At 44.2% G+C, this 144179-nt stretch overlaps 2 long non-coding RNA genes across 2 annotated transcripts in view; both read right to left on the bottom strand.

Annotated features, from left to right (window-relative positions):
* Positions 1 to 7111, bottom strand: part of Gm36675 — a 7160-nt gene extending 49 nt beyond the window's left edge. The window contains exons 1-3 of the long non-coding RNA XR_378573.2: positions 6926 to 7111; positions 6570 to 6673; positions 1 to 964 (exon numbers count right to left, since the gene is read on the bottom strand). The exon at positions 1 to 964 is cut by the window's left edge and continues 49 nt beyond it. This is a non-coding gene — a long non-coding RNA (predicted gene, 36675). The remainder of the gene's footprint in view (positions 965 to 6569; positions 6674 to 6925) is intronic.
* A 37179-nt stretch (positions 7112 to 44290) lies between these two features.
* Gm51502 (predicted gene, 51502) lies at positions 44291 to 112199 on the bottom strand. The gene is made up of 2 exons (NR_169162.1): positions 112037 to 112199; positions 44291 to 45305 (listed from the first exon to the last, which is right to left on the bottom strand). It is a non-coding gene; the product is annotated as a predicted gene, 51502 (long non-coding RNA).
* Between the last annotated feature and the right edge of the window lie 31980 nt (positions 112200 to 144179).

The raw sequence follows: 144179 nt of genomic DNA, 5'->3' as shown, positions 1-144179 counted from the left end.
TTAATCATTGTGTGTGTGTTTGTGTGTATGTGTGTGTGTGTGTGAGAGAGAGAGTATGTGTATGTATGTGTATTTCTGTATATGCTATTATTCTACTTGACCTTAAGTCTGATAATCATTGTATAGATAGTCTATATCTACACTGAAGACGTTTTGCATTGCATCTGATAATTCTATACAACTGCACGCCCATTGCTTACAATGGTCTACTTAAATCCTATTATTAAGAGGGATTCTGATTCATTTTCAGGCTGATGAATTCAGGCTGCTTTCTGGTTTTGCTATCCCTGTTAACATTTCTGTGAACACTCATGCATTTATCTTCTAGAACATATATGCAAAGGAGTCTGTTAATTAGTAAGAGTGAGACTATTTAATCAAGTGTTCATGTTTATAAACTAGTACCAAGTCATCTCGCAAAGTGCTTTTTTCTAATTACACAAGACCCTGCATAAAGAGGAGGCGCTCTCAGCTGTAGCCTCGTGAACGCAGGGCACCATCCAGCTTCCAGCATTTGTCCAACCAGTAACAGAAAGGAGAAGCTTACTGGAATTTTGCACCTGAATTTTTCTGAATTCTGACATGGTCAAGAACTGCTTTGCATATGTTCATGTTTCCGTTTCAGGAAAATATGTCTTCGTCATTTTTGCACATTTTTCTTGCTGATATGCAGGAATCCTCCGCACTCCACATCTGACTCTCTCCAGTTAGTACTGTCCATTGTGACTCTTCCTGGGCCTGGCTTTTCAACAGTCTCTTCATGTACTTTCATGAACAGAAGTTTCTAATGCAAATGGGAAAATCCTATCCATCTCCTCCTTTGTGGTGGGTATATTTGGTGCTTTAAAAAGTTCTTTTCTTCCCTTTGGTCACGACTGTGAAAGGGCACAGTGAAACAGCTTTCTGGAGACCCAGCGGGTCACTCTGTCTGTGAGGCACCTGGAGTTGATTTGCTGAGCTGGTCCTGAAATGGTGAGGCAGGAATCAAGTTTCATTGTTTTGCATAAAGACAACAATTGGCTCACAGTTATGTATTAAATGATCCCTCGTTTCTGGCTGATCTACCGTGCCCACCCTGTCATAAGTCAAGCAATATATATCAAGGTGTCAGTTTCTGGTTCTCCATATCATGATGCATGTGTAATTATGACACTTTCTCCTGGAAATGTGTTATGTCAAGTTACAAACCCCACTATGTTATTCAGAAATATCAGATTATGCAACCCAGAGATCACAGTAAAAACCCTAATAGAAATTAAGTGATAGTAAGGATTTCGAGGCAAAAAGCATTTAGTCATAAAATAAGGTAATATGTAAGCCTTTACCCAAACAACAACTACTCTAATATACAGATATTACATGATATTATCAAATAATAAGGTGATGGCACAACTTATTAGGAACTAAAAAATAACTGAGAAATGGCAAAACCATTAGGAAAACTCCATTGAAATCAGCTATGAATATTCTTTACCTATTTACCTGACTGAGTCTCTCTATCCAAATGCCTGCTCTGGTGTTCTGTTTTCTTACAGCTTTTCATGTCCTGGTTTAAGGTTTATAAGTATTTACATAAAGGGTACTTTGTTAAATTTTGTTACTAAAATATATATTGAAGAACCTATATTTTCTATATGACTATTTTGGTTAAAGTTGTATTTTTGGTTTTGATTTTCCATGTAGGCAACTGTATGGGAAAATAACTGCAATATTGCTCCCTTCTTAACAGTGAGGTCCCCTTTCTTTTTCCCTTGTCAGTGCAATAGCTGGTGCTTACAGAAAAATATTGACAACTTATTAAACAGTAGCTCTTTCTCCCTTTGTCTGATACTTAAGACATTTTTTGATTATTCATTATCCAATGTGTACTATAACATTTTATACCTCTAATAAGTAAAATCTGTTCCTTCCCTAGTTTTCTTATAAAATTTATTAATATTAAAGTTGATTTTCCTTATTGTATTATGAGATTAAACTTCATTAATCATCTGTAAGTTTGAGGTGAATATAGTTAGTCTCCACCTCACAGACCAGAACGGCTTTCCTAGCGTAAACAGGAGTTCCTTAAGATGAAATATAGTTTTACTATGTTGCTGGATCCTCTTCACTGATGTCCTTCAGATTTTTGCTTCTGTATTTATAAGAGAGACATGGGCACTGTCTTTTTTTCCATAGTGCATCCTTCTACCTGTAGGGTCATCAGTCCCCGAAGAGGCACTGAGGATACTCAGTTTCTGTGTCTACTCTTTGAGGTAGATGTGGATTCTGCCCAGGTATCTTTTGAAGCTTAGGTTGAAATTCTTTCTCCCTTGCCTTTAGAAACTCATACTCACGGTGGATCTGGGTTTGACATTTGCCACCCGGGGATTCTGAATTCCCCTGTTTAGGTTTGCCTTTGTTTGCTGTGGTTGTTTTGTGGGGTTGTGGGGTTTTTGTTGTTGTTGTTGCTTATATCTTGATAAATTTTAGTTTCTCGGGTTTTTAGCCAGTTTATCTAATGTTCCCAATCTTTTACATGAGGTTTTCAATATGATTATTTTAATCGTTTTTTTAAATCTCCTCAGTGTCTAAACTGTGTACTATTCATTCCTAATGTTAAGCTTGTCTTTTGCGGCTTTATTGCTCTCCATTAATCCCTGCTGCTCTTTTCCTATGACCATTGAATACGGGCTTTGATCCCTGATGTTGAGTCCTTCATTACTCCTAATATTCGCCTCAAGGGCTTTAAATTTCTCTGGATTTACTGCTTTTGATATACCTCATAAGATTTTATATGAGTATTATGGTCATTATGTATTTAGTTCTAAATATCTTCACATTTTCTTTTTAAATTTTCTTTGCTTGTGCATTGTTAAAATGGTAAGATAAAAGTACTCCAAATATGAGTTCTCCAGGAGTGCTAGTTTTTTACATGAAATATTCTTTTTTTTTTCTTTTTTTATTACATATTTTCCTCAATTACATTTCCAATGCTATTCCAAAAGTTCCCCATACCCTCCCCCCCACTTCCCTACCCACCCATTCCCATTTTTTTTTTTTTTTTGGCGCTGGCGTTCCCCTGTACTGGGGTATATAAAGTTTGAGTGTCCAATGGGCCTCTCTTTCCAGTGATGGCTGACAAGGCCATCTTTTGATACATATGCAGCTAGAGTCAAGAGCTCTGGGGTACTGGTTAGTTCATAATGTTCCACCTATAAGGTTGCAGATCCTTTTAGCTCCTTGGGTACTTTCTCTAACTCCTCCATTGGGAGCCCTGGGATCCATCCACTAGCTGACTGTGAGCATCCACTTCTGTGTTTGCTAGGCCCTGGCATAGTCTCACAAGAGACAACTATATCTGGGTCCTTTCAGCAAATTCTTGCTAGTGTATGCAATTGTGTCAGCGTTTGGAAGCTGATTATGGGGTGGATCCCTGGATATGGCAGTCTCCAAATGGTCCATCCTTTCGTCACAGCTCCAAACTTTGTCTCTGTAACTCCTTCCATGGGTGTTTTGTTCCCAATTCTAAGAAGGGGCAAAGTGTCCACACTTCAGTCTTCATTCTTCTTGAGTATCATGTGTTTAGCAAATTGTATCTTATATCTTGGGTATCCTAAGTTTTGGGCTAATATTCACTTATCAGTGAGTACATATTGTGTGAGTTCCTTTGTGTGTCCAAAGCCTGCCATCTGCTCAGCAACGCCATGAGTCTCTCTAAGGATAGCACTGTAATCTAGAAATGGAGCCTTTTCAGAAAACATTCAGCCCACTTTTATTGTTAGCCTTCACTTCCTTTGACTTTCTAGGGCCTTGGTTTGTTCCTCTTTAAGGCAGAAAATTTTGATTAATAATAATTATTAAAATTATGGTTGCTGGGCTGGGGAGATGGCTCCATGGGTAAAGAACTGGCTATACTGTCATGAGATCTTGAGTTCAAATCCCTAGTACCCACATAAGAACAGGGCCATTGTGGTGGCCATACTCAGAAGGCAGAAACAGGGGAGCCCCAGGCCCAGATGCCTAGCTAAACTGGCTGGAATTGCTGAGTTTAGACTGCAGCAAGAGACCTTGTGTCAGTAACTAAAATGGAGTGTGATCATAGAAGGTAACATATGCCAACTGTGGCTTCCACACGTGCACAGATATTTGAGCATGAGCATAGATACACGTGTGCATTCACACAATACATTACACACGTGCAAAACAAAAGTTACTATAGACTTGAGAGAATTCTTCTGCTCCGATATCATCAATACTACTTAACTCCTTGTAACTACTGTTCACCTGCATCCCATAGTCTCTTAAGTCGTATTTTAAGGTTTATTCAACTCAAAAGATTTTCAAATTATCCTTGAGACTTCCTCATTGAACCACTGAATTTGAGAAACCTGTTGTCTAGATTCCAAGCATTTGAGCATCTTTCAAATATTTTCCCTGAATTTGTTTATAATATATTCTTTGAGGGCTGGAGAATAAATTTTGCCTTTTATCAACTCTTTCCAATTTATTTATGACACGGATGTTTCTTGGTGAATGTTCTTGTGTCCTTGGAGTGAGTACTAGCACTTGGGGGAGTGAAGTGTGTTGTGTGTCAATTTGGTCAGGTTGATTGATGGCTTCTCTGCGCCTCTGCTTGCACGGATTCTCTGTCTTCTCAGGCAATCGATTGCTGGCACGGAGTATGGATGCCCTGGCTGTCATTAAGGACATCTATAAAAATACCTCTATTTCCTTTTGTGTTCACTATATGCATCTTAGGATCATTGTATCTTACTTGAAAATTGCCCTGGTGATCATTCTACAGCATTCATTTTCTTTCTGGTAAGTTACCCTGTTGACCCATTATTTGTGTGACATTCACTGAGTCAGGCTTGCTTTCTCTGTATCATCAGGGTTGGTGGCAGATGCCATTCTACACTGCTCTTTAGCTCTGCCTCAATGTGAAGTTTCAGGAGTCATCGGAATGGGGAAAAATGAAAAAAGCTGATCTAATGGGCAGACTGAGAGTGGAGATGAAGAGAAGAGAAAGGAGAGAGCTACAGAAAGGGAAAGAGGAAAGATAGGAGTAGAGGAATAGGAAGAGAAGGAGAAGGAAGTAAAAGGGGAGAGGAGGAAAAGAAGAAAGGGGAAAAGGGAGGGATACTACTTATAATTGATGCTCAAAGCCACTTGGCCAGGTAAGGACAGGAAGAGGAAAGGGTGTGTGTGGTGGGGAGGGGCAGTCTAGTAACAAGTCCAAAGCCCCGTGCAGAAGGAAAAAGAGACAGAAGAGGCTGAGGAAGAACAGCTATGAGGAAAAAATCTGTGGGTGGCTTCCTGGAAAACCCAATGGGCAGCTGCTGAAAAGATCGAGAAAGGACAGCCAAGGTGAGGCAGGGGCAAGCACTTGGAGGACAGCATCTGACGACCTGCTTGCCCATGCTTGCCAGTGCCTGCCAGTGCTTGCCTGCGTCTGTCTGCCCAGGTTTGCTTGCTCCTGTGTTTTCTCAGCTTCAAAAACAGAGAGGCGATGCTGTGCCTGCTGATTGACAATGAAGGAGGTGAGGTGTCTGATGGAGAACTTGGGGCTGGCTCCAGGCTAGCCCGTTACCCCAGGCTTCCCTTTCATGCCGCATGGGTGAACTTAGGGGGATATGGATTTCTGAAAGAGAAATGCCTGCATTCCAAGAAATCTTAGGCTTGAGGACAAACCCCACAATATCACGGAACTCATTTTTAGTTACAAAGTCAATATAGGCAGTTGGTTTTTTTAAAAAAAAATTATGAAGACCCCAAACCACAGTGAACAAACATGACCTGTTCCCACTCCCTACCTTGTTTTATTTCCCAGAAGCCACCATGATCTGCAGACGATTTTTATAGCTACAAGCAAATCCTTTACTTTTCCACAAATAAAATTAAACATGTTCCTTTCAGCTTGATTTCCCTTAATAAAAGCCTATGGGATCATCCCAGATTGTCCTGGGGAGGCTGGTCTCACTCTTTCCCTAAAGGCTGCTCGTGTTCTGTTTTATGTGTATGGTATATTTTATTTTAAACAGTCCCCTATCAATCTTTTAGCTTTTGTGTTTTAATTTGTCTCTTCCTAACAACCCTTTCCAATAGTGAACATTGTTTTAAATTTCCTTTGCTAAAGAGCTCCATAAAAATAAGTTCTTTGGAATAAATATCACATTTTAAAAATATTGACAGGTGTCATTAAATATTCCCCCAAGCCATCTTTTCTGTTAGGCTCCTACCCTGGGGGTGTTCAACACCCCTCTCCTGGTCTGCATGCATACTTGCCACTTCTGACATGCCAAGTTACCTGCCCTGCCCAGATTCTAGGATTGCAACTAAGACTTAAGTCACAACCAAGAGGGAGGGACTAAAGTTGTCTACTTGGAACTCAGCACACTGGGACAGGCTGCAAGTAGTCCCAGGCTTCCAGTAGGACAAGCATGCCTTTGGTCAGGCTGTTGAACCAGCTGTACAGACCTCCTGGGAGGACCAGGGACTCTCCTGCTGCTCTCAGGCAGTGGTCCCTGGTAATCCCATGCAAGTGGAGATCTGAGACCCTAGGCCTCTCCCACTTCCTCTTAGCCACTTACCAAACATCACGCATCCTTTCCTCTTTGTTCTTCCTACTTGAGCTCACTCGTGGGGCCATCTTCTCTGTTCCTCGGTACTGTACTGTAGAAAGGGTTCCCTAGCTCTGGTAGCCCAGATGCCCATGAGACCACAGGGTATGATTCATTAATAAGAACAGGTGTCTAGCTCAAGAGTCTGGACCCACCCCTTCTCTCCATCCCTCTTCTACTTTCTGGTCATTCTCAGTAAGGGACTAGAGCCTCAACACACACACACACACACACACACACACACACACACACACACACACACACACACAAGGACTTTGCCAAGTTTCTTGCCCTCTGTCTTTCTTGGTTCTTGCAGCTGGACTTACAGAGGCATCCGTGGGGGTAGGGCGGGACTGCCCCTAAGGTTTTAAGCAGTTTTGCTCTCACAACCATCTTGAATCTGCATCTTCATCCGCATCCTCAGCCTTGCCCCATCACTCCAGTCCAGGCCTTGCTGGTATGCAAGACGTTTTTAAAAAGTATTCCCCGGGGGCTGGTGAGATGGCTCAGTGGGTAAGAGCACCCGACTGCTCTTCTGAAGGTCCAGAGTTCAAATCCCAGCAACCACATGGTGGCTCACAACCATCCGTAAACGAGATCTGACTCCCTCTTCTGGAGTGTCTGAAGACAGCTACAGTGTACTTCCATATAATAAATAAATAAATAAATAAATAAATAAATAAATAAAAAGAAGTTTCTATTTAAAAAAAAAAGTATTCCCCGTTCTTCCACAAGCTTCCCCCTCCGCTCCGCAAAGCTTGCTACCCACTAGTGTCTCTCTTATCTACCTTCTCTGTGCCACAGCCAGCCTTGAGAAGCAGCGGGAGGTAAGAAAAGTGCTTTGGTGCAAATCTATCTCACCTCAATACCATAGTAAGAACTGAATCAAACGGTTAGGAAAGGGGAGAAATCCACAAAGAGTTTTCTGTAGCCTGTTTCTGGAAACAGCAATAAGAAAACTCCCCCTACAGGCGTTTCGTGGTTACTGCAAAGTAAACAGAGGAACTCTGCTGATTCATCAAGCCCATCCAATGTTTCCTTTGACTTCTTTAAAAACAGACCAGTTTCCTCCTGGCATCCAGCACCCTTTCTCCCCAAGGGAGATGAATAATGCAGACAGGACCTCCCTCCCTCCCCCAGTCCCTCAGGCCACAATGCTTCCACAGCCTTGCTAAAAGAGCTCCCCCGGCCTTTTTCTTTCTTTCCTTTTTTATATTTTTATTTTTTGCAGAGAGCTGAAGATTATTCAGAGGTTTTTATTCCTACTTCCATAAATCCACCAGCAAAAGAACATGTTTCAATAGGGTAATAGTTAATTCCTCCTGACTCAAAGACACGGGGTGGGAAAGCACATGAAATGTGTGAAAATCAGTTGTCACCAAGCCCTGGCTGACCTTCGAGGAAAAACTCGAGATCAATAAATGTGTAAAAGAGATGAACTGCCTGGCTGGGATCCAGAATTCAACATCTTACTTGTATCTCCCACCACACATACCCCAAAGATGCCCCTGATCTTGCTTCTGCCTATTTTAATGCCTATAGCAATATTTGTTTAAATATTTGGTTCCAAATAAGAAGATAGGTTTGCCAGGGTATCACACGAAATTCAGTAAAATCATGTATTTTGGGGACCCAGCCCAGTTGCAATTAGTCAAAACCAGCATCTCTCCTCTGATCCTCCTGAACACACGTAGGTCTAAATATCAGCCTGCCCAGGAGGCATGAGTGAGACAGGCCACTAAGCTATGGTCATCCCAGGGGTAAGAAGGTGGGGGAAGGGGGAACTCTCTCACAAAAGGGCATTGTTCCCTCTTCAGGTTTCTTGCTGTGCAGTTACATATATTATGAGTCTGAAGGTTGAAAAAGCTCTTAGTTTTGTTAACGTGTTTTCAAACCACTAATTATTCCCTGCTGTTTTGAGGTGTTAAATACATAAACACATGGGCTACTCAGCTTAAGAAATTAGGGTTGCATTCCTCTCCGGATGAGCCAGGGTGAAGGATAGTTTCCATGTAACTCACTGCTACATGTGGAGTCCTGTGTAGGCTTAGTTCGACACAAGCCAGGGCCACACACTAATCATGACAGAGACCACTGGCCTGGGGCTACCAGGCTGTCACTCCAGAATCTCTCAGCACATTCAGGTCTTAGGGAGCATGCCTGATCCTTGGAAAGTACTGGGAGTCAAAGCTTGAGGTTTTCAGTTAACAAGGCCCTTAGACCAGTGCCCAGGGGCTCATTGAGTTGTCTTTACATAGGTGATCTCTGCCTGTGACAGCCCATTTGGACAATAACACCTGAGGCCTCAGAGTTCTTGTGTGGACATAAGGCATGGGGCATATTTCGGTTTTGTCCATTTAGCCCCTTGGACATCTTCATCTCCAGACCCAGCATTACTAAGTCAGAGGCAGTGTTCCCAAAGGGTACTGACATGTAGGTTGCTTAACACTAGGAGTCAATACTTTTACTGTGGGTGCACGTGTGAGGTGTGTGTGTGTGTGTGTGTGTGTGTGTGTGTGTGTGTGTGTGCACATACATGTGTATGCAGGTATGCCTGCTTTTGGAGTCAACTTTGGATGTCATTCCTCAGGAGTCCTCTACTTGCTTTTTGAGACAGAGTAACTCTCTGGGATGAAGAGTTTACCACGTAGGCTAGGCCGTCTGACCAGAGAGTGAGCCCCAGAGGTTCGCGTGTCTGTGCTTCTCCAATGCTAGGATGAGAGACTGGAGGCACGTACCACCATCCAGGTTTTACATGGACTCTGAGCTGGAACTCAAAGTTCTTATGTTTATACAGATATTTCCTAGGCTCTCAACACAAGAGCTTTGTAATTAACTTCAGGATTCACCAGAATCTAGGAAGCATCACTCGAAGTCTCTCCCTAGCCCAGGTCAATGTGCAAGGTGAGGTCAAACAAGCTGAAACAAGTACCCTGGCTGCTTCTCAGCACAGTGGGTCAGGACCATTCCTGCAGAGCAGACCTCAGAGGCTGATAGCATCATGTGGAGAAGGGGTAGCATCAGCTATTGTATCAGAGAGGAGCCTTGTAGAGCAGCAAGGGCCATGCCAGCCAAGCCAGGTATATTAAGTGCTACACTCCTGCTCACCAGCCAGAAAGGCATGGAAAACAAGCTTAGAGAGCCAAGGACCTAGTGATAGGAATCAGGACCCTGGAGCAGAGTCACCTGGCTCAAGGTTCGCGGCCACTGAGCCAGAGCCAGACAGCTGGACTGAGAGTGTAGCAGCAGTTGAGAGCCAGAAGCCCAACTCACACCACGCAGCTGTGGACAACAGAGGTGGGGCACTCTTCCAGCTTCTGTTTAGAGCCTCCTGTTTCAGGAAGACACAGCCACACCTTCCCATTGTCCCTCTGTCCCCAGCTAAACGCGAAGAGGCCCTGCCATACTCACAGGTTCACTTGGACAGAATAGGATGAATGATTCAACAGGATCTGTTCATATTCATCTACAATGCAAATGAATCAAGATACAGCCGACAAGCACATGCAGAAATACTCAGCACTGACATATTAGAGAAAAGAAAACTAAGACCACAGAGAGACTTTGTCTCATGTCCACCAGGAAGCTTAATAGTCAAACTCCTAAAAAGTGTTTTATTTTCTTTTTTAAATAGGATATAAGACCAATTATTTTGTATACTAATTTCAAACGCAAAACTAATGATAAAAACCAGGAAGCTGAATGGCCAAATTCTTAGAAAAAAATTTTAATAGGAAAAGAGACCAATTATTTTGTATACTAACTTTAAAAGTAAAACTAATAATAAAAAAGAAACAAAAATATTGAAAAGAAACTTCTTAGCCCACTTACTAAAATATTACTAGAAAAAGGAAAGATAAAGAATGGTATATTTCCTCATCACCACAGGGGTGGCCACCGTCAACATGCTGGATCCGGAGTCACCTAAGGGGTGTGTCTGTGAGGATGATTCTAAAGAGGTCAAATGGGGTGGAAAGGTCAGACTACCCTAACCCACTTGCCCATGGTCTGTGAATGAAAAGGAACAAATGGAGAAAGGGAAGGTCCCCTGCTCTCTGCCCCAAGGTCCACTGAGATATGAAGCTGGAGGGAGAGACAGCCATGCCTTCAACTCTGCACTGAGCTGTACCCACATTTATAAGTGGCAGACAGACCCTTCGTTTCTTTAAAAAACAAATGTAGGAAGTTGAGAGTTATGCAGGATGTGGGGACATCAGAGCTCTGGGTACGGCCCATTCATGCATGAGAGGAGGCTGTTGTGGAGAAACAGTGGGGTGGGTTCTTGGAAAGCACTATGATCGTAAATAAGGAATCACCCCAAAATTGTACCGTGGGACATACACCCCACCCCAAAGAATTGAAAGTTACAATTCCAAAAGGATAATTATATACTTAATGAAGAGTTCCTCCTGGCAAGAAGGATGCAAATGATATCCACTAACAGGGAAGTACATTTTCTAATGTATGTCCAAGGTGTGGAATGTAACTTAGCCATTTAAAACGCTGAAATTCCAGGACGCATCAGTGTGGATGAACTTTGAAAATAACCTGTTAAATGAAATAAGTTTGATATGACAGGACAGATATTTTATAATTTCACTCCCACAGGGAAGCCATAAGAGCAAACTCACTGAAGCAGATTGCAGGTCAGGGTCAGGGAAGGACAATGGAGTGCACTACATAAGGGACACAGGTTCAGTTTGGGGAGATTAGAATGTTCTGGAAAGAGCACTGATGGTTAATGCGTAGAAATGTGTCACTGAATTACCCAGTCGTAAAGTGGCCAGCATGGAGACCGTCATGCCAAGTATTTTCTACCATAACAATGATACAGGACAGAACTGAGCACTGTGAGGCCAAGCATCCTGCCCTCTCTCAGATACCTTTTCCTGACCTCAGCTTCTCTCTGCTGCTCTCTTCCTCCATCCCCACCCAAAGGATGAAGGCTCAAGGAGGTCATGAAGACTGGGTGTTCCTCACAAGCAAGCCAGCATCTCAGTGTTCAAGATAGGTCAGGAAGCAGTTTTTACAGGCCAGGAGGAATTCCAGTCTGAATACTACATGTGGCTTTGTAACATGTCAGACCCTGGTCACTCCCTTTTAGTGCCTTAAAGATAGGCCACTGGTGATTACCAATTCACAACAAGTTTTTTCCTTCTATGAAAACATCATGTAGGAACAACTGGAGTAGAAAATCTGATGCTTATAGAAGAGAAAAATATAACACACACACACACACACACACACACACACACACACACACACTGTGTGTTCAGTCTATCAGTTCCCCCTGGGTGGCTGACTTGTGCACAGAGTCCAGCATCTCTCTTTTCCTGAAGAATTTTGTTACACCTTCAAAATCACTCAGCTGCCAGCTGCCGGTCAGAGTGCCTCACCCACATGTCATTGAGGTTTCGAGTAGATGCCCAGCAAGATGATCTGCAGCAGTAAAGGCCCGTTTCTCCCAGTCACATCCTCCAATAGAAAGTGGATGTATCTTCCTCCAAACCCCTTTCACATGGCCTTTCATTTGAAAGTGTTCGGATCGCAGCCACCTCCCACAAGGATGAAAACAATTCCCTCAGGAATGTGGGAGACTTAGACCCATGATGTGTGTGTGCTTCTGCTCACAGGTGACCCCAAGTGGCACAGTCCAGGTCTTTGTTTACCTGTGATGTCCGTGGGCACCAACTGCTCACCTCACTGGAGGGGCAGAGGCTTCCTCCCCGTGAGAGGTGACATTTAAGGAGTGGGACATGCTTTCTAGCTTTCCTCTTCACATCCCTTCCACCCTCCCCTCTGCCAGTCACCAAGTCCCAGAGCCTCTTCATGATAGTCCCAGGTTGGGTCATCCTTTTTCTTGCTAACACACTCCACTACTGGTCAAACTCCTGGGCTGTCTCCCAGAGGCTCTGATGTCAAATGCTTGGTCCTTAGCTGGTGACAGTAAGTTGGGAGATGGTGAAAACTGTAGAAGGTGGGACCTGGCTGGGGGAATCAGGTCACTGGGAACATATTCTTGGGGACTACACTTTGTCTTCTTGTCTGCTTTCTCACCAACATGAGGTAAAGGGCTCTGTCTACCTATGCCCTTCCACCACGCTGTTCTCCCTCACTACCAGGCCAGAAACCATGGAGCCAGCTGACCACGAACTGACAATTCCGAGGCTGTGAGCTGAATACCTGGTTTCTCTTAGGCATTTATCATAGTGATGAGATCCTAGCAAAAAATCACCTCACTAGCACTTCACAGCCATATACTCAGGTCTTGCACAGACAAGCTCTATTTTACAGTCTCTTCTCTTACACGAGACTCTACGCTCAGTCTTGTGTGGGCTCCCAAACACATCCGCAATCTCTGCCTTCCACCCCTTCCATTTGCCCGCCTGGTGGACTTTCCATTCCTACATGTGTCCCTCCTGAAATGGCTCTTCTCCCGGGCAGAGAAGCCAGTTGTCATGGCTCCCACAGTCCATCTTACAGAGTGAGCACAGCCAACTCAGAACCCCTCACTCATCCTGCTTCCTCAACTAGACCATAAAAGAGAAAAAGAAGAAGAAGAAGAAGAAGAAGAAGAAGAAGAAGAAGAAGAAGAAGAAGAAGAAGAAGAAGAAGAAGAAGAAGAAGAAGAAGAAGAAGAAGGGGAAGGGGAAGGGGAAGGGGAAGGGGAAGGGGAAGGGGAAGGGGAAGGGGAAGGGGAAGGGGAAGGGGAAGGGGAAGGGGAAGGGGAAGGGGAAGGGGAAGGGGAAGGGGAAGGGGAAGGGGAAGGGGAAGGGGAAGGGGAAGGGGAAGGGGAAGGGGAAGGGGAAGGGGAAGGGGAAGGAAGGAAGAAGAAGAAGAAGAAGAAGAAGAAGAAGAAGAAGAAGAAGAAGAAGAAGAAGAAGAAGAAGAAGAAGAAGAAGAAGAAGAAGAAGAAGAAGAAGAAGAAGAAGAAAAGGAGGGGTTATCCTTCGCCAACTTCTTCTGAGCATTTGGCACAATGCTGTACATTCTTTCTGTTCCCAATAAACACAGATCCACTGAGTTTGGCACCCATTGCAGTGTGCACAATGACAGACTTGCTTCTGCTAGGTCTATGTGCCCCAGGTTGTCTAGAACTTGTAAGCAGGAGTGTTTTTAACCACTCTTTGACCTTCTCAGGGAATGCACAGTTAGAATTATCCCTGCAGGACTAACATCACCAGCACGGGCTTGTACTCTCAGCCAGCCTCAGAAGGTGGGGGCCAGTGTGAGGTGCTATACTGAGTACCCTTTCCCCTTTTCTGCGGACTGACTTACTTGACTCTCTGTGTCCAGATAAGGACAATGTTGTTTCTAGATAGGTCCTGGCATTTTTGGAAGAAAGAACCTGCATTTACAGAGTCACTGTTAAGATCCAACAGCCAAGACCAGGTGCCTGAGGACACTGATGGTAAAAGAGACAGATTAGGGAGGGTGAAGGAGGAGCCAGGAGGGAGGAATTCAACCTCCCATAGCCTTCAGCCCAGAAAGGAGATAAGCTCTGGGAAAAACCTACCCCTGACCCTGTTGTATGTTCCTAGAGTGCCTGGCCCAGAGTCCTAAAGTGCTCTGTGGCTACCAGAAGACCAAAAGGAGCAACATATCCCACCTATCCAGGAAACATCAACAGTGGAAGTTAAGACCTCAATGACTGAGAGATTCTAGACTGACCTTACAAATACCAAAACCTGTCTAAGTGCATTAACTTAGACTTCACAAGCGATTCTAGAAAGCCATGAGGAAGTTAAACGCCTTGATGGGATGTAGGTGTGTGTGTGTTCACGTGTAGGTCTATATGCCTGTGTATGCTGCATGTGTGTACATGCATACATGTATGTGTGTGTGATATCTGTCCATCACTTCTAGGTGAACACAAAAACCTATGCAGCATAGGATACTTACCTAACACAATAAAAACACAATACATCAAGTAATTTTTGCAAATTCTTCTATTAACAAATGGCACTGTCACATAGACAGATAATGAGAATGGAGCTCCATGAAGCACTCTTTCCTAGATGTCGGCCAGTCCCTCTCTTTCTAATTATAACTAATTTATCACTCCTACGTGTATATGCTTGTACTTTGTCTTGCCTAATTGCTTTAGTGAACGGTTTACCTATTTGTCAATTGTCTCATTTCAGGATTAGTGAGATATGTTTTCAGTTTGGCAGCTTTATCCCAATCCCATCATTTTTTTTTCCTGATTTAAAAAAATTCTTTCTCTTGTTTCCATCATTAATTTTCTCCTGCTGCTTTCTTTAGACAACCGGTAACAGTTTTTGACCTCATTGCCATCCAGTTACTTTGAATTATTTTTAGTCTGGTACAAGTAAAAGAAAGCATCACAGGTCTGGGGATGGAGCATAGGATGTGCCTCTTGTCCTCAGGGTGCCGTGTTCATGTTATGCATACACACGACTATAGTTCATCTTCCTTCACTTAACAGTGAGACATTTAAAAGACCATTCATTCATTCATTCATTCATTCATTCATTCATTCCAAGTCTCCACTAAGTACTTCCTTTCTTTACTTATGTTTGTTCTTCTCACTTAGAGCTAGATCTGTGGGTAGAAAATGGCACCCTCTGACTATCATAGCTCACTCGCCCAACCTTTCCACATAGTGACTTCCCTCCTTCTCTCCCAGGGTATAGAATTTGGTGCCTATATTTACTGATATGTACTTTTACTAATTATAATATTTAACTTTTATACCATTTTATGTCTATCTATATGGCCAGGAGAACACATGTTTAACGCTAGATTTGAGTTCATATCCTATGTGTTTGTATATATTTAAGTACTCAATATTTGGCTCAGATAGAGTCAAAATAAAAAACAGGTTATTTAATTTTGGTTTGTTTTTAGAAGGTATCTGGTTGTCCTCCCCTTAAATTGAGAATGTCATTTTTTGTAATAGTGCTTAATGTCTTTGCATTTTTTTAATCTATTGATTTATTTTTAAAACCTCATGTGTATGACTGTTTCTTGCATGCATGTAAATGTGCCACATTTGCGGCTGGTGGCAGGAGATGACATTGGATCCCCTGAAACTGTAGTTGCAGGAGGTAATGAAGCCCAATCTAGGTGCTGGGAATTGAGAGAAAACAAGAGCTCTGAACCCCTGAGGAGTCTCGAAGAGATTGGGATTTTTCCTCTCTTTTGGAGTAATCCTTCTCTGAGAATTGGTGCTGGTTTGTTGCTATCAGGTGGTCTAAGTATATGTACCACTTTGTTTTGTTCTGATCCCTTCTTTACGCCAACACATATGGCCTGTTTTCAAATCTGTTAGTGACTGCTTTTCTTTTAAGCTAACATGTGTTGAAGCCTGTTTCAGTTTACCAACAAATCGGTAAAATAAATACCAACCCCATCTGCAATTCTGAGGGACTGCATAGCCAAGCTTTGCTCCACTTCCTGCATCTCTGCTGACAAGGTGGGCTGAGATCCTGCAGCCACTGCCCCGCCCCCACCCCCAGCTTTGCAATGATATCATCCTGTTTGCCTATTATGTCATTTTCCTTTCGAGAACCACAGCATTTAAACTGGGTTTATAACCCCACTAGAGCTGTTAGTATTTGATTTTATATTTTTAAACCTTGGTCATTATTGCCCATCCCTTTCTGTGACTCACTCTGTGGAGAGGTTTGTTTGTTTTTAACTTTACTTATTAAATGAGATTACCTCTTGGAGTCACATTTCCAGAATTGTTTACTCTGTAAATATTTATTGAATCAATAATTAATTTATCCACCTCAAGAGTTCATACATATTTAAGCATTTTTCATACATAAACAGTATGTCTGGGATTAACATTTGGGCCCAGATGCCATTTTTCTGGAAATATTGAGTGTTCTCTCCATTGTGGGCTGGTGACTAATTGCGATGAGACACCCCAAAGCCAACCTGTTCCTTTGTGTGTAGAGACCGTTGTTGTTGCTTCCTTTGTTGGAAAACAAATCCCCCCCCAACTCAACCTCCTCTTCCCCCTCCTCTTCTCCCCTTCTCCCTTTCCTTCTCTCTCAATATTTATGAAAATCTGTCTCACAGAGAAAGTTTGTTGACTTGACCATGTCTTAGGATCATGACTGTTTCCAGCTTCTCTCATCACACACACAGCAACATATTTGACCCACCAGGGCTATCATCCCAGATGCTTGGGGAGGTTGAGGCAGGAATATCATAAATTCAAGGCCTGCCTGCATACAGAACTAGCTCAAGTTAAGCTTGGCCACTGTAGCAAGAACCTGTTAAAATAAAAAAGTTCAAAGAAGAGGGTTGGAACTATTTGCTGGTGATAGAGTGTTTGCTTCTTGTTGCCAAGGCCCTGGCTCCACACCAGTTGTAGTCAGTCTTTACCAGCACATTTTTTATCATTCATCCTTTCTCCCCCCAAATACTTAGTCTTGTGTGTACGGCTGTATATCACACTATCTTTAAACAAAAGCAAGCTCTTGGTCCTCTTTCTGCAACAGGTGACATTCTTGTGGATCCTATGAACCACCAAGGTGACATGCCACATGCTCACATTAAGATTTTAATTTTCTAAAACATATTTTATGTATATAGATGGTTTGTCTGTTTGTATGCCTAGATGCCACTTGCATGCAGTCCCTACAGAATCCAGAAGAGGGCATTAGAACCCCTGAAATTGGAGTTACAGATGGCATTAGGCCCTATGTGAGTACTGGAAATCAAACCCTTACTTCTGAAAGAGCAACAAGTGCTCTTAACCACTGAGCCCCAAAGTATGTATGTGTGTATGTATGTATGTATGTATGTATGTATGTATGTATGTACATATGCATGCATGCATGTATGAATTATATATGAAAGCATGTATGTATATTTCCCCCCTGCTTGTCTTTGAACTGTGTGTGCAGTACCCATAGGTGCCAGAAGAGGACATCAAGTTCACTGAAAGTGGAGTTATTAGCTGTCATTAGCTTCCATGTGGATGCTGGGACCCAAACCCAGGTCCTCTGGAACAGTCCAGTGATCTTCACCACTGGGCCACCTTCCCAGTTTCCGCAGCAATTTTAGTCTTTGAATCTGTATTCCACTACTCAGTCTTTCCTTGTTTATTTGATCACTGTCTAATTTCTTTGTCTTTCACTTCTTTGTACATAACTATGTGCGCCCATGTTTCTATAATTAGAGGGTAGAAGAAGGTATTGGCTATCTTCTCATATCAGCCCCTGCATTATCTTTTTTCATTGGGGTCTCTCGCTAAATCTGCAGCTCCCCATTTTGTCTAGGCTGGCTGGCTAATAGAGCTCTGTCTCCCGTGCCAATGTGCGGTACAGGCAGGTGCACTCACCTTCCCTGGGTTTTCCATGGGTGCTGGAGAGTCACACTCAAGTCTTTGCTTGCCGAGCAGGTGCTTCTCTCTGCTGAACCATTTCCCAGCTGATGCCGTTTTATTGGTCTCCCTGAGAACTCACAGCTCTAGATGCTGTCAATGTTTCTCCAGCAGAATTCCAACACAGACCTCCCACATTTGACAGCTACATAGCCACCTTGAATAAGAGACAGCAGCCTATCTAGTGGTGATGAAAATCCAGCTTCATAGAACTACTTTAATCTGCCTCTTCTACAACCTAGCCCAGAGCACTCCCCCCTCTTTTTATTTTTTATTTTATTTTATTTTTTTACATGTAAGCATTCTGGTGCTTGAGTGAGCTGGCCAGGATTGTAGCCATAGACTTACTGGTAGGACAACTTTGTGAATTCTCCAACAGCTCTGCCCCTGGAATCAGGCTTTCCAAGCCATACTAATCCTGCTGTAGCCAGGGTACTGTGCCCTTATCTCAGAGTTATTCCTATGTGGTGAAAAGCCGTGTTGAGGGCAGGCCCCCTGTCTAAACTACTTTGATGTGTTCATATTGTCATGATACATGGATTTCCAGCCAGCCAGTGTGGGCTGCTTATCCTTGGACAAGATGCTTTTAGGCTGGCTACTTCTCCCTTTGGTCTAGAGCAGGGCAGAGACAACAGCAGACAAAATTGTCACACAGTGGCTCTAAAAACACAACTAACTTTGAAAACATACAGCTAAGAACCTTTCTTCCAGTTAAACCTAGACTATCAGCCCTTTCATAAGACCTGCAGAGTATTCATGGGAGGAGACCTAGCTGTCCCAGCATGGGTGATTGGAACCCTAATCCATTCATGTCCCAGCAAGTTCTCTTGACTCTCTCTTCCCTGGCCTGTGCAGGTTATCCTGGACTACAACAGGTAAGCTCAAATTTGGCATAGGAGAAGAAATATTTTTATTTCTATAGCTTTCATTTTCCCAAGTTCAATCAAAGCTGTCCTTGTGAGCCCCGGATCCTAAAAGAACCAGAATCAAAAGAAACCTCAAGTCATGTGTGGCCATTGACCTTCAGAGATACCCAATCAGCCATGTCGAAAGGAGGGTCGCATGATCAGATGGGGGCAGGATGGGTAGGAGGGTCATCTTTATCTTTACTCCAAGTGTTCGCTTTGAGAAATGGAGCTAGCCTACTCAGTCCTAACTGAGGGGAGGAGCCAGTGACAGCTTACTCACCACGGAGGACTCAAGAGGGGGAGAAGATCAACAAAGTCAAACATTCCATTGACTAGTCCCCACAGAATGAAGGATGTCCCAATAAGCAAATCTAAGCTTTGTAGCTGAAGGAGATAGACAGGTGTCCCTACCACCCTGTGGGTGGTCATGACACTGAATCAGGGTTTTCTTGTACAAGAGTCAGAAGCAGAAAGAAAACATGTCTCCTGCCTCTCTTTCCTTGTCTGGAGAAAGTCCTCTGTGTGGGACACCTTGGGAAGTATACGTTTGCTCTCAGAGATTGTCCACAGCAGGATGAGAGGGAATTTCTAGAGAGGACCTAGATTTTTTAAACTCTTGCATCTCCTCATTTGTGTGTGTGTGTGTGTGTGTGTGTGTGTGTGTGTGTGTGTGTTTGAGTGAGTACACACATGTGAATTTTTGTATATATGTATATGTTGGGTGTTTATATGTATATTCAAGACTGTATCTGTTATAGTAATGTACATTGTGTGTGTATTGTATATATACATATGTTTGGTATGTATGGGCTGGATAGAGCTCAGCCTAGAAGTGTTAGGCTGACCATGTGGTTTTCTCTGCTCTTTGTGCCAGAGTAACCTCGTTCCCCCACTGGTGGCTGCAGACAGGCACATATTTGATTCTTTCTCCTTCCTCAATTTCCATGGCATTCACTGGTCACTGCTCCCTTCATCTTCTGAGCATTATGAAGTAAGCGCGTGGGTATTTCAGAGTCCTGAGTGTGCTCTAGATGGATGTTCCATCTCACAAAAGCCCCTTTACTCACCGTGGTGCCAGACTCCTAGCAGTCTGAAGCCTTCCAGGGAGGGAAGACCAGCATTGTGGGCCATGATGGAACTCTCTAGAGCAATAGTTCTCAACCTTCCTAAAGTTGTGACCCTTTAATACAGTCCTTCATGTTGTGGTGACCCCAACCACAAAAATCATTTTCATGGCTACGTTCTAGCTGTAATTTTGCAACTGTTATGAATCATAACATTAAGTATTTTTGAAGATGGAGGTTTGCTAAAGGGATCATGGCCTACAAGTTGAAAACCACTGCTCTAGAGTGTCACCTCACCCCCATGCACACTGTGTTGCCACAACTGCATGTTGGTTCATACAAGGGAAGAAGTCAGGTGTTTCTCCTTCCTAGATCCACCTCCCTAACTCCCCAGCCTGGAAAAGATACATTTCTGACTCTATCTTAGGGTACAGACTCCTAGATTCCAACATCCTGGAGAAATACTGCTCCAGGCCTTCAGACAAAGCCAGAATGTAGAGCAAAGCCCTAAGCAGCACTCCTCCACAGCCTTGGCGTCCATGCTCCTCTATGTTCCTTTCTTAAGTTTCTACCCTGACTTCCCTTCGTGATGAATAGTGATTTGGAAGTATAAGCTGAAATAAACCCTTTCTTCCTCAAGTTGCTTTAGGTAATGGTGTTTATCACAGCAATAGAAAACCAACCGAGACACTGGGGAATCACAAATCCTATTTGCCAGTCAAAACTGAAAAACGACTTTCTGTTCCTTCTGGTCTCTGTGTGTGTATCCCCCTGAGCCCTCAAACCCCTGCTTCAAAAGGGAAAGGGCCTGAGACTCCAGGATTTACAGGTTATGAAAATACATCTGAGAACACACTTTTAAAATATGGCCCCCATTGTGTAACTCGGGTGTAGGTGTTAGTGCAGTGTGGCTGCACTGGTCCCTCTGTTCCTGGGCTGTTTTGTTTTCTGGGTCTACACTGACAGCTTGCAGCAAGCTAGCTAGCCACTGGGCAGTGAGAAGATGCTCTGGCACAAATAAGCCTAAGAAATATGGGGAGAAAAATGGGAGGGAGAGAGAGAAAGGAATCCCCAAGAGCCAGACATCTCTGGCTACTCAAAAACACTATGGGCTCCAGTTTACCACTCCGGATGACCAGAGCTGGCAGATCCTGCCCTGAGTCTCTGCCCCTGGAAACCTGGCTGAAAAGTTTCCTGGTGTTTTTAGAGCCACAAAGCCTGCTGCAAAGTCCGAATAGTCACACAGACACACATGAGCTCTGAAGTTCTGTTATAAGCTTGGTCCTCAGGAAAAGAGGTGTGTGGAAACTGAGCAGAATTATTAATGATGAGGCTCAAAGAGAAACCTTTTCAGCTTAAGAAATATATTTGAAAGTTAAGAAGAAAAGGAAGATAATTTTTGAAAAACCCATCTCACACACACTCATTGGTACAAACATGAAAGCTGCCCTTAGGTACAGGACATCTGAAAATTATAAGTAGCGTCTAAGGTGTGATGTCATTGGCTATTTAAATGGGTTTTGTACCCATCGACTATTGAAAGGTTTACTTACTGAAATAGCATTCATTTTCTTCTTACTAAATGAGGTTCCCTGGTTCTCTGGGCAGCATCTCCTGGGATGGGAGATTCTGTGATGGATTTGCTTTGATGATAATGGTATTTCCTGGTGTTTGTTCCCTGGGATATCATTTTACAACAATGAGCAGCGCTTTGACTTCTTTGAGCAAGGATTCTCTTTGCTCTAAACTCTTACCGAGGTCTGGTGGTTGGACTTCCGTTGAAATGCCGTGTGCTCCATAAAGGACTTGGCATGGTGAAGTTCTAAGCCAGAGGGGGTTAAACTAGACACAGTTACTTGTCCCTTTCAACAAAACCAAAGCCCAGGAGGGCTGAAGATGTAATCCGCAGCCTCCAGTCCGTCGCGTGACTGACTGCAAGAGGCACAGCTTCACACTGAGTGCAGCCAGCCGGGCTCTTTGATTCTCTGAATTCAGAGAGCTAAAACCAAAACTATACTTCATCTGCTAAATATCCCTAGGTTGCCTCTTTTTACCACCCCTTCTTTTTACTTGCCTTCGTTTGTCCTTTTTTTTTTTTTTTCTTTCTCTTGTTGTCTTGGGAGCTAGCCGGTACTGCAAGGAAAATAACTGTTGTGTTTCATTGTGCAAATCTCACCGGCCTGGTAGGATAGAGACACCAGCTTATGGGCAGGAACAGCAGGCATTTGCAACAGGGAAGGGTGGCTGTAGAGATGAGGAGGGCAGCTCTGGCTCCTAAGAATGGCTTCCAAGTCTACCGGGCCTCAGTGGTGGCTAGTGTGCTAACCCTCCTCTGTTGTCCCCAACCTGAAGATGTCCATGCCAAGCCATGTCTTGGGTCCTCAGTGTCGTGCTAATGACCCACTGTAGACTATCCTGCAGTCTACAATTGGATGAAAGCTGAGGGGAAGAGGGGCGTGTTGTTGTTGTTGTTGCTGCTGCTGCTGCAAACACGTGGCTCCTGCTTTGTCCCTTTCTGCTTGGTCTTACCCAAATGAAAAGTCCATCCACATTCAGGGACTCGTCAAATAACACAGACACCCACAGTACCTGTGGATGCCTCCTTGACTCTGCAGAAAACTGCTCTGTCCACCAGGTCCACCAGACACCCCTAGAGCCCTTCATAGCTGTAACTCTTGCTGTGTCTGAAGGGCTGTGTGCCTGCTTTAGGGTACCAGCTTGCGATTCTGTGACACCTTTTGGACCCACTTGGCCCTCATCCAAGCTCACACCAGGCCCCATCTCTGCATGGTACAGGCCCACTATCAACAACAGCCTGTTTGTACCAGGAGGCTAAATTAATTAGATCACCAATTAGTGGCAAACAACAAACCCTCACTCATTCCTGGCCTTGTCTTCTGTCCCTGTGACCATGTGTGACTAAAAGTCAGAGGCTAAGTGATGCAGTGGGCATGACAGGGAACAGGAACAGTTCCTAGGGGTCTGTGCCGCAGCTCTCTTATCTCCACTTGCTCTGACTCTCTTGTGCCTTGTGGGTGCCCTTTAAGACATGGTGTCAACCTTCCAGTGCTGTCTGCTATCTCCGATGGACATGTTCTGACCTATGGGCAGTCTCATAAAGGGTGACCTTTGACACTCTTTATAGGTCATAGTTCACTTCCAGGTGAATCACCCATTTGCTACAAGGACTACTCCCTGAAGAGCACTGATGCTATGACTATCTTTACTCGGGCCTGCCTATGATGATAATGATCAAGACGACCTAGTCTAGGCCTGGGCTCCCAGGACAGGTAAATAGCACTCTGCATAAGCAAGTCAGGATGCAGTAGAAACTCACCGTGTAGACTGTGTCAGAAGCACCCATGTGCAGTCAAAGTTTCCTGCTCATCCCAGGGTCAGTAAGGAATGATAAGCCTTCCCAGGCAGGGCCAGGCTAAGCAGCTTTACTGACAAAGCCTGTAAGCTTCTCATTGCTTTGTTTGAGTATACTTGAAGCTCAGCTGTCCCCACTGAAGTTATTTGTAGGACTTTTAGGGCAGGGGGCATCCACAGCCTCAATGTGTGCCCTGACAAATGCCAGGATGCAGAGCTATGGGGAGTCCCATCACCACCACAAAAGCCATGCCCAAACTGCTGGCTAATTGGAGCTTATTTACAGCAAGCTACAGCCTCCCTTCCTCCCAAATTGCTGAAGTCAGATGATGCCGATTCCATGCAGACAGAGGTAATAAACAATTTGATGTGGTAGGTTCTTGATGTTTTTGCACGGTATCAAGAAAACATTCCCCTAAATGTTTTCTGCAAAGGCAGCAGCTCGAGGAGAACGAAGAGGCTTTAGCCAAGAACTGTGCCCAGATGGTACCCTAGGGGGCGAGCACCCCAGAAGCCGGTTGTGGTGTTTGGATTCTATAGGGAGAGAAACAAAGTTATTGCAACTTTATAAGCTTTCAGATGGAGGCCCAGAATACTAATGGCTCACTGTAAAATGAAAGCAACACTAATGATCGTGTTCATTAGCAAAACGATATTTGCTGGACCCGCATTAGCAGCTATGGAATTGCAGGTGATAATAGGAACGTGAAATTAATTTCATTGAAGGAATTGAAGAATGATTTATTTACAGCAAACACCCATTCTCTGTGAAACTCCCCTGGCTCTGTTAAACATAGCCAGAGCACATAGCTCAGAGCTAACAGTCAATCAGAGATCTGAGAGAGAGACAGACAGAGACAGAGACAGAGACAGAGACAGAGACAGAGACAGGCAGAGACAGAGACAGGCAGAGACAGAGAGAGAGAGAGAGAGAGAGAGAGAGAGAGAGAGAGAGAGAGAGAGAAATTAAAAGCATTCCGAGAGAATGCATACATGTATAATGTATACAATAAAATAGGATCATATCTGAGGAGGAGAAGAAGCATAATGGAGTCTGCAAAAGTGCTCATCAGATGAAGGTACCTTCCATGAAGATCTGATCCCCGAGATCCACATGGTGGAAGGAAAGCTGACCTTCACACCCTGTCCTCATGCCTACACACACACACACACACACACACACACATCTGAATGTAAATATATAAAACAAAACACAAAATTAAGTTGGTAAGAAAAAGAAAGAAAGCATATCTCCTATGTACATTTGAGTGGTTAAACAAAAGAAATATTATATTAAAATTTGAGAAATGATAGTTTTGGCAGCATGTCATTCCTCTGCTCACTCTGATGGTATTGTGTAATCATATATGTGCATGCACACACACACACAAGCACACACACACACTTGCACCCATGCATGCATATGCCTATATATGTGTGTGGTGGGCTTTTGCATTTAGCTATACCCTGAAACCACAGCCTAGACCAAAGTAGCTTGCCAGCACTTTGAGAAAGTTCCCTGCTGTTCTAATTAATCCTGCACCCCAAAGAAGTACCGTTCGGAATCTGGTGCACTGGGCTGCTTCTGCCTGGATTTGAGGTTTATCTAGCAGAACCGCCCTGGGTACAGCTGTGTGCCTGGCTTCTTTCCCCCAGCACAGCATTTTCGTAAGCCATCCACGTGTCGTTGTGGAGTGATTTTTCCGAATTTGGATCACCTCAGTTTGGATGCCATTTGCTCTGGTTCAGTATGTGGTTGGTTTTTGACTCCTTAGTCATCTGAAGAAAATATTCTAATGAATGGCTTCATTCAGATAAAGCCCAGTCAATTCTGTGTGGCCTGTGGTGTCAAGTGTTTGGGCTGGGAAGGAGCAGAGAACAAGAGTCCTAAGACACAGACACAGCTGGGAGGCCTGGGCTCAGACTAGTGGTGACTCTAACTTTAGGGCTCTAAAGAAGACAAAGGATGAAGTGCCTTGGGGACTCCACAGGCAATTTGCAAGCACAGCCTCAGGAGCATGTCACGCAGGACCCTCTTGTTTTTAAGTTCAGCTGCTGTGTCATGCACCCTATTTACCATTCATTTTCATTTGTAAGGTCAACCCAGCTGTGGAAGCAAAGACTCACGTGTGCTTCTGTAAGCACGCTGGGCTCATAGACCTGGGCTCTAGATGTACCACACGTCTGCACAGCAAGAGCCCGGTTCCCCTCTCCTGATTATCTCTCTACAGGTCTCTTGGGGACAAGCACTACCTCAGCTTCTTGCCTGTGTTTATTTATTAATTAGTTGGTGGAGGAGAAAACTGTCTCCCCTTTTAAGTTATTATTTAGATAGTTATCTAAATAAACAGTGCTCTTAAATTTTTCCCTTGGGAAGAATCACTACTAACTCCGCCTTATCTTTTGGCTGAAATTGTACTGTGACCAACTCTCTGACAAGGCCCCCCTAGTTCTTCATTGTTGAGGGCCTGCTGGGGACTCCCAAAGACTAGAACCCAAGTTCAATCTCATTTCTGAGGCAGGGGGTTACTAGAAAGAGAAGTCTCTTTGCAGCACAGTGAACAGGTGCAAAGAGCTTTAAAGAACTGCCCATCAAGGATCAGCTACAAATGCCAGGCTGCTCTGAAAGCTGAAAATGCAGTTTCAAATCTACCAAGCCAGTGGAAAACTTGAAGAGGAAACTGAGCCTTGGATCCCTAGAATGTGTCTTCCATCATGGAGACATTCAAGTGGTAATGTCATGCCTGCAATATAAGAACAAGACAATGTCATAGTCTATAGTCCCTGATGCCATATGTGGTACTAGCACTGGGGAAGCTGAGTCAGGAAGACGATGAGTTCAAGGCCAGCCTGGGCTACTTAGACTCAAAAGGAAACAAATAAATAAATTAAGTAAATAAACCCCACAGGTAAGAATAAGATAAAGCTCCACATAATAATATGAAAGGCCTGATGAGGCAATTTTCAAATTATAAGGGATATGTGAGGTAAAGGAGACTGGAGTCTACAATATAGTGTTGGTTGAATATCCATGTAACATTGTGGGTTGCTTCAGAAATATTCTAGGAAGTCTTCTATCTTAGCTAGATTGAAAACGGTAGCATTCATGTATTTTATGAAGACAAATTGATGTGACTTTTCAGCAATGATTACAAAATCAAGATGAGGGAGAGGTCACCTTCCTAGAAAGGGTCATTTCTGCTTGCTGCAAAAATGGAGAGGCCCTCTGCCCATGGGATTTTAGGAGAATTTTATCCTGAAAGATCTACGTTGATAAAGCACTTCAGCAAGGGTGTGTGGCAGCTACCAACCAGGGACGGGGCAGCCAACTTGGTGTGGTATCCCAGCAGACATGTTTGCATGAGTAGTGGAGGCAGACAGCATTGAGGACACCCAGAAGGGAAGTTCCGAGATGGAGGTGATGGAAATATGGACTTGGGTTTGTTGGCTATGAGCCCAGGAACACATGGATTGCCAGAAGCAAGGGGTACAGCATAGAGCAAACTAACATTCTCTCGCCGCCTCCAGGAAGAACCTACCTTGTGAACGAATACTTTGACTTTAGATTTCTGAGCATGGACATTACAAATCTTTCTTAAGTGACTAAGATTTCAGTGACTTGTTACACCATCATGAGAAATGATTATACCAAACATCCCAGATCACTGGGAAAGTTTCATTATTAGCGTCCAAAATAGGAGAGCAGTTCCAACAGAGAGCCCATCTTTGGGTATGTCAGTCACCCTGCCACCTGACTGTGCTGGCATCAGGAACGACAGGAAGGAAAAGGCCAGGGCAGCCAGAGCTCAAAGGTCAGATCCAAGCTGAGCCTTTTGTTCTGGATTTTAGCAGCAATGAAACAATGTCAGGTCACAACTGTTAGTTGACAAACAGAAGGGCATATCAAAGTTTGAACATGCTGTGTGCCACACAGTTTTCATGTTAGACCATTTTAATCTTGTGGCTGACATCAAAGGCTGATGTAACTCCCTCCATGTTAAGGGTGAGTGAACTGAGACTGGATAAAGACCAGATTGGCTGAGATACCCAGCAGGAAAATGGAGCAGATAGGCTGCCCGGATGCTACTTCGTGAGGAATTAGAAAATGGGAGCCTCTGGAGTCACCATGAAGATTTGTTTAGCTGTGCTGACATCTTCTGGGTCCATGGTCTCTGTGTCTGCTATGGTTTGGAGTTTCCTTCAACTCTCTTTGGCTATAAACTGGGAAGAATGTTAGCTAAGTCAGCAACACAGAAGACCACCATCTTTTGTGACTTGGTATGTGAGTCTGTTCCACACTGTGACAAAACACCAGAGGCGGTTGAATTAAAAAAGGAAAGGTTTGGGCTCAAGGTTTCAGGGAGCTCAAGCTAGGATGCCTGGCTCCATTGCCTTGGGCCTAGCACAAAGGAAGAAATCCCACGGCCCAAAAGAAAAGAAAGGCTCTCACCTCCCAGAGGTCAGCAAGCAGAGGAAGGGGGACCAAAACCAAGGTATTTCGTCCAGAGATACACTGCCAATGACCCAACCTTCTCCAGTCAGACCCTACCTTTCCGCTTTCTCCACCTGCTGCTAACGCCATCATAGTGAGATTCTGCATACGGATTAGGCCATGCATGAAGTGCCACCTTCAGGACCCAATAGCTTCCCAATAGTACCAACTGGGAGTTACACTATCTACACATGACTCTTCTGGGGCACACTTCCTATCACAGCCATGAGCAGGACAACTGAGACACACTCTGAGAGACACTTACAATAATATTTGAAAATACATCGTTTCTGATCACCGGAAAATGTTCTCAAGGCCATGAGTCACACAACCTTGCATTTAAAAACCTTCCAGGACTGCAGAGACGATGGCTCAACAGATAGGCCCATTTGGGCCACACACATGAGTTCAGAGTTCAGGACCCATGTGAAAACCAGGCTTCCCCACAAATGCCTGCAACCCTGGATTTGATGGGTGGTGGAGGCAAGGTGATTGCTGGGACTTCCAGTCGGGGCTATCAGTTCAGAGAGAGACCCTGCCTCAAAGGAATACATAATCAGCAGTAAAATAGGACGCTTGACACCTTCCTCTGGCCCTCACCCAGGTTCTCCAACCAGTATGCACACATATGCACACTCACACAAACATGTACACAAATTAGTCAACTCCTTTCAAATAACTTTAAAAATGATAAAGGTAGTAATGGTTACTTGGAAGAAAGATGTTTTCTGAAAATGTGTAACCACTAGTAAGTTGTCACTGCTTGTCAACAACGATCACCTATTCTGCTACTAGACAACCCTAACGAAAGTCATTGAGTCTTCCTGCCCCCACCAAACAAGATCAAAGTAGAAGGAGGACTAAGTGGGAAGAGGAGGGGGTCAGTTGGAGTGTTCAAGGGACAAGAGAGGATGATGGGGAAGTCAGTTCTATCAAAATACATCACAATCATGCATGCCATTGTCATAGTAAGATCGATTCCTAGTTGTACTTAATAAAGACTAATGAAACACTTCTAGAATTCTAAACAAATATTTTCAGGCTTACCTGTGAGTTTCTTTAAGGGTTAGTTGAATGCTTTCTGTAATTTGGTCCTTCTAGCCCAGATGTGTATCAGAGCTGGCAGGAGCAGACCTGGGGTTCCCTCTGACAACAGGCAAGGAGACTCAGTGGGACATTGGTTTCCTTTTTCACACTTCGATCAAGCTCATCAAACTTATGGTGCATTTATCATCTTTGGTTTTTACTTCATCCAATTTTAAGACAGGTTAAAGAAGCCACTGAGACATAAAGAGCTGAGGTTGGCCGTGACCTTCATTGCAGAGCCCCAGAGAGACTTTATTAGGGACTTGGCTTGGTCCCACAGTGGAATACTAACAAATCCCGCTTCAGAGAGCACACAGAATCCGCAACACGGATTTGTGGCCAACAGCCCGAGTTGTATGTAGCTCGGGTTAGGGAAATAAAGAATTTTAAAGAAAGAGAGGCAGAACTGGATGAACAAAAACGCTCCAGGCTAAGCCTTCTAAATTCCCCGAATTAAAACTCTCCAGGAGGTGAGAGCTGGGCAGGGAGCTCGAGGGGGAGGGGGAGGAGGGGGGGGAGGAACTGCAGACTCTCTGAACAAGCAGGCAAGGTTCTAGGGAAGCCATGGAAACCAGAAGTAAAGATGACTCCAAAGGTCAGAAGACAGCTCCCTGGGGTGCCTGTTCCATGACTAAAGCATGTACAGAGAGAAGCCGCACTGATAGAATTAGCTTACATCTTCTGGAACTTTCCACCAGTCACTTGCTGCTCCCCAGAGGTTCCTCGCTGGACTCATTAAGCAATGCATCTAAGATGAAAGGTGTCATTGATTGAGTTTCTGAATAAACGGATGCATTAATATTTTACTAATAACGATTAAAATTGTCTAAGACAACCTCATTATACTGCGTTCAGCCATATACCAGGCAACAAAATGATGAAGAATTATTGAGTTCCAATTGAATATGGAGGCATAAAGTTTCTGATGTGGCAATAACTGCAGACAGGGAGCCTGGACCCTCAGTCCTGAGTTCCTCAGAAGCTAAGCAATCCAATCGTCAAAGCCCTAACCAAGGCAAGCCGGTCAGCTAGAGGAGACTGAAGCACCTCTGTCAGAGGAGCGAGGACATCTCCCCAGTCCTCTGCAAAGCTGGAGCTGTCCTGGGAAGGGTAAGCTGCCTCAGTTTCCCACCCAGCTCCTGAAACGCCATCACCATCACCGTGTGCTTGAGCATCTACAAATAATAATAATAATAATAATAATAATAATAATAATAATAATAATAATAAATTCTCAGTGAAACCAGAGCCCTGCTTGCTTTCCACACACCTCAGCACTTCTCTGCCCCCTCTCCCCCAAGGCCTGCCCATGTCTTCCTGTTCTGGCTGGCCCCAGTCACTGGTAAAGTCTGTCTTTAAATCTGAGAATGCCAGCAGCTTGCCAGGCCTGGAAGCCTGCCTTTGAAATGCCTCCAGCCAGGCCAGGGGAGGAAATATCAGATTCTTCATCAGAAACCCATTTGCATTCGCTGTGAAACTCAAGTCAGAAGCCAGACTTGCAAGGCTTTAAATGCATGCCCCGCAGCACAGGAGCCAACAGCGGTTCCCACGCTTGAGGTCAGTCAAATCCTAAAGTCACCCTCCTCCCAAATGGCCCTGTTCACTAAGCCTTTCGTAAAGTAACAGGTTCCGTTCCGGGGTTTATTCTCAGTATCAAAAGGGAAGCAAGATCTTAGAGACACGAGCTGCCGCCACCCCCTGGAAAGCTGATGTCAGTCCTTAAAATTCTTTGTCCCTTGCTTCGAAAATAGAATGCTTGTACAATGTCCTCTGTCGATGAGATACATACATGACATGCTTTGAATAGTGTGGGTCCTCATGGAAAAGCAGGCCACTACATCTATAAAATTCTTGACTCTTGAGATTAACAGGGGCCTCGCTTGGGCATCTGGGAGTGGAGATGTGCCCGTGTCCTGTTATCTAAGAGGCCACCTCTCCCTGGGACCCATGGCTGCTGTCACTTTCTCTCTTCTCTTCTTGTCACTAACTTTGCTTAATGACCCTGTTCTCTGGGACTTAGTGTTTCTCCAGCAGAGAACTGGGCCCAGCTCTGCATGGCTGGAGTTGAGGGATTTGATCTCTGGCTGAGACCCCAGAGTACAGGGGCAGAACCACGTGGGCTGTGATGGGACCAAGCGTTCAGTACAGTTTTTTTCTAAATGGATGTTCAATATTTTAAGTGGCACATCAGTTACTCTTGGGCATTCTTATCCAGCTCACTCCATCAGCTTCAATAAATACCAAATTAAAAGAAAGAAAAAGAAAGAAAGCTTGTTCGTTCGCTCGTGTGTGTGTGTGTGTGTGTGTGTGTGTGTGTGTGTGTGTGCTCATGTGCATTATGGGATTGAAACTCTGAAGTGAAGAACAAAGGGAACTAGCAAAGCAAAGGAATCAAAGGCGCTGGGACTAACTTGGGGACCTTCCTGGTCTTCGTGGCAACTAGATGCACAGAGAAGATACCTCACCTGCTTTGGGAACATCCCCTCTCTTGAATTTTATCTTTGTATTTTCTGTGTCTCTTTCATAGGTGTCCCCCTTCAAGGTAGGTTCCCTAACCTTTGAATCTATTACCTTACTTTCTAAGATGACTAAGTTGAGGATATTGGGGTGGGAGACAATTTTGTCTCTAGACTAGGGACCCGATGTTATCGAAGCAGAGGAAAGAGTGAGGTGGGTCACAGAGCTCAGGGGTCCAGGCAAGTTCCAGGAGCTGACCAAGGCAAGGCAAGGATTCTCTCCAAAGCATGAAGAAGCAGAGCCCTGCAGACAATTGACAGGAAGAGAAGTTCCAGACTTTTCCTCACACCCGGAAGTTGAAAATGTGTGAGTTTCTCAGCTGCTGTGGTGATGGGAGCCAACAGTTTCCTGTGCTCCACTCTGAGTCATAGCCTTGAGGTGAGAACCAGGCAAGCAGAGTTGAGAACTCTGAGTCTCCCTCCAGGGGCTAGTTCTGAGGTGTGGTAACCAGGACAGGATATAATCTGGGCTGGAGGTAGGATTCTAAGTTCCTGAAACCAGGGCTGAGCTTGGTCATCTTTGTGTTCACCATGTCAGAAATTTGTGAAGTGTCCTTAAGAGGACATTTGTTGATGACACTGGGTCTCCAAACAACCCAGAATTGTCTCCCACATCAACATCCTCAATTTAGTCACTGTAGCAAGTAAGGCAATAGATTAAAGGGTTAGAACACTCACCTCTCAGGAACACTCACCTTTGGAGAGCTAGAAAGATATCTCACAGTGCACATAGACATCAGTCAAGAAGGCAATACCTTTGGGAAGCCAAGTGGTCCTGTGTCCCACACACTGGGCATGTGCACTCAGGGTCCCATAGTCCCACAGCTAACCACACAGTCATACACACTGGCCATGGCTCATGCACAGGCTCAGCATTTAGAGAAGAATGTTCACATCTTGTTCTTGCCGAGGGCAGCAATCTCAACTGGACATGACCTTGCCTGGAACCACCCCTGTCTTCCAATGGATTCATGAAGAGGGCTATCTTGCTGCTGCATCCGTCTGTGCCATGCCCATCCTCCACTCAACAACAAATGTCAGCTTCAGAGACAAAGCTCCTAGCCCCAAGAGACTACAACTGTGCAGGCCTGGGCTGGATTCCAGCATCAACCCAGGGGCTTCTTTGACCAGAGCCAAATATGTTCTCCAGACCTGCCTGAGCATAACTCCAGAGAAAGAATGGCCCTGACAAGAAGACTGAAGAAAGGCAAAGCAATGGCTCTCCTGACATCCAGGTCACTTGGCAGAATGCACAGTTGTGGGAAGAGCCAGAGAACTAACTCCTTCAGAGCATCCTGGGCACATATAGGAGCCAAGGCTTCAGAGACCAGGCTTCCCACATCCCCCTATATGGTTCTTTCTCTCAAACATGTTTCCTGCTTCCACTGCTTGTACACTTCCTCTTATGATTGCTTTTCTGATAGATGCAAATCTAAGAGTTACATCCAGCTCTGGTCTGAAGGACAGCCATTAGTCTAAATTTGTTGGGTCAGCTAGGGATCTGTTGAAGGACCCAGGTAGGATGGATTACTGGTTCATGCTGCAGCCCAGATGGCAAGCACTGAGCTATAAGGCAGCACTAGATCAGGGAGAAAAGATGGGAAAGAAGAGAGTTAAGAAGGAACACACTGGAAGCACCACTGGAGGGCCCAGTGGTGGTTGTGCAAAGGAACCATATGGATTTTGCTTTAATCCTGCCCTGGTCTTATCCATAGCCTAAGTCACAACTACAGGAGATCTTATTCCCATACCAGCAATGTGACAGGAAAGGATATCCACACAATACACATACCATGCATGCATACACACACACACATACATGCACACACACACCATACACACATGCCACACATGCATATACTCACTCCACACATATACATGCACCGTGCACACGTATACACATGCACACACATATACTACATACACACAAATGTACTCCACACACACAGTGCACACACATACCGTACAAACATACAACACACATACATGCAGACACACAACACATACATGCAACTTACAATACATATATTTCATGCACACATAGAGATGCATGGTGTGTGTGTGTGTGTGTGTGTGTGTGTGTGTGTGTGTGTGTGTGTGTGTAGTGCAGAATGACCTGCAGACTCCCCCATTCTGGACACAACAGTGTCAGGGCAGGAAAGCATCACCTTATTGCCAAACTGGTTAATCCCTGGGGCAAGAGCACCCGTATGTAGCCTGCAATAGTTCATTTATAGAACAGAGCTACGACTCCACCAAGGTCAGCCTTTGGTTCTGAGCATCCCACAGCACCCAGTGGAAGCTTCATGAACACCCCTGTCAAGTCCTTTTGGTTTCCATCCAGGCCTTAGACTGGCTGTATTTAAAGTGAGGATCCAGATCCCAATCATGGTAGAATGAGAAGGATGGATAATGAGCTAGTGCCTCGGTCTCTATGACAACAGCCAAATATTTGAATCTAAAACTCACACTTAGAAGATGCCTATTCCTAATCCAGGAAGATTTTCTACCTGTAAGTTTCCCTCCCTCCAAGACCCTAAACTATACTTTTAAATGCATGTTATGAAAGGGGGCAAGTTATGAACTGCAGCCAGGCATCCTCTCAGTGCATTGCCTAGTGGGGAAAGGAGCCACCATACTGATGGTTGGTCCCTATCCTGAGAACATGGATGGCCTCCAGAGAGATATAAGATACCTCAGGAATCCAAAATGGGGCAGTGCCTGACCAATACGAAGAAAGAATCCGGAGGGATTTGACAAACCTGCAGCCCTGAAGACATTGTCTTAACCAATAGCTGAACAGCTTAGTGGAGTTTTGTGCCTGGCCCTGTGAAGCGCAAGAGATCAGAAACCTTACCAGCCAGGTCCAGAAGGGAAGAGAAAGGAACACACAAGCCAGGTAATTGTCAGCCTAGGAAATGAAGAGGAACTCAGATAAATTCGCACTTGGCTGGAAGAATTAAAAGAGGGTTGACTGTGGTAAAAATCCACAGTTGAAGTGTGAGTGTAATTAATAAAAGTCTCGTGCAAACTTATCACATAGAAGACTGTACCAGAGCTTAATTTTTCCAGGAAGTTTTTTTTTTTTTCTGAAGAAGAAAAATATTTCCACTATACCAAGAGACTGAAAATGTGGTCTTTCCTATTTGTCCTCCTTTATAGCAGAAATGTCCAACTAGAGAGTCAGATTCAGGGAAGCCTCTTTCCCGAGATGCACCTTCCTTCCTTCCTTGGATACATGCCGGGAGCCTCCCTTTACCAGTAGAGAATGTCTCAATGAACTGCGAGCAGGCATCTTGATTCAGGTCTTGTCACTCCCCACCCCCAAAGCTTGACATAAATTACCAAAGTACCCTTTGAACATTGGCCCATTAGATGCATCAAAGAGAATTTGGAATGCACAGAAAAAGTGGGAAATTACCTAAGACCGGGAAGGCTAGTAGAACTCAGGCTACATCCCTGCTCCACCAGACTTTGCACACATAATCATGAAATTGTGCACTTAGTAGAGGGAGCTTGCCTCACACAGATGAGCAGAGGGACTGTTTTGTGAACATGAGCTACTGATGCATCCAGAAACCTCCTGCTGGGTCCTCCAGGTATCCAGTACATGTCTCTAAACAGCAGCAATTGAATATTTTTGCTGGGTCTTCCACTCTGTTCCAACCGTTGGTGGGAACCTCCTGCTGACTGCATAGTGCAAAGGAAGCTGCCCAAGGTGGGCTGGCCCCACACAGCTCACAGCACACAGGCACAGATTTGATGTTGATCTGTTGCTTATCCCAGAAGCTGATCTCATTGGCAGATTCGTTCTTTCTTTCTTTCTCTGGGAGAGGAGTTAGATGACAGAAGCCAAAGCAAATTGGCTTCAGTCCCACCAATTTCCTGTGGGGTTGGCTGTGCTGTTGCCTGGACAGTCCTCCAGGCTGGTGTCTCTTTGGGGTGGTGTTTGTGACCTTATGGACCCTAGGGAGCTATGCATGAACTGAGAAGCTCAGAAGCAGGACATGGTGGTCTTGGTGATATTCTCTAAAAGGCGAACAGGCTCCAGAGTCCCAGTTAAATGTACATAGAAACTACAGACTCCCATGCATGAGACTGATCTCAGTCCCTGCATCTGGCCTACGGGATGGTGGAATTGGTTTCTGTTATCTGTGGGCCAAATTCTTGAATTGCCACAGACAATAGAGCATAGAGACATGGTCTTGGAGAAGGAGCCCTGCACTCAGTGGGGAAAACTCTCCCACTTTCATACAGATCTGTGGGGGGAACTTCTACATCACCTTGAGCCAGCTCCAATCTTAATGGAGATGGAAGAAGCAGACAGGAGTCTAGATGTGACATCTCTAGTGCCCAGCATATTAGATGCCCACCCAGCTTCCGGCAGGCTGCTTGTGAGTATAGGTGAGGCTCTGATTTTGATTACCACAGCTGCCCGGTTACCCTTGCCACTCTAGCCTTTTCACATTTAATCAACGCAGATTACCAAATTACTTCTAATTTATTAATATAATTAAATTGTTAACAGGCAAGATATCATCACTACACCACTATGGGAAATCTTTCACTGTCTCATGCAGTACGTTGTATAATCTAAAAGATGATAGTGACCTGTATCCAGAAAGTCCTACACATCACTACTTTCTAATGCACACATTTCATGAATTTTTATATAGGGTACTTTGCTCCTTTCTTACTAACGTGTAGAACTTTCTAGTATAGTCTGGACGCCCATCTTTTGGAAATAATATAATTTTATATATCAGCTTTCCAAGGCAACTATAACAAAGTACCACAAACTAGATATCTTAAATGAAGAAATTGAGCTACACGTAGTGGCACAAGCCTTTTACTTCAGCACTCAGGAGGCAAAGTCAGGCAGATTTCTATGAATTTGAGACCAGTGTGGTCTAAATAGTGAATTCTAGGACAATGAGAGTCCCTGTCTCAAAAAAAAAAAAAAAAAGGCGGAAACTTATTCTCACCATTCCAAATCTTGAGAAGTTTTATGTCCATGTGCCACAGAGCCTTCATCTCCCCAGAGAACCAGATGAACAGCTCTTCTTGCCTCCTCCAGCTTCTGCCTGGCCACATTGTCCTTGGCCTGTGGTAGCATCACTCCTGCCTCTGACTTGTCTTTGTGTACATGGCCTCTCTTTGTGAGTCTGGGTCTGCTTTCAAACTCCCTTGCCTTTATCAGGACACCAGTCCTCTTAGGTTAGACCCCCAATACTGTGGCCACATGGCAACAAGCCACATCTGCAACTGGTCCTTCTGCAAATGAGTCCGTGCTTGGGAGCAGAACTCCAGATCTCCAGTCTTTGTGAAAGGAACTTAAGATAACCAATGAGATTTGCAAATCTCATCCACACAAGTGTGGTTTACTTTGAAATTTGTTTATGGAACCATCTTCCATAAACATCTTATTTTAAGTCTGTCATGCTTATGAATATGCCTGCATTGCTAGGGTTTTTCCATGATGTTTAGAAATATTTTGTGATCTAGAGGTATTGGAGCATGCTGACTTTCACTCCTATCTAAATGTATTGCTCTTTACATACTGCCAAAGGAGTTTCCTGGACTTTCCATGTTCACGTAAGGATCTGGGGGCTGGGTGTGGCCCATTATTTGAGGCTTAACAAATACACCATCCGTCATCTTGTATACATACATACATATATGCATGAATAAAAACAAGGATTTTGTTTCTATTCATGATAGAATCTTTGTCAGAGTGACTTTGGAAGTCTAGATGTGACAGTGATTCAAAAGAGAAACTTGTGGCCATGCCAAATAGAAATAAAGAGCTTCAAATTGTCTGATAAACAAACAAACAAACAAACAAACAATCAAAAATGTAAAAAAGTGGGGCTGGAGAGGTGGCTCAGCAGTTAAGGACACTAGCTGCTCTGAAAGAGGACAGGGTCCAATTCCCAGTAGCCAAAGTCCCAGGGTATCTGATGCCTTCTTCTGGCTTCTGCGGGTATCAGGCAAATGGTGCACAAACACATATCCAGTCAAAATATTCATATACATAAAAGATAATAAAGCATGCAAATATAAAAAGTTTTAACAACATAAAAATTATCAAAGCAACCATCCTGTTTATTTCCACACTTTCTAGAAATAATTCCTTTGTGTTTTATGTAAACTTTTTAAGCAAATATAAACAGAGAGGAAAAAACCTTCATGCTATGTATGTTTATAAAACCCCATCTGCTGGGGCTTGAGAGAGGGCTCACCAGTTAGATGGCTTGCTATTCTTGCAGTTCAGCTCCCAGCACCCAGTGTGGTGACTCACAATCTCCTCGAGCTCCCACTTGAGGAGGTGCCTCTCTAGCCATTGTAGGCACTGTGCTCACGTATACACACACGCAGGCACACACACACACAATTTTTAAAACGTATTTTATAAATTAACTGGAAAACACCATTGTAAACGAAGAAAATCGAACTCTGTTCATTACTAACACCGATCAAAATCCCTATGACTAATCTGGCCATGCCAGCCCTGCCTGCAGTGTCAGTCCCCAGGATTGCTTAGAGTTCAATCTTGACCGACTTGGCTCCAGTACCAGATACTGTGTCGAAAAGAAACAAAGTAATAATACATATGAATGGAAAAGAAGAAAGAAGGAAAAAGGAAGGCAGAAAGGGAAGAGAAATTTAAGCATAGTAGTTGCAAATAATAATTACAATGTTTCTGAATGTAGGATTTTTCTCAGAGACACAAAGAACAACTTATTTGCTTTTGATCAAATCTGTAAATGTTATTTAGCTCACAAACAAATTACTGAGGAAAACTGCATCTATATAATTATCTTATAGGGAATAGAAAATAAAATTTAACAAACTCTATAGCGTTTAAAAATAAAAAAAGTTGTAAGTTTTTCATAACCTGAAAATAGAATGCCTAACAGACCCCAAATCCTAGAACAAAATCAGTACATTAGCATATGATGGTAGTGTTCTGTAGCTCACCTTGGCCCCGATTCTATAAAGAACATGAGTTCTGTTTCCATTCTGTACTCTAGAGAGGCTAGATACTTTGCCCAGTTTCTCAATAAAGTAGGAACTGCCTCTTCAGAGTCAACGCACATTTCCCTAGAAGTTGTTGCTGCACAGTGAACCCTAGGCTGCTGGAGCCTGGCAGGAAGAACATGGCTGCCAGGAGGCAGATGCTCAGCATCAAGGTTCCTGATGCTTTTCTGCTCCTCTGGATGGATGTGGAGGACCTGGCACTGATTTGTTCATTGTGACTGGTTGAGTGCCACCTCTGGACTAGTTGGAGTATGACATGCTGAGACATTTCAGTTCTTTATGATGCCACTTGCCACTAAGAGCAAGATGTGTGTGTATATCATACATTTATGTATACTTAGGTATGTGTATACAAGTATATATGTCACATATATACATATATATAACATATACATATATGTTTTATATATATAACATATGTATATATTTTATATATATATATAAAACATATGGGGAGGATAATACTTGGAAATGTTATCAAGAAAATTAACAATAGCAAAAGAAACCAAAATACTGAGGACTTGAAAGTAATGCAGAGTACATTTAAACACACTTTGCAAAAGAGTCGGTGCAGTGAAATGTGAGTTTCCCTGGGCTCAATCTTATAACCCTAATCAGAACACCAGGGAGCATTTGGAGGAAAAGAAGATAAATCACTCTGGAAATTCTAGCGAGTGGTGACAGCACAGGAAACCCAGAGAACACCCGTCCAGCAACGTAACAGGTGGCAGAGTGAGCATGGGAGCTGTGAATATCTTCGCACTTCAGTGCCCCCCACCCCCAGAAGAGAGCCAAGACGTGGCCGCAGAGGCACCCAAAGGCCAAGTGTAAACCCTGCCTGGAAAATTTAAACATGATAAAGGTGGCCTTTCAGATGCACAAAGGAAAAGATCAAAGGGCAGACATTTGAAATGTCTACCTCTCTTTTCTCACCCAAATTATTTCCAGATAGATCAGACATGGGAATGTTAAAAAAAAAAAAATCAAAGCCCAGAACTATTAAATGTAAAAGACAGGCTCTTTCTTTTTAATATTATCTCTGCAGCACAAACCCTAGAGCTCAAGAGACAGGTTTGGCGACCTTAGAAACGTGTAGTATGTGGGAACTAATGGTTTATCAAAAGTAGAGGGGAAAAAACAATGTAAGTGAAAGCTATTTCCTTGAGAACAACTTTTGTACCACATATGGCCCCAAACTGTAAATCAGTAGGGAAAAGAAAATAATGAACAGGGGAGGAAAAAAATGAGCAGCGGTAACAGGGAAAAAAACAACGCATGCAGCAAATAAAGCCTCAGACTTCCAACTTAATGTACAATTAAGTAAATGCCTACTGAAACAGTCTTTAAAAAACAATCATTAACTATCAAGGCCAGGGGGCTTGAGAAAGAGGCCCTCTCAAATGGGCCCGGCAGAGAGGATTAAAAGGATTATAAAAATAGGATTACTATTCTCAAATGAAATTAGCCCATCAGTTCCACTTTCAGGAGTTTATTCTACAGTTAGAAGTCCACAAAGACACATAGATGGATGTTCTCAATGTTGAAAAGGAAAAACAAAACAAAACAAAACAAAAGAAAACAATAAAAAAACAAACACAAAGACAAACTGCTGAAGGCACTGTGGGTAATCACAGGCTATCGTGAAGAGATGGGATCCCGTGTAAGGTCGGATGCAGGGATGCTCTCATGTGCATGTGTTTTGGGTGTGTGTGTTTATAAGAAAGTAAACTTTCTGGGTATTTACACAAGGAGCACAGCTATGATTGTATGGTCATCTAAGGTGCTGAGTGGGGATACAGCTCTAGAGACAGGTTTCCTCTTAGCACGTTGCTTTGTTTTGGCTGTATGTTGACTTTTGAACTATATCCATGTTACTTTCTCTCACAATATAAATTAGTGTTGAAGTAATTCTAAAACTTGAAGACTTAGGATAAAAAGGAGATAGATTTATTAAAGCTTTAAAATGTCGTCTTGCAGATAGCATTTCTCTAATTTAAAGCACACCCTGGCTCCTAACCTCTTAGCATTTTCTATTCAGCTTTGATTCTTATTTCCAAATGTCCTTCCTTATCTATCTGTCTCATCAAGTGGACATTCTGCATGCTTCCTTCTCAGTACCCTGGGATAGATTAGGTACCATTTCCTGATTTCCCTTTAAAGCAGACCCTAGCTTGTCCCCAGAAGGCCAAGACAGGCAAGAAGGCCTCAGCCAGGACTCTCACCTGCACAGGACCCTCTCCAGGGCCCGATGCTTATCAGTGTCTCCAGATACGGGTGTGTCTGCAAAATGTCTGCTCGCGCCTCTCCATCCCTGCTTCCAGTTTATTCACAGGAACTTACAGTAGCTCCTGGCTTACCCCAAACTCAGACAAATATGTAAAGAGAGATGAGACGGGGCACCAGCACCCTTAATGAAAACAAGCAGAGACATTGCAATCAGAAAAGAAATGGCATCTCTCTCAGCATCCTGATAGTTTTGTTTTATGATTTAGGAGTGTGTGTGTGTGTGTGTGTGTGTGTGTGTGTGTGTGTGTGTGTGTGTATGCATTAAATTCTACACTTTATCCTCATCACACTAAACTCAAAGATTTTACCCATGTCTGTCCATGCCAAGCAAAGAGACATCTTCTCTCAAGATTTCGTGGCCATGGGCAATTCTTTTTATCCAAAGTCCTTCCAGACAAACACTCCTGAAGTCTGTATTTTGAATCTCTGGAAGTAATACTGCAGCTTCCACTAAGGCACTCTGCCAGACCTCTACCTGCAACAAGCTGACAAATAGCCCAGCACTCCCTTATCCAATAGCCCCAGGCATGACCAGGTTCAAGTGGAAGCTCACCAGTAGACACCAAGAGCCAAATTTCACCCGGTCTCTAGAAAGCTCAACAGTGCTGGTGTGTGAGACTATATGAGTACAGACATTTTCTTTCCAGAGAAAGCCACAGAAATATGTATTGTACTACCTTATCCAAATAAAGGCAACTAGCCACACAGGCTTGGACTATTGTGTGTGCAGAACGATTGCATTTTTAATTTAAGTGATCAAAATCACAGGCTTTGGCCTTTCCAGAATTACTCCTATCTACCCCTGAAGGATTTTCCCACTGCATAAAATGGCATTTGCCTTGCAATGAGCTATGGGGAAGCATCTCTAAAGTTGACTTTCCCCCCACTCTTTTCACAACTATCACGAAGGTTTTATTATCCTCCCCATTGAGTGAAGAAGGGAGCAGAGTGGGAAAGATCAAACACTCTAAATTTTTAGCATAAATGTCAAGGTGAAAAGTACAGCAAACCCTAACAAAACATCCCTAATAAATCCACGGAAGACTCTGCTTTTATTTCTGTGACAACCCACACTCCTCACAGAGTTTCAAACCGTAAATGTTGATGTCATCTTAAAGACCAAGTCACTGAGCACATGGTCAGAGAAGAAACTGTTCTGAGCATTTAATTGAGCCTCTAAACCCACACCACCCATTCCAAAGTCTTTGCTGAGGGCAGAGAGCGCAAAGTTGCCCCTGCCAAGGACAGGGACACAGTAAAAGGCATTTCTAATTGATTCTTCACTCTTTTTTATTATTGTTGCAGGGGCTCCAGGATAGCAAGAAACCAGGTGATGTGTAAGAAAGAAGTGGAAGGAGCCAAGAAGGTGGAATTGGGGATTCACATCCCATTTGTCTTCCAGTTCAAACATGATGAGTTACCTTTACATTTTGTTTATTATTTCCTGAAATTTTCATGCTTGTCTATTTGCCTAGCTGATTTGCAGAGCTTCCTTGAGATAGACGAGGTTGTGCTGAAAACGTGGCAGCAGACTGAAGTTCTCTGGGACATGTGTCAGGACCAAGCTCTGAATAGGACTCCTCTCATGTACAGTGAGAACTGAACGCAGCATGGCTTAGATTGTAGCCATCTTAATTTTTTTTTCTTCTTTTTTTTCCATTTTTTATTAGGTATTTAGCTCATTTACATTTCCAATGCTATACCAAAAGTCCCCCATACCCACCCACCCCCACTCCCCTACCCACCCATTCCCCCTTTTTGGCCCTGGCGTTCCCCTGTACTGGGGCATATAAAGTTTGCAAGTCCAATGGGCCTCTCTTTCCAGTGATGGCCGACTAGGCCATCTTTTGATACCCAAGATATAAGATACAATTTGCTAAACACATGAAACTCAAGAAGAATGCCCCTCCTTAGAATTGGGAACAAAACACCCATGGAAGGAGTTACAGAGACAAAGTTTGGAGCTGAGATGAAAGGATGGACCATGTAGAGACTGCCATATCCAGGGATCCACCCCATAATCAGCATCCAAACGCTGACACCATTGCATACACTAGCAAGATTTTATTGAAAGGACCCAGATGTAGCTGTCTCTTGTGAGACTATGCCGGGGCCTAGCAAACACAGAAGTGGATGCTCACAGTCAGCTAATGGATGGATCACAGGGCTCCCAATGGAGGAGCTAAAGAAAGTACCCAAGGAGCTAAAGGGATCTGCAACCCTATAGGTGGAACAACATTATGAACTAACCAGTACCCCGGAGCTCTTGACTCTAGCTGCATATGTATCAAAAGATGGCCATCTTAATATTTTTAAATAAACTACCACCCACGTGCAATGTTGCTCTGTAAAGAAGTAAGTACTGAAAGGGATAAATGCATATGATGTGTATTTACCAATAAGGACATAACTACTGCATTGTGTCATCCCGAAACACAGAGAACTTCAAAGCAAAACCAAAGCTAGCTTCTTGTCCCTCTGCCCTCAACCCCCAGCAGGGAGCATTTGGAAAAGTGCCATGGTTGTTCTTTTGAAGGCACCTCTGCAAATGAAACTGTTAGCGTCTTGTTCTAGATTTGCTCCTTATATGCATAGTGCCTGCTGTCCTGTGGCATAAAATTAGTAATTAACTTTACCTTTGTGACTAATTTCTTCTCTTCCTCCCAACTTCCCGTGTTTCATTTAGAAGATGTGTAAACAAACTTCATGGCATGATCTAAATCCTCACTATTAAACTTTATAGATAAATGCTTTTGAAACTCGACTGGAAAGAAACTCCATTGGTCTGAGTTTGGTTAAATGGTTTCATATATGTCAGTATTTCCTATAAAAATGTCCTCTCTTGATGTATCTATTAATATGTATCTTTTCTACTTTCATTCTGCATATATACCAATTGAAAAGTGTGGTAAGAGGGAAGGAAGCTAAGATAGTGCCAGCTGGACTGCAGGAACTGGTACCAAACTCACCCAGCATCTAAAAACAACCCTGCTGCACAGAACACAAGCTCTAACTTCTCAAGCCTTAAACAGTGGCAACCGATAACGGTCCATGAGAGCAGAGGCTCAGAGAGTTATTATTGCAGCTGCCTTGACTCCCCTCAAAGGGACACTTGTCCAACCCTGGAGAACACTAAAACGTTCAGGTTGAACTTGGGACATAGATCAGAGTCCAGATCAAGGAATGGCATCAGATGGGAGGAAGATGTGCCAAGAGGGACCCCAAGAATCAATCTGATTAACCACCCTCTAAGTCTGTGTCTGAGGGCTGGGCTAAACATGTTCAACATCAGAACAGCTGAAGCACATTTACAGCCTCTGAAACACAGCCAGACACAGCCTGGGAGTCTCAGTGGCCAAGCAGTAAGTGGAGAATACTGTCCTATTCTGAGCAAGCACACTGACAGTACTAACAGCATAGACAGACTGGAGGCTCCACATGAACATGCTCTAATACTGTGGACAGCCTCTGAGGTATCAGAGGCTGAATTCCTGACCAAATGTTTTGTTATTCTGGAATAAGAGCCATTCTAGAACATGCAAGTCAAATTATAAAACCAAATGCAGGCATTAATCTTTATTTTAGATATTAAATTCCAGTGAGTTAGCTAGGAACGTGGCAGATAATTTTTTGCCTAGCATGTACATACAAGACCTTGGGTTGAATCTCCAGCATTTGTAACAATGAATACATGAATGATGACAATCTAACTTGTTTATAAAGGCCCACATGCTATCCAGAGTTTCAGACACAGAGAGCATAAAAACAAGTTAACTCAATGATCTGACAACTGAACTTCCTTCTAGAACCAGTCAATTCTAGTAGATAATAAAATCCAGAGTTGCTAAATAAATGATTTACAGAGTCCGATGTTGAGTCAAAACATTACCAGATATGGGAAGAAACAGAGAGTTTCAATATAACTTAATTTGAGGTGGCCTAGATTCTGATCTTAGGAGACAAATTCTTTAAAACTATTGGCAGAAATATTTTCAAGTAATTAAAGGAAAATGTAGTGCTCATGATTGAACAGATAGGAACCCTGAGCAGATGAGTGTAAATGGTAAGATGAAAACAAGTGCATATTTTAGACTTGATAACAAATAACTGAAATTTAAAAACTCTCCTGCTATAGTGTCTAATGGCAGACTGGTGATAACACAGAAAAGAGGTAAGAAAACTCATGCCCAAATCAATAGAAAAGTCTAACTTCAAGAGTAGAATCAGTCACTGTCTGGATGTAGAATGTGCCTATAGGGTCATATGTTCAAATACTTGGTCCCCAGGGTTGCTATTCTTTTGAGAGGTTCTAGACACTTTTAGATGCTAGAGATTGCTGTAGGATGGTCTTGAGGTTTATACTCTCAGCTCACACTCCATCCTCTGATTCTTGACCCACTCAGATATGCACATGCAGCTTCAAGCTTCTGCCACCATGCTCAGAGTCTCCCGCGCTGCCAGGCTTCTATTCATTATGGTCATAGCCTCAAACCATGAACCAAAACAAGCCCTTCTTGTCTTAATTTGCCTCTTCTGGTGTATTTGGTCACAACCATGAGAAGAGTAGCTGGTGCATCTATGGAAGACAAAGAAAGAGACCAAGAATTATGTAGGGTAATCTTAGATGGTGGAAGACCCCCCTCCCCCAAAAAAGAGAGTAAGACTGGGGCAGAAAAATAGTTTGAAGAAATGAAGACTAGGTATATCAGACATTGGATAAGAAAACTGCTTTACAGATTCAAGGATAGCAACACTGAAGTAGCATAAATATAGAGAGTGACACCAAGACAGGTTATACTCATATTGTTTCAAATGAGGTAAAGAAATATGGAAGTACCGTGAAAGGAAAATACACCCTTGGAAGACAAACAAAACTTTAAAAAAAATCATTGATTTCTCAGAAAAACACTGGAGAACAAACGGTGGTTTAAAGAGCGGAATGGAAAAACCACCACTCCCTTCTGTGCCCTGACAGTCTATCTCGCAACTGAAAATGAAGTAAGGATGCTTTCAAACAAAGTTGAAGGTGCTTGTTAGTAGCAATTTTCTGCACTGTTACAGAACATACCCTCAACTGACAATGGAACAAGTTGAAGGATGAATAAACAAAAATCCAAACATGGCCAACAGGCAGGAAATAGTTCTAAATTACACCCTTTTGTATTCCAGTATAATTGTCACCCTGCAGTTGGCGGCTGGGCTTCTGTGCAAGGGTCCTCTCTCTGGAATGTGAATGGTCATATATAATAAAGTTTATAGGCTGTAGCTTTCCAAATTAGCATGTTCTTCATTGTTTCTCATGTTCCTTTTAAAAAGGTTTATTTACTTTTATTTTATATATGACACCATGTGTACCACATATGGACCACATAAGGATATAAAAGGGCATCAGAGTTTTGGAACTGGAGTTACAGGTGAGCCACCATGTGGGTGCCAGGAACCAAAAACAGAGCCTCTATAAGAATAGCTAGTGCTTTTCATTTCTGAGCCATCTCTCTCCAGCCCCTCGTGGCTCTTTTCAAGATGTACTGACCCCAGAAAAGAGAACATGTTTGCTTCATTTTGTATTTGAACCTCTAAAGAACACAGCTAATTCCAGTCAGCAGTCCCTGTCGTCTGATGTCTTCGTCAGTTTCTTCTCCCAGTTTCATATGACAGCAAACCATTTCAATGGTGAAAATCCACTGATCACTTTTTCCTTTAAGTAAGCCTTTCTACTCTATATGACCTTTCTATCTACTGATTTTAAACTCCCATCAGCATTTCAGGGATATATTTGTAGATAGGACAATCTAAGAAACTTAAAAAAAAATTATTCTTCCAATTTTTCTCATCAACATTTATAGTTAGTCTGCTACTATTCTACGATATCAATTTTATCATACTTTGTCTCCCAAATCCTCTTGGCTGCTTACATTAAATGGTGCAAAGTAAATATAATAAAAGCTGACTTCCTCGGGCACGTGAAAGGTGAAACACTTTTTGAATCATGCCATGAAGAGATACACAGAAAAAGGCTCTGATTAAAACCACTTTCAGCTGAAAATTTCTAAGCATTATATTAATGACCTTGAAGATTGTCCGGCAGCAATATCTTGGGGTATGAATTTCTTCAAAGGTTGAAATACAGGTTAGAACCCTCTGGAGGCTCCTGATATCAAATAAAAAGCTTAATCAATTTGTAGAAGCAAAAAGGTGGACATGCTTTGGAGCACCAGAAATTGATACTCTGAAATCTCCAATTATTGGAACTGAAAGGAACTAACTCGCAGTCTGATAAGATTTCTTTTTCCTGGTGTCTCTCCTGCCCTAGCAGACATGAAAGGAAAAGCAAGTTTCAAAAATCAACAGGACTTTGTAAATGGGTCAGAATTTTCATGCTATAAAAATGTCGTCTTCAGCAGCCAAAGGTTAAAGCCTTTATTCTGGTGAAGACGCTGGTGAAGTCTTCCCATTATCTCCCACTATTAACCTTTCCATGTGACCTGAAAGATTAAACCTCAAAGACTTTATCTGGTAGAGGCCATGTCTCACTAGTCGATTGATCCAAGAAAAGCCAACAGGCAACTGTAAATGCTTCTCTCTGTATGACATACAGAAGTGTGTAGATCTGACAGAATCAGCCAGTTATTAACCAACAGTATTAACTGGAAACTTCTCAGATTAAAGACATCCCTGAAGGTGCCTCATTAGTCCTCTGTCTCTGAGTAACTACGAGGGTGCCACAAGTATATGCTGTCTGTGACTGTGGTGGTGGCCTCCTCTAGCCACTGGGTTAAGAGTCAGTGACCCCACTGATTTTTTTTTTCTCCTTGGCACTCAATGACAAGACTAATAAGAATGCAGAAAACCACTCTTGAAAAGCAGGAGAGAGGAAAGTAGATCAATGGACTCCTGGTGATCTTGAAAGTTTGGAAAATCACTTGAGAATTACCCACTCTGTCTTGCGATGACAGGCTAAGCTTTGTCCCTCCCAGGCAAAGCTCTGAACTGAAATGCTTGATTTGAGCTGACTTCAAATGTCTCAGTGAGGCCTGGCGTTGGCTCACTTTCGTTCTCTCCGAAGTATCATAGACTCGTTCCTCCCCGAGAATCTTCCTGCCTGGACTGACTGCCTGTGACCTAGAGAAGACTCCATTGGAGTGGCTACCCAGAGAAATGGGATTCCTGGGAGTGGCTTTTGGAGATATGGCCCAGAGAGGAAGTCCCATTTGTTAAACAGTCCTCCTGCTGGGGAGATAAGCAAAACATCCTGGTTTTGTCCCCACGGGGTCAAGGTCAGGGTAAAGCAAGACTATCTTTTGAGGAGTTACTCCCTTGCCCCAGCCTCTAGCTAGAAAATGTCACCCTCTATGTGTTACACCAGGTTACCCTGTCCTTTTGGCATTATATGGGTGAAAGACCAAACAAGAGGTGAGGTTGGCAGAAGGAAAGAGAAACAAGAATTTATGTTGGGGTATGTAATTCTCGGTGTATAAGCCAAGGAGTGAAACAGCTGAGTTATGTGGTAGTTATACTTTTAATTTTTTGAGAAATCTCTAAACTAATTTTCAGGATGGCTGTATTCATTAAGATTCAGAGAACTCTATCCCCAAGCACAGAGATTTTATACCCCATGTTTATTGCTACTTTAGTCATTATAGCAAAGAATTGGGATCAACTTGGTTGCCCATCAAGAGATGAATGGATAATAAAAATTTTGTGCATATAAACAGTGAAATGCTTTTCAGTTCTAAAGAAAATTAAAGTTAAAAATTTGCAGGAAAATATAGATATAGATGCACAATATTAAACAATGTTGCGCAATCTCAAAAAAAGCACATTCTCTCTCTTTGTGGAAGCTATCTAATAATAATAATAATATATCTAGATTCTTACAAACTGTTTTCCAAGTGGATGGATGTGGTGGATTACACAGATAAGATCTGCTTTTCTAGAGCCTCTGAGGCGGCGCCATTTTTGGCTACAGACAACCTGCCACCTTCCTGGTCAGAGCACAGGTGTCCGCACAGCCCGTGAGGCTTCTGCCTCACGTTCTGAGGGGGCCACCTTGATTCTGGGACTCCGCAGCGGGCAGTCTGCAGGCCAAAGCAACACAGCTTCTGGGAAAAATCCTGTTTTGGGCCTTCATCTTCGGCCAGGAGGAGGTCCAAACACCAGATAACTGTGCACCTCCCTGAAAGAGGAGAGCTTGCCTGCAGAGACTGCTCTGACCACTGAAACTCAGGGAAGAGAGCTAGTCTCCCTGGTCTGCTGATATAGTGTAACAAAATCACCAGAGGAACAATCTCTAAAAAGAGACAACTATAACAACTAACTCCAGAGATTACAAGATGGCGAAAGGTAAACGTAAGAACCTTACTAACAGAAACCAGGACTACTCACCATCATCAGAACCCAGCACTCCCACTTCGCCCAGTCCAGGGCACCCCAACACACCTGAAAAGCTAGACCTGGATTTAAAAGCATATCTCATGATGATGGTAGAGGACATCAAGAAGGACTTAAATAACTCACTTAAAGAAATACAGGAGAACACTGCTAAACAAGTAGAAGACATTAAAGAGGAAACACAAAAATCCCTTAAAGAATTACAGGAAAACATAACCAAACAGGTAGAAGACATTAAAGAGGAAACACAAAAATCCCTTAAAGAATTGCAGGAAAACACAACCAAACAGGTGATAGAATTGAATAAAACCATCCAAGACCTAAAAAGGGAAGTAGACACAATAAAGAAAACCCAAAGTGAGGCAACAGTGGAGATAGAAACACTAGGAAAGAAATCTGGAACCATAGATGCGAGCATCAGCAACAGAATACAAGAAATGGAAGAGAGAATCTCAGGTGCAGAAGATTCCATAGAGAACATCGGCACAACAATCAAAGAAAATGGAAAATGCAAAAAGATCCTAACTCAAAACATCCAGGAAATCCAGGACACAATGAGAAGACCGAACCTACGGATAATAGGAGTGGATGAGAATGAAGATTTTCAACTCAAAGGACCAGCAAACATCTTCAACAAGATTATTGAAGAAAACTTCCCAAATCTAAAGAAAGAGATACCCATGAACATACAAGAAGCCTACAGAACTCCAAATAGACTGGACCAGAAAAGAAATTCCTCCCGACACATAATAATCAGAACAACAAATGCACTAAATAAAGATAGAATACTAAAACCAGTAAGGGAAAAAGGTCAAGTAACATATAAAGGCAAGCCTATCAGAATTACACCAGATTTTTCACCAGAGACTATGAAAGCCAGAAGAGCCTGGACAGATGTTATACAGACACTAAGAGAACACAAATTCCAGCCCAGGCTACTATACCCAGCCAAACTCTCAATTACCATAGATGGAGAAACCAAAGTATTCCACAACAAAACTAAATTCACCCATTATCTCTCCACGAATCCAGCCCTTCAAAGGATAATAACAGAAAAAAACCAATACAAGGACGGGAACCACGCCCTAGAAAAAACAAGAAGATAATCCCTCAACAAAACTAAAAGAAGACAGTCACAAGAACAGAATGCCAACTTTAACAACAAAAAAACCAGGAAGCAACAATTACCTTTCCTTAATATCTCTTAATATCAATGGTCTCAACTCCCCAATAAAAAGACATAGACTAACAGACTGGCTACACAAACAGGACCCAACATTCTGCTGCTTACAGGAAACCCATCTCAGGGAAAAAGACAGACACTACCTCAGAGTGAAAGGCTGGAAAACAATTTTCCAAGCAAATGGTCTGAAGAAACAAGCTGGAGTAGCCATTTTAATATCGGATAAAATCGACTTCCAACCCAAAGTTATTAAAAAAGACAAGGAGGGACACCTCATACTCATCAAAGGTAAAATCCTCCAAGAGGAACTCTCAATTCTGAATATCTACGCTCCAAATGCAAGGGCAGCCACATTCATTAAAGACACTTTAGTAAAGCTCAAAGCACACATTGCACCTCACACAATAATAGTGGGAGACTTCAACACACCACTTTCATCAATGGACAGATCATGGAAACAGAAACTAAACAGGGACACAGTGAAACTAACAGAGGTTATGAAACAATTGGACCTGACAGATATCTACAGAACATTTTATCCTAAAACAAAAGGATATACCTTTTTCTCAGCACCTCACGGGACCTTCTCCAAAATTGACCATATAATTGGTCACAAAACAGGCCTCAACAGATACAAAAATATTGAAATTGTCCCATGTATCCTATCAGACCACCATGGCCTAAGACTGATCTTCAATAACAACATAAATAATGGAAAGCCAACATTCACATGGAAACTGAACAACACTCTTCTCAATGATACCTTGGTCAAGGAAGGAATAAAGAAAGAAATTAAAGACTTTTTAGAGTTTAATGAAAATGAAGCCACAACATACCCAAACCTATGGGACACAATGAAAGCATTTCTAAGAGGGAAACTCATAGCTCTGAGTGCCTCCAAGAAGAAACGGGAGACAGCACATACTAGCAGCTTGACAACACATCTAAAACTCTAGAAAAAAAGGAAGCAAATTCACCCAAGAGGAGTAGACGGCAGGAAATAATCAAACTCAGGGGTGAAATCAACCAAGTGGAAACAAGAAGAACTATTCAAAGAATTAACCAAAGGAGGAGTTGGTTCTTTGAAAAAATCAACAAGATAGATAAACCCTTAGCTAGACTCACTAAAGGGCACAGGGACAAAATCCTAATTAACAAAATCAGAAATGAAAAGGGAGACATAACAACTGAAGAAATCCAAAACACCATCAGATCCTTCTACAAAAGGCTATACTCAACAAAACTGGAAAACCTGGACGAAATGGACAAATTTCTGGACAGATACCAGGTACCAAAGTTGAATCAGGATCAAGTTGACCATCTAAACAGTCCCATATCACCTAAAGAAATAGAAGCAGTTATCAATAGTCTCCCAGCCAAAAAAAAAGCCCAGGACCAGACGGGTTTAGAGCAGAGTTCTATCAGACCTTCAAAGAAGATCTAATTCCAGTTCTGCACAAACTATTTCACAAAATAGAAGTAGAAGGTACTCTACCCAACTCATTTTATGAAGCCACTATTACTCTGATACCTAAACCACAGAAAGACCCAACAAAGATAGAGAACTTCAGACCAATTTCTCTTATGAATATCGATGCAAAAATCCTCAATAAAATTCTCGCTAACCGAATCCAAGAACACATTAAAGCAATCATCCATCCTGACCAAATAGGTTTTATTCCAGGGATGCAGGGATGGTTTAATATACGAAAATCCATCAATGTAATCCATTATATAAACAAACTCAAAGACAAAAACCACATGATCATCTCGTTAGATGCAGAAAAAGCATTTGACAAGATCCAACACCCATTCATGATAAAAGTGTTGGAAAGATCAGGAATTCAAGGCCCATACCTAAACATGATAAAAGCAATCTACAGCAAACCAGTAGCCAACATCAAAGTAAATGGAGAGAAGCTGGAAGCAATCCCACTAAAATCAGGGACTAGACAAGGCTGCCCACTTTCTCCCTACCTTTTCAACATAGTACTTGAAGTATTAGCCAGAGCAATTCGACAACAAAAGGAGATCAAGGGGATACAAATTGGAAAAGAGGAAGTCAAAATATCACTTTTTGCAGATGATATGATAGTATATATAAGTGACCCTAAAAATTCTACCAGAGAACTCCTAAACCTGATAAACAGCTTCGGTGAAGTAGCTGGATATAAAATAAACTCAAACAAGTCAATGGCCTTTCTCTATACAAAGAATAAACAGGCTGAGAAAGAAATTAGGGAAACAACACCCTTCTCAATAATCACAAATAATATAAAATATCTTGGCGTGACTCTAACTAAGGAAGTGAAAGATCTATATGATAAAAACTTCAAATCTCTGAAGAAAGAAATTAAAGAAGATCTCAGAAGATGGAAAGATCTCCCATGCTCATGGATTGGCAGGATCAACATTGTAAAAATGGCTATCTTGCCAAAAGCAATCTACAGATTCAATGCAATCCCCATCAAAATTCCAACTCAATTCTTCAACGAATTAGAAGGAGCAATTTGCAAATTCATCTGGAATAACAAAAAACCTAGGATAGCAAAAAGTCTTCTCAAGGATAAAAGAACCTCTGGTGGAATCACCATGCCTGACCTAAAGCTTTACTACAGAGCAATTGTGATAAAAACTGCATGGTACTGGTGTAGAGACAGACCAGTAGACCAATGGAATAGAATTGAAGACCCAGAAATGAACCCACACACCTATGGTCACTTGATCTTCGACAAGGGAGCTAAAACCATCCAGTGGAAGAAAGAGGGCATTTTCAACAATTGGTGCTGGCACAACTGGTTGTTATCATGTAGAAGAATGCGCATCGCTCCATACTTATCTCCTTGTACTAAGGTCAAATCTAAGTGGATCAAGGAACTTCACATAAAACCAGAGACACTGAAACTTATAGAGGAGAAAGTGGGGAAAAGCCTTGAAGATATGGGCACAGGGGAAAAATTCCTGAAAAGAACAGCAATGGCTTGTGCTGTAAGATCGAGAATTGACAAATGGGACCTAATGAAACTCCAAAGTTTCTGCAAGGCAAAAGACACCGTCAATAAGACAAAAAGACCACCTAAAACAGATAGGGGACTAATATCCAACATATATAAAGAACTCAAGAAGGTGGACTTCAGAAAATCAAATAACCCCATTAAAAAATGGGGCTCAGAACTGAACAAAGAATTCTCACCTGAGGAATACCGAATGGCAGAGAAGCACCTGAAAAAATGTTCAACATCCTTAATCATCAGGGAAATGCAAATCAAAACAACCCTGAGATTCTACCTCACACCAGTCATAATGGCTAAGATCAAAAATTCATTTGACAGCAGATGCTGGCGTGGATGTGGAGAAAGAGGAACACTCCTCCATTGTTGGTGGGATTGCAGGCTTGTACAACCACTCTGGAAATCAGTCTGGCGGTTCCTCAGGAAATTGGACATAGTACTACCGGAGGATCCAGCAATACCTCTCCTGGGCATATATCCAGAAGATGCCCCAACTGGTAAGAAGGACACATGCTCCACTATGTTCATAGCAGCCTTATTTATAATAGCCAGAAGCTGGAAAGAACCCAGATGCCCCTCAACAGAGGAATGGATACAAAAAATGTGGTACATCTACACAATGGAGTACTACTCAGCTATTAAAAAGAATGAATTTATGAAATTCCTAGCCAAATGGATGGACCTGAAGGGCATCATCCTGAGTGAGGTAACACATTCACAAAGGAACTCACACAATATGTACTCACTGATAAGTGGATATTAGCCCAAAACCTAGGATACCCAAGATATAAGATACAATTTCCTAAACACATGAAACTCAAGAAAAATGAAGACTGAAGTGTGGACACTATGTCCCTCCTTAGAAGTGGGAACAAAACACCCTTGTAAGGAGTTACAGAGACAAAGTTTGGAGCTGAGATGAAAGGATGGTCCATGTAGAGACTTCCATATCCAGGGATCCACCCCATAATCAGCATCCAAACGCTGACACCATTGCATACACTAGCAAGATTTTATCGAAAGGACCCAGATGTAGCTGTCTCTTGTGAGACTATGCCGGGGCCTAGCAAACACAGAAGTGGATGCTCACAGTCAGCCAATGGATGGATCACAGGGCTCCCAATGGAGGAGCTAGAGAAAGTACCCAAAGAGCTAAAGGGATCTGCAACCCTAGAGGCGGAACAACATTATGAACTAACCAGTACCCCGGAGCTCTTGACTCTAGCTGCATATGTATCAAAAGATGGCCTAGTCGGCCATCACTGGAAAGAGAGGCCCATTGGACACGCAAACTTTATATGCCCCAGTACAGGGGAACGCCAGGGCCAAAAAGGGGGAGTGGGTGGGTAGGGGATTGGGGGTTGGTGGGTATGGGGGACTTTTGGTATAATATTGGAAATGTAAATGAGCTAAATACCTAATAAAAAATGGAAAAAAATAATATATCTAAATATATATAACAGAGGGGGGAACAAATGTATATGTGGGTACAGTATGACTTTTAAAAAGAATAAGACCCTTCCCCCTTTTGAAGAGGAAATGTAGCTAACATTTCTTCTAGCTCTGATTCTGTAATGACTTTAGGGGCATGGGTGGTAGCAGAGTGAATAACATATAGTCAGTAATAAGTGTAGAATCCAACATGACAGTCTTCAGCTTCCTTTCTGAATGCCCATTCTAACTATGTAGAATTCCACTAAAATGTGTAGACCTTGGGTCTAGTTAATTTTGGTGTGTGAGGTTTTCATATCTGCACATATTTTTATAATAGAGTTTACAAAGTTTTTAAAATACTTTTTTTTTTCAAATTTAATGAATTAATAATTTTCAAATCATCTGCTAATTGTTGCCTAAGATAAAGACATTTAAAACCTACCTGGACATGTTGATGTCTTGATCAACTAATTATGTCCACTAGCTTTTATATACTAAACACCCATTGTACCTGCTGGTTCATGTGTTTAATTATTCTTAAATGTTTAAAATATGTCTTTAATTGTCTTAATTGTTTTTAAGCCCTAAACTGGCATACCAAAGGTACCATTTAAGAACAAAATACAGATAAAGTTTGAAAAAAATAATTCAATGCTTCCCTTAAAAGTGACTAGTAATAAATCCAGGTGGTGATGGTGCAAGCCTTTAATCCCAACACTCAGGAGGCAGAAACAGGTGGATCTCTGTGAGTTTGAGGCCAGCCTGGTTTACAGAGCAAGTTCCAAGCTACACAGAGATGCCCTGTCTTGGAGAAAATGTTACTAGTAATATAAAGAATCTAAAAGGTAATAATGTGATTATAATGTTTAAGACATTTTCCTTGGTTAATAATTTTTAAAGTGAAGTTTTAAAGATTATCATCTAAAAGTCTTGGGTTTTGAAGATTAAACTGTGTTTGTTTTTTAAACTGATTTTTGTCAAGGCATAAAGTATATATCTCTTGACTGTGCTTAATGGTGTACAAAGATTCTAACTACCCTCTCAAAAGGACACAACTTACGTGGCTCCTTTTTTAAATTTTCATTATGAGGTGTCATTTGCTCTAGTGAGAACATGGCTTCTTTTACTCCTCTTTGGGGTGGATAGTCCCTGCCTGGACATAGATTCGCCATGACTGGCTTTCCCAGATTTGGCCTTTTCAACCCAACCAGTGTTCAACCTGAAAATGGGATGGGTTGTTTCAAAAGGTCAGTGCTTTCAAGTTTTGGCTACTTTTTATGTGACCAGATGCAGAAAATGTGACTCAGCTCCCCGGTCCCCACGGAGAGCAGACAAGGGCTCTGCTCTTCAAATGGCCTTCAGCTCTCTGTGACAGGGAACTCTCATAGGAAACAGTAAACAGCAATGACTAGAATCATTGCAAAGGTGGCAACTATGGCTCCCATCCCTCAAGAGAAGACGGGGACCACTGCAAAACTCACAGTGGCCAAAAGTCAGGGAATGTCCAATTGTGGCTACCCAATGCCAGCTGATGCATGTGCAGTCCAGCCAAGACACCCAGAACACAGAAGAAGCAGAGAGGTTGTATGAGCCAGAGGATCAAGATTTCTGTAGTGAGGTAATGTTTTCTGTATATTACAGGAGAGATACATACACCCATGAAATCTCAAAAATATGGTCACCTAAGCAAGGCCCGCACAATGACAACAAAAGTTGTCATGTTAATGAGGATGGGAAACCCCACCTGTAAATGAAGGTAATTAATGGCTGCTGAGAGAGGAAGAACTTCTTTCCTCCAAAGATATGGCCCCTGATGGGCTGTGTAATCCCAAGTAGTCATCTGTACACACATACACAAACAAGCAACACTAAATAAACTTAGCAGAGGTGTGTGTACATATACATACATGTATGTGTTATATACATACATGCATATAACAATGATTAAAGAGGAAGTCATGAATTTGACAGGGAGTAAGGTGCACAGGATGAATTGGAGGGATAAATAGCGGGGTGGAAATGATGTAAATACAGCACTCATTAATGAAATTCTGAAAAATATAAAATAAAAGACAAAGGTATAAAACACAGATCCCATTTCAGTTATCAAATTCAACAGAGAGGAAATAATTAATCAAAATATGTAGGTTTGCATCTCTGTCTCTGAGACCCTACTTCCCTCTGTATGGACTAGGCGGGCATCTCTGGGTTGTCCCACCTCCCAGGTGCTATTCTGGAGGCTACCTTCTTCCAGGAGCAAAAAAATACCTAGAGCCTCCAGGAGGGCAGAGTGAGGAATTTTCAAGATAATTATTGAGTAGCGTGATGCTGAGCCCAGACATAGGCCTGAGTAATGGATAGGGAAAAATGGAAGGAAAGAAAAGATCCCTGATGGACTATCCAATTCCAATTGGTCATCCCTACACACATATACATATGGGCAACACTAAACAATTCAACAGGCGTGTGTGTGTGTGTGTGTGTGTGTGTGTGTGTGTGTGTGTGTGCTTGCGCACACACACACAGTCCCACAGGAGACACTGCTGCTGCCCACAAGTACAACAAACCCTAGTAGATGGGAAAGATCTGAAAGCCAAGAACCCGGAAACAAGGAGAAATATGCAATCCCAGAGAAGGAGGCAATGGTGGGGGACACAAGATGGACTAGCTAAGCAAGGGCATCCCTGCTGTGCCTGGACTGTACAAACAGTCCAGGACTTCAGGGCATAGCCAAACACATAGATGGCCCTTCCATGCTCATGGACAGGATTTAGATAAGACTTAACACTCAAGCTTAGAAAAATGCAATATGATAATGAAGTGTAATTAGTGTGTAGGGTGGGGAAGTGGGCTCCGTCAGTGAAGTTTTTACCACACAAGAATGGGAACCTGGGTTTACATCTCTGGTGTCCATGGAAAAACTAGGTGCCATGGGGGATTCTGTAATCCCAATACTAGGGAACCAGAAAGAGGCTGTTCGGTGGAGTATAGAGGCTGGGCAGTATAGGCAGACTCTAGCTTTTGAGAAACCCTGTCTCAAAAAATAAAGAATATAATGATTAAGGAAGACATCCAACATCAACCTGGGGTCTCTGTGTGCTAGTCAGTTTTTGTCAACTTAACACAAACTAGAGTCATTTAGGAACAGGGAACCATAGCTGAGACACTGCCTCCATCAGACTGACCTACAGGCGTGGTGGTAGAATGCTTTCTTGATTCGTTCATATGGGAGGCTCCAGTCTACTGTGGACTGTGCCACTCCTGGGTAACTGGTAACCCTGGGCTAGTGGGCCTAAGTTGTATAAGAAATCAGACTTGCTTTTCCAAAGGTGGCTTTCGTGTCTACATGACACCCCTGGAGTGATAGTTAGCATTTCCTTTGCTGTTCATTGTTGAACTAATAAAGTCTGTGAACTCTTAGGAAAAGAAAAGAAAGGAAAAGAAAAGAAGAGAAGAGAAGAGAAGAGAAGAGAAGAGAAGAGAAGAGAAGAGACAAGACAAGACTTGTTGCGCTATCAGAAGTAGTGTTCTTCCACGGGCTATGCTTCAGTTCCTACTTCCAGGTTCCTTCTTCAGTTTCTGCTGTGGCTTCCCTAGGTGATGAGCTATAACTTATAAGCCAAATAAACTATTTCCTTTTCAAATTGCTTTTGGTCATGGTGTTTATAACAACAACAGAAACTAGAGTAGAACAGCACACACACACACACCAACATGGATACATGCATATATCCTCACAAATGCACACACGCGCACACACACACAGGAAGAAAACTGTAATATGGTAGTACCAAGCATCCTCTGCTCACATATGCATTCTCAGTAGCCCAAAAGAAGTCAGGTCCATTTGCTAGCACAGGAAGAGGAGGAGGAGGAGGAGGAGCAGGAGGAGGAGGAGGAGGATGAGGAGCAGGAGGAGGAAGAGGGAGAGGAAGAGGAGGAAGAGGAGGAGGAGGCAATTAAAACACAAGATAGATGGATATTTAGATTCTTTTCGGTAGTTCTAGATAATGTCTGCTCAGTGATGGAATTGATCTCATGCATTTAACACTAAGATGTTCCAAGTAATGTGAAGACAGCAAATAATCTGTAAGCAACAGAAAAGAGGAACAGCACTGTCCAAAGTCGAGAGACTCTGAGCTCTCCTATGTGCTGGGTTCCACCACCTAAGAAGGGTATGGGGGTTCAGGTCTCTAGCCAGATACTCCCAATGTGCCCTGGACCCTGGATGGGTTATATACAAATGCAGCCCATGTTTTTCCACTGTTACTACAGGCAATGGTGGTTGGTTCCAAAGGCATTGTGTACTGGCTAATTTTGTGTGTCAACTTGACATAAGCTAGAATCATCAAAGGAAGGAGCCTCAGATGAGAAAATGTTCCATAAGATCCAGCTGTAAGGCATTTTCTCAATTAGTGATAAATAGGGGAGGGCTCAGCCCATAGTGGGCGGTGTCATCCCTGGGCTGGTGGTCCGGAGTTCTATAAGAAAGCAGGATAAGCAAGCCATGGGAAGCAAGACAGTAACTCCTCCATGGTCTCTGCATCAGCTCCAGCCTCCAGGTTCCAGCCCTGCTTGAGTTCCAGCCCTGGCTTCCTCCAGTGATGGACTATGATCTGGAAGTGTGGGCCAAATAAACCCTTTCCTCTACAACTTGCTTTTTGACCATGGTGCTTTGTTGCAGCAATAGGAACCCTGACTAAGACACACAGTCGTTTTTGTTTGATGATATGGCTGCTATCAGAATGCCTATACTCTGGTGGATAGTCCCTCTCCATGCCCATGTCTTGGTTCCTATTCACACTCAAAGGGAGAATCCTGCAGGTAAGAGCCAGGGGCAACTTGGATTTGTTCACTCCAAAGTGTCTAGCCATTGACAGTCAACACCATGAAGGGCATTCATCTGTGGAGTGAGTGTTGTTTTTCAGTGAAGGATGAACACAGAGCGTACTGAAGAATCCAGAAAGCAGTCGATGACATTTCAGGGGGTTTTCTTTTCTAAAATTTAAAACTGAACAATAAAGATGTAAATGTGACAGTAAGAAAGGGAGCTACATGTGATCAAATTTCAGAATGGTCAGAATCCGTTTGAGGGCACTAGAGAGAGTATTGGCATCAGATAGTGTTCTGATGTGTTCTTCATTTCTAATGTTTTTACAGACACTAAGCTGCCAGTGCTAAAATAATAATAATTACAACAAGGCATGACCTAGTAAACATATTCAGTGAAGACTTTACCTCTCCCTGCATTCTACTTTTAGGAAAAAAATATAGTATTTCTTGTTACCAATAATAAGTCAATTTCTTTCTTCAAATGTACTAAATTCCAGAACACATCAGAACGGTATCTACAACAGGCTTGGGGAAGTTATATCCTAGTTTCCTTTCTTGTGAGTAGGAAAAATACCTCAAAAGAAGAAAGCTAATGGAGAGAGGGCTTATTCTGATTCATAGTTTAAAGGGTCAGTTTGTTGTTGTCACGTTGAGGAGCTTAAGGCGGCAGGAGCTTGAGGTGGCATCGAATCCCCAGTGTAGAAGCAAAGAGGGATGGATGTACAGTGCTACCACTCAGCTCCCTCCTCACAGGCATGCTGGGAGATGGCAAGAGATAGTTCTAAGTTCACTAACCATCACAGCTCCCATGTTCACTTCCTTCCTTCCTTCCCTCCTTTCTTCCTTTTCCCTTCCTCCTTTCTTCCTTCTTTCTTCTTGCCCTCCTCCTTCTATGTTTTTAGATTTTAAAATTTAAGGTTTTTTGAAATGGAGTCTCAGAGTGCAGAATAGATCGACCCAAACCTCATAAGACAATCCTTCTGCCTCAGTTTTCCATCAACTAGGATTATTGAGCCATCATCACATCTACCTTCCGTGTGTGTGTGTGTGTGTGTGTGTGTGTGTGTGTGTGTGTGTGTTCTACAAACAGTATTAAGATGTTCTTGTTCTAAAGAAAAGTCACTCTGAGACTGACATGAGGACTAGGAAAGATGAATCAGAATGATCATATGAAGAAGTGGAAATGAAACGTAGAGAAGGGGAGTGTGGTGGTTTGAATATGCTTAGCCTATAGGGAGTGGCACTGTTGGGAGGTGTGGCCTGTTGGAGGAAGTGTATCACTGTGGGTGTGGGCTTGTGAGATCCTCCTCTGAGCTCCTTGGAAAACAGTCCTCTCTTATTTGCCTTTGGAACAAGATGTAGAACTCTCAGTCCCTCCAGCGCCATGCGTGCTTGGACACTGCCATGCTTCCTGCCATGATGATAATGGACTGAACCCCAGAACCTATAGACCAGCTCCAATTAAATGTCATCCTTTATAAGAGTTGCTTTGGTCATAGAGTCTATTCTCAGCAATGGAAAACCTAACAGACAGGGAGAGTAGAAAATGAAAACATTCAATATTATTAGAGCAAGATATCCAGGATAACACAGCTGATTAAAAACTCAATCCATTTTACCAGTGAAGAGGTATGCAAAATAACTTGATGATAATAATAATAATAATAATAATAATAATAATAACAACTTTACTGAATTGAGATGTGAAGCTGCAGATGCCAAATCAAATGTGGAAAATAACACTTTGAATAAGTTGGAAGAAAAAGCCTTGCACTGTTACCAAGAATCGGTATAAAATGATTAAAACCTGGACAAACAAGGTGTTTCTGGGAAAGGCCAGGACTTCCAAAGAACTCCACCCTTTCTTAGAGTTAATCTGTAGATTCAGGGTAATTACAATAAAACTCTGGACAGGAATTGTTTTCTATGATAGAATAACCTCACATTCATTGGAAAATGTCAGCATCTTTGGATAAAGAATAGAAATGATGGGGTTTTGTCCAAGCAGAAGCTACCGCATAGCAAAAAGCATCCTCTTGCCAGCTCCAAGATCAGTAGATAGAGAAAACGGAACACAACATCCTGAAACAGAGCCAAGAAAATGGCAGTGGCATTCAAGCCAATGTGAGGCGGAAGACACTGGGGAGACAGCCACTCGCTCTGGAAAAGTTTAAATTAGATCACCAGGCCTCAGATAGTACCAGTGGGATTCCAGTTTATCATAAAACAAAAAGAACAAAGAAAACACAAAAATATCTGTATACTCTGAGAGTGCGTGTGTCAGGGGTTGGGGGCTGCCTGAGGATGTCATAGAAAGCAAAGCCAACAAAGGGAGGAGCCAGCACACCAGGCCATATACAGACATCACTCTGTGGTGGTGAAGAGAAAATCACAGATACTCCCTTGAGAGAAGCATGGGTGTTAAAGTGTGAAGGCAGAAGTGCCACAGATGGATGAGAAACAAAAGCCTCTATGGAGACATGAGACAGGGCATTTGCACAGATAAACTCCATATTGTTTAAAGCCCACGATGGGGGGTTGGAAGGATGGAGAGATGATTCAGTGGGGAAGAGTGCTTGCTGCACAAGCATGAGGACCTAAGTTGGGGTCCCAGCTCTTAAGTAATTACTGGGGTCTCAAGACATGTGTGCCTTTGTAACCCTAGCTCTGTGGAGGCAGAATCTATGGGTCAGGGGGATCTTGCTGGCACCAGTCTCATTCTCAGCTAAGTAAGAGACCCTGTCTCAAAGCATAAGATAGTAATAGAAAAGGGCACCTGGCCTCCTCCTCTGGCCGCTGTACATACAACATGTACATATCCACATACATCATGTTCACACACATATATGCACAGGCACACAAAGACCATACTGCTTAAAGATACAAAATTAAACCTAGTGAAGCATCCACCACCACTGTGTATTAGCATAGGAAATAATTCAAGATGGATAGACTGATGCTAAAAAAAAAAAGCAGATGGATAAACAGATGATTAGGAAGGTAGATAATAGACAGACAGACAGACAGCAAGGAAGGAAGGAGTTGATGAGGATGGTAAAGAAAAATAACATTCTAGTCGGTTGTACTTTGGGGACAAAATGATACAACCTTGCATTTTGGCAATAAAGATAAAATACCATCTTAATTCCAGCAGTGTACCCAAATAAAAGTAACATCAAGGACATGCACACACACACACACACACACACACACACACACACACACACATTATGTTTCTGCAGCTTTGATAAAACCCATGACCAAAGAAAAAGAAAAACTAAGGAAGACAGAGTTCATTTTGGCTCATAGTTCCAAAGGAATAAGATCTTTCATAGCAGGGTGAAGGTGTGGCAGCAAGCAGCCAGTATGGTTGCAGGAATGGCAAAGGGAGACGCTGATGACATTCAGAAGTTTACAGGAAGCCTGAATTATATTTTGTCTTTGTAAAAATCAAACTTACATCCTCATGTAAAAAGTGCTAAATGCTTGCTCATCAACTCTTCTCTCTTGAACATGGTTCCTAGGAGTTAAGGCTCAGTAATGGGCTGCAGAGAGTAGCTTTGAGGGCTAAAGAAAGCCTCCCTCCATCTTTTTCTGTTGAACTCTGAAGTGAGTTCAGGACTTCCTGTCTATGGTGAACAAGGCCCACTTTTAGATTCTGCACTCTGAACATGAGAACAAATTTGCAAGAAGCCTGAGAGCCTAGTGCATCAGGACTTCCAGGTGTCCTATGCCTCTAACTCATGACTGCCACCTAGACCGCCTTCCAAGCACATCTGAATTCCTTAGCATATGGCTAAACTATTACAAAGACATTGTGACCAAGAAGTAGTGTGTGAATGTTGCACGGATGGGCTATGCTTGGCTGATCACACCAACTGGCTGAATGAGTGCAATTTTTAAAATATGAAATACAAATTTTTATCAAAGGAGAAGTAAAACGTTATGGCTTTGGGTTCATTAAACCCAGCTCACATTCTGGGATTCCAAAAATAAAGCACTGGCTATTTAAAATCACAGCTTGACGAGACTGCTGCCGATGAAACCCTGGAGACAAGGGGGCAGTGCACACAGGGCTTGGAATGGACCAAGGAAGGTCTTCACACTCTACCCTAGAATGCAGTTGTCAGCAGCAACACACATTCACCCCAGTGGAGACGGCCTTGTTCATCCCAAGCTTTCTTGGTAGTCCCTAAGTTCTCCCGCAGGGCTGTGGTCTGCTATGCTAAACATGAATGAGGAAACTAGGTTGACCTATGTGGCCTGGCTGGTGGTGCACTGGTCTCCAGACCACAATCTACCTTCTTGCAGATTGACACTGATAGACCAGCCCTGTGATGAGTCCCTGTAGAGAGAGGTGGCTCCAATGCAGGGTCCTGTGTCATTGGTGGGATCTTCAGGGCAAAGTTGTCCTCTCTGGGCATTGAAGCAAGCCACATCGGGTGGGCTACTAAGAAGGGTTCTGTCTCAGAGCACAGGTACTGGCCCTCAAATCAGGGCACCACATGGTAAGTACAGTTCTAACAAGCTCCCCCGAATTCTAAAGAAGAAGATAACTCTTCCCTCTCTCTCTCTCATTCGTCTTTATGTCTCTGTTGTCTGCCTCTCTCTGTGTCCATCTCTGTCTCTATCTCTCTGCCGCTGTCTCTCTTCTCTATGAAAACACTGCTGTTTTCTCTCCTGTTGTGGTTTGAATGTGAAGCAACCCCCACAGATTTACCTGCTTGCACACTTGGTCCCCAGAGGTGCTGCTTGGGAAGGCTGTGGAACCTTCTGAAGGAAAATCCTGGATAGAGGAGATAGGTGACTAGGGAGGGATTTGAGATCTTATAGCCCTGCCCATTCCCTGTGTGCTCTCTAGGGGAACAGAGGCCTCATGCTCTTGTGCCTTTCCCATCAAGATGGAATGGCTCCGTGTCACTCCTTAAACCGATCCAAAGTAAACCCTTCCTTCCTTAAGTGGCTTTTGTTGGGTATCTGACTGTAGCCATAAACCCTACCTAATATCCCTCAAGCTTCAAACACTCGCTCACAGCCAGGGTAAACCCTGGGCCACCAGCTGAGCGGTTGCCTTGCTTCAGACATTAAGCTCCCTGAAGGTATCCTTTCTCTTGTGGTCTGCCCGAAATCCACCACCTCTAAATTCCCCCAAATCCTCTGCCTTGCTCTCCCAAACGCCTTTAGCAATTGATTCCTGGATGGGTATGGGAGGAAAGGATGCTTTTAAGATTTACTCTTAAAACACGGTATTTTGGTTTTGCCGGGAGAACAGAGTTTAGCTACAGACATCGATCCAGTGCATTGACCAAATGGACATTCCATGTTCCTACTCACGATACAGTCGTTATTTTTTATTGACCAACAGAATTCAGAACCCTATGAGATAAACAATTATGTCACCAATAAAATTTAAACAGCAGCATTTAAAATGAACTTCGTGAATAGACAGAGTCGCTCAGAATCCCTTTGCCATGTCACATAAACAGTCCCAAGGCTTCGCCCTGCTCAGGGTCGACTCTGGAAACTGAATGACATCAGTTACAAAGCGTTCCTCTGCTGACCTCGAGTTCTCGCTTCATTTGAAATCAGAGCACTGGCGATTTTCATTTAAAAAAAAAAAGTCTCTTTTCTTTCCTTTGATAAGAGGGCTGTCATTAAATAAAATTAGCAGATGACACGAGGCAAGGTTTGCAATACTTGTTCTAATTGCAATAAAAAGCTTTCTCCGCTGAGAACAAGGACTTCTATTCACCTAGAACTGATCTTGTAATTCAAACACAGCCTGGCTGTGAAATCTCTCCAGCGAAGCCCTTATGAGCTACATCATCTTAAATGCAGGCAGTGGAAAGCAGGGAGATATTGCTAATAACAGGGCTGCATTAATTAATTGCTATAAAATTTGCAAAATAAAAAGAACACTGGGAACAAAGCGATATAATATTTACCAGTGCTGAAAATTAGAAATAAATATTCAACATGCCCTTTTGACTCATACAAGCAAGGCAGCTTGAAATAATAAGGCACGGCAAAGACTTTTACACGGGAAAAGCTAATGATTTCTGCATTTTGCTGCTGGTGAAGAATTGAAGGGTGGCTGATTGGCTGATTTGAATCTTCCTTCAATCTCCCATCAATAAAACAGAGACAAGGCAGGGGCGAAAGCTGATCTGGGAGAGTCGTGTTTCTATAATTGCTTTTTCCCCTCAGGCATTTGAAATCCAGAGGGTCAGTAGTTCTTGTGAGAAGACTGGGGGAGCTAGGGGAGCCCCCACCCCCCACGTCAAAACCCTGAGACACAAATTAATTTGTTTATGGGGCCCAGAGTCTCATTTGCAGAGAGAGAACACGCATGGCAATTTCTAGTGTTATAACCTAATTAAAGATGGATCCGAGTAAAATATTTATGCAAACTTTACCAAACCCAAAGATTTTAATCCCATTTGAGAGGTTAGCTGACTTTTGGGACCAGAAACGATTCTTAAGCCTAGCTTCTGCACCAAGACTCTGGAAACAGACTATTTTTCTTTAACTTAAGTATTACTACATTTATGCTGCTTGAGGACTTGTTCGTGAGTCTAATTAAGGAGATTTCATCTCTGGCCACATTCTCCGAGTTTTCTTGGCTAGTAGCTAAGACCGATTTCTTCATACAAATATTCTGCAGCCTCCCTCTCTTTTCTCTTCCTTTTCCAGTCTTCTATATACTGGGAAACAGAAGTGAAATTTTTAATTTCTTAGGATTTTACAGTCTGCTGCCAACAAGCCTACCGAGGAGAAATCCAGGACCAGTCTCGCAAAGGTGGCCTTTAGTAAGTTTGTAGTTAGGTACCTGGAAAGAAGACAGCTGCGAGAAAGGAAAAGACAAAACAAGAAAACATAAGTGGCCAAAGGGCTGACTGTCTGAAGTCTGTCCTTCGTCCCTAAGCTACTGTCACGCTACAAGTGTCTTTACTAGGGTTACAAAGGAAGCTGTTCCAGGGCTTTGCTGAGGCACACCACGTTACCTGCTGGGAATACCGAGGCAAAACTGAGAGAAAACTTTACCTATAGAGTTGGGATTTCGGCACCAGAGATAGCCCATCCCTGACTTGGGACCAGGACTCAGTCCTCTAAGTCTTCATTTTGAGAGTGACATCCTCTGTCCCTTCTGTGCACGAGACCCCTAGTAACCAAGGCTACCTATGCCCTGCAGGCCAGCTGGTCTCCAACATGCCATTCCCCAAGAATTCCAGAGGGACCTGGCTAGCTGGCTGGCCAATTGGCCTGGCAGAGTATTTACTGTGGCCGGAGTGGGGAAGTTTGGGGCCTCTCTTTGCTCTGAAATCTGGAGCGGGAGAAGAAGTGCAAGTTCATGAGAAGCGCTCCTCCTCCACGGGGTGGAGAGTTTCTCTCTCAGGTAGTGACTTCGGCAAAGTCAGGGACTGTAAGATTCAGGACCTCAGAGCTCACTCTAGGCATAGTCTTTTAAATTTTTATTTTGTTAGGGTGTGTGTGTGTGTGTGTGTGTGTGTGTGTGTGTGTGTGTATGTGTGTGTGTACTTTGCCATTTTAAATGTGCATTTCATTGTTTCTTTCTAAATGTTTAATATTTTTATCTTGCACCCACGGGTGTTTTTCCTGCATATATGTCTACACACCATATGTGACTGTGTCGGGTGTCCACAAAGACCAGAAGAAAGCATCAGATTCCCTGGAACTTGAGTTACGATTTTGAACTGCCGTGTGGGTTCTGGAAATCAAACTCAGGTCCTCTACAAGAGCAGCCAGCTGAGTCTTCTTGCTTGCAGAACCATCTCTCCAGCCCTGCTCTGCATCTCATTGCTACAGTGTCTACTATAAAGCCCAGCCATCACCTTATCTACTGTCAAAACTTTTGCCCTATCCAAACTCAGCAGTGAAACCATTAGGAAAAACTCTGAGCTCCTTCTTTGGGTCCTGGGTAACCTCTCGTTTTCTCTCCTAGAGTTTAGCTGTCAAAGAAAGAGAGGGAGAGAGTTGAGACTCTTCCCATGTGGATAGTGAAATGGACACAAATGACTATCCAAAGGCCCTAGAAGAAAAGGTTGATGTGGGAGAGGAAGACAGTGTGAGCCTCCCAGAAAGAAGGCAAGAAAGTTAAGAAAGGGGTTGAGGGCTTAAAGAAGACACAGACAAAAGATGTGCTCAGATATTTTCCATCAGGAAGTCCACAAAGGTAGAACCTTCCAAACAAACATCATCTGACCCTCCCTGCAAAGTCTACCCTTGGGCATAGGTGAGAGACTGCCCTAGCAGAGCCTCACAGGGGCTGGACACAAGGGTCAAGGCTGAAAAGCTATTTCCTGGCCTTTCTGACCACAGTTCTGTCAACCGAGCTTTGCAGCTGCCATCGGGTTGATTTGACATGACTCTGCTCAGCAGACGACAAGTCCTGAAAGCAAATTAGAAAAGGTGCCAAATAAAGATGGAATAAATGAATTAATTTCCGTTAAGATCCCATTTAGAATCTAGGCAGGCACATAACGGAGGCCACCCAGGTCCATGTCCAGCCCAGCACCTGCATGACCTCGAACTTTGAGAAGCACCTGAAGGTCCTGACCCCTCTTGCCTGGGAAGTGCCATTCATGTAATTGTGTGACACTTTCCAGGAAAGGGAGTCTTTTCTACAGGGCTCTGTACCATGAGGCTGGTATGTGAGAAAATTACTATAATATGTTTTATCTTAAAACTATATCTGGCCTGTTGCAAATATCCCCACTGTTTCACAAAGTGTTCACTTACCAAGGAAGAACTTAATGACAGTCAGCCATAAAGCACCATCTTTCACATTCACGTGTTTACTCTTTACCTGTCCTGAAGCTGCTGATTGACCTTGTCTGACATAGTAGTAGTTGATATAGCCTTGGCTCACTCTGTGACACTAAGGGTGCAAACCAATTAAATTCACCCTATGCTAACTGGGAAGGCAAGCTTGCACTCTTCCAGTGAGCATCAAATGCTATGTGGCCCACAGGATGAAGCCCAGAAGCAGAGGCTAATAGCCAATTTATTTCAAGATTTTCTTCATGTGACGAAGAAGAAGAAGAAGAAGAAGAAGAAGAAGAAGAAGAAGAAGAAGAAGAAGAAGAAGAAGAAGAAGAAGAAGAAGAAGAAGAGGAGGAGGAGGAGGAAGGGGAAGAGGAAGAGGAAGAGAAGGGGGAGGAGGAGGAAGAGGAAGAGGAAGAGGAAGAGGAGGAGGAGGAAGAAGAAGAAGAAGAAGAAGAAGAAGAAGAAGAAGAAGAAGAAGAAGAAGAAGAAGAGAGGAAGGGGAAGGGGAAGAGGAAGAGGAAGAGAAGGAGGAGGAGGAAGAGGAAGAGGAAGAGGAAGAGGAAGAAGAAGAAGAAGAAGAAGAAGAAGAAGAAGAAGAAGAAGAAGAAGAAGAAGAAAAAGAAGAAGAAGAAAGAAGGCCCATGAATTTTACTTTTCCTGATGTTTTTTCTGAAGCCTACCCCTGGATGACTTTAATAGGAGAAAGGCTTAGTAGGGCCAAGGGGACCACTGGATTTGGTCATGACCACATTAAAGACACTCATTGTGTGTCTTCTAAGTGCTAGTCATTATCAAGATCATCAGCCAATGTAGGAAAAACTCACAGACACACTTCCGTGTCCTCTTTCTTATACTATAATAGGCTCTCCAGAAATAACAAAATGGCAAAATGATGTCTGTATTGCATCTTTCTAGGTCAGAGGAACTTTTTATTAGATGTTTCAGGCTTCTCATCTGAATGCTTAGGATTTGGATTCTTTTCTGGAGAGATGCAGAGGTACAGCAGATGGCGGGGCACAGGCATGCAGTAAGGGGCCCACCCCTACAGTTGGTGAAGGCAGGTAATACAGTGGAAGTCCTCTCCGGTAAAGATGAACCTGTTGTTGGCTGATTTTTAATGTTTTCAAATCATATCTTCCTTTGAGAATTCCATCTGCCCTCCCTAGACTGATAACTGGTGTAAACATTGGCATCCATCGGATCCAAAGGACCTCCCTGCCAGTCTCCTTTGTCACAGCTGACTTGTGCAGAGGAGCTCTTCCATAATGGACTTGGTTGGAGACGATGCAGAAAGCTAAGTAGCTCCTCCTGTCCCTTTTCGCCTGCTCCTTGCAGTCCTCCTGCCCTGTGCATGGGCCTCTCTAAGGGAGAGCTCAGCCCAATGCATGCCCTCCCACACAGCCGGCAGGAGACAGACCCTGAGGGAGAAGGCTGTTCTTCTAGGCTTTGGAAATCAGGCCATCTACTTCTAAAAACAATATGTCAGAGGGTACTTCTCTGAGCAGTGAAGTGTCGCCCATTTTTATTGCCAGAAAGTGTTAAACAACTTTCTCTCTCTCTCTCTGGCATGCATGAGCCCTCCAGTAAATTTACACTCAAGCAGCTCAACACCCTCTGGTTTTCACACTTCTTAGCTGCTAAGGGTGTGCTGTGGGGCAGAAGTTAAGCTATGATAGCGACACTCATAGCACAGCATCATTCAAAAAATACCCACTCTCTGTCCATTGGAGGAGGGCTGAAAGTGTCTGTTAAACCAAGGAGCACTTCTGATTCAGGGTGAATTATCCTAATCCCTGTAGCTCATCCTACTCCTGACTATGTGTGCAGGGGGAAAAAAACCACAATCAAGATTCAGGAGTGGAATTAAAAAGGCCAAAAGGCAGGTGGAGACATGAATGAAATCAAAAAACAAAAATAACAAAACTAAATAAAAAAAATCATAAGAGAAGCTGGCGTTCTACGGAAAGGACTTTGTATCCTGTTGCTTTATACAAACATTGCTTTTGAATGAGAAGTCCAATATGAGCATCAAAGACACATTTATGGATGTATCCACCTGGGAGAAGATTTTCACGCACTCTGTCTAAGGTTCTATCTTAAAATTTTAAATGTGCAATTTCAATAAGTTCCGACTGCTCATTAAAATATAAATCACAGTCAGCCTTGGATTGGTACCCGTATCAGATCTGTCAAAAATCTTACCTAAGATCCTGGGAGGAAAACCAAAACAAATAAACAAGCCCAGGTATGTGTTGGGAGTGCTCTATGGAATATAGGATAGTAGTTTAAAGCCGTTGTGTATCAACTTGAAAAGTTAACTCTCTAAGAGAGGAATCAATCAAGGTTAGAATTAAAATTGAGATTGGATCTGGGATATATAGATTAATATCCTTAAAACAAGCGAAACTAAGCACATTTCTAGAGGAGTACTGCGAATAACACGGTCATTCAGATTAGCAATTTGGGGGAAACGAAGACCTTTCACGGGGGCTGTAACATTTACTAAAACAAATTCATACAGTTAGTTACCCTGGAGATCAATAATAAAACGGAATTTTATAACAGACTTAAAGGGCCAGAAAGGACGCTGGCTGGTGATGCCAAGTCGGATGGCTGCCCCCTGGCTGCAGGACCCCGGAGACTCTCAGGCATGGTCCTTGTCACAGTCTCTGAAAGACCAAATAGGTTTCCCTACAATGTCTCATTCTGCAAAGAGGTTAATGCCAGAGACTTTCTAGGCTTCTTCGCTGGCTACCTCAGTCCCTCTCCTGGTATGTAAAATGGAAGTAAATTAAACAAATTAGAGCTGTGCAGAAGCTCCAACATTTTGCCAAATCACCATGCCGGCTTCCCGAAGCCTCAGCCATCCACTCCCCGAGGTGGGCTTGGCGCTGCCTCTGTCTCCCACTGTTGCCCTCACGGCTTGGAAATGTGTGTGGAAACAGCTTTGCAGATGGCCTCCTATGCTTTACAGGAAATATTACTTAAACACTGAGCAGGGTCATATTTCTCCTGTTAGGAATTACAGATCTGGATTGCATTTTCTCTCACTTTTTTTTCTCTCCTCCAAAGCCTGAGAAAAAAAAATGTAACTGATGTATATGGGATTCAGGAAGCATTGGGATTTTTTAAATGCACCCCTAGCACTTGCATGACCCCCCCATACATATTTACGCATATCATATGCATGCAGAGTGAGTTTACATATAGCCTATGGATACATGTGCAGTCACACACATGTCATTTCATTCATGAATGAAAACATGGTTGCATGGGAGTGAAAAACCCACCCTTCCCTGTTTCTGCTTCCTCCTCTTTTTAATCTTCTATAGCACAAAAAACAGAATAACTGTTCAGCTCACTTGGATAACTAAAACACAAACTGCCTGTGCGAATGCCAGAGGGCCAGGAGTGCCTCTCCCTGGGGACTGCGTAACAAGCATAAACAACTGAAGAGGTGGTACCCAGGTGAAGCTGACAGAAGCCACTGTGCCCGCTTCTCAGGCTTCCTCCATACCTGACGAACTACAAGGAGGAAGATGATGAATAAACCTCTGCCCAAAGAGTCAAACGCCATCTACATCCCTTCTGCATGCCTCTCCCTGCAACACAGGCTCATAGCAACCCAGTTCAGCTGAGAACAACGTTATCACTCATGCTCAGATCCACCAGCACTCCAAAATCCTCAGCCATAGTGTACATTGCAATGTTTCTCCTATAAACCCAAATGGAGAGATGACCCAGCCAGATAGTGACACTGTCCTCTATCACAAGGTCCCGAGGCATCTCTACAGGCTTCTCCAATCAATGCAACAGGAGATCTCTGTGCTCAGCTGTAAATAGTGTGATGGGGAAAGTCAGGGTCAATGCCAAGTTTTTATTAGACTTGTAGGCGTTTCTTGAAACTTCGAATGAGCTTGCTCCAACAACGTTAAGCACTATGCAGAGCCAGGCTGTCAGAGTTGACACCACCTAGCTGGAGGAATTTCCCTCTAGGACAAAACCTAATAAGCAGCAAGCCAGTGGTGAGCCTGGCTCCCTGTTCTCAGGCCCTTCTCTTGGAGACCTCAGAGACTACCTCTCTGGCTACAGCAGGTCCCTGCCAGCCTAGTGTCTCCACACTGCATGGCCCTGTTCCCTCACACCTCCAAGGCACAGGTGCCTGTCCAGCACTCTGCCAGAGCCTTCCAATGTCTCTACCTCATTAGCTCCCAATTTCCTTAGAAAATACCCTCTCCTCGCAATCTTCCTTTCTGTGTTCTCCTTTTCTGTAGCCTAAAACACACCTGTATCCCTTAGCACAGCTCAGTCTTGAGATAGTGAATGGAATTCTAGATAGGTAGGAGATCCAGGGACTCAGACTTAGGGTTTTTCCCATCAGAGAGGCCTGGGCATCCACTGCCTTCTTTCTCTGATCAGGGTTGCTCCAACCCTCTGATCACCTGGGCAGGGAAAAGCAGAGTCCTAACGAGGCCCACAGGAGAGGCCCAGTGAGCTATTGAAGGCTTTGAAGTCCACACTGGGCCAGCTCACCCAAGCCCCTACTCATGACCTTAAGAAGATCTTGGGGATATCTTCACAGAAAGTTCCTGAGGTCAAAAGCTACCTCAGCACAAGTCTGGCTCTTTGGTTCTATATTCTGTTCAGAATGGGAAAGGCCAGTTGGACAGTGGAGGCCTGGTGAAAAAGTCTAGAGCAGAATACCATGGATCTGATCCTCACGCGGGCCTTTCGGAATGCCCACCTTGTTTGTGCCTGAAGTAGTGCAGATGTGGTCACTAGAAACATGTGCTATGCTGAGAAGTGCTCAGTGAGCCTCTGAGGAAGGACGGATCAGCATGGTCATGGTTGTTCCACGGCAAGGGAGGGGTGGGGAGAGGAGACAGTGACAGACCTGAGGAAATGAGGCAAATCTGCACGGAAGCAGCCATATGCTAATTGAGAAGCCCAAATATGGCAAAACCTCTGCCTATACATTGGCATATATTCACACATACTAGATATTACATACTAGATATTACATACTACATACTAGATATTACATACTAGATATATTCACACATACTAGATGCTAAATGGTATTTCTTTTATAAAAATCATTTCTTTTTGAGAATGGATGCGTGTCATGTGTGTGTGTGGGGGGGAGAGAGAGAGAGGAAGAGAGAGAGAGAGAGAGAGAGAGAGAGAGAGAGAGAGAGAGCTGGTGTTACAATTGGATGTAAATCTCCATACATGGTTTCTGGGAGATGAACTCAGGTCCATTGGAAGAGTATCAGGTGCTCTTAAGCACTGACTCATCTTTCCTGCCTCTAAATATGTGGAGTTTGGAGTGTGTGTGTGTGAATGGATGGAAGGATGAATGAATGGGCGACCAGAGCCATTGCTCTTACTGCTGTGTTCATTTCTCTTCACATTATAGACAAACACAAATCTTTCCTTCTTCTCTTCTGTTGCACGTCTTTGATTCACTTGCCCTATCCTGCATGAATGACATTTCCATAGAACGTAAGCAGGGCTAGGCTGGGCTCTTCTCAGAGCCATGTTCTGAGGTTCAGAGGCATAATCGAGCCAAAGCGGCAGCCTGCGCCTTACCTCACTGCAGATCTCCCTGCTTAGAGGCCTGGTGTCCCTTCCTGTGTTTACCTTGGGGAGGCAGAGACAGCAACAATAGTCCCAGATGGAGCTTCACCCCTAACTTTAGAGTCTGTCTTTTGTCTGCCCAGAGCTTAGATGAACACCATATTTGAAACATAATTGTAAACTCAAGACAAAGTGAAATTATAGCAGGATCAACAGTCAGGCTGGGGAGAGGTAAGGCTAGATCCTCTTTGTGCACACATAGCCCAGGGTCCCAGCTCTTTGTTCTTAGCTGCCCAGACCCTGATGGCCATGGCCACACAGATCACCGTTAGCCTAGATGATCTCCACGGAGGATGCAAAGCATTTTCATCCTTTAACATCTCCAAAATGGTGTTCATAATCCTACATGCTCCGAGAAGTAAATGATTCTCACAATCAAGCGACAGATTCACTCACAGCAGTTGTGACCTGCCAGAGCCAGCACCCTGAGAGAAGAGGTTTCCTGACACTGATTACATGAAGAAGATGAATTTCATACACAAATAAGATGAATTTGGTCCAACGGAGAAGTAGCTAGGAGGTAGACAGAGACAGAGATGAGAAGAGTGCAAAATTGGAGCCAGAACCATCTAGAAGAATGCAGTTATGTTGCTATGTGCCCAGAGGCGGACTGAGCTGGATGCCAGCCTTCTGGATTATTCTTTGCCAATCATTCTGATATGTATGAAATCTCAACCCTCACCCGCCCTCAACTGTAAAACACCTCTCTATAGCACTACCCACCCTCTGTTGATGGTACCTGTCCTGGCACGGAGCCTGTGTGTTCTGGGTAACTGATATTCTTGCATGTCCCTGGCTCCCACTCCAAATCCCACCTTAACAGCACATAGCCTGACAAATATTTGGTTGAGCACGAGTGGGGGGGGGGGCACACCGGACTGCCGAGTCGCACATTCAGACACCACATTCTTGCGTCCAGGCTCCAAGGGTGCAGCTACGAGGAGCAAGCTGAGTATTCTGCACGAGGTTCCCAGGCATCATCCGCATGGCACAGGCTGAAGCCTGGAACTGAGCTCTGTTTGAGCCATTTGCTGCCACAGGTAAGACACAGAGAAGGAATTTCTTCATAAAGAGTAGGAAAGTATTTGAAATATAGGTCAGAACTGGGTGTTCGCGGGTGGCAAAACATGGAGTCTGTCACGATTTCTGGTAAACACACACAAACTGGCAAGGAGATAGTGTATCAGATGCTGTGAGTCTTTTCTGGCTAGACGTTCCAGCTCGAGGAAAAGAGCCCTCACTAGAGGAACTTCTCGGAGCAGGGCAGCCTGGGGTTAGAAGGCAGACACAATATTTCTGGACAGATGAGAATGACCTCCTAGGGGAATGAGGTCTTCTCTATGGAAGCTTCCTTCCCTCCTATATAACATACTTAATTTGATCACACTGGTTGATCATTGGCAATATTCCCCTGCAATTGTATGAGATACAGTATAATTTAAAAAAAAATGCTCCGAGTCCTATTATTCACTATCGAAAGTTTGCCTTTAGTAAAAAATATCACCTTCATTATTTTTCACACTCTTTCCAAGCTCTCCAAATTTTTTAAATACAAAAAAAAAAGAATTACAATTGTACTCGTTAATAACAGGATACGATTGCAGAATATTTCCTACTATAACGATCATTATTTCCTCTGTAGATTTTTGTCACTCTGACATTTTTGTGTAATTAACAGGGTTTTCAATCTTTAAATAAGCCAAACAATCTAGGAGAAGTTTTCGTGTCTCCGTCTAATCAAGCATTTAAGCCTGGTAGGAAAGTGGGAGACAGCAATGAACAAGGTGGGCTGCAGCATTGCCAGGCAGGTCTTTGTGCCTCCAACAAGATCCTGGCACTGGCGCCAGTGGGCCCCGACTGGCTGCCTTGTGATGTGCCTACCTGAGGGACCAAGGGGTGACTCAACCCTGGACATCTCACAAAAAGGACAGTACCCCCCCCATACCCCACTATTCCTTCATGACAGCCTGCCTCCTCTATGCCCCCAAATGCTTTTGTTCCTTTCCCTAGCCCCACTCCCACCGGCTTGCTGTGGAAGAATGCAGCCGAGCAGCCCTCCTGAGCTCCACTATCTGCTTGGCACAGGCCAAGCTCAGCTGGGACTTTGCTAAGAATCTCGATTTCCTGGGCAAACACAGCTTCACCTGCCCTCCAAATCCAGTCTCCTCCTCCTTCCAGGGCCCTCCCAGCTGAGCTATGTTAATCAGGTGGGGGACACGAGGTAACATTGAAGTAATTCAGCCAATTAGGCCCTGAATTGTTTGCACCCAACAGCATTTTGTATTTCTGCAAATGTGTGAAATGCAAAATGTGCCCTCCAGCAAAAACGACAGCAGCCATGTACTGGCGGCTTGTCAACAGATCCTGGGATCGGCGGCCCTGACGGCTAATAGCGACGCCTGCATATGCTTGCGAAGGCTGGCCTCCTTTATGTGTGTGCCTCTCTGCGAGGGAGGCAGAGCTGGGGGTCTTGGTGGCAGATGGGCAAGGGTAACAGGGATTGGCTAATCCCAGATCTGCATTCTCTTCTTCACGTAGCAACTGGGGAAAGATGGGGCCAGCTGTCAAATGGAAGACTTTCATGGTCCCCTGCACACAACAGCTGCACAGGCCCTGCCTGCTTGGTTCTAAATTATTAAACATCTTTTTAGTTTGTTCCAGCTGCAGGCATCAGTGTGTTTATGCAGCCTTTGTGCATTTTACATATGATTCTTTCTCCCCTCCTCTCATCAAAATGCTGTTTGTAAAAGTCATTATCCCATCTGTGCCCCAGTTTGGCCAAACAGCCTAAGACAAATCCAAAGCCTTTCTCCTTTCAGGACAATTTGGGAGTTGAAGATGATTGCTGCGACTTGACACTTCAGGGTCTCGCAGCATCCTCTCTGCCACCTGTAAAAGGTGGAATCATCACAGCAGCTTCAGGGGATCAAGGCATAACGGGAGCTCTCTGTGCTCTGGGCTGAATTGTAGCGTGTTTATGGCTTTGCAGAGAACCCACATGCAGAGAAAACAAAATGTGGCCTCTATATCTGTGGAGTTACCCTAGAGTTCTGCGGAGGAGGAGCGGGTGTGGGGCCTTCCCTAAATCACCGCAGGCTGGCAGTGCCTGTCTCCAAAGATGTCAACGGCAATAATACGTTATTGTTTGTAGTCAACATGAATATTCAGACAGACATTAAGGGCTGCTGTTTAAATAGGCTACTTTGACAAGAAAGAAGTTAGTCTCGGTTTCTTAAGCGGGCCTAAAGTATTAGGGAAGGAGCAATGTCATACACATGCTCTTGGCAAAATGGAGCCTGATGTGTTTACTATATTCCTTGACCCAGAAATGATTTATTAGACATAGTTGCTTCCTAGAGGACAGTGGGGTAACAGCCAGGTTCCAACACAAAGCAAAGTCACCATCCACAGTAGCTAAGTATGGAGCCAACATTAACACTTCCCTCCAAAGCTAACAGTTCTCCTGGAGTAGTCTACAGCAATCTGGGGGCTGTCATGGCTACTCCATCTGCCCCTCCCCATCTGCTCTAAGTCCAGCACCTCTTTGCCCTGACCAAGAGCCACAGCTCATTCTCTGGATGGTCCTAGGTCCTTCTTTGTCGCTCTTCCATCTGGCACTGCTGGGTTGCCATGGGTTTTACTGTAGCAACACAAGCTTTGAATGGCTTTTCTAGTGTGTTCACTACTAGATTTCTCAGGGTGACTTGATCAAAAATCAACCCTCCTGCCCCGTTAGCTAGAAGTATGTATAGAACGATGCCAAGTGCAGCCACTTGGTAACCTCCCTGGAGCCTCAAAATTGCCATCAGACACACCTCCAAACTGGAGAATGGGGAGTTACCAGCCACCAGACAGACCTGGAACCCTCCCAGACCTGGCACTGCTTGCTACAAAGGTGCCAAGAATGCTAGAGAAAGGCCAGATTGGAGTCCTTGTGGGCATGGGTTGGGGGAGTGTGGAGCTGGGGCAAGGCTGGTGAAGTCGTGGACCTCCTGCACAGTCAGGATTGGCCATGTAATTTACTGGCGTGGCAAGTGAGCAGGCTTTCAGGTCTTTTAAGAGTACATCTCTCCTTGTTCCTAGTGTAGCTAGAGAAAGCCTCTTGTCTGAATGTCCTTTAATGACATCAGTCTGCCCCTGGAAGCGGAAGAGGGGCTGGCTCTACAGACAACAGCCTTCTCCATTCTGAAGTGTTGAGTTCTTGGCCATTTGGTCATGCAGGGCCAGACTGTCCTTTCAAAGCAGAGCTAAACAACCTTTGGCAATGCCTGCAGAATACCACTTAGGGGGAACAGGCTTGCTCAGAAGTGCCTTAATGAAGTACTAAGCATTTATCGAACTTCGCTTACTTTAACTGCAGCCAGAAAAAAAAAAAACCATCTCCAAGGACAGTGAAGAAACCAAAATTTCCAGGGAATATAAATTCTGGCTTCGGCTAATTTTGAGAACAATGATTTCTCCCCTTTACGAGGTGCATAATGAGGCAGCCCACGGCCTCAGCTGAGTAGGGAGCAGTCAGGAGAGGGAGGGAGAGAAGGGAGGGGTGCTCCATCCCCAGGGCTGGGAGCCTGCACAGGAAGAGCTAGCTTCACAGTAGACAAATGACTCTTTTGTTTTACTTCATTTTTAATTAGCCTCCTTTTTAATGACCTAAGTTAATAAGTGTCAAAAGGTGCAAAACACAGCTTGGCTTTATTTTTAAAGTAGGAATTTGCCTTTAATCTTGGAGGCTAAGCCCAGCCCTGGGTGAGTGTGTCTCGCCTGTGGAGGAGACACAGGCTCTGACTGCTCTGCCATCTCTGTCCCGTCGTGCCTGGACACCTCTGCAGACGGAACCCCAGGAGTTGCTCTGACGGACTAGGGACCCCTGGACTCATGCAGCTGCCCAGCATCCCAGAACAATTTCATCCAAGCTCCCAGTGAGCCACACCTTGCACATCCCTAAACACCATCCTCTGAACTGCTGCTACTGCATTGGAAAAACAGAATAAGGAAAGACAAGCAATGGCCATGAAGGTGACAGGTGGTAGCATCCCTGCCACCTAAGAAGCGGGCACAGTGAACTCCCAGGTGACTTTTCTTCCACCTCGAATTAACATCACTGTGTGGGTCATTTGCACCCCTCATTTTCCTTGACCTCAGGGGATAAGGGAGAGGTGAGGGCAGTCTTGGGCTCTGAGACATAATTCTGCCCCTACTTGCCTGCTTGGGTATGAGGAGGGATGGAATGTGAACGCTTCTGAGACACACTTGCGCTTGCACATTTTCTAAGTCCTAGCTTATGGCAGGGCCTAAAAGATACATTCTGCTTTGCATACATTTGAGCCCCACCGCATTAGGCTTCTTCAACATAAAGCTACCACAAAGAGGGTCAGAAATCTCCCCAGTGAAGAAACGAGATGGGCTCACTTTCTTATTCCCTAGATCAAATGCCACAGGTAGAGGGAAAGAGATGCCTCTCTCTGCACTGTCCAGGGCATCTTAGACTGGATTCCTCACTAGAGAGCAGCTGTATTAATTTTGTGGTATTTTATAGCCTGGATAAATATTCCCACAAGGCTGGGCTCCAACCCACAGCACTTACATTTGTTTATGATCAGATAGAATACATACACAGAGTGGACAGAGGTGAAGAGCTGGTGCAAGAGAGCTAATTCACCGAAGCACTGGCTGAAACGGATCAGCCATCAGGCGGGCCCAAATTTCAGGTCACTTTCCTTAATGCTATCAGAACTCTAAAGTCCTTTGCACAGCCATGCTGTCCCTCAGAGTGGGTCCATCAAGGCAAGTGGGCGGGAAGGGGCTGATTCTGCGTGGTCCTACCTCCAGGTATTTCCTGGCAAACTCCCAAATCATTAGAATGTACTCTGCCCCATTCTATCTCACACGTAAGAAGTTGAGATGAGCAGAAGTATTGAATGTCCCAGAAGAACTCACGATGACAGGTTTCGGGGTTGATTTATTAAAATACCTCTCAAAGTACATATATGGAAATAAGAGCAGGCTTGTGGCTTAGGTTTGCTGGGGCAGGTAATTTCCATAAAAATTAATATTCTCTACTTTACTGGAACTAAATAATTAAGGAAGAAAGTATATTACAATAATAAAATTATCAACAGAGTTTTGACAAGCAGGCATGTGAGTGTAAATGAAATTTATTTAGGTGCCATTCAAAACACTGTAATGAAGTGGTCCAGAATGCATTAGCAGAGGGGTCCTGTTCAGTATCTAGTTACTTTAGACAATATGGAATTCAGAATGAGCACTAACTAACCCCAACCTCAAGCAACCCCAAAACCCAAGTCCCAAGCCAGCACCTCATTAGGAGTCAGTATTCAATCTATCTGTGCTGCTACTGAACACACAAATTATACATATACATATACATATGCATATGCATATACATATACATATACATATACATATACATATACATATGCAGATTTTAGCTGGAGATACTGGTAACTATATCAAGGTTTAGAAGTGGAATGTTGAAAATTAGTCAAGACTCTTACAGAAAGCAGCTAGATTTTTCTATTCTGCTGGAGGTCACTGGAGACCTCCTGTCAGTGACTCAGAGCCTGTGAAGGGCTGCTGTGATTTCAGAGTGCCTCCATCCTAAGGGCAGGTAACTCTCTTATTCTCTTAAGAGTCTACAGAAAAGAGACTAAGTGCTTTGCAGAGTGAAACTTCAGATGCATGAGATACAAGAGCCTGAAGGATCTAAACTCCTGTTGTAAAGATAAACTCTCTGAAACTCAGAACTGTCTAGTACAGGGCTCAAGACCACACAAGCAGGCAGGTCTGCTCAGGTGGCCATTAAAAGGCACCTAGACAGAGCTGCTTGACTGAACAAATGAACTTATGTCTAATTCTAGAGTCCAGGACTCCAAATCAAAGTTTTGACGATACTTCTGAAGGTTCCCTCAATGGCTAATAAATAGAAGGTCTGTTCTTTCTAGATCTTCACTGGGCTAGCTCTCTGGGTGTCTGTACCTACATCTGCTTGTTCTTTATTTTAAAGTGTATTGGTTCATATGTGTTGTGCAGGTGATTGTGCATGTGTATTTGTGTGTTGTGTGCATGTGTATACGTGTGTGTGTGTGCATATGTGTGTTGTATGGGTGTGTGGATGCCTGTGTGAGTTACATGTGGGTTGTGTGATATATGGTATCTTCCTCTATCACTCTTCACGTTGTCTTTTTAATCATAGGTCTCTCCCTGAACCTGAAGCTCACTTGCTTTGCAAGACTCACTGGCCAGCAAGCGCCTGGGTTGTTTTCCATCTCTGCCTTCCCAGTGCTGGACTTACAGATACACACCGCCTAAGCCTGGCTTTGTATGTGGTTGTTTGGGGATCTGAAATCAAGGCCTCACATATTTGTAGAAAACCAACCCTTTCCAGTCAAGCTATTTCATCAGCCTCTCGTCTCCTCCTCTTATGAGAATACCAGTCACGTTAGGACTCACTCTGCTGAACTTATTTAACCAAAGGTAATTACCTCATATCGCCAAATACAGATACATTTGAGGTCAGTTGTAAGAATACTCAGGCAAGTAAGAAAATAAGGACTATGGAAATACCACAAACCCCAACAACTTATCAGTGGGTTAAACACTCTTTTCAATAATAACTCTGGAAATACCACAAACCTTAACAACATAACGATGGATAATACATACTTTTCCATAATAACTCTGAATACTAATGTTCCTGATTCCACAATCAAAAGACACGGACAAGAAGACTGGATTAGAAAGAAAATATTTACCTTTTCATGCCCCCCAAGAGATGCACCTCACCCTCAAAGACAGAAACTGCCTTCAGGTAAAAGGATGAAAAATGATATTCCAAGCCAATAGAACCATGAGGCAAGCAGGTACTGCTCTTATAGTATCTGACCAAATGGACCTCAAGACAAAACTAAGCAGAAGAGACACAGGGGGGTAACCACATACTTCCTAACGGGAGAGGCCATCAAGTAGACATCACAAGTCTAAGCATATATGCAACCAGCATAAGGGCATTCAATTTCATAAGTAGTACTAGATACAAAGTCAGAGACAACGCCAACATATCAATATGAGATGAATACAATACCCAATAGACAGGTCATGTGGACAGAAACAACAAAATATTGGAATTAAGTGACACGTCAATCAAATTGCCCTAATAGACATCTGCAGAGCAGTTCCCACAAAGCAGCAGGATAGGCATTCTTCTCAGCAACCCATAAAAGGTTCACACAAATAGATCACAGAGGATACAGAGCAGGTCTCAATCCATGTACTGTAAAACAAAAACAACTTCCTCCATTCCATGTGATCACCGTGGGATAGAGCTAGAGCTGACACGAAGAGGAGCTACACACAGTCATGGAGATTAAAGAACATACTACTGAGTGGTGAACGGGTCATCAGAGAAGGCAAGAAAAAATATTTTAAATTCCTAGAATTGAATGGTGGGGAAAGCACAGCAAACTGCAATCTATAAAATAAAATGAACCAGTCCTAAAAAGAAAAGTTGATTGCTCTAAGAACCTACACTAGCAAAGCTTGCAGGGGGCAAACACATGACATGATTAGGCAAAACAAAAACAAAACAAAACAAAACAAAACAAAACAAAAACAAAAACAAATCCCAGGTCAATGGATGGGCAGAAATAATTAAGATGGGAGCACAAATTAATAAAAACTAGAAACAACAAAAGAAAACAGTACCTTGAATGCACAAAATGAAGAGTTGGTTCTTTGATGTCGCAACCTGACAAACAGCCAAATTAACACAAGAGAAAGAAGGGAGGTATAAATTATTAAAAAGTCGACATGAAAAGGAAGGCATAAGGACAAGTAGCAGTGAAATTCAGAAATTCATAAGAATATACCTTTAAAATAAATATTTTCTAGTAAGCCAGAAAGCCTAAAAGGAATGGATAAACTTTTAGAAGCATAAGACCTACCACCAACCAAGGTGAGTTAAATAATGTTAAACGATCAATAGCAAACAGTCAGAGGGAAGCAATACTACTGACACCAGCACCGGATAAAAACACAACAGCAAAACAAGAGAAATATACACCAAGTCCCCTGGTGAACACAGACACAAATGTTCTCAATAAAATACTTGCAAACAAAATACAAAATCAGTTTTTCAAAACAAAATCAGCAAGGTAAAGTTGGCTTCACTCCTAACAAGAAGCAATGGCTCAACATCCCCAAATCAATGCATATGATTCTTGACATGAAGGGACTCAAATACAGAAGCTGATGATCGTCTCAATAGATACAGAAAAGGCAGATCCTATTTTTGTAAAGGAATTGAGACATAGCTTTTTCTAAATGACAGGAAGCACAGAGAGCATAAGGCCTAATAGGAGTTACATTGAAAAAACACTCAGTTGGGTTCCCTGATTCTGTCCTATATACATGCCAGTACCTTTCCGTTCTGCAGGAAGGTCCCATGGTTGACAAGGCTCACAGTTACAGGAGCATAGAATTTAACTGTTTGGCCACCCACCATCTCTCCCTTTTCAGAATTCTGCAAGAAGCAGACAGCTTCCTCTGAAAATGAGCCCATCTTCTGCATCCTAAGATGTGAGTATTGACAACTGAGATTCAAACTAAGTAAATTGGGTGAGGCAGAAAGGAAAGCCAGTGCTTTTTAAGAAGCAGTTGGGGATGCTGAATGGAAGCTGAGGATGGGAAGTCTTTCAAGTCTCCAGAAGCAGCTAATCTCAAAGATCTCCTCAAGAAAGGTCTTCATTTACCTCATTCCGTCCAACAAAAATAAAAGAGAAGAAATATCCTAAAGTGAGGTACACTCTACAGTCACTTCAAGAACAGGTGGCAGGAAAATGCATTCTGGAAAGCTAGAGATGTCACCTGGGACATGAAGAGAAAGCAGTGTGGCCTTCCACTGTTACACACTCTATCCTCTCAGCATGGTTATCCATGAATGGAGAATCACTTTACAGAAAGACAAAGCCAATCCTGCTACACTCAGGCCACCCGGGTGGCAGGACTGGATGAACTCTGAAAGCAAGGGGAGAACCTAAGGAAAAAAGAGAAAAGATCGTGAGAGAAAATAGAGACCAGCACTCCAATATTAAGGAGGAATTCATCCATAGGAATCTAAGTGAGTGAGGAGGATTTGGTAGGTTTAGAAGGAACAACTTCAACCACATTGCAATGTTGGCTGTAGCACCAGGCTAACAAAATCACCTGAAAACTACCTGGTACAGCTTAAATATGGAATTCCTCCTGTGCCAGGCTCATGTGCCAAAGGCTTGGTCTTCAGCTAGCAGAGTTATCTGAAGAGGTGTTTGGACCACTGGTGTGCGAACCAAATTAATATATCAGTACACTAATGAGCTCATAGCTCAAGGGCCTACAAAGAGGTAGGGCATGGTTGGAGGAAGAAGGTGGTTTTGTACATCTTGTTCTCTGACTCTTGATTTCCTGTTGTCTCTATGTTTTAGTTATCATGAGGTGAGCCACTTGTTGCTACCCTACATCCATGCCATCCCAGTCTTCTTCCTAAAGAAATGGAATCAGCCAACCATGGATTGAATCCTCTGAGAACATGTGCCAAAGTAAACCCTTTCTCTTTTAAGTTCAGGGCTTCAGGTACGTTGTCATAGCAATGATGACTGATGAAAAAAAAACCTCAACTTTATTTTTTTTCCTCTTATTTAAGTACAGTTATGTCAAGAAGAAGCTTTTCTGATGAGGGTTGAGAGATGTACCACCAAGAGGTATAGCAACAAGTCATTAGAAGTGGTTACGATGCTCATCCTTGACACAGAGACCCACAGATCGTCAACCTGCAGAAAGTAAGAGATGGACGACTGCTCAGCCCTAAATAGGACATCTATGCAATATCCTTCACAATGAAGACCAGGAATGTTCAAGGAAGAGAAAGGTTGTGAGAACTGGAGGTCGTGGATGACTACGAGAAAAGTGTTTCCCATATGCAATGAGGCAACCGCACCTAGGAACCCACCATGATTTTGACAACATACATGAGACCTGTGCAAGTTCAACCTAGAGAGAATTCCAGCGTGGAATGAGGGAAATAGGCATGAAGTCCTACCCCTAGATGAGTGGTTCTAAGCATTTGGTGGTTACTGGGAGAGAGAAAGTGGATTTTCTTTAAGGTTGTCACTTCTCTGTACAAGCCCTGTACCCAAGAGTATTTGAGCAATGCAAATTGCACTTGGTGATTTTTAGTTTTTTTTTTTTTTGTTTTTTTTTTTTAGGAGAACATGAAATTTTGTGGGCAGGGAAGTGAGGTTGGAGGAGGAAGGAGTTGTGTGAGTTGGCGAATTATATTTTATGAAAGTCCCAAGGAATTAATAACACTATTAGTAAAAGTAAAAAAAAAAATTGGGATTCAAAGTTGAGTTTCTTCATGTCTGATGGTCCATGGCTTTGCCAGTCTGAAGAAGGACAGCAGAATGTGAAGAGTGGGCATAGGGAGGTGGCTGTGGATTTCTTTGAGAGCTCGAGTCATTTTGCAATAATCCACAGACAAGATATGGCTACACTGCTGGTCTGGGAAGCTTTGGGAAGCCTTCCTGGCTCCTTTAAGATTGATAAGTTGCCTCTCCATTGGCAATTTATCCCCATCTTACAGTTCAAGAAACTTCCCTTCTTCCATTCACAGAATGGTTCTTACTGTTGCTGCTAGCTCTTTATAAGGATCTTAAGTGACATGTGCGTTAATGTCTTCATGTGATCTCAGAACTAACAAATTAACCCAGATCCCCCACAGAGCACCAACCTTTGATGTCCCTTTTGAGGGTTCAGCTCATAGAGGTCCTTATGTGGAGTTATCTGTGTTCCTCATGCTGGAGAAGAAGGGCACCCAGGATCCCTTGGTCATCTCATCCCAGGCCAGCTTTGTCTACCAGGACCACAAAAACCAGCAGTGACTCATCCTTGTCAGCCTGTCCCCTGTGCATGTCTAAAGCTTGGGACATTATCCTTGTCACCGTGAAAGGCCCAGCAAATTCCAATTTGTTGTCCTCATTCTATCAAATTACATCCAGTTCCAGCACGTCAGCTGGATGTCATCACTTTCTCCTCTACACTCAACATAATTTACTCCCAGCTTCATTTGAGACCAATTACTCACATATTAATTTTTCACCACAAAGAATGCAGCAATCCTGAGCAACCCAGGGGACCCATGGTAAGCCTCTACAAATGTTGTCCAGGAGCTCAAACCCTAGGTACTCATAGACTGCCCCAAGATCTTCAGATTCTACCATAGCTTGGCTCTGGCTGGGGCTATAGGAAGGAGCCTCCTGAGGGGTAGGGCATAGATGAAGCTATAGTTTCTGGTGAAAGGTTCCCTTGGGAGCAGCAGAACCCAAAGTTCATGGAATGATCCTATGGAGGGGACCTTCCCAGGAAGTCAGCCAGGTCTACTGCTGACATCCCCATAGTTGCATGAGCCCTTTGCTCCCCTCCTGGCACTTCCAGCAAGCAAAGTGAGATTCTTCTAGAAGCTTCCTAGGGCTCCTTTCTGAAGACAGGTTGTTAGCTGCGGGCCTCAGATTTCTTTGCCTGCCTTTCACTTTAAAACTGCTGCCAGTCGCCTCCCCTCCTCTGAGCAGTGAAGAGAGAGGTCAGAGAGCACCAGTTGTGCATGAAAGATGTGAAAATTTACATGAGACAAGAGCAGTAAATTCATTTTTATTCAAATTACTGTCATCATACATTACCACGTCTCCTGTAAACATTGCGCTTCACACGGGGTGACAGCATATTATTATTTGAGATTATACTATTATTAAGCCATTAACATGTCACCCCTGCTTGAAACAATGACTCAGCTTGGTTCTGCATAATAGGACAAGTGAGGGAGACAAGCAGAGGTGACAGGAAGGTTAGTTTTAAGACTGCGGGCCTGGTAGAGAATGACAGCTGGCACTTACCCACCCAGGTAATGAGGGGCCTGTGTGTTTTTATGTGGGGACTTCCATAAGCAGGTTTATGTGTGGAAGCCTGTTCTATTTGCTTTACCAAACACATTGCCCAGATATAAGTGAGGACTCCAAATAAAAGGAAACTGGGTTGAGGGACATGTGTCCCCTGGTGAAGCCAACACCTCTTCGGTGTGGCCAGGTTTCCTCCTTCTGGAACTTTCTGTAACTGTGAGGGACCACTGGTGCTTCTGAACAGAGCTCTGGTTGCTCCACACAAGATGCAAGCAAGACAGAAATAACCTGGCATCCCATGGCTTCCTCTCCAACTATAGCGAGAGCTCATTCTCTCTGGCCACTGCCTCCAGTTCCTATGGAGGTGGAAGGATTAAAACATTATTTTCTTAGCTGTTACAGACCTTCCCATATTGCAGCCCTAAACTTTCTGGACACACTGAGCATCCATCAGGCTAAATCTTCCACTCTAAACAATTGCAACCACCCCAGACCAGCTCAAGACCATTCTTAAAAATGCACCCATTCCCCACAGAGTGACATTTCACGTCTCTGCTGCAGCTATCCCAAAGCCATAGGCATCGGAGCCCCATAGTCTGCAGTTGAACCTTTTGCTGAGGTTATGTTCCTAGATGTCTCAGAACTAGCTGAGGGTAGGACTCACAGATGAGAAGAGGGGGAGAATGACGATAAAGAGCAGGAAAAAGGGAGGAGAAGGGAAAGCAAGGGGAGGGAGAGGAAAAGGAAGAGGAGGAGGAGAAGGAAAAGGAAAAGGAAAAGGAAGGGAAAGAGGAGGAATAGAAAGTGAAAGGGGAAGAGGAGAAGATGGTAAAGGAGGAGGAGGAGGAAAAAGAGGGGGAAAGGAGGAGAATGAGGAGGAGGAGAAGGAGGTAAAGGAAGAGGAAAAGAAGGAGAATGGAGAGGAGGAGAGATGGGAAAGGAGGAAAAGGAAGAGGAGGAAGGAAGAGAAGGAAGAGAAGTAAAGGAAGAGGAGGAGAAAGAGAAGGTGTGGGAGGAAGAGAAGGAAGAAGAGGAGGTGGTAAAGGAGGAAGAGAATGAAGAGAAAAAGGAGGAGGAGAACAAGGAGGAAGAGTGGGAGAAGCGAAAAGCAACTTTGTGGGCTTGCTGATCACCAAAACAACCCCTCCAGGGTTAGGTAGCCACAATCCCAGGGTTTGCTTGTCTGCTTTGAATCTTGGGCACAGCTTCATTTCACCAACGAGGAGCAAGGGTCAACACACAAGGTCTCAGTTTTCTGGGTCAGAGTTTTGAAGATTTCTTTAGCCCCACAAAGTGACATTTTATGAAGTCAAGAGTAAATGAATTGAGAAGGAACACTGTGAAGAAAAACACGTGCCCCCTCATTCCAGTGTGTTGCTAGTGACCTTACTTTGACTTTAGTGAAACAACAACAACAACAACAACAACAACAACAAAAAATAAAACATACAGGTACAACTCAGAGGTTTTGCAGCCTCAAAAGGCTATATCTTGTCTGAACTCACAGCTAGCTACTTAAATGCTAGCCCAGGCTTCGCAGGCTCATAGGATCACCATTTGGTACCTTGAAAACTCTGACTTGTACAGACTAGTGTGCCAAATTGTCCTTAAACAATTAAGAAGCTGAGAAACTGGGAGATGTGAGCCACCGATGGCTCTCTGGGGAGAAGAGGGTGCCTGGGTGAGCATGGGGAGATGCACATGAACACACGAGTTATGCATATGCATGTGGAGATTGATTGGAGGTCAACCTTGCCATTCCTCAGGCACAGTCCACTTTATTTCATCAGACACGGTCTCTTACTTGCCTGGAACTTGGCAAGTAAGCAAGACTGACAGGCCATGGAGACCAGAGACCCAACATTTCTCCTTTCCCAGCATTGAGATTTCAAGTACACACCAAGATACATGGCTTCTTTTACGTGGGATCAGGGGATCCAACTCAGGTCCTCAGGTCTGCATGGCAAGCATACTAGTGACTGAGCTCTGCCCAAGTCTACTTTAAATCTTTGAAAGCTATGAATTGTACAGTATTTTGTCAAATTGTCCTTAAACATTTGAACTGGAAAGTTGGCACTGTGAGTCATGAATGAGCTTTGAACTTGATCTTTGCCCCATCCCCTTGTGGGGCTGTTTTCATTCTCCTTAAACTTCTCCAGGCCCCGGAACGGCAGAGGCACTCTTTACCCTTCCACTGCCTTCCTTGTCTCTTTCTCTTGTGTCTCCCTTCAAACAGGGGCATCTCAGCTTCCCTCAGCATCAGGCCTTCTCTGCTAAGGATCTTCACTTCTAGCTGGCACACTATTGCACACTGCTGCAGAACGGGCCCTCCAGCCAGGCAGTCTGGGCCTGGCTCCAGCATCCGTGCAGCCTGCATACCAGCCCCAGGCTCCACCAGCCACACTTACAGCAACTTCCTTCTTGTATCACGACCATCAACTTGGCTTTTGGTCATTAATCTCTCCCATCTCTTCCAGGCACAGATCTTCAACAGACCAAATTTTCTTCCTGAGATCCACCCCCACCACCCCTATCACTCCACCCCAGCATCAATAGAGTTCTGTCCTTAGTACTCAATACAGCATTTTCCTTCCATGCCTGTTTTATGTCACAGTGATAACAGTAATGTTGAAAGGAGAAAGTTAAAAGCATTCTGTTGATTTGATTAAGGGAATGTCTACTGAGATACTGTGCATGTGTCTTTTTATAGACTCACAGGCTAGAAAAGTGAGTAAAGAGACGTTGCTCCAATCCCCTGCTCTCGGACAGGTAGAGCTTTCTATGTTTCAGGAGACAGGACCAAGGCCCAGAGAGATGAAACACGGTCATCACATTCAGTCATCGTGAGTGACATGCCAAGCCCCAGCTTGATAGCTATGAGTGCAAAGTATGAGTGAAACCAGGTGTGACTGCAGGCTGATGCCCCACTCTGATGCCTCCACAGGATGAAAGAACCATGCTTCTGTCCTTCTGACTGCAATCCGTCTCTGAGAGGGACTGGAAAAAGCCAAGATAATTCCACGAGAGTTCTACCAGGGTCTCAGGGAGAGGCAGTTAGGAGACATGTCTAAGCAGAACAAGCCACACTGGGATTGCCCCACACTTTTGTGTACTAAACGTCTTCAGCATTCGGCTTCTGCAGACAACAGCTTTCTGTTAGGACCTCTTGGGAAAGTGGATGGCCCCGGGGTTCTGGAACAACAAGAAGCAGTAGATGGAGTCCAGCATCCATGAAAGTTTCCAGAGCCAAATGAAACCATGAAAATAAAGGCTACACAGTCTATATGTGAGCAAGAGCCCACAATGCCTAATGGGCAAGAGGAAGGAGGAGTCAAAGCCACATGGGAACAGACCCCCCCCGCCCCCCCGCAGAGGATTGGGACTCAGAAAGAACTGCTCAACCAGCACCACTGTCCCAGATGATGAGTCTAACGTCTCAGCTCCCTTTCTCATTGTCGTAACCAAACACAGGACAAGAAGCAACCTAAGGGGTGAGGATCGGAGACCTAGAGGACAGAGTCCATCATGGCTAGGAAATCATGGCAGCATGAACGTGAGGCATCTGGTCATGTGTTCATGCACAGGAAATGACAGAGGGTAGACAGGAAGTAGGGTTGGGGTATAAAACCTCAAGTCTCATGCACAAGATTCATTTCCTCCCTGGAAGCTGCACCTTCTAAATGTTCTACCATCTTCCAAAAGAGCACCCGGTGAGATACACCAACTTGTGAGAGGGGAGAGCAGTTCTCATTCAAACCATAGCTAGTGATGCAGGGAAATGTGGGGCTTGCACTCTTCCTGGTTGGTTCTGATGTATACCAAGCGCCTGACACACAATGGGGTCTCAGTGAAAAGGGCTGCACAATATTTTCCTACCAGATTGAGTCCCACTGGCCAGGGCCAGAAGCTAGGTCTCTGTTGTTAATGCCTGCCTGACTCAATACACAATTGTTGACTGACTGACTGATGAATGAATGAATGAATGAATGAATGAATACATGAATACATGAATACATGAATACATGTATACATGAATACAAAACCCACAAATGAATGAAGAACTAGCACAGCCTGTGGTTACTGGACAGAAATGGACACATGAGAGCTGCCCTCATGAAAGTTTGTATCATCCACAGTAACAGGACTTTGTTTACAACAGTGTCTGTAGAACTGATTGCAAGGAGTCATAGTGGAATGAATGCCAGCACTTGGGAGGCAAGGTGAGTAGATCTCAGTGAGTTCAAACCCAGTCTTTTCTACATCGTGAGTTCTAGACCAGTCAGAGCTACACATGGCGAGACCCTGTTTCAAAACAAAAACAAACAGCAACAATACTGAATCCAGGTGGATATGAAATGAGCCTACTTTAAGATCAATGGAATGTCACTTTCTTGGGGAGCAGGTAATTAAAATCCCCTTGGCAGCAGGATTTATGTGATGTCAGGTGATTTCATGGACAAAGCAACTTGGGTTTGTGTGAAGGTGGTTAGAGTGCTCAGCAGGAATAATTTACTCAATCAGGAATCAGCAGGCAATTTTTCAGGAAGTCTGGCTGCCTTCTTGTTTGTGTAAATAAAGCTTTATTGAAACACACCGCACTCGATCACTGTCCTGTCATCAGTGGCAACACTGAATAGTTACGGCAGAGACCTGCAAAGTTGAAAATACCACTGAGCCCTCCATAAAGAGCCTTGCCAACCCTGGCCTAAGAGCTACAATTTATAAGAGGCTATCAATGCACAGGGCTTGTCTGAGACCTCTGAATGCCTTTCCCTGAATCACCTTTCTATTAACCCATCAGATGAGAGCCACTACTGTCTACATTTTACATGGAAAGACTCTGGTACTCCAGGGTGGGGGGAATGTGCCTTTCTCAGGATCAGATGAAGACATGGCAAAAAAGCTGGAGTAGGGCCAGTGTGCTCTATTTAAGCTCTGGAGCCAGGTGGACTGTGAGTGCTGAAGACAGACAGCTTTCTTCTGTAGACCCTACCATCTCAGTCACATCTGCAGAGGCAACTCTATGATATTCCCAGCTGTCTGTCACTCATCAAGCTGCCCTCCTCATGTCACACAACTCCTAGGCATTTCACCCAAATGCACACAAGAGAAACATGTTGAGATTTCCATGAGACAAAAGAGCAAGGCTGAGGGTATCATGCCCAGAGCTCAGAAAACTCTATGCCTATAGCCTTATAATTATCTGATGGGCTTTCAATGATATCTGCCCATTCACATCATACCCTCAGACAAGTGCCTTGTCTTCTTGTTCAAGGTAAATGAGAAAGCATCTGTTGCACTTAACAGCAGAGCTCAGGGGAAAGAATCTCCAGGAGAGAAGGGAAGCCACTGAGATTTCCCAACATGAGGAAGATGGCAAGTCATGAGCAGGAAGGGCTCCAGAGGATCCATCACTGCAGAGTCCAGGTATCTCGGGAGAGCCTCTTTGCTCCACTACAGATGTCATGGGTTTTGATTAGCCAGTGAGGTGATGGGAAGAGAAGAGTGGGCACTGAGACCAACAAAGCTTCCTGTTCCTGCCTCACTGGATCCTTCCAACCCCTGCAGCTCAGCGAACATTTCTGCCTAGAGAAACATGTCAACTTCAAGTAAAACCTCCCCCGCCTTAAGGAAAAGGGGAAGAACTAAATGCAGGGTTTTTATTCTGATAAATAAACTCTGATTTAAAATAGTAGTAAGGCACAGGGTTGTTGCTTCAGAACAAATAGAAATTATTCCAAAGTACTTGGGAAAAGTATATATATACATATACACATTGACTTGAATTAGGGGGCTCAGATATGTTAGTTAGACAAATTCCCTACAACCGAGCTTTACCCCAAGTCCTCTATTGAGACAGAGTCTCAATAAATTGTTCAGGACATTGTTGAATTCACTTGAACTTGCTATCTTCCTGCCTCCCCAATAGCGGGGATTGCAAGCCTGAAGCGTAAGATCTGGCTTAAAATGAAGAGCTTAATTCCTCTTTCCCTTCCTCCTTTTCATCTCTCTTCCTGTCCTTCTCCCACTGTGATGAAGTTGGCGATACACATTGGGCACAGGTGGAAACAATCCACTGTCTGTGACTGTCCCCAAATGATGGCCAGACATAGAGGAAGGAATAATGGCATCTGTTGGGAGGACATAGACAGTGAGCAAGTGACACTTTTGTCAACATTGACACCCTCTTAACCATGTGAGGGTCATGGTGCTTCTCCAACTAGTATGCTCCCTCCCACCCCCCACCCCCCGTGTGTATGTCTTTCTGTCTGTCTGTCTGTCTGTCTGCCTGTCTGTCTGTCTTCCCAGGTAAGGATGGCTAAATGAGGAACAAAGACTAGAAAGAAAGAAGTCACCAAGGGCATTGACTTACATGTGTCTAGCATATGGATAGCATAAGCTAGCAAGAGTCTAGCCCATGCAGAGATAACTCTCATGCTGAACTGGAGAAAAAGACCCAAAACATGGACACATGGGCCTGTGAATTAATTCTATCTTATTTTAAAACCTAAGCCAGAGATGCCAGGCTGTCCCCTTGTAGCAAGCACAAGGGTGCCTAGGTCATACCGGGCAAACGCATGTGTATGGTTGATTAGCCACCTCTGGGCTCTGAGATAGGTAAGGAAAGCAAGCTCCTTGGAGAACCTAGTCACTCCCTTCTGCACTTCTCAGCCCTGTTTCCCAAGCTGCTGTGTATGATTCGGTCTTGAGGGTGGCCTCGTCTGCCTGCCTGAGAGAAACTTGCTGCCTAGTTCCAGAGAAGTGTGTCCCACAGATGATGCTTGCTTTGGTAGAAACTTGGCTGCAGTTGTTTTTACTCCTTCCATTAAAGTAAATGCTTTCCAAGATGGGCCTCATCCTCTCTGGCTGAGATGGGGAAGCACTGAAATTAGGTGTGTGGCCCCGAGCTGAGGATGAGACAGAAGTATGCAGGACTAGCCTTGGACACAGCACAGGCGTGGGCCAGGTGAGCACAGTGCAGCACAGGACAGCAGCACACAGTGGGGAAGGCTGAGTGGTCACAGCTCAGATGCGGGGGAGTGTGACCCTCTCCATCAGTGAGAATTATAAATGTATATTGATTGATGATCCTAAGGACAGGCATAGGGGAAGAAGACCGAAGCAGCCTACGACTGAGTTACAGCCCTCGAACACAGACAGGGAACAGGTACCATCCAGAGCCATCTTACAGAACTCCTCTGTATTCATGTTTCCTCACAGAGCTTGTGTGGTGGCATCATCCACAAAGAGCCACTAGCCACATCCACGCAAAGTTATCCTCGAAACCAGCCCTGCAAGCCAACAGCAGAACACTGCCCAAGGCTCCTTGCTTTGCTCAGACTTGCCAAGAAAAATCTCGGGCAATCTAACTTCCTAATTTCTAACAGCCAAGAAGCCAGCCTCCCACAAGTTTCCCGGAGAGTGTCACGGGGACTGGGGACCTCCTGTGTTGAGGGCTGTGTGGCCTCGGCTTCCTCTTCCTACCACCGTTGTACCCTTGGGATTCCCAGGGCTTCTGATACTTGTGAAAGCTGCAAACTCACCAAGTTCCCTCCAGCCCGTTATGAATGGGGGCTCTCAAGTGTTCGCCACTGATTAGACAACATTATTTCTATTATCCTACTGGGCTTCACACGAGGAGTCGAGGCACTTGCCTTGATTTGAAACTCGCAGACACCAGGAGAATTTGCTGATTGCTAATGAGAAAGCTAAGGTTTTGTTGGTGCCATCTGGGACCGTCTTGCTGTGGGCTGAGATTAGGCTGAGGAGCTCGACATAACACACTGTATTAAGCAGGCAGTGACTTTGTTATGGGCTCAGTATAACTTTTCATGCCTGCTGTACGCCGAGAGCCTAGTCCGAAACACCTTTTTTCCAGAATATGAAACACAATATCTCCACGCTCGTTGAATTATTTAAAAAGGGGCAATGTGGTTCGTAACTTTACATTTATGGCATACTTTTAAGCCACTTGACCCATATAAATATTGCTATGGAGTTGCCTTCAGTTATTAAATTCTTATTGCTTATAAAAGGGGCAACAGGAAGTGTCTAACCTACAGTCCTGGGTGTGGAAGGGCTAGGGAGGACACAGGAACCCAGGCAGGGGTGTAAGGGGGTGGGGAGGAGATTCAGAAAGCTAGTCAGTTTCAACTCTGTTCTCCTTTTTTCGAGCCTGTTTTTTTTTTTTTTTTTTTTTTTTTTTTGTATATTTTATTTTGATCCGAGTTCCAGGCAGCAGCTTATTTTACTTTAGTTCAAAGAATTACATACTGGCATGGCAAGTGACATCTCGCCTTTCTCCTAATTAAAATGGAACCCCACTCTTGAAAGACACTGGTTGAAAGAAAAAAAATTTTTTTTTAAATTTCAGCAACACAGCTGAGACCAGATAAAAACAGGACACCCACACTTATCAGGGTTCAAAGTCAAGTCTCCTCTCTGTGAAAGGGAGGCAAACTGTGGCCTCGTGGTTGGGCTTGTGTCCTCATCAATATGACTCCTGTCCTCCCCGCCTCTCCCTCCCAGGATGTACACTGGGCCCCCTGATTCAACACAGGTCCCCTGCTGGCATGCACCTTTTCCAAATGACAGTGTGACTGCAAGCACCTTAAGACACCTCCAAGCATTTGTACAGATTTTTTTTTAAAGAGCAAACCAAAACAAACCAGCATGTAGAATATGCACAGCAGCATGTAGAAGGCTGGGCTCCATCTCTGCCTGAAGAGTGCACAGTTAAGAAACAGCATTTGGCCACGGACAGCATGGAGCTGGAACAGACATACACGGGGCCCAAATGGTTGCCCAGACATGGTTATGATATTTAAAACATACTAAGAGCTTGGGTGGGTGAGCATGCACTTCTCTTACACATTAGGGACAGTTCCGACTATGCATTAACATGGCAGGTTTTCCTTGCCATTGCTTGGGGTCAAGTCTTTAAACCTGGAGGTTAAAGCTGTCAGCACAGGACCTTTTTCCTCCTGTCACTTTCCTCAGAGATGAAGGGAAAGATTTCCCTTAGCCTACAGCAAGCCCTCCACCACCATGTCCTGCAGGCATGGAAAGCATGAAGCCAGCCTGTGACCTTCCTTTTCAGTGACAGGGCAGGAATCCCAAGAGCAGTGGTTGCTTCCTCTGATATTTGGAAAAGTGTCATGTTTTCTTTACAGAGAAAACTGTCAGGTTGTTGTGGGCATAAAATACAACCCTTCCTGGGTTGTGATTTGCTTGTTTGCTACAAAATGTCACCTGGGCACATGACATGTTTTTATTTTGCTCACAGCCACACTATTTTAAGATAGTCAAGTGTTGCTGAAAGTCCAGCTGTCTCTGTCTTCCGGTCATTTTCTCTTCTTATGACAGACCTTGAACTTCATGGAGGGGAGGAATGCTGAGAAAAGAGTCAGGGGTTGGAGGATGGACTCATTGGCTAGAGTAAAGATGCTATGCAAACCCACCTTTCTTCTGTAGGTTGTTCTCTTTAGCAAACCTTATCGACAACGATGTGACTACTGATAACAAAAACAGGAGGACACACTGTGATGCTCAAAAGGCCACCAGAAGACACCCAAAGCAACCTCAGAGCCAGGCTGTGGCTCCTGAATGGGAACAGAGTGTTCTCCTACCTGTGCCTGTCATCTGCAACCTGCCAGGTTGGGTTTGCCTGCCCAACTTTAGCTTCTTATCCTGGATGATGCTTATTTATTGAGCTCCTCTATATTTCTGGGTACCACTTATGGAAGCATGCCGCAGGGGTTACGCTTAATAAATGGCAAGTAATCTAGGAGACACAAGAAATCCACAAAATACAATACCATGATTATTATTATTTTGTTTGTTTGTTTGTTTGTTTTGTTTTGTTTTGTTTTGGCTTGGTTTTGGTTTGGTTTGGTTTGGCTTTCCCCTTTTGTTCCTTCCAAGATCCAATATAAGAAAAATGTGTTCCTTTTTAAAGCCTTATGTCTTAGTTAACAGAAGTATAAACATTTAAAAAATGCCTTTCCCCCTTGTCTCAATTTAGCACATAAAATAAAGACAAGATGCCAATAATATCAAGGCATTTTGCCAGCCCTGCTGAATATCTGAGTATGGTGCCTATCCCAGACACTCTTCCAAGATACCATCACCAGTCTGCTATAGCTCTCAACCTCCTGGCTAAAAGATCAAGCAAGCATTCTGTCAGCAAGGTGAAAAATGCAGCAGAAGTGAAGCCTGGGGACATTTAGGCTGCATAAGGACTATTAGAGGAGGAGATAGAGTCAGCCCTACAGTGGGAATCAAGAGTAGACTGACTCCTCAATGGTGTTATCCAGGACTCTGCTCAGGTCGTCCCTGCCTGACACCAGCCTTTTCCCTCCTAGGATGCAGATGTGGGGGGGTGGAGGCACAAGGAACACTGGCTTACAAAGGTATTTGGTTTCTCTCTTAGCAGTTTGCATGATTTGAAAAATATGTCATGCAAACCAAAGTGCAGACTCCTTAATTGCCACTGAGTACGAAGGGTCTGCTGGGGACGCAGATGGAAGGTTCAGTGGCTCCACGGTCAGGGCAGAATTTGAGACCTGCTCTCGTTTTCATCAACTCTTTGTGCCAAATAATACTCTACTCTGAGAGAAAAACATTAATCACACACACACAAACACACACACACACACACACACACACACAAACACACACACACACACACACACACACACACACGAGGGGAGGAGAAGGAGGAGATATGTTTTGCCTTTCCCCAGGAATAGGGAATTAATTTCTTGTAGTCATATACAAACATTCTGGGGCTCCAGACACTTGTCTTTGAAGAGTCCGCCTCTGTATTTTGATAACTAGCCACTTCTGGCAGATTCCCACTCATTCCAAACTAGCAAGCACAAAGAAATGCAGTCTTTCTCTATAAAGGTTTGTTTCATCTTTTCTTGTCTGACTTCTTTGTGTTGTGCTTTCGGGTTTTTTGGCTTTTTTTTTTTTTTCTTCAGTTTATGTTGTCTTTTCTCCACCTGTGTCTGAACACAACTTCTGTCTCCTGAAGTCATACAGCTTGTTTACCTAGAAGCTAGGTGAATCTTTGGAAGGCAGCACGCCCACAATGTTACAGAGAGTGGTACCCTAGCCCTTCTGAGGGGCAACAGCAGCCTGATAGTTTGTTTCTGTGTCAGAACAATAGTGACAAGACAGCAGAAAGCGATGCTGAGCTTCTGAGCTCCGGGCATGATCCCGGGCAGAGGCATCTGCAAAGGGTCTGAGCAGGACTTTAGGGACACACACTCTTTATTCTGATGGTTCAGGAGTTAGAGACTTACAAAATTCTCTGTAGACACCTGACCCAGCACAAGGCTCTTGGAGCTGGACACAGTTTCCTGCATAGATTCTATATTCAATCTATTTGTTTTCCAATGGCTAAGCTAAATAGGAGAACCTAAAAGACAGACCCACTCTTCTCAATGTGGAATAATTTTACTGGAAAATAATTCTCCCCACTTGGAATTGAACTTTGAGCAGAGAGATGGCCCTTGACCCCTTTGCATAAATTTCAGGTTCGAACCCCAAGCCCAGACACACTCAGCCGAAAAATCACCCAAACAAAAGCAGTCTTTAGACATCCAGAGTAGCACGCTAGCCCAACTTAGTGGTTCATGTAAAAGCAGGAGCCTCATCTTCCAGTCATCTTACTGTAGCAATCTGAAATTTTCTGACAGAGCCAATGTTTTTGTCTAGTCACTATGTTACAGGCCCTGCTTTTCTCGTACTTCACTCCATAATTTAAAAAGAGAAAAAAAAGGTATAATAATAATTCCAAAAATTAAAATTATTTTTCCTTGAACATATTAAGACAAGCACCTAGCTTCTGATTGCACAACCGTATTTCCTTCCTCTTTATAATATATAGTACTGAAATTCCAAAGGTCTCTGGTACATTTCAGCTGTCGCCTCACGTCAAAACTATAGAGTTCAGCTATAAAAGAATATAATAAATTTAACCTGACCTAACTGGGGATTTTTTTTAAAAGCAGTCTTTTTTTTTTTTTTTTTTCTTATTCTGGTTGTTGTTAATTGTGTATCTTTGAGCTAAGGTCCCTATGCCCACCTACTGATTGTATTTTGTTTGTTTTGTTTTGTTTTGTTTTTTGTTGTTTGGTATTGCCAGTGTACAATTGTGAAATTACCAAGGCTTAAATGAGAGCACTCACAGGGACTTTGAAGTGAAGTGGAGCCTTGGTAGAAAACACAATGCTAAGGGAAACTTGAAACCGGCTTCTGAAAGGCAACTCCATGGCCAGAGAACCCAGATCTGTCCAGGGCCTCTGTCTTAGAGGCCGGCCCCAGGGAATCTTCTCCAAGTGGTCTTCAAGCTGCCCCTTGGCCTCCAGGCCCTTGGGCTCCAGCCACTGGCCGTTTTGCGCTCCTGCGTGGGTGGGTGTGCGTTTCGCACAGGGAAGCAAACTAGCGCACTCGGGTTCAAATGTAATCAATGTTTTTGTTTTGCAGCTTTGTAAAATGAGTCTTTGTTAGCCGAGCTCATGTTGTTTCTCCGACACCCAAAGAAATCCCTGGCATCAGAGTGCCCCCAAAAGGCAGCCGGGGAAATGAGCCGGGGCGCTCTGACCTTTAGCGAGACAGCTAAGGTTATGCACATAACATTTGCTTGTTTACTCTGCAAAATAAGCAACGAGTTGGAAACTCCGAGCCTCTGCCCGCGCGTCCACGCACTTAAAAACACAACAACACGAACCAGGCTGCCGGGCTTCCCAGCTCGGCTGTACAGCGGCTGTTATCTGCTTTGCTCGCTTCTAGCCCGATGCAACTTTAATAACAGGAGCCAAGACTGCTCAGAAAATCACAGCTGTAGCTGGAGGCCAAAAAAAAAAAAAAAAAAAAAAGAAAGAAAAAGAAAAAGAAAAAAGAAAAAAAAGAAAGAAAAAAAAAGAAAATAAAAAAAGAAAAGAAAGAAGAAAATCCACGAGAACGAGGCGCACCCCCCACCCAGATTCACCTAAGAGCAGGATGGCACTGGGTTGGAGGGGGCAAGGGCCACTCGATCAATAGCCGTAAAGGGCTGGTGGCCACTGGTCGTTTTGATGGATATGACTGTAAAAAAAAAAAAAATATTAAAAAAAAAAAGTCCAGATCGGTTCACAGTGGACCTCAAACCATGTCAGCTAAAACCAAAGAGACAAAAAGTGACAGCTGCGGAGAGTGCACTGCAGGCAGTCAACAGCGCCTGTGATTTATCGTTCCATCTGCCTTGCCGCTGTGAGGACAAGTTCCCCCTGATTTGGTTAAAATGAAAAGGACCTCAGAGAACGCAACGTGGGTTTTGAAAATGTGCAGAAACTTTTTTTTTTTAATTTCCTGATTTATGTCCCTTTTCCCTTTTTAGAAAGTCTGCCTGCCCAGGAGCTCAGCAGGAGTCGGGGGTATGGGGGTGTTGCACTTCCACCCTCCATTCCAGTGATGTTGGGGTGCAGGACATAATGTCCCAATCCTGGCCTCGATGGCACAGTGTGGAGACTGTAAGGACTATGGCTTGAAAGCCTCCAGGAGCTCTGAGAGGCTCTTAGACCCCAGATGCACCCAGTCCCAAAGGGACAGCAGGGCCACCAAAAGGAAATCCAGGGTTCTGAGTCTGGCTACACACTTTCTCCTCAGCTCTCCCAACCTGTGAATCCTTGGAAGGTCCTCCTTCTGCTGTCGGATTCTAATAAAAGTTTTATGCGGGTCAGCACATTTTCAACCAATTTCCCATGACAAGGCCTGTTGGTTTCGGTGGTGCGTGGATACTGGTGAGCTCTCCTGTCTCAGGGGCCCTGACCCCGGGCATGCACTTCCTGGCTGGGGGGTTTTAGGCCTCTCTTAGGTCCGACCTGGTGTCAAAAACTGGCCTGTCTTCTGTCTCAGGATGTTGGCTTTACCTCTCAAGTGTTTCCTGAATTTTTGAAAATTCTTTCTCTGGCTGCTTGTCCATTGTGGCTTAATGCTCAAAAAAATATTTACTTTTTTCTTTTAGTTTTGAGATAAAGAGGAGGGAGAGAGGAAGGGGGTGGTGAGAAGGAGGCAGGGGAGAGAGCGAGAGAGCAAGGCTTGGCAGCTACTGGATAGGAGAGCCTGCCTCCAGGGGCCAGTCTCACTCTTGGGCATGTTTCTGTCAGGCAAGGGTCAACATGTTTTACCTCTTTTTTCATTATTCAAAATAAGTACTGATGTTATGTTTTAGCTATTTAAAAGCCAGCTGCCTCGTTCATTTCAGAGACTTCTCCTGGTATGAGTGGATGTGGTAATAGCTGGTCTGTGTATCGTCTTTCACAAAATCTTGCCTTTCAGAGCCTCGGTCTTCAAATGATATCAATCAAAATTTATGCAATTCAGAATCCATATGTATAGGGTCCCAGTTCACCTCATTTAATGATAACTGTAAACCACATGTTGTGTACATGTCTAAAACACTTTTCTCCTTCTTGGCTGTGGTAACCCTAGGGGCGCTCGGCTGCGTGCAGCTTGCCCAACTGCACAGCATCAGACATTGATTAATACTTGGCAACAACGGAAATCTTGAATAATAAAATGGTGAATGAGGTAAATGCAAACTAATAAAACAAGGTGAGTGTCAATAATATTTGAAGATGTATGTTAATGTAAACAATCTAGCAAGACCTGAGAGGCTGGGAAAGGCAGCTAATACAGATGCTGCTCAGAATCGGCCCTTATTAAACTGCCTTAAAGTTGATCTGCACTCGAAAGCCGTGTGGTGACGTGTGGAAAATAAATGATTTGTACTGGCTGGGTTAAGGGGTGGAAGGGGACTTCGGCCCCTCACCCCTACCTGGCCAGCTCCAGAGGGGGCCTGTTGCTTCTGCCCTTGTGCTTGGAGCAGAGAGGGAGGAGGAGGGGGAGACTCCTAAAATGAGTCAGTTATTATCATGCCTAGGTGAGAGAAAAAAAATTAAAGTAGGATTTTAGAGACTTCATTTATATTAGCTTTGAGACCTGGTCATAGAAGGCTTGGAGTGATTTTTATTGTTGTTTTTGGTGTTGGTGGGTTGGATTTTTGTTTTGTTTTGCTTTTTCTTTTCTTTTCTTTCTTTCTTTCTTTTTTTTTTTTTTTTTGAGAAATACTTGGATAAGTGGTTCGGTGGGGCTCAGTTTATTGTGTTTGTCAGTTCCTTCAGATAAGCATCTCAGATTCATGAGAAGCCCGTTTCCACCCACACAGAGATGAACTCCTTAAATGAAGAAATCCTTTATCCGATCTATTTTTATCAAAAAAAAAAAAAAGCAAACTTGGTCACTGTTGGTAGTTGCGAAATGTGTTCGCCTCTGACAGGGCGCATTATTTACTTCAGGTTTAATATACGTTACAAATAAGATTTGCTTTCCTGGAAAGGCAGTAAACATTTGGCAAGGGGAGAGCCAAGCATTTTCCTTAATTTGTTTTGGCAAATCTGAAAAATGGAGGTCGTTACACACATTTCTGCATTCCAAAAGCAGAACAAGAAACACATATTTTAAGAAGATTGCAGTTATAATTAAACATAGCACAATGTGGTAAGGACCCAGAAGACACAGAGCTGTGCTGCATACCACCCTCAGGACTAGGACCGGGGGTAAAGGAACTGAAAATTCGAGATGCAGAATCTCCAAGCAATTCTTTTGGAAATCCTTTTCTTAAAAATCCAAGGGGACATCGGTTATCCAACGTGGAATGCAATGGGTCCCTTTTCCCTTGGAAGGGGGCATCCACCTGTGTGGATATTCGATTTTTTTTTTGGTCATGTGTTATTCAGGGTTTATATGGACATTGATGCTGAAAAATTAAGTACACGTTTGTTTTGATTAACTGTGATCAGTTCTTAAAACCACAAAGTGAAAACCTCAGCTCTCACCGGCCACATCTGTGTCTTCCTTCCCTGCCCGCCAAATGAGCCACGCCGAGGCAGGAAAGCTGTTGACAAATTAATACTTTAAGAAAATAAACTATGGTCTTGTTCAACACAGGGCAACTTTATCCTGATTAATTTGTGTTGGAGGCGCTCCAGCCCCCGTTTACAAAGCCCCGCAGTTTGTACAAATGTAATTTCCTAATATTTACAGGAGGAAAAGCCTCAGCGGTTAAGCTTCGCCTCCAGTGTGAGTTTTGTGGTTTGTAAAAAGACAATAAAAATACAGAGAGGTAATTGTAAGCACATTTGAAAAAGAAATGGAAAAAAAAAAAGAAGAAGGATTTTTTTCCCCTCCCTCTTCTCCTGCTTGCATAGCCCTATAAAAACAGGCTGTGTGTGCAGGGAACTGGTAGGAATGGACAGCCAGTGTACACGGAGCAAAGTCTTAAGTAACGGAACACCTAATACTTAATAACGTATCCGTGCAACTGAATATCGCTAACAAGCCCACAGAACACCCACGGTTGTTCTTAGCGTGACTCTTCCACATGCTGACACAATCCATCTCTGTTGGTCTGCACTGTCTTGTCGTTTTATGCTTTTATTTATATTGAATGTTAGGCACTTGTCTGATTTAATAAATGTAAGAGAAAAAGAAAAATGCAGTTGTAATGTGTTGCTTTGTTCTGAGAATATTAAAAAAATAACCTTTCGTTTTAATGAGATTTTTTTTTCCTTCATCAGTTTACACAATTTTCCAGATGTAAAATGAGCTTTTGGCTGTAAAATATTTTATCACATTGTCTTACACAATAAAGATTAGATGTTTTCTCTCTCTCTCAACTGCACCGCAATTATTTTTTAGTGTTTGCAAATCATAATATCATTTAAAAACCATATTTTACACCTCATCTAAAATACTTTTATAGCTGTATGATGAAAAAAATAACATCTATTTAACTAGTCTTTTTAAGTGGCTGTTATGTGCTTTAGTGCAATTTCTCAGGAAAAGGCACAGCTACGTAAACTTAGCTTTCCTTGAAAACAATTCTCCCAAGCAAGGTCTTTGCAAAACCCCCCCAGAATTTAATTCCCCAGACAGGGAAGCCCAGAGTGCCAGAGTGTAAAAATAGTAGCCCTGTCATTTCACATTCATTAAGTGTGAAACTTGGAAATTAATAATGTAAAAATATGCTTTTTAATTAGTCTTACATTCTGCCCAATGTACTTAAATGGGATCAGCGGTTCCCTAATGATTTTTTTCTTAATAAAGTATTAGCCTGTGATGCGCTGAGGTTGACAGGTATGATAAACTGGAAAGTACTTTTGGAGGCGTATGAATGATACCAAAATAGTACTCGCCCATTTAAATGTAATTAACATCAGGGAGCAATATTACAAGAGAAGCCTGCACGATTTTTATTTCTTTTTTTTTTCATTTCTTACTTTATGAGTGGTTTGATGATTGCAGTAGTGATTTTATAATTTAATTACCTTTGCTGAAAGCTAAGCTTCCACTTATAGCAGGTCAACAGGATCATAAAGCAGACTTCAAAAATATTAAAAAGAAAGTAAATCCCATTAGATGGGCTTTCTACATGTCGTGTGCACACACTTATGCCTGGGTAAGGCAACAGTCTTGTCTGAATGTGTGTGAGCAAGTGTGTATGTGTGTGTGCAAGCACATATAGATCTATGACTTTACAGAGAGGCTACATAGATTGACGGACGGAGTATGTGAGATTTCCACAGGCTGCCTCAGAAAGTCCTTCCTGTGTGGCGATGGGTTAGAGCCACTGGAGGGGACTCCTGCCACTCAGAGGAGTCAGTAACGTCAGGAATCCCTAACTACTTCAATTTGGCAAAAGACAAAAGGTGACCCCCAAAGTATTTTGATCAACTCATCAAATGAAAAGTTATCACTGAATAAAAAAAACTCAAATCAAGTGTTGTTAGGTTACCTTTGGTTGAATGTTCACATCTCCAGAAGATATTGACAGTGCTGGATCTGGAGTAAGCAGAAAACAGATTTCTTATCTCCTCAACACACATTGATTGTCTATGAGACAAATTCTAGGGCTTCCTCTCAGCTTTGTGTTAGTTGAGTCCCAGATGATGGTTACTTTCAACTCAGTAAACATGGAAAGGGAGACATGGTGTGCAACCTGTGATAACAGCCAAGGAAGTCATGAATGCCTCTCTTCCAAGGAGGTTGGGCTGTGAACAGGTTCTAGACTTTGTCTTGGATAAGCCCCGGGAGTCTGTAGGAGGCTCCATGGTCTATGTCTTAGAAACCACCCTGGTGGCTGTAGATGAATTAGCAGCTGAAAAGCCCTAGTGTCTGCCATGGAACCTATGCTCCGGATCCTAACAGAGCTTCCAAAGACTCTCTCTCTTTTTAAATTTATTCAAGGAGAAAGAAGATAACAACTTCATGGGCTCTTACTTAGGAGCAGGGAAATACCTTTTTAAAGCACTCATTACTTTGTGTCTTCATCTCTTCAACTAGAGTACAAAAAACTGGCTGTTGTTGGTGGCTGTGGGAACTAGCTCACTGATTGACAGCCCTATCCCCATTTGCTGACATGTAGCCTGACTTACTCCAAATCTGCATTAAACTGTCCTTGTCTGTTTGCCCTTTTCAAGAAATGGCATCTCCTTTTTCCAGCAGAGATGTAGTTCCTTAAAAGAAAACATAGAAATTATTTGAAAAATACTTAATTTTTTTTCGATAGGCTATCTTCTATGTACTTTAAACAGTTTTACCAGTTATCGATCACTTTCTCTTGTTACAACAGTAGTTCTCAGCTTTCCTAATGCTGCTACCTTTTAATACAGTTTTTCATGTTTTGATGAGCCCAACCATAAAATTATTTTTGTTGCTGCTTCATAACTGTAATTTTTGTACTATTTGAATCGTAATGTCAACACCTGTGTTTTCTGATAGCCTTAGGCGACCCCTGTGAAAGGATCCTTACAGGGATCCCAACCTACAGGTTGAGAGCCCATGTGTTACAAGAAAGGAAGATTTATAAAGAGAACCAATTTTCATCTTTCTTTAAAATCCAGTTGAACAAAATCTCAATTATAGGCTCTAGAAGAACAGGCTACGGTCTTTTCACATCAAATACAAGCAAGATGGGGGTGGGATATTGAATTTCTAGCTCCCTTTGGAATCTCATTCTTAATTTTAGAATGCTGCTCTATCCACATGCTCAGAAGAAGTACTGCAGGACACAAAAATTGAAGCCTATCTCGGTTTCTCTGACTGGGAAAGACCTCAGCACCACTTTGGCTCCAACCTGATGTCTTGGTGGTTTTCTAACACCAAACAGAGTCATCTTGTTCAGCTTTTCCTCTTTCACAGACTACCCTGGAAGGCCACTGATGAAATAAAGCTGCCAAAACTCCCAGCCACTTGTGGGCAGGGTAAAGAGTAGGGGGAGATAGTCTTTGAAAGTCTTTGCCAAGCAAATGCTTGGCTTCCATCTTTAATCAACCAATAAATTAATTAATCAATTAGTGTGTGGGAGGAGGGGTGTACATGGGCCACAGTCTGTGTGTGGAGGTCAGAGGACAACTTACAGGAATTGGTTCTCCCCTTCCACCATGTGGGTTCTGGGGATTGAACTCAGGTTACCAGACTTTGAAACAAGCACCTTCATTGGCCTATGTCTGGGTTTATAAGCTCCTCAGAGTAGACCCTGGGCTTTCACCTCTGGGTCTGTTTCTGGAGTTTATTTTAAGATGTCCTCCATGGTTGGTAATTAAGTCTACTTAACATCAAGAATTATGGCCAATATCATAGACTTCCCTAATGCTACAGCAGGAGGTTTTTTTTTTTTTTTTTCTGTTGCTATATTAATCTACTTTTGTTGGAGAAACATACCAAAGTGACAGCTCACAGACTGAACCAGTGCTCACTTTAATTATATTCACAGTTTCACAAAGAATCATGCCAAAATGAATGCATAAATCTATTTATATGTTTTTAATAAAATCTCACTAAACCTGAACCTTTTAGATCATTAATGGGAAACAACACTTATTAAAAATTCTCTGTAATTACACTCCTCATCAAAATAAAACAAAGTTATATACCCAAGATTATTTCAAAATATAGATTCTCAAAATAACATGATGGACATCCATGAAGACTTTATTTATGGAAGTTGTTTGCCAATATCGTTCATAAAAAAGGAAATGGGTCAGAGAGTTCAGGAAAATACCCAAAGGTTTGAACCCTCTAAAAGATGCTTAAAAGAAACAATGCTTGGCACAAACTGAGAAGATAACAGAGGCACCACAACCCTGAAGCCTCCTTGGGAATGCTGCATGTGGGTCAGCAGCTAAAGGTCCTCAGCTTGTAACATACAGAGCACCATACAGAGACCATTGAACAGTCTGGGCTGGGAAGCATTTTTAACTATCCTGTCTCACTAAGTATGTGTTGATATCCTTGGATGGAGCATGAAGAACATAAGGGCAATGATCTAGGTATGGTAGTTGTTCTATGACCTTATGATAAGGTGGGGTTACAGAACCAACGACTATGGCTAAGAAATGCTACACACAGAAGAAATGGAAGGTAAACTCATGAGTTTACTTGCTGTGGGTTCTCTTGATTCACCTGTTCTCTGTTTTTTCTTTCCCACTTTACCCCTCCCTCCCATCCCTTTTTGTTCACCTTTTTTCCCCCTAATTCTCAACTCCAGATGTGAAGTTCAGGTGTCATTATTATGTGGAATGTAGCTTCACTCTTTTTGGAAAATGTGGCTCAGGCTATGATCTTCAGGATAATTAATTTCTGTATTAAATAAAGGTCTCACGAAGGAAGTTTCACTTCAGCAAGGACAACCAGGTGTCTCTTAAATTGCTTTGATGGCTTCCACGTCCGGACAACTGTCCCTGGAAACTTTAATATTAGACTGTGGTCACAAGGGTCCCTGTATGGATGGACAGTCCACATATCACAGAAGACTTCTGAGTTAGCCATCTCCCAAAGACAACACCAGCTGTCCGTGGAACACTATTCCCCAAACCACCAAGAGTGAAGCCCCATGTGTTCACTCCCTGCCTGGTCTCACCCAGAGGCTGCTCCAGTCACTAGGCTGTGACAGTCCAAAAGTGCACCTTCTTCCTTCTTTGGGTCTATTAAGGAATATAGTTTGCTTAAGTGTGAAATGAAATCAGTGACATAAATGGAGACTTCAAGACAAGTCACTGAACACAGATGGACACAACCATAATGTGTACCAAGAGAATCCAAAGACCTGGTTCTGGAGCCACAAGAGTCCCCGATCCCAAATAGTCGGGCAGAGGACATTGGGATAGGGACATGCTTCCTCCCCTAACAGGTTCTCTTAATGGCAGATCCATGCAGTGGCGTTTGTGTAGGGGCCATGGGGACTGCTTATTTACCGACTGGATGAAAGAACATGCTGCAGGGGTGGGAACTTGGGACTAAGGGACCTGGGATAGCCACTGCCACGTGTGTAAAGTACAAACTATAGCAAATTTGAGGCACATGCCACTTCAAATATACAACTACTCTAAAGCCTTTCTGCAGCTCCCCCTCCAAACAGCAGCTGATTCAATTAAGGTTCATCTAGCTAAGTGTATATTAATAAGTTGATACGTGCAAATCTGAGTGTGTACTTGCATGTGTCCAGACTGTTTACTAGCTTTCTCTAGCACAGAGAGTGTCTTTCTAGGCACGTCTTGGCAGTGAGTGTTCTTAGTCCTGGTTCCTTCAGCCCTCATTGTGTCCAGTGTACAACCCTACTCTAAACGTAAGTAGTGTGGACTCAGGAATGCCCTGCTTTACCCACTAGGCTTGGAGAAGGCATTTCTGAGCCAGCACTACGTAAAACAGTAAACCTCATGCTGAGAGGTGAGTGGCAAGGGGGTGTCCTTTCATTTAGGATCCTAAATATTTATGCTTATAGTCTATTGACGGGCTTCCAGCTCAGGCCCTGCAATTGTCCTGCTAGTTGCTTTTAGATGTAGAATGTGAACAAAACGATCAGGGTCTGCCATGTCTATGGAATGTCCCCTGCTTAGTAACCTGCAGCTCTGTCAGAACCAGACAAGAGGGGACAGGACAACTAGATGCAGGCTGTCGATGAGAACCAGGTCCAGTTAAATATTGCCAATAGAAATGACACTTGGCAATTTGGGCAGAATGTACCTGACACACTTCCCAGCCAAATTGGGACTCCATATTCTTTGATCAGGCATGCTGGGCTTGGTACTACATCACTGGAATAAAACCTCCTGTATGGCAGCAACAAGTGATGGTGAATGATGCCAAAAGAGGGGAACCTGAGGGCTATGGGGCTCACCTCTGGGGAGTCTTCATTCTGGGAAGGGGTGGGAACATCAATCTGATTGCCTCTTGTGGGGCCTCTCAGGAAGTTTGTCAATATCTACCTTCCCACGGCTGGTAGGGGTCGATGAGTGTGATGGTTTATATATGCTCAGCCCAGGGAGTGGCACTTTTAGAAGGTATGATCTGTTAAAGTAGGTGTGGTCTTGTTGGAATGTGTCACTGTGGGTATGGGCTTTAAAACCCTAGCTTCATCCCAGCTGCTTGGAAGTCAGTCTTCTGCCAGCAGCCTTCAGATGAAGATGTAGAACTCTCAGCTCTGCCTGCACCATGCCTGCCTGGACGATACCATGTTCCCACCTTGATGATACTGGACTGAACCTCTAAACTTGTAAGCCAGCCCCAATTAAATGCTGTCCTTCTAAGAGTTGCCTTGGTCAAGGTGTCTGTTCACAGCAGTAAAACTGTCACTAAGACAGCAAGCATCAACTTTCCCTCTTTTTTAGACAAAGACATCCTTTTGGGCTCAGGAGCTCATTCTGCTGAGCGAGCAGAGTGAACCAAGTGTCTGTTCCTTGGCATCCTTCAAGGTTTTCATTATTGACACTATTGACTTGGCAGGCTGGGGAATCCTGAGTTCCTATGTCTCCAAAGCCTTGCCAGACCTTTCAACTCGCCTCCGTAAGAACAAGGACTGGACCTGTACTGTAAACCCCATAAGGCTACCAAGAGGAAGGGGGAGGGGGGAGCACCGCACAGATCTTTCCTATTTCTTAACTAGACACTTCCACTAACAAACAGCAGATGGGGCTGCCAAAACCATTACATTAAAAACATAGGAGGAGGAGAGCCTTTTAACCAAAAAAAAATTCCATTCAGAACAATTTCAAAATATAAGCAGGTCTCTTCTTTGTACTGTAAGGTGTCAGTAGGCATAGTCTCTACTGGAAATCATCAGAGAGGATCCTGCCTATAAACATGAGATAATAAAAAAAGAAATGCTAAGTCACTTTCTAGCATTGGTGCAGTAGATTAGATACTTCCCATCCTACTTCTCCCATGCATGTTCTGATCATTTTGAAAAGGACAAAATAATTATCTGTTATTGCCTCAGTCACAACAGCCGCACCCACCGGATAGCACGGAGCTGAGAAGCAACAAGCTAGAGTCTGCTCCCTCTGCCCCCCCTTGAAAGCAAGCATGGCACACACATTCAAGCATGCAAATTACTTTTCCTTGGATTTGTTAACCTCCATCATTGCAGTCTGACGAAATTCATGTGTCAAGCTTCGGGCCAGGCATGAACTTGTGTGAAAATGAAGGTCAAACCGAAGGACAGAGTGGGGATTGGTCAAGTGAGTGTCTCATTGAAAGAGCACACACATCAAACCAGGAAATCAATTTCTCCCACTTGACTTGCAAGCCAAGAATACAGTGCTGGGGGGCGGGGTTCTCTGGGGAACTAGAGCCAGCCAGGTCCAGAGTGGCCTCTGCATCTGTGTTGTGCCTTCTGAGGCTCACCTGCTTGCGAGGTTCTCTCTCTCTCTCTCTCTCTCTCTCTCTCTCTCTCTCTCTCTCTCTCTCTCTCTCTCTCTCTCTCTGACACCCACGAGGGTGCATCTGGAGGGAGAGAGGAGCAAGGGGCAGATGGACAGCTGTCACTTCTGGATGAGTTCAGGCCACAAGTGTGTCTGTGGCTTGGAAGCTGCCTGGACTGGCTAGGAAATGGGGTACTTGTGATAACCCAGACAAGGAAGGAGGAAGCTCTCCCTCTGCTGGTATGAAGACCTGGACCGCCAGATGAGAGCTGCAAGTTCCTGCTTGTGATATAGATTGGAACAATTAACAAGTATAAGTTATTTCAAAATAAGCTTAAATCTGCATTTTATGTGTGCAAGTTCCCAGCTGTAATGGGATTATGATGTCAGCAAAGGGCGAGCGGACTCTAGCACAGCTGCAGTGGGCGAGGGAGGGAGTCAGTCAACAGCTGTTAAAATAGAGAAAGGATGGTGATTAATTCTTATTATGTGTTTGAAGATTTCACAACGAGTTCAAGACCCAAGCCTTCCCCGGAGGCATGGAGTGGGGGAGTTTAAGCAGTCTAGTTTGTGGGATCTCCAAGCCACTAGTTTTGTTGTTTGTTTTGTAATTTTATTCTGCAATTTTTCCTCATCTCAGAATCTTAGAATGGCTGGGAGCTCACAATCAAAAAATCCAGTGAAGAATAGATTATTGGCCCCATTTCTTTGAGTCTTCTCTTCTTTCTGGAGACCTTGCTAACAGTTCCAGGAGTGTGATGGTTCATGCAGAGTCCATGGGCTGCCTGGATGGGTGCTCTGAGACAAGGTTACATCAATTCCTGGTAAATAACCAGAAAAAAAAAAAACCAAAAACTCAAAGACACCCTTTTAAACATCCCTCAAATCTACTTTGGGTTGTATCTCCAACCAGGTGATGCATTGTTTGCCTCGGGTCAGGTCTTAGTATGGTTACGATGCCAATTCATTTCTGAGGCTTAGTGTAGCTTTAATTTCTGCACAAGGTGGTCTGTTTCCCTATAGCTTTGCCCCAAGGTTGGGTGTCCTGTTCTCAAGAAGCAGGAGAAAAAAGTCTCTATGATACTACAGATGAGTGGGATTGGAATGTATGATGTAAATCCATAAAGAATCAATAAAAAGATTTTTAAGTATATACAATGTAGCTAAGAGAATGTTCAACTTAAATGGGACATAATTAAAATGACACGAAAGTAAACCAAAGAGAAAAGAGAAAAAGATCTTGTGGACTTTTATACTAAAAGCGTTGTGAGTTCCAAACTGGCTGCCCAGCCCTAAAGTCAGAGTGAGGAAGGTCAAGGCCAGCAGTTACTTACCTGGAGGTGCTGGGAAGGCTCCGTATTTGTTTGTAAAAATCTCTTCATCAATTCGAATGCTGCAAGTGTTCAAGAAAATAGCTGTCCCTGTGCCTAAGAGGGCTGAACATCTCCTGGGGGGTTTCTAAGGGCCGGCTCCTACAGTTGGCACAACTTAGCATCTGAGGAAGTTTGTATTGGGGGGATGTGTAAGTTGAACTAAAAAAAAAAAAAAAAAAAAAAACCTGGGAAGAGAAATAAACCTCACAGGAGCAGTGATTCAAATTGTAAGAGACAATGAGCAGAGGCTCAGAATTTACTGGAACACAGCTCAAAATCCTGACCGTAGAATTAAGGAAGCGGTCTGGTCCTGTTCTCTGATCGGACCTATTATTTCTATTTTCTTGCATTTGCATTTTGTACATAATGGTGCTTTCCTCCACGCAGGTCAGAAGGCAGACAGGCCAAATGTAAATGAAGCAGAATAATGCCTGCACCGATTTCATTTCAGGCGAGCTTCTGGCTTTGACAGAAGTCCTGGGGCTTCAAGGGTGGGAACAAAGAGCCCTTGTATCCTGGCTTCCTATCTCTGGGAAGATCACATTGCTCAGTCTTCACTCTCCTCCATTTTTTTTTAAATTAAAAAAAAAGTAGAAGAATTACACAGTTCATGCCAGAAAAAAAAAAAGTTTGAAAGCCCTTAAGAATACACTCCTGCTGCAGGGGAGGAGTGCTGGAGTGGAGGATTTAATTTCAGGGCAGCCAGTTCAGCAGAGGCTTCACAGAACTCAAGGTCCTGTGACCCTGGGTCCACTGCTGCCTGGCTTCCCTGTGCTCAGTGTTCTGAGCTCACCTGAGCTTCTGCCCGGCATTGTTGGGTGACTTAGTGTTTACATCAGCAGGCAGTCGCTTACTTTTGCGTTTTACTTACAGTTGCATCTTAAAGCAACACAGAACAATGGAAGCCAGCGTCACACTTCCACCTCCGTCCTTCCCTCCGCCTTCAGTCAGGTTCCAAAAATAATGCGAATAGTGAATGGTGCATAAGTGCGGCCACATGCCTTTTATCTCAAAGATGACAACTTAGCAAAAGTTATTCAGAAGGAAATATAACAATGGAGATACACGTGGCCTTTTGCTTAACTTGCCAAGGAGAAGGACCAAGGTCTTTTGGGGGAAGGTTGTAACTCAGAAAAGTGGCACTGGGGCAGCCTTCCAGACCAGGCTGTCTCGTGGCTGCCCAAGGGCCCTGGAGCCCTGTGCTGGCTTGCAGGCTCCCAGCATCTGCATGTGGGCTTCCCCCGTGCATTACAAGCTGGAGCATCTGAGGTTTCCCCACAGCCCAGTGTCAGGGCCCAGCTGAGCAGCGGTCACAGCTGCTGCTCACCGAAACTCTAACAGCCAAAGGTAGGGGGTCTTGGAGGGGCGCCAGGAACTGCCTGAGAGGTCAGAGGAAGGGGGAGGCTGTGGAGCTGGAATGGGGAGAGAGCGGAAGGAGGCTGTAATGGGATGGCAGGATGCCCAGGATTCATGGGGCATAAAGATGGGGAGGAGAGTGGGGGCAGTGAAGGATTGTGGGAGGCAGCACTAGGCTGCAGAGACAGAAAGGGCTGGGAGTTGTCAAAAGAGTGGCCCAGAAAATCAGGTCAGACCGAGTGGATTTAGTTAACATCTAAATACACTATTCAACCTGGCTGTCTAGTATCACCGAGCATCCAAAAGGTGTATTAAATAATAATACATTGGGGGGAAATGTCGACTGGGTCTCAAGGCACAAAGACAAATATCACCCTAATCTGGGAAAAGGTACACATTAGGGCTCAATGGGCTACCTTAAAAAGAAATCCTGAGCAGAACCCAGTGCAGTGTGTCTTAGCAAGAACAGTTTGGGCTTGTGATTTGTTTGGCTCCTTGTTGAAGCAGCTACTTCTGGTCTTAAAGATCAGGTTCCACTCTCTACTGTCCTGTCTCTGTGGGGGCCAGCTTTGCTCCTAAGAGTGTGTGTCTGGCCCCTGCTGTTGGACTATTTCAGAAAAGAAACCTAAAATTTGTTCTGTTTGTTGGGCAAAGGGGACTGAAATCCAAGAGGCCACCTAAGCAAGATGCAGTGATGGAAGGGACAGAGAACAAAAGGAAGGGTTGCCTAGAGAGAGGGAGGAAAAGTACCTGAGACTACTGTCAGTCCAACCTTAGGACAGCAGAGGTGCCCTTCTAGCATCCACCACAACACCTTGGTTTTTTATTTTACTTTATTTTTCTGATTCCCGCTCATAATTATTACCTTCCACAAACTCTTGGCATCCATTCTCAATTCTCAATCACGTACGCATCTTAAAGCTTGAGAGTGCTGTCTGACTTGCTCACCGATGGAGCTTAACACCTGAAACAAAACCTGTAAAGTAGGAAGCATTCTGTAAACGAACCCTTAGACATCAATATCATAAATTAAAGACATGAGATTCATGGGGCTTGCTAGAAGGATTCTAAAATATGGCATCATTTTTAATATGTAAACATGCACACTCATGTGCATGCGCATACACACCAAGAGAGATCATATGCATACATACATGCACACACACACACACACACACACACACACACGCACACCAAGAGAAAACACACACAACTTGAGAGTTCATCTACCAAGAAATGCCCAGTGACAACTCAAGGTAACTCAGGAAATTTGAGCTGGTCAAGTTTATTGCGTGTCACCAGTACAAAGTACCTTTGGGGACTGAGAGAATTAGCAAGCAAATTCCACACACTGATGGCAGTTATTTTTAGCGAGGTAGTAGGAAATGAGAGCCGAAAGGAGAAATGGCAAGAATGGATGTGAAAGTGATTTTTTTTTAACTTGGAAAGAAGATTGATCCTGATTTTTGCCATCTGGGAGCTAACCTAAATCCCTAGGAAAATAAGGCTCCTTCAAGACAAGGCAAAATTAAAGAGACACAGCAATCCATACGCATTAATAGTCCCATAAAGCCTGGGAAGGGCTCACTGATATCCAGCTTTCGTGGCTGGTGGCAGACATGCCTCTTAAAGGAATGCAGTAAATATATTTACATCATTTATGAACATGTCTTGATTGTAGTTAAACAATTGGTAGAAGTTAATCCCATTTGGTTTGTATTTTTTTTTTTTTTGAAAAATGGTTGTTCTGAGCCTGAAAACATATCTGAGTCATGACAAATTGGATTTACTGATTTGGGGAAAGATAGCCTATAGGGATGGGAATGGATGAAAAATACACGGGCAGCTGGGATATTAAAGTGGGTAAATGATTTAAACCAGCTTTGGAAGTAGTTTGTTAAAAGTGAGCGGCAATGGGAATTCCCCACCCATGGTGGTCAGAGCTGCCCCCTCTCGTGCTCCATAGCCTACAGAGGCAGAGACACCTGCCTCCTCCCATCCTATCTCTGTGTCTTCTCTGTCTCTACCTCCATCAGTGTCACCCTTAGATCTTAAGTGTGTGTGTGTCTGTCTGTCTGTCTGTCTGTCTGTCTGTCTTTCTGTCTGTCTGTTTCTAATGAAGTTTTAGACTCTGTCACCAGGTGTTCAAAGCCCTCAGTGGCCATGCAGAAAGGAGAGCAGCATTTCTGTGAAAGGTTACACAGAGGAGAAGCCACGCAGAGAAAGCATAGCTGCAATGGTTGACCTTCCCTGTCAAATTGGGTTAACTGTAGAATCCTTCTGTGGATGTGCGAGGATACTTCCAGAGAAGGATAACAGGATGCAGGTGAACCCTGAACATGGGTAGTGCCAGCCCAGATACTGGGTACACAGGCTGTTAAAAGTAGGGTTCGGATAAGGCAGCTGAGCACGAGTATGCTGCACCCTCTGATTTCTGAACCCCTGAGAAACAAGCAAACCCCCTCGTGTTCTGACTGTCACGGCCTCCATTCGTAATTTGCCTTCTGCTTTGAACTCAGCAAGGCAAGGCAAGCCTCTCCTCCTTTAAGTTGCTTCTCTTGCCATCTATTTGGTCACAGCAACAAGGAAAACAGGGACTAGAAAGTTTCTTAGCATCCGGACTCTGACCAAGCTCTTAGACTATGGGTGGGTAGAGTCCCAAGAAAGAGCACTTAGTGACACTTACTTAGCCTTGCTCTTGAATAAGAGATAAAAGCAAGCCAAGCTCCCTATCCCCTAGCCTCAGCTCTTCCCACTAAGGATCACTCTTTCCTTCAACCGGAATGGGCCAATGCTGACCCAGCCTGGTCTCACTGGATGTATCTGGAGAGCAAGTCCTCATCCATCACTTATTTTTAAGCTGGGCAGCTTGGCAAGTTTCCCACTGCCAGTGGTATAGAGGTGACCTATTCTTTACCCCTGCTGCTGTAGACTAGTCTAAGGAAAGGGCAGAAACTATTATTTTATACCTATTCGCACATCCTACAAACCACACATCTTTCATCTGGTTCAGTATTTAAAGACATATACATTTAAGGCTTCTGATTCCATGTCATGACAGCGATGGTCTGAAGATATGAAGGCTGCATTAACACTTGTTTCTGACAACTCTGGCTGACCAGTTGGACAATGAGATAGCAGTGTCAAGTATCATTGTTGGTCCTGGGTTCAGCACCTATCCCTGAGACAGTAGTTAGTTCTTTGGAGATATCCAAGACTTCCACTAGATCCCATTGCTTCTCTTCTAGCCAAGGACCTAGAACCTACTTCCACATCAAGAAGGCAGAACTCAGAGGGAGAGGTCTCAGGAGACTCATAGATAGCTGCAGTTCTTCAGATGATTTTTGAATTCTATAAGCTGATAGATAAATCTCAGCCCAAACTGGAGAACCATTAAGAGCCACCTCCATCTTCTCTTGGCTCTTAAACCTGCTTGAATTTAGAGTCAAACCTCCTACAAGAACCAGAAACATGCAGCCAGTCCCTCCCCGTACATGGTCACCATGCCTGGCCACCATGCCTACTCTTCCTACTGATGGTCTTATTCAGCTCTTCACTCTGTATATCTTCTTTTATCCCTACTTTAACTTTAAGGTTCTTGAGCACACCCTGTGCCCACAGTAGTTTTCAGCAGAGAGAGAATGGGTGGCCACTTAGAATTTGCTAGATAGCCTAAGGAAGCAATTGGATTAGAACTAGGAGCCCCAGAGGTACTGACACAGTGGGGACGAAAGAGTAAGGGGAGCTGGACCTAAAATTGGCCAAGTGAGCAGCAGGACCAGGAACCTTGTGCTTCTATGCATGGGAGACTGAGGGGAATGAAGGAGGATTACAGTTCTTGGCTCCCTGCAAAGGGAAACAGCAAGTGTGGGGTTCAGGGCTTCTCAGTGCCTTCAGCATCCCCAAGGGCTTTTCAGTGGTTTAAGTTTCCTGATTGCCTTCATCTATCCTGCAATTTAAAACTCGTCGTTTATTGACTGTAAATCACCCCTCAGTGACCTTCACCCTTCCACCCTTGGGAGCTGGCCCAGGATGGCTCTGGGATCCCAACATTGACATCTGGGCACATGACTTTCCTACGTGTGCTCTCTCTGGCTTCTTTAAGTATCAGGAAGCTACACTCACTTAGCCTAGGCTTTGTTACAACTAAGTGAGAAGAGCACGACGAGGTCAGTCCATTGGCCATGGAGAGGAGTGTCCTGGAAAGCCCTGGCCAAAAGGCTTAGCACAGGAAAGATAGCCTTGATTTCTTATAAAAGGGTTGCTGGGTCAGAGTCTGAGCTAATCTGAGATATTGATTTCTGTCTCTCTCTGTCTCTCTGTCTCTCTGTCTCTGTCTCTGTCTGTCTCTCTCTCTCTCTCTCTGTCTCTCTCTGTCTCTCTGTCTCTCTCTGTCTCTCTGTCTCTCTCTGTCTCTCTGTCTCTCTCTGTCTCTCTCTCTCTGTCTCTCTCTCTCTCTCTCTCTCTCTCTCTCTCTCTCTCTCTCTCTGTGTGTGTGTGTGTGTGTGTGTGTGTGTGTGTGTGTGTGCTTAGTGTCCATAAACAAAAGGAACCCTGGGATATAGACAAGGCAATCATTTCTTTATATGTTCTGACAACTGAGCCCTTGCTTTCTCCGGCTCAAGAAGTTTCCTTTGTAGTTAGAGAGTCTGTGTGACCTTTAGACAAGGGGTTACTGGGGTCCACATCACAAAACAAGCTCAGTCAGCATTCTTCTCCCCAGCCCAGGGCCCCCAGGCAGTTTCCTGCAAGCTGCGGTGAACCAGACTTTTCATAAACTCTCCTCCATAGTAACAAAAGCAAATATCACACTCAAACGGAAAACCAAAACTACAGACAGCTGTATCTTCAACTATAGATGAAGAGAAAAGGCATCTCTGTACCGGAAAGTTCCTGAGGAAATCATCAGGCATCATGAAACTGGGAGGAAACGGTCTTCAATGGCAGGGTGACTGTCCCCTGAGTGTGCAGGTGGCCCAGAGTAGAGAGGTCAGTCGCAGATAAAGGAGATGGACGAGGCTCGCCCCAGAACTGGAAGCAAGGAGGAGAAAATGATGAATCAAAGGGCCTAAAGAAAACAAACAAACAAAAAGATTAGGGGAGTAAAAGACAAATATTAAAATGCATATTTAAGAGATTGGAGAGATGGGTTAGTGGCTAAGAGCAATAGCCAATCTTCCAAATGACTAGAGTTCAATTCCCAGAACCCACATGGCTGCTCACAACCACCTATAATTCTAGTTCCAGAGTATCTGCTGCCCTCTTCTGACCTCCTCAGGCAACAGACACACAGGTATGGCACAGACATGCAATGCCAGCAAAATGCCTACAAACATTTACAAAGGTGTACAATAAAACATAGTATATAATTTTTAAATGTTATCTAAGATACACGAGTTTGGCCAATGGATGGCTCAGTACTTAAGTCTTTGCCATGCAAGCATGAGGAACAGAGTTACCATCCCTAGAACCTGGAGTAAATACACATGAGAGTGACAGTCACCTCGTAAGAGGCAAGATATGCCCAAGGCAAGCAGAATTGTGAGACCAGAATCTAAGTAAGCTCTGGGTTTCAGTGAGTGGCCCTGCCTCAGTGAATAAGGTGGTAGGCCTGTAGAGAAGTTTACTAACTTCTGGTCTTCACATGTACTTGTACCTACTTGCACATGCACCTACACACACCTGTAAACATGCATGCATGCATACATACTTGTACCCAGGGAGACTGAGACAGGGGAGATTACAAGAGCAGGCACCATTTTTAACTTTATTGTCAAAAGTAAGGGACACACAGAAGTAACTCTTAACATGCTGAGGGACAGAGGACACCTGGCCTTTCACCCCTTCTGCATTCTCCTGCCCTCCTTCCCTCATCCATTCACACAAACACATCCTCTCTCTTATTAATCTGAAATCTCATTTCTCAAGTTAAGATCAAGCCTTGCCTCTTGAGTATTCCCCCAAAGGTGCCTCTTCTTCCCTACCCCCATATCTTTCAGGTTCATTTACAGAATATCAGGTCAAGTTCATTCACAGGCTGTCTTCCCTGAGGGCATCAATCTGCCCACGAGCATGTGAAGCCCCTCACAAGATCCGAGTCCCAACCAGTGGCTGATATTTGCAGTGTTGAGTTGCTAACTGGAAAAAGCTTCTCCAGGCATGGATGCTAAATCCATTCCCATGACTATCACATCAAGAAGACACATCTGTGGGGCTGCCTATGAAGATCATACTGCCCAAGACACATTCTGCTCCTCCCTGTGGAAGTCAATCCATTCACAAGGAAGCACTTTATGAGGAAACTGGAAATTGCATTGCAGGGGTTTATGACTATAGTAGCCAAGAGGATGCTGGGAATACCCATGGAAGCCAGGTAGGTAGCCCTAAGAGATGGGCTGAGAAAGTGACTGTGAGAGGTGAACCAGAGCCTAGAAGTGAGAGAACAGAGAATATTCATGAGAGATGGCACAGAAGGATCTTGTAGACAGGTGTAGTTGTAGGAGCTCGGTTAGCACAGTGATATGGAGATATGGCACAGACGTAGTCCCAAGTCATTCATCACGGACAGAGTGGGCAAAGCCTGGACTCTTGAACTTCAGAGCAAGAAACATTCAGCACGACAAATTCATACACAGAATGAAGGAAAGCACATCAGATCTTACACCAAAGCCTCCCAAAGACTGAATCAGCCTGTGAGAGGCTGCTAACTGCTGATGACATCATATGGGAGGTCATTCCCAATGATCTTGGCTCCGAATGGTTTCTTATTTTTCTGAACTTACATGTCTTCATTTTCAGACTTTGCTGGGGGGGGGGGGGTCCATCTCAGCTCAGGTACTAAGAGAGAGTCACTGTGCATGGAGTGGAGTGTCTTCATGCTGAGAAGGAAGCAGTGGCTTAGCCAAACACATCAAAGAAATGGGGGCCCTTCAGTGAGGAAGGGAAGACATGGCTGTACAATGTTCTTACCTTTCACATGGGGATTCGTGCTTTGAAAGATCATTCTGCATGTCAAACCAAAACTTCCCTTAGCAACTCTAGTCTACTCCAACTCAACAAAAACCTTCAATTTCTTGAGGCTGAGCATCAGGCCACCCCAGCTCCACCCATTCTATCAAGTGTCACAGGGATAAAGTCACCACCAGTGAGTGCATGGATGTCTTGTCAGGAGCACACAGCACAAAAGGACAGGGCTGTGGGGACAGCTTAGTTGGTGAAGTGACAGCATGCATGAGGTTTCCACTGCTGTCTTCCAGAGCCCATGTACAAATACCAAGTATGATAGTACTGCCATGTGATCTCAGTGCTTGGGAAGTGGAAACAGAAGGATTTGAGGTTCACTGGCCAGCCAGACTAGCCAAACAGGTTGTAGGAAACAATGAGTGATCTTGTCTCAAAAATCAAAATGGCAAGCAACTCAAGAAGACACTTGAAGTTCACTGCTGGCTTCTACATGGACACAAAATATATACAGAGAAGGAGGAAGTGGCAGCTTAGGTTAGGGGCAGAGTTTGAAGAGAGAAACTAAAAGGGATCATGCAATCTTTCAAGAGGAGACAGTCCTGGCAGGTGCCCCCACCCCCTGCTCTCTGGTTTGTGTCATGCGTGAATATCAAAAGCAGCCAGCATCAGTTGTGTGGAGCCTTAAGAGAACCCTGTACCCCCTCAACACTCCCCAGATGGCTTCAACCACCTCAGCTCTCGCCTGTGACTTCCCACCCAGATGAAATCATCTTGTCTGTGACTGCCTTTGCCTGGGTTTTGTTACTGCTCACATTTGCCTTGAAGAAGTGTGAAGCAGCTAAAAGCATTCCTTTGGAGATGCTATCTAACCAGCAGGGAACTCCAGAGACCTGGGAGGAGGTGGAGTATGTTTGCATATCTCTCTTTCTCTCTCTCTCTCTCTCTCTCTCTCTCTCTCTCTCTCTCTCTCTCTCTCTCTCTCTCCCTCCCTCCCTCCCTCTCTCTCTCTCTCTTTCTCTCTCTCTCCCTCTCTCTCTCTCTCTCTCTCTCTCTCTCTCTCTCTCTCTCTCTCTCTCTCCCTCTCTCTCTGTTTGTGTGTGTGCATCTGCACATACCTGCACATACTGCCTCCTGTGTTGCTGGGAGGCTGGCAGGCCAGTTCCTCTCCATCTTTACATCAGGGATGCCAAGTAGCTGTGCAATGCCTCAGTTCAGCAATGTGGCTTTTTATGGACATTGGTCTAGAATGTGTGACTATGTTGCATTTTTAATTCTGATGATGTTAACTGGATTTAGTGGGTGACATTCTCCCTATTCACAGAGCATTTTTATAACACGTATTAAAAAAAGGCCAAAGTTTATTTTACAATCTGCAATAAACAAGAACACAAAAATGCAGCCATTGGCACAATGGCCTTTGCACATTCCTTTTGTCCACAGACTGCATATTATTCTTGCCCGATAAGAGATGGGAAACACAAAATTGAAGTCCCATTCAACATTTGATCATCTTAATAACAACAGATGCTCTGGGGGTGGCATTTTGCAGAAAGCTCTGTCTGCTGCTGGGTATGAAATGGCAGGACATTTGGCATCCTCCCCCATCCCACCATTCGAAAGCCACGGAGTCACATAAACGGCCAATGAGAGGTAGGACAATTTAGCTCCAGTCTGCGTAACACAATTTGTTTCATCCCAATGATGCAAAGCAGCAGAGGCACCTTTCAAAAGAAGAGTCTGTAAAACTAGGGCTGGGCTCTCTGCAGTAGAAGGATCTCTCTCTCTCTCTCTCTCTCTCTCTCTCTCTCTCTCTCTCTCTCTCTCTCTCTCTCTCTGCTGAAAAAAAAACCAGACTTAATAAAGCAGTTTTAATAAAGAAATGCCATTTCCTCTTTCAGGGTTGTGTCATGACTTGAACATTATTAAACATGCAAGACACACGTCCCTAGGCAGAGCAAGGAGGCTCCCATCCCTAATGAAAGACCTCCTTACCAACCTAGGCCTAGTGCCTCACTGGGGACGCTGGATGTGTCAGCACAAGTAATAAGACCTACAAGGATTCATGAGTTTGAATCCAAAACTTGTGGGTGACTGGCATCAGCAGAGCCCAAGGGGCTATCCTTAAGAAGGGACCCAAGGTTTTCCTGGTTGACTCACCACACTTAGGAGTTTCCTTCCATCAGAGATGGGACCTTTCTCTAGTGTCTTCTCATACTTCATCCACTGAGCCTGGCAGGAATTTTCCAGCCCTCAAATCCCACTATGTTTCTTTGTCGAGAACAGGGTCAGATACTGAATGTGGCCTTTGGCTAGTTGAGCTATTATCTCATAACCATAGTTAGAGCAGGAATCAGAGGCACTGTGGCCATCAGAACTAACCCCAAACCAGGCCCAGCAAGGTCTAGTCACCCGGTGAGCAGTTCTCCAAGGATCTAATAGAAATGTCAACTTTTTACAGTATCAGTTTCTGAATGATTAAATGCTATAATGTCAGGCCCCTAATTGTGGTTTGCCTTCAGAGAAGTGTAATACAGAAAACCGATGAAGTTTGAGCAAGACTCCCCAACTCAGTGACCATTCTTCCCAGGTAAAACACAGAGTCTTCCTCCCTCAAGTAAGCTCTGATCATCAGAAACAACTATCTTTCATCACTGTACTTCTATCTGACACTAGCTTGAAGTATTGGTACATTTTCTGTTGTTATAATGGAATATCTGAGCTTGGGCGACTTTGAAAAGGAAAGAGATTTGTGTGACTCACAGTTCTACAGGATTAAGGACATCACTTATACCAGTAGCATCTCAGTTCAGGTTAAGTTCTTCTCTCACACTGGATGACATCCCAGTTGTGAGAATTCATGAAAGAGCATGGGTTACACAGCCAAATAGGAAAACATACTGGCTGGAAGCTCATGGTCTCTTCCCAGGACACACCCCAACCAACCATTTTGCTGGTTAGTTTAAAATGTCAACTTTTATAACCTAGAGTCATTTGGAAATAGAATCTCAATTGAGGAATTATGTAGATCATGATGACCTATAAGTATGTCTATGGGGTGGTGGGGGACAGGGCGAGGGAGGCTCCTGTTATCTTCATTGTTAATTGACTCGGCTTTGTTTGGGCACTACCATTCCCTTAGCAGAGGGCCCTCAGCTTTATAAGAATGAAGAAAGCTGAGCATGAACAAGCAGGTAGCATGGAGATATTTATTTCTCTCAACTCTTGGTGTTGAAAACAGTATGAATGACTGTTTGAGTGCCTGCCTTGACTTTCCCTCTGTGGTAGACTGTAACTTGAATTATAAGTCAAATAAACCCCCCCTTTTTTTTGTCTAAGTTGCTTGCTATTGGGGGAGGGAGCATTTTATTACAGCAAAAGAAATGAGATTAGAACAGCCTCCCATTGGAACTGGGATCTTGAAGATTCCAAATCTTACCTACTCAAGTGAGGGAAGAAACCCCAGCACATGAGCCCTGGGGAGTACCCACAGTGTAAATTTGAAGTCCAAACCCTTGTGGCACAACTCTCCAACACTAAAGGAGCCTCACCCTAGAAGATGACATTTTTCTATATTTATCTCTGTTCTCCAAAAAGCAAACTCAGTATTTGATTCACCAACTCCAACAGAGAAAGAATGTGCAACTAAAAGTTGGGAATTTGCCATTTTTTTTTAACTTTTCCGAGTGTCATTGAACATAAACCTTGCTGGCTAGGATCTGATTGGTTGGTTTTTTATTTCAGCCCAGAGTGATTTTTTAAATGACTAATTTATAAAGTCTTTGAAAATAAGAGTTTCTAATGGAAGTGCTGAGACAACCGCAACTCTGGTGTTGCAAATGGCACCACTGTCATTAAGGGGTGTGTTGTTGTTTGTTTTATGCTAATCTGCCTTCAATGTGACAGACTGTCACCTGCATGGGGGGTACCGTTCTGCTCGATATTAGCCCATATGGCGGGAGCTAAATTGTATCGGAGCTATGGGCTAATTACCGATGAGTTAATAAAGCCAGGCAGAGTGAGCCTGGCCATCTCCACCCGTCCTTGGAGGGTCCCTCCCTCCCTCCCTAAAGTGAGCTAGTCTGGCTTGAGCTTCAGAGTTCTTCCCTGGTTGAGGATCTAAGAAAAAACCCACAGTTCCATTTCAAACACACCTTCTTATTTTCTCAAATTCCCATAATTTTGATGTTGGGTTACATTGTAGACCTCAGACAATGATTTTTTTTTTTGAGTTGTTGGGATCTCAGACTACAGGGAGTCACATGGCTGAGGACAGGTATATAAGCAACCTAAGGTTCTCAGGTTTTGATTTTGAGAAGGAAAAATGACTGTGTTTCACCTGTGAAAACTCTAGGGACATTCTCTCAGCACTGGAGTTTGAGGCCATCCATTATTGTTTAGAAACTTCGAGAATATACTAGCTGTGTTATATGTCCTTCAGGATTCTGATCAAATAAATACTTATTTAATTTAGGTAAAATTCACTGTGTGGTTCAAAAACATCTCCATTGAAATACATTTAGATTTTTCTGTCACGCTGTTCTGCCTATGCTGGCAGCACCATGACTTCCGATGTGAGACTGGTAGGACTTCACAGGGACTGTCCTGCATCCATAGCCCTTTCTTCAGCCCTGCCTCTACCACCAGCAAGAAGGGCAGGCAGCATTTGCTTGCAGCCAGGAGGGTAAGCCCTGCGGGCCTGTCCTCGGAGACCACATTGACGCCGCTCTGTTAATCAATTGGCACGAGGAACATGGGACACATTTGGCTCTTCTTTCCCACATCTCGCCCAGACTGCTCACGATATGCCAGCCTGGGGAGTCTGATTTCTTGGGTGACACCCTCAGCTTCTCCCTACGTGGTCTTTAGTTGTCTCAATTAACTGGGACAGTGGCTCACAAAACATGACAATCTGCCACTTTCCTAATATTTGCAAATACACATTTTACATGGCTGGCAAAGTTCAGAGGAAGGGATATGAAGCTATTGGGCCTCTCTGGACACCTCTAGTGAAGTTTTTGAGTGCTAACAAATTCTAATCTCTTGGGAGCTTTTGTTGTTGTTCGCTTGTTTGTTTATTTGGGGTTTGGGGAGGTTTTGTTTTGTTCTGTTGTGATGGGGTCTCTCAACATAGTTCTGGCTGTCCTGGAACTCGGATGTAGACCAGTTTGGGGTACTGTGATTAGAGATGTGTGCCACCACAGCCTGATCCTGGTAATTTTTTTAAAAATAAAAAACACAGTTATTTTCATTCCTTATGTTATCTGTTAGGCCACTACCATCTAAAATCCAAAATCTAAAGACGTGAGAAATATAATAAAATAATAGAGAAGTCAGTCAGATTCAAATTTGAGGAAGTGATGGGTCTAGCCCTTGTCACTTCTGGGCAGATGATGTCATAGAGAAGTCCACCTGAGTGGCAACTCAAGAAAGCTGCTTTCCTGGTGCTTCCTGTTCAACTTGCAGTCAGATGGGCCAGTTGCTGTTTGCATAAGCCCTTGGGAGGGGCCTTATCAGTCTTGCAAATTTTGGAAGGTTCTAGAGCCTTGTTTTGTTTACTTCCTGAGTATTGGGAGTCCCACTTCAGGATAGAACATTCCAATCTGATGGAAATAGCTAAGGAACAGAAGGTGATCCCAGTAGAACCTTCCTATGAATTTCGTGAAGCTTAGGTTGGGGTATCATACTAAGCTAAGAACACAACAAGGAGCAGAAAGCAAAGGAATATGTGTATATAATTACAAATCTGGGGTATCAGACAGCAGCCACTAGTTGAGACTCCCTGTTATCTAAGTTAGGACTGGAGCTGAGAGAAAAGGGAAAGGGCTTTTAGCCTCTGGGCCAGTTCAGAGAATTGGGGTTTTTCTTCACTTAAAAGTCTTTCTGCTCTAAAGGGGGTGTCTATAGACATACAGCCTCCCTTCTGTCCAGCATGTGGGATCGTTCTCCGTTGTTCATTCGGAATATTTGAGATTAGATTTTTTTTTAAAGAAACGTCGTTCATTCAGCTCATAGTTCCAGAGCTCAATGTGGGGTGTGGTCCGGCTGCATAGCTTCTGCAGAGAGCCTCAACTGCTCAGGTCACAGCACAAAGGTACAGAAGAAGTAGGTGGGCATAGTTGTTTGAATAAGAATTATCCTATTGCTTCTCCTATTTGAATGCTTACTCATCAGGGAGTGGTTTGAGGATTGGGAGGTGTGGCCTTGTTGGAGGGAGCATTTCACTGGGGTGGACTTTGAGGTTTCAAAAAAATCCCACAGTAGGCCCAGGGTCTTCTTTCTCTCTGCCTGCAGATCAGGATGTAATTCTCAGTGGCTGCCCTAGTGCCATGATTGACAACTTGTTCGTGCCATGCCTTTGCCAGGATGATAATGGACTAAACATCTGAGCCTGTAAGCAAGCCCCTAGTTAAATGCTTTCTTTACCTTGGTCAGAGTGTCTTTCCACATCGATAGTACAGTGGGCCCGTGTGAAAAACGAGGAGGAAGCAGAGGAGCTCAGCTTCTTTAGAACAGTAAGCTCTTTGGAGGGCAAACTCGTTGCTGTTAGAATGGATCTGGGTTCTTGGATGACATTTATCCTTCTTCAAGGCCTCACTACACAGTACAACTCCATGAAGGATGTCATTCTAAAATGAGTTTCAGACCACAGCCAAGTCATATCTTTAGAGGCCAGTAGGGATATATGTAATCAAGGGTTGACAATGAAGCTTCAGTTGTTACACGGCCATAGAGCTAGATACTCCATTTCAAAAGCAGTCCTGTTTCTGCATCTGGAGCTGGGGCTAAATCCCCATGGGCCAAACAATTGGGAAGGGAAGGTGGTCACAAATAAAAGAAGGCCTGGCGTTCTCAAACTTCGGAAGCTGATCTAGAACTCTTGGGATGAAGTGAAGTCCAGTGCTTTATAACCATATCATGTCTTCCAGTTTTGACTTAAAGACTTCATCTTCAATGAGTACATCCACCAAGTCTCTAGTTAGCATGGGATCCATGAATCAGAGATGCTGAAAGAAAACAATGGGTCAGAGTAGACAGGAACCCTCATCCCCTCAGAAACGATGCTGGAAGTGTTTCAGATGCCTTTCTTCCCAAGATCAGCACAGACTATGTGGCCCACACACTTGAAGGGCACTTGGAGTTCAACTCTGTGAAGTAAGAAATATTCTTATCCCTTTCTTTATCTATGAAAAGAAAAGCTAAAGGGTCCATCTTTAGTAGGATTCCACTCTAAAGGGTCTGCATTTGATAAGAGGCAGCTGGACAGGTCTTCTTTCCAGCTTCTAGGGAGTGTCATGGATGCAACTGTCCTTTCAGACCAATCCTGCCAAGCTAAGGGCCCAGTCCTCATCAAGAGAACACCCCTCCTCTTGGCCCATAACTGACATCCATGGTCCTGAAGTTACCTCCACTCTGCATGCTTGACTGTAGCTGCCCCATCTTCAGTTTGTGGTTAGTTTTGGTCTTTTGAGACAAAATCTCGTTGTAGCTCAGTCTGACCTTGAACTCGTGAGCTATGTAACCAAGGGTGACCTTGAAATCCTGATCATCCTATATTCACTTCTCAAGTGCTGGGATCACGTGGGTATGACACCATGCTCAGCTTCCATCTTGTGCCAAGTGAGAGGTATCCAAGTGATTATCTCCATAGCATGCCAGGCACGCAGCCAGCATTCTGTACCCTCCTTCAGATGCTTGCTCACAAAGACCAGCCCCTTCCACTGGTTACTTTTAGGTTGTTGCTGTGCCCTCCCCCCTCTGCTGTTTAAAACCATCAGAAGCCTGGACCATTTAACAGCACACTGTGTCTGTTATACAAAATATCGATTGCCTCTTTCGAGACCATTTTCTCACACAGCCTCCTGCAGTGGGTTGAAAATGGAGCTCTACTCTTAACATGCACCTTTTTTTTTTCCTCAAGTTCAACCACCACAATGCAACAGTGAGACAAGACTCACAGGATGTTCTTATTTCTATTTTATTTCTTGCTGGTGAGGCTGCTGAGAAGGACCATATGCTTGTGCGTGGCTTTGCTTCGACTTTTCCTGTGGTGCGCTTAGGGAGTGGGCTACAGGTACAACCCTGCCTATTAACCAACAGGCTAGGGCATGGGCGAGCCATCTTAGCTTTTACCTAATACCAAGTCACTGTCTGCAGCCCAGAGCCAGCCATGGACATGGGACCAATGTATAGTTCTAGTCTCACGAAATATCCTGAGCTGAGGAGACTGAGAATTTCCCAGAAGGCTCATCAGAGACAGCATATTGATTTATATTTATAATTTTAAAAGTAGAAAGGAGGGTAAGCAATGATAGGGAGGCACCAGGTGCATTATGGTGATAGTGTGTGTGTGTGGGGGGGGGGTAGGGCTAGGAGATGAATGCTGGATCTGATCTTTGCTGAATATTTGAAAGTTTACACATTCTTAGACACTTTGAATCAGAAAGTTTGCTGAATACCTCAAAGCCAGACCTGAAGTTGACCATTGTCTCCGGAAGCTAGGAGTCCTGGAGCCACAGCCAGATAGATCTGTGTGCCTACCATGAATGCATCTAAACGGGATTTCTTGGTCATGTTGGCTAATTTAATTTTACCATGAACTGTTATCACACCAAAATCATTACAGCTGGTGTTTTGCAAAGGAAAATAATATTTTAAAACACATTGGCTTTTCCTAGGGTGGCATGTCCATCAAACCTCCTCAACTGTTTCACAACCTGCTAATTAGATTAAGCCAATTTAATGACTCAGACATATAAAATGCCTTACCTGACTTCTCCCCCTTCCCCACTAATGCATACATAGACAGAGAATTGGGTAGGATAATTTTAAGGCCAGACCCATATAAGCTGGGAGATTCAAATTAAGGTTTAATTAACCTGCTTAGTACAAGAATCTCTGAACAGCGGGGGATTTTACACACAGTTACATGTGATCTGTAATAACCAAGCATAGCAGCCTTCTCCATTACATGTTCCAGGATGTCCACCTTGCCCTCTGCACTTGATTAACTGCCTGGAGCCTGCCAGTTTCAGAAGAGAGATATTGGAAGGCATTATCACTCGTCCCCCATGCAAGATGAACACATACGGCAAGGTCTGAGGAGGATGGCTACGTTTGGGTAGGCTAGCCGTATAAACAACCATGTGGATTCATCTTGCCCTTGGCTGATAGATTATATGGACTGCTTCTCATATAACATCCTAAGATATGTTGAGACTGACGTGTCCTGGAGCCTGCATCTCTCTTGCAGTTTAACAAGTTGAACTTGTTATTCACCAGTTAAACTAGATCATTTGTCTCTGCCCTGGGGCAGGGAAAACCTGTGTTACCGAGGGTCTCTATGATGGCTCAAGTTCCCATTCCTGGTGACTTAAACAATTTAAGGAGCATGCAGACTTGACTATGAAGGGGTTAACTCACAAGAAAAAGAAACAATAGTGAGCAGATAACCCTAAAAGAAGCAGCAGACTCTAAGGAGATTGCTCACCAACGCTGAGTTATGGCTGGGGCTTTCTCTTGTGGATCCTGGAGAAGGAGTGGACTGCTGAGGGCGGGACATGAGTGGTTCTTTGTTTTGATTGACAGGTTTGGTTTATATGAGCCTTTATTCACTGTGTATGTCCTTTTCTATGATGTATCCCAGCCATGCATATACATAGGGTGGTAAATAAGAGATTTCCTCTAAAAGCTAGTTCTAAGAGCATTGCTGTCTCATTGTGCATGTGTGCACCTAACCCTGATTCTAATGGATCTACTCATGCTAGCTCAGAATGCCTTCCAGGATGTATTTACAGTCTAACTATGGAATGGGAGTTACTATGGTGGAACTGAGTGCTGCTGCGTTTGGAGGGGGCCGTGTAAGTGAGATAAAGGTGGGGTCCAAACCGATAAGGTACCTCTGAAACCTCATGCCCCACTTGGACTTGGTAGGAGTAGAGTTTCACTTTGGAGGCTAGAGGGGTGACGTGGGGCCACTTCTTTCAGTCACTGGGTGGACCTCTCCTTCTCACAGTTCTGGTGCAAGTACGAATGAATACCAGGACGTTGGGCTCGGCTGACTGCTTGCTCTCTTCTGTAGCCTTCTCTCCTCGGAATGGTCATCTCTCAACTGTCAGACTTTATAAGAAAAGCGTGGGAAGATGGACACACCCCCTACCAAAGGCGCTGCCTGGTGTGAAGAGTGAAATACTCTCCAACAAATAAATAGGATGCTCTACGTCATACTTCATCTCTCCTAGCCACCAGCTTCTAAATCAAAGATGATTGACAAATTTACGTGGTACCTCTTTTCTAAGAGAGACATCGCCAGTGGGTTTTCCTGTGGGAAAAGGTAGAACTCTGGGCAGAGGCCAATATGGGGTACATTGGTTACTGTAAGAGACAACTTAAGAGAAGAAGGGTCTTTTTGGCTCAAGCTTTGAGGAAGGCCTGGCAGGGAGAGCGGCTCATGACCTTGGCAGCAGGATCTTGTGGCAGTTAGTTCTTGTGTGGTGCTGACCAGGAAGCAGTGTGTCTAGATCAGAGATGGAGGCTGGGCTATGGCTCTCAAAGCCCATGCCAGAGACCCAGTTTCTACATCTGTCAATCGTGTCCGTGATACCACATTTGAAACTTCTCTTTCCTGCTAGAAATGATGCTGCATTTGTGTGAGAAAAATGCTGGCATCCTTTTAGAGATTCACTGTGAAGGATGTAAATGCGAAATCGTCCCTGGGATTTGCTTTTAAATACTACCTGAGTTCGTTTCCCCACTGTTATCAAGTATTTGACAAGAAGTGACTTAAGAAAGGGAGCAGTTTGTTTGACTTACAGTTGGAAGGTCCAGCTCCATCCTCATCCACAGGCAGATAGGAGCATGAGGTGGCTGATGACATCCTGTCTGTGGTCAGGAAGCAGAAAGAGATGCATGGTGTTGCTGATTGAGGCTTAGCTTGCTCTTAGTTTTCTCTTCAGTCCAGGACCTCTGCCCATGGGATGTTGCCACCTACATTCACGGTGGGTCCTCTCTCCTCAGCTAAACTTTCCTGAATGTGGGTGGGTTACCCTTCAATATTTCATGTGCACACTCACTCTGTTAGGGGTTTTTACTTCCATCTGTGTAATCAGGGCCACAGGACTTTGCAGTTCCTTCTGCTTACGACACTGCTTAGCCACTACATTCCTAGTGAGAATTCTCTCTCTCCCAGAGAGTTCAAACAGTGGAAGGTTCAAGCCAGGATGTTGTTGGGCTCAGCAAGGAACCATGTGTCCCAGCTGCCTCCAGGTTCTGAGTCTTGGTTAATCTGGAGAAGAAGAAAGGGTGTCAAAGGGTGCCCTTTAATTGGCTGTGATCTGCTTTGGAAATATCCTCGGGAGCAAAATAACACATGAAGATGACTAATAAAAAAAAAGTCTAGTTTAAAAATAGTCTCCTGACACCTGTCTTCACCCCATGCTCCTTAGTCTCAAGTCTGAGCCCTCAGGAATATTTGAAAAAAGGAACAGACTTAGCAAAATGATGAATGATATGATGGCCCCGGGACAAATGCCACTAGATTATGTGAACTACTGATGCCTATAAGATTAACTCAGTTGGTCTTGGCCATGATTAGAATAAACAACAGTAAGGCATCAGAGTCAAAGCCTGTTTCATGTCCACATTGTTCTCTCAGACATTTCAACTGTGTGAACACGAGGGCTCTGGAGGTAAATGTGCTTCCTTGTTGGTTTCCTTAAAATATTTGGCACACGTGTTTCTAGCAATGAGTTGGAGTCTGTGCATAGTCTGTTCTTTACTCTCACACGGGCATGCTGTGCTTAGCTGGGATGAAATGTCATCTCCAAAGACTGCGCAAAGCCTGAGTAAGTTAAGAGGAAACACATCACACCAAACTGAATTTCCTTGAAATTAGGGTCACCTGTTTTGATTAGGACATCTGGAGGGAGTTATTGTTTCTGTCAGGTATAATTGAGAGGAACAAGAAAATTTAGAGTAATACAAAGCAGGGAAGTGGAATTTTTAAGTATTTTGTGTTACTTCAGCGGACACTGGGTAACCCATTCCCACAATCACAGAATAAGAACAAGATTGTGAGCACAGTACAGTCATCGCTCTTGGGAAGTGGGTCCAGGAGAGAACGGAATGTGTTTTGAAAGTGTGTGAGCAATCAGGGTTGTGAGATGTGATGTTCCTATGAGCCTCCCTGACTGAGGAGCTTTCTGCCAGATTGCCAGATTTAAATGCCCTTCTAGCTTGCTAACTCCAGCCATTGTCTCACCTAGCTGCCCTGGGAGTATCATCTCAAAGAGCTGCTGGCATCTTAATGGCTCCAGAACAGGTCCACACTACAAGTCTTCAGAAGCTTGGGAGATACTATAGCCTTTGATCCTCCAAGATAGACATCCTGAAAGAGCATGGGCTGCTGGGACCAGAGAAAGACCAGAGCCAGCTCTATGATTATCCCGACTCCCTCCAGGAACAAGAAAGAAGGTAGTGTGGGTGCAGCTCCCTGGAGACCTCTGTCCTCTGAAAAGCTGATGGTCCTAAGCCAGGCACTTCTCTGCTCTTACTTTTCATGCCAACCTGGCAACCTGTGAGGTCTCTGGTTTCAAATGGCTTCCCAGGATGCCTCTCTTTTTAAAGCTGATTTTCAGGTCTTGTCCTGGGTTTTATGGTGTGTGCCAATCTGTAGCCACCTGGAATGTAGATATCGCCTTCTCTGAAAAAGGAGTCTTTGCAGATGACACAAAGTTAAATGAGGCCACCCTGGAATGATAAGTAGGTGGGCCCTAATCTAATCTGACTGGTGTCCTCACAGCTAAAAGGGAGATACGTACCGGGGCAAGGCTATTTAGAGATGGAGGCAGATATGAAGGATGATGAAGCCAAGCAAAATTAACATCAGATACTGGGAGGAGAGCTGGGAGGACCCTCCTCCAGATCCTTTAGAGACGGTGTGGACATTGACATGGTTTTAGACTCTGAATTCCAGGTCTTTGAAATAATAAATTCTGGGTTGTTTTTTTTTTCCCCCGCCCAGGTTGTGGTCTTTTCTTACAGCCTCTCTAAGAAAGTAACTTTGCTTGCAGATGAATGGCAGGTTTAGGAAGATGACACAATAAGAGCCCAGTGAGTGTGAGCCGAGTGCTACTCAGTAGAAGCACAGCTGCCTATGCTCCTGGAATTGGGAACACACCGAGGGAGGCACACCGGGCCTCTCTGTATTCCGTTCCGCAAGCATGCCTGCTTCCCTTGAACAGTCGCCAAGCACAGAGAGGCCACCAACTGCTTTCCTCAATCCTCTGCAATTTTTATAGGCAATGGAATTTCTCCTGAGATAATGATCTTGCTGGCTGTCAGTCTTAAATCAGAGTATTTCATTGGTGTGTGTGTGCGTGTGTGTGTGTGTGTGTGTGCATGTGTGTGTGTAGGTATGTGAATATATGTTTGTGTATGTGTTTGCCTGTATATGTGTGTTAATGTATGTGTGCACTTAGATATATGCAGCGAAGACATGCACCATGCTGGATGTTTGGAGAAGTACATAGTATAAGAAAAATGAATAGAAGAGATTAACAGTGTTCACTATGCCACTAAAGTCCATCTGTACATGGGCACAACCCTGTGTGCTTTGTTCTGGGTAAGTACAGAGAGTAATCTGTACTTATTTAGTTCTCCCACCTCAGTACCACCCACCCTGGAGTATATGTTTGCTGGAGACCCCTGAGAACTAAGAATAGTCAGGACAAGATAGAAATCAGGATAATAGACGATGAGCCTGGAAACTTATGTGGAGGGCCAGCACCACCTCAGTCCTCTGGCCAGGATGCCAGGGGGAGCACAAGCTCCTGGGTGGCTCGGATATTTGGAGGTTAGGGGGAAGCTCTGCCTATTTAAGCTAGTTCGGATGTAGAGAGTGTGATGAAAGACCTTACAGGAATGTAATGGACACAAAGAACAGGAAAACCTTCCCAGGACTGACATCCAGCAGGGAATCTGGATCTCTAGGCATTTCAGGCACTACTGCCACATATGGTTTCTTATTCTGATGTCCCTCAGCCATGTAATGCACAGCCAGTGACAGGAGCACTCTGTGACTGCACAGTAGGAAGTTCTGTCCAGGCACACAGCACTCAGCCATGGCTTCAGACAGCCCCATTGTCTCATCCCTTCTATGACCGATCACTGACTGGTATGGACACTGCACTGTTCTGGGTCCAGCATCTCTTCTAAGGCAAGCAGTTCTGGCAGAATGACGGCTCCTAGAGTATTGTCATGGCTGCTGAGGGGAGCAAGGACAGGAGCAGCGTTTGTTCTAGAAGGACACATGAAGAGGCAGACAAAAAGGTTTGTGGTTAGTGCAGATAGTAAGTCAGCTGCTCCTACCCCAGTCCCCTGCTCACATGGTGACAAACATGCATTCTACATATATGCACAGAAATGGTCACACAACACACAGCAGTGTATACTCATTCAACATGTACTTCGATGTTCATACACCCAGCTACAATACACAATACTCAGACCAACACTTGGCACAGAGGCACTCCTCCATACCCCTGCATACTCCTGTAAGCCATAGTTGTATACAGATATACACACCTGTTTAGCTGTATAGATGCACATGAATTCACCCACACTAAAGAACACACACCCACAGCAGCTCAGAATAATGCACCCACACTCATATAATAAACAGGCACACACAAAGATGCCAAAACTAACATGGAGAACACACTCAAAAGCAAGGATGTGCACACAGGCAGATTGACACTACAGGAGGTTTCATTAGTTCATATATCTTTCACCGCTCCCCACAGGTGGCTCTGCCTGGAAGACAGTCAGCCGAGAAGGCAGCTTCTGGGCCTTGTGGGCACAGGGAGCCCCAAGTTCACTATTGATTTTTTTCCCTTTCAGTCAGCACCAAGATGGGCTCATCAGAGAGTATGCCGAGGCAGGGCTGGAGCACCCTGTCGGTGGTCCTTGCACTCAGGAAGCCCCGAGCCAACAGTTTGCAGGGCAGAGGTTATTGGAGACAAGAGCTTGCAAAGAGGCCAGACCTCCCTCTAGCCAGACTCCTGCCCTGCCAGGATGAGGGGTGAAGGCAAGGCAGACAGCCAGAGTGAAGAGCCTCTGAAAGGGAAGAGGAACCTGGTGCTTGTGGCAGGCTCTTGCAGTGCACAGACTGCTGGGAGATGTATCCTGCAGTGGCGTTCTCTGGACTCCCACTGCCTGGCCCAAATCCTGATCAACTTCTCTGCTCCATGTCTTTCCTCCCAGCTTCCTACCCTCCCAGTACCCTACCCCTCAGCTCATAAGCGGTCGGAGCTTAGGGTTGCATGGAAATGAGAAAGGAAAGCATAGCAGACAGTAGGCTGCAGAAGAGGTGGGGGCAGGGGTGGGGAGGCAGCTGAGATGGCCCTAGAGCTGCAGACCCTACTGGAGCTTTCCCCTTGCCCCCTCTGCACCCCATTTGAAAGCTAAAGTGTTGTTTCCACTTCCAAATGGAATTTTTTTAAAAAGTGAAACCCAATGCTCTCCAACAGAAAGCACAAATGTTCAGTTACGAGATAAATGGGGCATTAAAGAACACATTACATAACATGATTGGCTAATTGTGCAGGCGTTAAATATCTAGAAATGCCAGCGGACCTTCGGCTATGCAATGAGGCATGGCTGCTTCAGACGGAAACAAACTCACAAGGCGACTCAGAAAATCCGGGAAAACAAATGCCTGCTACTTATCAGCCCTGTTGGCAAGGGAGGGAATGAATCCCCACACAAGCGGTTCCCGGGGGCATCTGACTTCCACGGGAGCTTACCTTAGAATCCACCTTACTGTCAGCAGGGCCCTTGCAGTGCAGCTTCACACTTAAAGGGCAAGCTCTTTGTGCCTTGCCACATGTGGAAAGCGGAGAGCTCAGGTCGGTTAGGCCCAGGGAAAATGTGACTGCTGGTTAGACTAAAATATGGCCAACCACGCATCGCTCTGCACCGGCCCCAGCCTCCTGAATCCACTGAGGACACAGGCCTCTTTTCTGTACAATTAGTTTTGATTGCCATGCATCTTGCGAACATTTATTAAGTGCTTGCTGTGGCAGTGAAGACACAGAGGCCTGTACCTGAGTCTTCCAGCTCACTAGCTTTGGGGCATACCCAGCTAGAGGTGTCAGGTGGTATCAGCCCAGAGCTCAGAGAACCATGGCACCTTCCAGGATCTCCCATTCTGAAGGGGGCTTTACTTTCTCAGTCTACAGTGTTGCTATCATGCTCACTGTATCCTATGAACAATACGATCTGGGTCTCTATGACTACCCAGGGTCAGTCCAGACATTATAATAGTAGATACTACCAGGAACCTGGTGTGTGAGTACACATGGCACCTCCTCTATCCTGTGCATTGGAGCACCAGTAAGAGAGGGTACAGGCTTACCCCGACTCTCATGCACTGGCTGCCTCTCAGGACAGGGAGGGCACAGGACAGCTAGAAACCAGAGAGTAAACAGACAGCTGCCCAGATTCTCAAAGGCCTTCCTCGAGACTAGTTGTAGCCTGCAGACCTCTCCTGGCTCCCTCCATACAGTGTTCATCTAGCATCCAAAGATCTCAGCAGCCACGGGAACTGGACAGCTGCACCCCTGCTCAGTGTCTTTCTCTAAGGGCATCACATAATGGTGGCAAGGTCCTTGAATGATAGAGACAGCTGCACAAGGCCAGTCTCTGCTGAACTAAAGCAGGGCTGTCCATGTATTCAGAAGACCCACTCTGCAGTCACCCCTGCTCTGAGACACTGCTGCCACCTGAAGATCTCTCCCCCGGGGAGTCTGGGGACATTGGACACAGAGGTCAGAGCCCCACTTTCCAGAGCTCCTCCCCTTTCCTTCCTGCTAGGCCAGCCTGGGTGCTCTGGGCCATGTAGGGGTGGGATAGAGAGGGGTACCTCACCAGCTCACAGCAGGCATACACGTGCCAGGACACACTTGCCTTGCCGGCTGGGGGTTTGAAGACTTCCTGGGAAGAAACAAATGGCTGGGTTTCATCAGCAAGTTAAGATCCTCATTTGAAAGAATGACTCCCACCTCACACCTTACTGTAATTTTCCAATTAATTGTGATTTAAATATGTTAATGTGGCTAACTAGGTTGAGCATCAGCCTAAAGACTTTCTGAATAATGAAGCAAGAACTCCCAGTACTACACAAAGGAGGAAATGGCACTCAGCATCCTGAGAATGGAGATAGGCTTGCAGGCCCAAGATGGGCTGGCCTGACTGTTTGCACAAGGGTGACCAGATGTCCCCCAGGGCCTAAGAGACAGACTTTGGAGGCACAGGAAATCCTCTCTTCTGTTCTTTCTGCTAGGTTCTTCCTGCAGTGGTTTCTGGCAGGGCACAGGAAGAGCCCTGACCCCAAATACCTGCTTTGCAGTCTGCTGTGGCTAACTGTCCTGTAATAATTCTTCATCATTTTTCCCTTTTGTGTCCTGGCACTAGGCCCAAAGTACTCAACTGGGTCTCAGGAGCTGGTGGACCTGACTACTACCCTCTCCTTCTCAATGAGACCAGTCTAATAGGCTTCCAGGCAGAGAGAATATACTCTTCCCCTAGAAGAAGAAGAAGAAGAAGAAGAAGAAGAAGAAGAAGAAGAAGAAGAAGAAGAAGAAGAAGAAGAAGAAGAAGAAGAAGAAGAAGAAGAAGAAGAGGGGGAGGAGGAGGAGGAGGAAGAGGAAGAGGAAGAGGAAGAGGAAGAGGAAGCAGCCAAGGGGCCAAGGGTGGGGTCAGATGGGTGGGAGAAAACTTCACGTCAGTACTCTATCCAGGATGCATTACTGCAACAGCCTCTGGTCCATCAGGTCTCGTCTGAATCTCACCACCCCCCACCCCCAAGCTTACCAGAGCCTCTCTCTATATTATCACACTAGTGAACCACCCACAGCATAGCTCAACCCCCTGTCAGGACAATGATGGATATAATGGTGCCGAGGGCTATTGTTCAGATTAAATAGGACCAAGCCCATGTAAAGCAGACAAGCAATACTCCTGGTATCTCTAGAGCTCATGGACAATGGAATATGTATAGGAGATAGATGGAGGATGCGTTCTTCACCCTAACATCTCTTTTAATTGCCCATAGAAAGCATGTTCCTGGCCAGCAGGTGGGTCAGCACAACATCAGCCCAGGCATCAGGTCAGTTACATTCTAAATCTGAAATGAGATGTCCACAGACTGGGCCACCGAGTCACCAGAGAAGACAACATGGGTGATCCTAAATGACTCAGGTTGATGTCCTTTCCATTCTGGAGATAGGAAGTTATAGAAGGAAGAATTGTGTGACGGATTCTCCTTCAGGGTCTTCCCTTTGGCTTTCAGACTAGCTTCTGCTTCTAGCATCTCCACAGAAGAGTCTCCATCTGATTGTATGAGTAGGGTTCCAACATCTCTCTCTTGCTAAGGACACACAGGATGAAGACTCATCATACTGACCTCATCTGAATAGCTTTTCAAAGGTCTCACCACCTGCTGGAGGCTCGAGTTTCAACCTACGACTCTGGGCTCACAAAACTGTCAATCAGTCCAGACCTACTTCCTTACCCATTTGTTACCTTATTCAGGAGATAGGGTGCATATAACTCCCTGATTAGTCTGAGTAAGGTGCATTCATCAGAGGGCAAATTCCAAGAGCCTGTGCTTCAGAGGAAAAATAGACTGTAAGTTAATTAAGTCAGGTGCCAGAGGTAATATAGAAATATTGAAGCTCTGATAAGGAGACAGGAGGCTCAGTCACTCCAGGAGACAGGTGGGCCAGTATTAACTCCAAGAAGCACTTCACAGTTGGACGTCCAGATGGCGCTGGACTGGTCCCACCTCTTAGAACCCCTACTCTGCCTAGTGCCGACAGTTCTGTAATGATGTTTTCTTGTCACCGGGCATCAGTGGTTCATTTGTCTGAATTTTATCTCCCAGCTATAAACTGGAGAGTTACTTTAGACTTTGCCAGTCACTGTCGATTTAGGGAGGCAACTATGATAAATGTGCAGATTAACAGGGGAAATTTACTTACTCAGTCATTCCATTGAGTGTGCAGCAGCCTCTCGGCACCCTAATTAAGTAAGGGACGTGGCAAGAGTTCCCTGTGTCAATACACGAGGAAGCATTGAGCTGCAGTAGACAGCAGACAAGGAGAGGCCACGTGGCTGGCCAGGGGGCAAGAAAAGCAACAAAGAGAAGCTCTAAGGACAGCCCTCCACACTGTCTGGCAGTGGGTTAGCTCCCCCTGAACCCTAGAACCTGGGCTGGAGACCCTGAGGCAGTGCGGCAAGCACCTAAGCATCTTGCTCCTTGGAAGACCAGACTCAGGCCGGGCTTTGAAACTGGTTCATGGTATGGCTTCACTTCATTTATTCACTTCCAAGGCCTCTAATAAGCAGAATATGGGCAGGCGATGCTGCTGCCAATCAGATCAGGCAAGGTCTTTAGGACATAAGCTTATACTGACAGGCTCTGGAACCCATTTCCAGACAGGTCAGCTTACTCCCAAGCCACTCCCACCTCCACCCTCATAGGGATTTACCCCCTCCCAGTTCAGTATCCGCTCTACCACAGCCAGTTGGTATGGGGAGTCTCTGGAATACACCCCCCAAAGAAGACAAAGCTGGGTGAGTGAGGCCCAGGGCAGTTGTGTTTGGACGGTCATCTCTCATGTTTCATGCCCCTGCTCCCATGAACAGCTTTTCCTGTGGCCCCCAGTATAAGGTGGCAGGAACGCTCTCTGTGATGTGTGGTCCTCCCTCAGTACACCCCTTGGTCTTCATGACTGCTCAAGGGACAGATGCACATGGAATTCTGGAGAGGCCCAAAGGTATGTCCATAGCTACTGGCCTGGAACTTCACACACTATCTCTAGAGCATGCCCTGTAGTGTCCAAGGCAGGCTGTTGTTGTTGTAGTTGTTGTTGTTTGTTCTTTCACCAGAGTCAGCTCACTGACACTTCACAGAAAAGTACCCTCTTCACAGGAGTAGACTTGAGGAGACCAAGACTGTGACAAGGACTGCTCTACATCTTGTGGTTGCTCTCAACTTTCTAGATTGTTCTGGGGCTTGTATAGACCAACATACCATAAACACATAGAACAGTTCATCCAATTTCCATCTTCTCTTACTGCTTTGGAATATCTGTCCACCCTTTTCCCCTATGTCTATCCCCAGAAGCTACCACATCCATCACCTTCAGCCTTTGCTTGGCTGACCCCTGTTCCCTCTGGGGACTATCATGGCTTCTTGGCCCCACCTCCCCAAGCCTCATATTTTCCTCTCTGAGCCACTCAGAATGTCGGACCTCTTACCAGGTGTCCTCATCAGTGAGCTTTCTTTGTGTGAGGTTCCCTTTGTCTTGCCCACATTTCTAAGGAGTACCCATAAATTATCCCAGAAAAAGTATCAGGTCAGTATTCTTTCAACGAATGAATAAATGTTCCAACTAAAGGCACAAAGTCAGCGCCACAATGCCAACAAACCACTGGGTAATCTGTGAAAGGCCTCTCTTTCCATGTTATTCAGGAGGAGTTTTTGAAGAGCCCCAGGGCTCTCAGGGACACACAGACATGCAAGACAAACCTTGCTAAAGAGGCCTCAGCTCACAAAACATAGCCAATTCTAGCAACATCTTCCTCCACAGAGCAAAGCTGAATGGTATGAAGCACTACCACCTCTGCCTGCCCCCTAAACATGGTGGGATGTTTCTCACTTAGGTCAACAGTGACAGTCATTGGAAGTGGCACATTTAAACACAAAAAGCACAAGGCATTAGCAGATTTGGCCGCTCAGGGCCCTGCACCCTTTACACAGAAAGCCCTTAAATGAACACACTATACCTAAATTGTGTAAATTCCAGGGCTTGGAAAGCCACTTGCTCCAGTGCCCTTGATAGAGTCTGTCTCTGGCGTCCTGCCTCTGCATCCACAGAGGACTCAGTGGGGCAGATGGGAGATGGGCATCCTGGCATGTGTGTGGCCTCAGACCCAAGCAAGCCAGGAGGGAATGGTGAAATGAGCCCATGTCGCACTTATGTGAATTACACCTGCTAAAAGCCATGCTTGCACACTTGTTGGCCTTGTAGCTGATAGACAGAGGTAGCTGTCTGGCTCCACTGTGCATCTCTGCTCTTTTTCCCCAAGAAGGTCCTTTGTACCCTCTCAGGTCCCTCTGGTTGTATGTGCTTAACACCCTACATCTCACTCTCATCTGTCTTCTCCAAGACAAGCTTCATCCACATCTCACCATGACCCACAAAGCTTATATACATGTGTGGGGGAATGCCTTAGTTGGTTCTATCCCCCCCCCAGTCCCACTAGGGGACTTGAGGCACAATACTGCTCCTGGTTAGCCAAGCCTCTCAGACCAGTGTCCCCTCAAGATACAGCCCCTGCCTAAAGGGCACTGCCCTTCAGGAAGAAAGGCACACTAAGCATGGTATGGGTCTGTAGGACAGACAGGTGATGGACGCTTTCAGAACAAAAAGTGACTAGTTTTAACTTTGCAGCCATGATCCCAAAGTCAAAAATGACTTCTGCCCTAGAAGCCTGGGCCACTGCCATTGGTAAAAATATCAAAGAAGAGAAAAGTGGAGGGAATTTTAAAGGAATGGGTTAAACTACCTAACTACAAAACAGTATTCGTAGGGTTATCTGTAGCTTGGGGATGTTTTCAATGGGTGTGACTGTTTCTAAGTAGCATCCTGGGAGCCAGAGGGACAAATGAGACATCAGGGCCACTAAGTGGACAGATGCTTTACTGTGCTAGGATGTGAGAAGCAGATGCCTCCAATCTGCTGTCAGTCTGTCTGGTTGTACAGCACCTTCCCAACCAAATCCATATCTACCCAGAACCTGTAAATGGGACTTGATCTGGCAATGGATTTTTCAAAATGTAATCAAGTTAAGGTGAGTCTGAACTAGTTGAAGATACTATACTCAATAAGACGACTAGGGCCTGACACACTGAAACACTGGGAGGATTATAAAGGCTGGGGATAGAGGTGATACATCTACAAGCCAAGGAACACCAAGGAAGTTGGGCCAGAGGCCAGGATTCTCTCCTAGATCTTTGAGAGCAGTGGTTCTCAACCTTCCTAATACTGTCACTCTTGAATACAGTACATTAGGTTGTGTGACCCCCATCATAAAATTATTTAATTGCTACCTCATAACTGTAATTTTGCTACTGCTATAAATTATAATATAAATATCTGTGCTTTTGGATGGTCTTAGGTGACCCCTGTGAAAAGGTATTTCTACCCCTAAGGGAATCATAACCCACAAGGTGAGAATCACTGGTCTAGAGGAAACCAAACTTCCCAATGACTTTCAATTTTATTGTCAGCTTTCAGAACTGCAAGGGAAGCAAGTTCTGTTTTGAGCAGAATAGTTTTGGATGCATCATTGTGCCATGTCTAAGAAGGTAACACAGGATCCTTGGCACTGTGTCCCTGCCTGGAACCAAGAACAAGTGCCCTGCCTAGAAAAACACTATAGAGATTGCTTGCTTGTGAGTAAACATGTGGACCAGGGGGAGTAACACCAAGGACTCTAGAGAATAAGAAGGCAGACACAACTCCTTGCCCCATGTAAAACCATCCCTGTCTTTTTCTTGCTCTGGTGCTGTAAGAGAACAAGGTCACAGAGACAGGGTACCCATTGTCTTTGGAGCCGCGCCATCTCATACTCGAAGTCAAGCGACTGGCTCGAGACTGGCATTCCAGATGGATCTGTAGAGGCTCAGGTCCTCCCAGCTGTCTGCGGCTGGCACACCAGTATCAGCTCAGATAATGGCAGAGAACTGACGCCAGCTTTCTGGGGCTGAACATCATTCACAGTTGTCCTGCAGAGGCCAACGTGGGCTGCCCTGGACCCATGGCCCTCATTAGCATAATAGTCTTTGTCCAGAAGGAAAGAGGCAAGGAGAGAAGGTGAGCAGCTGCCTTTTTGCTGCTGGTCCTGAAGCCTGGGCTGGGAGGGAGGCACCATCTGTTGTGGGGCTGGGCCACAGATCCAAGGGGCCAAGTGATCCTGAAATCTAGGTGACGCTCTGCCTTTAGGAAGTATATGCCCACATGCTGGGTAGGTTTTCTGTGTCATTCTGCAATGTGTGCGGAAGTTGACAGGCTCTGAGATTGTCCTGTGCACTGAGTCAGCTGGAAGATCTCAAGTCTACCCATCAAATTCTTAGGAAGCCATTCTAGATAGCGACAATGAGGCCGAGGCTAAAATTTCATCCAACACGCGCCTGCCCCCAGGGCAACAGTTTGGTAATGTTTCCTTGCCAACATGGTCAACCTTTACTGAGGCAGGAGTTCCAGGCTAGGGCTTGGCAGGGGGGTCTAAGAAACTAGAAATAGAAGTGGCTAGAAGCAGAGGGGCCCCTGCCGGCATTGTAGGTGGGTCTCTTTGAAGACTTCTCAGTGCAGGAGAGCACCTGGGTTCTGCACAAGTTCTGCCTTTTCAGCCTTGCAGGGCACCTGTGACAGCCAGGCTTCCTATGCTTATAAAAAAGCTGACCTTTCTAGAATAGGCAGAACAGAGCGTTCCATTTGCAGCAGAGGTGTGAGCACGGAGATCAGAGCTCTGACCTCTTTGTTGGAAGACGGGAAGTGCTTGATCTTCCTGAGCCTTGGTGTCCCCACTTGGTGATGGCAGTAAGAGGGAAGATGAAGAGCTTCCCAGGAGAGAAAGCACTTTGTGAAGGCACCGGTGCACTGGCAACGTGTTGCCCATTTGAGCCGTACTCTGAGGATGCCCTTCATCTGGGCAAATA

The sequence above is a fragment of the Mus musculus genome, chromosome 7 (genome assembly GCF_000001635.26).
Source record: "Mus musculus strain C57BL/6J chromosome 7, GRCm38.p6 C57BL/6J".
NCBI classification, from domain to species: Eukaryota; Metazoa; Chordata; class Mammalia; order Rodentia; family Muridae; genus Mus; species Mus musculus.
The sequence above is the reverse complement of the archived record's forward strand: the minus strand, read 5'-3'. Positions and strand labels throughout refer to the sequence as shown.